Source organism: Mya arenaria, chromosome 13 (genome assembly GCF_026914265.1).
Source record: "Mya arenaria isolate MELC-2E11 chromosome 13, ASM2691426v1".
In the NCBI taxonomy this organism is placed as follows: Eukaryota; Metazoa; Mollusca; class Bivalvia; order Myida; family Myidae; genus Mya; species Mya arenaria.
In genome coordinates, this window is record NC_069134.1 from 11,769,708 (window position 1) to 11,913,886 (window position 144,179).

Here is a 144,179-nt window from a genome sequence, read left to right on the forward strand (position 1 = left end):
GAAAATAATCATTATGATATTCACGATTAATAGTTCTTATTTTTTTATCTCAAGTTTAAGTAAATAATTTGGCAGAATAAAGTAAGAAACATAACCTTGCTACGCTTAAGAACAATTTTGGCCTGACGTCGCTTGTAGACGTCAGTGAGACCTCGAATTTTGGCCTGACATCGCCTTTAAGACGTCAGTGAGATTTCGAATTTAGGCCTGACATCGCTTTTAGACGTCAATGAGACCTCGAATTTGGGCCAGCATCGCTTTTAGACGTCAGTGAGACCTCGAATTTGGGCCTGGCATCGCTTTTAGACGTCAGTGAGACCTCGAATTTGGGCTTGGCATCGCTTTTAGACGTCAGTGAGACCTCGAATTTGGGCCTGGCATCGCTTTTAGACGTCAGTGAGACCTCGAATTTGGGCCTGGCATCGCTTTTAGACGTCAGTGAGACCTCGAATTTGGGCCTGGCATCGCTTTTAGACGTCAGTGAGACCTCGAATTTGGGCCTGGCATCGCTTTAAGACGTCAGTAAGACCTCGAAATTTAGACAAGTATTACACTTATTGTGCATACAGATAAATGATTTCTCAGAACTCTAAAATTGATAGGTTCTTTCGAACGCCTGCTAGTGGATATAATTATGCGTGCAATTGGTCGAAATGAAAGATAGGTCAGTTATTTGGGTAATTTTCATTATTTTACGTCATGCAGGCAACATATCCGAACTAGGGATTCCACATTGAATTTAACAAAGAATCTACTTGCAAAGTAATGTCGAAGTTTTCAAACGAATATTGATGAAATGGCAAAAATCAATATAATTTGCATGCTAAAATTATAAAAGCGACAGAACTGATAAACAATATAAATATGTCGAGTGTTTAACTTAAACTTTACTGACCTTAAATGTTTACAATTAAACAAGAACGGCACTAGATATGTCCGGTGTTATATATATTCATGAATTTATTAAAGGTCTCATCCACATATATTCAATTCAGTTACAACATAATATGTACATAACAGGATATGCCGCCATTCTATTATAGAATTCATGAGACTATAATACAATGTACTTTAACATATCATTTCAGAGTGTGCAAACTGCTGCAAACATCACATTTAAATACATAATATATCATTGCATATTAAGACATAACAATATACTAAAAAGTAGGTTGAGTCGGTTAATCGTGACACTAGATGTCTAAGAGAAGTCTTAAAGAGAAAGGAAAATAAAATGTACAGCTGTATGTTTGGTGCCTTAAACAAATGGTATTTAGATTCGCACTACGTTAAACCGCGTAACACCATACGTTAAATTTTGTTACTCCGACGCACTAACTTTTTAATATGTCATGTCAAAGAGTAGATCATACGATACCTGATTTTGAATTATGACACAGGTACGTCTTCCATAATGTGATTGGGTCAAATTGCAACAGACGAAGCACACCCCAGTGTAACCGAAACACCGTCGGTGCTGGATGTGAATGCATATACAGTTCGTTCAAATAAATATCCACATTGATGCAAATCCCTTACATTGAAGGTGGATGGATAGGGGTGGGGAAGTATATCATTGCAAACTGACTGGCTTATGTTGTTTGACTGAATGTTTGCCACTTGTATTTTTTGCGGCTAGTTTGCGTATTCGAATATTTTTTGAGGCAAAGGTTATTGTATAATATGAATAGCATTCGCAACTCATCGGCAATTTTTATCGATAAAAATGGCCCGAATGATATAAATATTATATTGATAAATCAATAACCAATTTGGCTAACTTTGACCAAAGCAATTAACAAAGAAGTTATATACCATTGGCCGCAGGAAGCTTTAAACTGGTTCTTTCATTGTTATTTTTCAAAGATTTCCTACCGGATGGGACACCCTCCCGTCCCCCTAAATAGAACATACTGAGTCCAAACCATTGGAAGACGACTCATGGCAACGAGTGAACCGATCAAAATTGTTGAACAGGTGCGTGCCTTTGACCCCTTGATTTTCCCCCTTTTTCTAAAATGTTGCCTGATGTGTATTGTGATTAATTAAATCAGTTAAGTTAGGCATTTGATTTCCCAAATGTAAATATTTTTTTCGCGAGCGTTATATACCGTAAGGGAAGTCAGCGATGCAATCTGGGTTTTTTTACATGAATGCAACAAAGAAATAGTTACATGTAACCTTAAATGACTCAGGCAAAGGGAAGCAACTTTAAGATCATCCGATTCCGGATAAGGAAGTGACGTCCAGATTTACAATTGATCATCGCAGATTAAGAAGTCCTGTCATTTAACCTTATTTTTGTAGTCGTTTTAGGTTTATGTGTTTATATTATCATTATGGTATTGTTGAAGAAGACTTCCCATCAAAAGATTCAATGAAAATTACGAAATAAGTGTCGTTCAAGTGTGTCCGCCATTTTTTGCTGACATTTTTAAATAGAATGGCGAAAAAGACATATGATTTACTATTTAAGCTGCTTCTTATTGGCGATTCTGGAGTAGGCAAAACGTGTTTACTGTTCCGATTCTCTGATGATGCGTTTAACACCACATTTATTTCCACCATAGGTAAGTGTCACTTGCCCCACCCACTTCTGGAACATTGTATATTTTGACATTTTTTTATGGAAAAAAGACATTATCTAGGTTGGGTATAAAAGACTGGCCGGACCGGACCAAATCCGGACCAACTGAAATATCCGAATTGCTACGGAAATCGTTCAGAACTTTACCTAATTTGCGGACCAAATTAAAAAACGCATTGCTATGTTCCATAGATATTTTATTTATTAATTAATATATTTTATTATGTCAGATTACACTAATAATAATAATAATAAAAATTATAAAAACAAAAATTAACAGCTTATTACAAATTTTTAAATACATACATAAGTTAATTTAATCTTAGAAAATGATTCCGTGTGAACAAAATACTCACATACATACATACAAACGCACATACAGACACACAGACAGACATACATACAGACGCACAAACAGACAGATGTACATACATACAGACAGACATTCATACATACGTACCGACAGCCGCACAGACCGACATACATACGGACGCACATACAGACGCACAGACGGACATACATACAGATGCACGTACAGCCGCAGATACAGATGGACGTACAGGCCCACAAACAGGGGCACAGAAAAACATAATAAAATATAATTTTAATAACTAAAATATCTATAAAACATAGCAATGCGTATTTTAATTTTGTCCGGTCCGGCCAGTCTTTTATACCAACACAAAATTAGGAAAATTCCTAACGAATTCCGCAACAGTTCGAAGATTTCTGTTGGTCCGGTCCGGCCAGTCTTTTATACCCAACCATCTAAGGAGTCATTTCTATTTGATTATATTATCAAATCTTAATCTAGTTTTCTTTTACTTTCCTTACATTTTCTTGGTTTATTTGGTTGTAAGCTTGCTTTTTTTTACTTTTTTTGTCTAATGACTGGACAGGGTAGCTCCACATTTTGAAAGGTTTTCCCTGATTGATTCAGTAGACACCGATAAGAGTTTTAAGTAGAACAACAAAAATTTCTACTGATATTGAGATTTAAGGCAATAATCATAATGAATTCAAGTAATCTTTTTTGTCCTTTTTAGTCTTACAATACCTGTTGATAAACAACATGTGTATTGTACGTAATATTGTTAAATGTATCCCTGCATTCAATAATGTATAACAATGGCCCCCAGTGTGGAAAATCTATCATTGGTATCAGCTTCATACCCAATGATAACATCAGTTTTAAAAAACTCAAGTTGGCAAACATCAGTAATAAAATTAGCACAAGCCTGCAAGACTGCGGTGGAAAATTGCTCTTCAGACTCTCGAATTGTATAATTATGAAGCATTGTTGTGAAAAAAATCCAGGATATATGCATATTTTTATTTTATATAGGGCAACCTTTCATAATATTGAAAGACTGAGAGTGGAACTACTATGTGTTAGTAAATCTTCTCTTGTAGTCAAATGACACTGAATAGAGTTGATGTTTGTGAAATGCTCATAAGGAGAGCAACTAGGCTATGTCAAAAGTAAAGGAAATAGCCTCAAATAGGTATATTAAATATATTAAATTCCCTCTCCAATGCAAAGGTTCTTTATGCAATATTACAGTTTTACATGTGTATGTTTGTATCCTTCACGTACAGTTTGTTTATGTGTCTTTGCAGGTATTGACTTTAAAATAAAGACTGTAGACCTTGGTGGAAAGAAAATAAAGCTGCAGATATGGTACATTTACATGTGACTTTTTTGATTATTGTAACTAGACTGCTATACTTAATGCAGGATCAGTCATTAAAGTAATTTGATAGGTTATCATGCTTTGGAAAATTTGATTATATTATAATATAATTATGTGAACATTGTCAGAGTGTTGGTACTGTATCTTAAATGCTAAAACGAAATACACTCGCTTTGTTACTGTTGTTTTGTACAGATCTATCCGTTTTAATTTGTCTGCTTTATCGGCTTTATCCTTGGATTAGGTTTACTAAATATTGTTAAAGCATGTTATTCTCAAAATTCTTACTACACATGTGGCCAACAACAATAGGCACACATGTAGTGAGACAATAGTTAAAATTCAAACAAACACTGGCATGCGAAGCACTGGTTTTTGTGTTGACAAGTTTGGTGTACATTACAGGGATACTGCTGGCCAGGAGCGTTTCCACACAATCACAACCTCCTACTACCGGGGCGCCATGGGCATCATGCTCGTGTACGACATCACCAATGCACGTACCTTCGAGAATATCTCCAAGTGGTTACGCAACATTGATGAGGTGAAGCACTGTTATATCTCGTTAAGAGTTGTTCTGATACACGCACATTTTAATTAAAATTTTCATTTACAAGCCTAAATACTACATGTTATGGTAAGATTATAATCTTCAAGTCAGACATGACAGAAATAACCAAAACTCAGATTTTAAACTACAATCCTAGGCTATCTGCAAATTTTGGTCTTTATACTTACCTCTTGTGACATGTGGAGATAAAAAATTCTTTATATATTTTATACTACCGTATTACAAACATGAATTTGCAGCCGTCTGTGGCTTCTAAACTTTATAACAACATGTACTGGTCCAGTAAGACCACATGTGAATGTATATTTTTCATGAAACGGATCAGCAGTTGTCTGCCAATATATTGTCAAGCTAAAAACCACTAAAGCAGATATTCAGCCTGGAACTGAGTTACATAACATAAAAAAGCTTGTAATACAATTACATATTAGGAATACTTGCTAATATTAATAAAAAACTTAATGTTTTAAAATTCTAGTTATTTTAGCCATTAAAAGTTAGAATAACTAAGTAGGGAATTTTACCTGCAACACTAGTGTGTAAACCCTTTTTAAATAACATTTGATAAAGCGCAATATTAGTATTACTAATTAAGATTTCTATTCTGATGATAATTAAATCAGTTTGTGTTCCTTTTATTTCTAAAAGGCTTATGAATAATATACATGCCAATTAGCGTACAAGCACTGGTGAACATGTATGGATTTGATTTGTTGCAGCATGCGAATGAGGATGTGGAGAAGATGATTCTAGGGAACAAATGTGATATGGAAGATAAACGCCAAATCTCAAAGGAACGTGGGGAGGGGGTGCGTATTTGTCTAACTTTTTGTTTATAGTTACGGTATATTACCAACCTTATACAGGTAGAGAAACAGGTTTAGGGATCACTAAGTATTTTCATTATTGAATCATTATACTGGTATGAAGCAGTATTATGATCTAAGTTGTACATGATCATGAATATCATTTCTTTTTGGAAGACTTTCATCTGACCATCCGGGAGGGATAACTTCTAACTTTTAAAAACCTGTGGACCGATCCTTATTTATATATATTGTTATGATGTGACTTTTGTTTTCGAAATGTGTAAACTGTTTTCTTTTTATATGCATCATAACAAGTATCCTGATTGCGCATTTATTGCGACATTATAAAACAAAATAGTGCATCATTAAAATGAAGTCCATTATGAAATAATGTGTATTTTAAGTGAGTTAAACCAGTAGTTTATGTATTATAAGAGTTTCATAGTACTGTGTTTTGATACAAACTGTCATAATGGACTCTTGTGGATTTTTGCAGATTTTGATTTCACTTGGGTTGCACCTCATAAAATATGAATATATGAAAATCCTCTCGAGTCAAACACAACCCCCAGGATCAAAACACAATACAAATAAGTTATAACCATTTTATATCAATCAGATCATAAAGGTCAAAGCATTTGATTTAAACATAAATAAGTTTTAGAGCTCAGTTGTTAAGCTGTTTTTTACTGTCTTTGTTTTTATTCTTATCTTATGTATACTGTCTTCTGAAAGACTCTTTACAGACTCCAATTTTTCCTTTGGATCTGTGTGAAGCTCTCTACTTGCATTTTGTAGAACTGAAGTTATTCACATTTTCTGAGGCCTTACATGTAGAAAAATCATTGACAGATAAAACATGTACTTGGGTGTGGAGAAACTTGTGGAGTTGATTGTATCAACATAATTTTGCTTGCTATTTCAGATTGCAAGGGAGCATGGAATTCCATTCTTAGAAACCAGTGCAAAAGCTAATATTAATGTAGAAAAAGCTTTCATGGACTTAGCACAAGCCATATTGAATAAGGTATGCATTTGATTTATATTTAGACCTAGTATTGATTAAATAATAAGGTGCCTGGTTTTTCTGTCACTCTTTCACATGGAGAAGTCATGAATTGTTTACCTACATGTATTCATCATTATCAGCTGTTTGGACAGTAATAAACATGATCACATCATGCATTAAGATCATGTTTAAAAATAGACTTGGTTGATATGTTGTAGATGTATGATTTCATGACACATATTCATTTAAATCATCATATTAAACACAATCAAGCATGGCATTCTGACAATTTGGCTGTGTGGCTGTATACTGAGTATCTGTTCAATGAAGTTTGTCAAATGTGTCCTACCTTGGTTTGACACTTACTCCAATTTCCCAGGGATCCTTACAAATTTTCATTAATTTTTGCACATGTTATGCTAATTTCATGCTTATAAAGTACTTGACTTTTTCCTCACAGACACCAGGAAGAGATTCACAGCAGGGCGGAGGTGGTGTAGACGTCCATAGGGGTCAAGACAGTGGCCAGAAGAAGTGCTGTTAACTCTCACTGTGTCCTAGCTGTTTTTACTTCACCCCCTTTCCACATATACTGGTCACTGGTGCTTGAATATATGGTGTAGTACGGTCAGGCAGTCTGTAGTATGGCAGCCAAACATATGGGAACAAAAAAACACACTTAGTTCTGCACAGAAAAAAAGAGATTTGACATTGATATACATGTTGGGGCTATCTTATCAATGATTTAATCAATGTTTCACTAAACACACAAGATCAAGAATATCAAATGATGAAATTGTACAGTGAAAACTCACTAAATCGGACATGGTCCGGACTGGGCAAAATTTTCCGGTTTAGTGAGGATTCCGGTTTAGTGAGGATCTGAAGTTGACTCAAAATATTAACTGAGTTAACCTTTAGAGGGAAGTTGAAAACTGGAATAAAATGAAAAGGGACAGTTCAATTCGTCGACGTCAAGACGGAGGTTGAGACATGATTAAAGCACATGCAAAAGTGATAAACATAATTAAACATTTCTACGTCTTTATAATCATCTTTTTTTAAAGTCTTAAAATAAAACAACTCGCGTAATTTAATGCTTGTTAAGTATGTTTGATAGTTTAATTAACGTACCGCTCTGATTTGATTCAATCATAGAAGTCTTTAGATAAAACAACCCTCCAAAATGATCACTTAATAACCGTTTCTAGTTCTTTATTTTCTGCAACAAACAAATTAATGTTTTAATCAATTTTCTTTTCACTAGTTTGATTATCACGCGGCAGTCAATCCTAAGCGCAATCATCATTATCGATTATCGAGTTGACACAACATCACAGGTGCAATATTTAACGACGAAACAAAGTGACACGGGATTTGCTAATTCTTAATACACAATATCATTTTGACATGTTTGAACAAATATACGTCCGGTTTTGGGAGATAAAATTACGTTAAAATTTTCTCGATTTTTTGTCCGGTGTCCGGAATTCTGGGGTTCCGGTTTTGTAGGGATTTTTTTACATTGAAAATAGAAGGGGAAAACCGAGACCCTGAAAAAAAACCCGGTATCCCGAGGATTCCGGTTTTGTGGAGATCCGGTTTAGTGAGTTTCCACTGTATTAGCACACATTTAATTGAAAGTTTTATTGGCAAAATAAAATGATCAATTTTTTAGCCTTTATTCTTAGATTCTGTTTTGAAAAATATATTGTTACAGCTCAAAGATGCTGATTGGAAGAAGTGGTTGAACAATATGCTTGTTTATAAGAGTGTCCCAACGTGTGATGTTATATGTGAATATAAATGTTGTAAATCAGGATAGAAGTGAAATTTGCTTTTGTTAAGAGTTTTATTTAAAAATTAGTTTACAGCAAAGCTATTGTGAAATTAAAATGACAAATGATTTTAGTTGGTCATCTTCCCAATACAATACAATGGTGGTTTGTGGAAAATTATGCGTATTCATTTTTTTTATTTCACATGAAAAAGTTTAGCGGATTAGAAAAACAGTTAATTTGAGCTTTTAACTTTTGCTTTCTATATGGTTATTTGAACCTTAAAAGGTTGTGGAAAAGTAGATATTTGTCCGCTTCAAGTAACAGCTTAACTAGAACATTTGTTCAGTTTTACTTTATATATAGTATGGTATTGTCTCTTAAATGATAATGACACACATTTTGGTGTACTTTCAGCTTTGAATTATTTATTGAAAAGAGATTTTATGTAAACTACTCAAAGCTAATTGAATTGAGTACTGTAACCTGCGTTGTTTGGTACTGGCACTATAGTTCAACTATAGTTTACCACTTATATAAGCCATTTTATGCTAATTCTATTTCTTAGCTGATGTTTATAAGTCCGCATGTTTAATGGCAAACTGTGCAGTTGAATAATTAATTTAGAAAATGATGTCATAGAACTTGTCAAATTCATGATTTGTTTTTGATACATGTATTAAATTTTATAAAATGTATCGCACTGAGGCTAACAACATATTTGACATTGGCTTGCTGACTGAAGTGGCTTTTTTATCATAAATGTGTAGCTTTATTACTTACTTAACATGTCTTGAAAGCTTTATTGGAAATACTAAATATCCAAGGCAACAATATTTAGGCTTGGTAATATGCTCATTTGGAAAGTTAAATTTTGATACGCCCGACATAAGACGGGATGAATTTTGAAATCACCTGCTGGCGACGTTCTATAACCATTTGGCTCTTGAATTGCTTAAATTTCTCAAACTTTTATTTTGTCCATGCTGCAAATCGAGAATCTTTTGTCTGATTATCACCAGACTTGGACAATATGTGTATAGACAAAATATCTCTTCTAGCTTTGTAAATCAGCAATGTTGCCCTAGTCATTAAGAGTTATGGCCCTTGAATATCTTTCCAAGGTTTGGTCATTAGCCATGTTGCCCCAGTCATTAAGAGTTATGGTCCTTGAATTGCTCTAAGTACACAAACTAGAAAAAGAAATCATAATTTGAATGGGTGTTTGCTACTCTTGGTTTAGATTTTTTTTATAAAGACCTGGTACCATGTACTAAAGTGAGTGACTGTTCAGGTTGCAATTAGCACTAGTGATCAGATGTGATGTGTTCAAAACCAATGGTTTACCTTGAATTGTCATAACTAGAATAATAATAGTCACTGAAATAACAATTTTTCTGATATGTAATCATTCACAGATTTTTTATTGATATATTGCTATTTACTGTAATTGAATTTTATTCTTAAGTTTTTGAGCTAATAATGAATCAATAAAATACTCAAGTCTTAAGTTTACACAGATGTCTTGTATACCATTGTCCAATGTCCTATCTCATTCATGCTGTAAATATTCATATTCCAAATATGGTTGCTGTCTGCAGAGTTCCTATGATGCCAGTATAGAGACAATTTCTGCTGTGGTCCGTATGGATTTTGTTTGGTGACTGTATCTTTTATTGTTGCTTAATGTCACTTTCTAAGAAAGCAGGCTTTTATTTGTTTTCTCATGTCACGTTAACTTGATCTGTCTTGTAATGGATTCATCCAATTGATAATATGGCGTAACAAAAAAATGTTTTGTTTCCGTTTTCCCGACCGACCATAGTTTTTTTGCCAGCTGACAAAATAATTCTGACGTCTACTTTTTTCTCCTTTTGGAATACGTTTTTGGTAGACGCGTAAATGTATCCAGACCAAATCACAATGGCTTTAAGTGTAAAAATGATATAAGAAACAACTCACTAAAGAAAACCAATATCCTAACCTAACCTTTATTTGTTGGCCGTGAAATCGGAAAGAATGATTATTTTTTTTACGCGGAAAGAATGATATTTTTTTACGCGGTATTAACTTAAAAGATTTCCAATGATACATTCTTCATTTCAATTTCAGACATTTAATTTTTCTTTTCTTGTTAAGCCTAGGTAATAGTTCTATTCACAATACTAGGATTTTCCACACACAGATATGTCAGGATATTTTCAAACTATCTTTTAAACTTTAATTTTCCTCAATCAAGTGTTGTGTTTTTCGACTGACCCATTCTCAATCCAAAAAACAATACTTTATTATGTGTTTTTTAAATTCTTAACAAGTACAGTCTTATTCTCTTTAAACCCAGGATCTTAAGAAGGGTTAACTTTGTTTAAAATATACTGTGGTCAACTCAAAATGTTTGGTGTTCTGTCGCTTTTTCACAATTTTAAGTGCCCAGGCTCCATTTACAAAAACATGGAAAACCCCATTTATCATGACAAACCACTGTGAACCGAATGATTTCTAGGTCATACCTGTAAATTTGAATTGAACTCATTCATTATTTAAACTACTTGCTACATCTAATGTAAGTGATTTAACCACTAAATTGTGCATTGAATAAAAGAAATATTATTCTCACGTTTTAAAAGATGGTTTTAAATACCAAAACACGTTATTCAACTGAAAGTAATATATGTATTCTTGATGTCCATACTCTGTATTATAATGCATTATGTATAATTTAGTATTTATGTCATATATTTTTATTTTCTTTAATGGTACTTAATACCCCTATTCTTTGCTGACATGATTTTGTGCAATGACCAGTACAAATAGTTGAATATGGAACATTCGCCTTCAAGTTCTATATGCAGTCAGTGAAGTTTGCATAGCCCTTGTTAGGTTCAAATAACTAATACCTGTATTAAAAGAAAGTTTCAGTAACCAATACCTGTATAAAAAGCAAGTTTCAGTAACCAATACCCATATTAAAAGTAAGTTTCAATAACCAATACCTGTATTAAAAGTAAGTTTCAATAACCAATACCTGTATAAAAAGTAAGTTTCAATAACCAATACCTGTATAAAAAGTAAGTTTCAATAACCAATACCTGTATAAAAAGTAAGTTTCAATAACCAATACCCATATTAAAAGTAAGTTTTAATAACCAATACCTGTATAAAAAGTAAGTTTCAGTAACTAATACCTGTATTAAAAGTAAGTTTCAGTAACCAATACCTTTATTAAAAGTAAGTTTCAGTAACCAATACCTGTATAAAAAGTAAGTTTCAATAACCAATACCTGTATAAAAAGTAAGTTTCAATAACCAATACCCATATTAAAAGTAAGTTTTAATAACCAATACCTGTATAAAAAGTAAGTTTCAGTAACTAATACCTGTATTAAAAGTAAGTTTCAGTAACCAATACCTGTATTAAAAGTAAGTTTCAGTAACCAATACCTGTATTAAAAGTAAGTTTCAATAACCAATACCCATATTAAAAGTAAGTTTCAATAACCAATACCTGTATAAAAAGTAAGTTTCAATAACTAATACCTGTATTAAAAGTAAGTTTCAGTAACCAATACCCATATTAAAAGTAAGTTTCAATAACCAATACCTGTATAAAAAGTAAGTTTCAATAACCAATACCCATATTAAAAGTAAGTTTCAGTAACCAATACCTGTATAAAAAGTAAGTTTCAATAACCAATACCCATATTAAAAGTAAGTTTCAGTAACCAATACCTGTATAAAAAGTAAGTTTCAGTAACCAATACCTGTATAAAAAGTAAGTTTCAGTAACCAATACCTGTATAAAAAGTAAGTTTCAATAACTAATACCTGTATTAAAAGTAAGTTTCAGTAACCAATACCTGTATTAAAAGGAAGTTTCAATAACCAATACCTGTATTAAAGAATAAAACTTAATGTAGTCCTGTATGCATACATTATATAAGTTTCTTTGCTACCATGTGTTAATAATTATTTTAGTTGACATTTTCATTTCTATTATATTTGATTTTATCTCCGGTCTTGGGTAAAGGCCAAAGCAAGTGAATTTAACACAACATTCATTGCTATAGTTACTCTATAATTACTGTTTTACTGGGCTGGATTTGATACCAAGGCAACATTTCATACTGAGTATTTCCTAACTAAATTTTTTTTTGTGTGTGCAAAAATGAGTTTGGAAACATGCAGTGCTCATAAGACCAAAAAGATGTCGACGCGTTTTTACTTATGTTCACAATACAATAGAACACTTTTTTCGGAACCAATTTCGCCTTGTTATTGTTCATTGTGTGTTAATATGATACGTTGCATGTTTATCTAATAATTGTAAGATGTAAATCATCAATTTAGTCAAATAAAATATACAGACAAATAAGATGCGTTCTCTTCATATTCTACAGCTCTGGGCTGGTATTCATTCAGCATTTCAAATTTCTCAACTTCTGTCGATTTCCTTAAATTTTCATAGTCAAATTTAAAAATGGATACACTTTTTCTTACAATAAAAGGTATTTCGTTAAATTAATGAAAAAGCTACTATTTTAGAAATTATTTATATCTTATGACCAGTGTAAGTTCTGATGTTATTAAAATGACTTAAAATACGAACTGACTTACGATGTTTCATGAATATCGCTCCTGGCAACGAAGAGCTAATCAAGATAAACTTTGGTAGAAATGTCCTTGACATTAACCCAAAGGTGTGCCTTGAGATGTGTAAAACGTCAAAGTTAATATAAATAATAACACGGCTTGGAAACTCTTAACATACATGAATGGGTTGGAATAGTGTACGAATTCCCGACCGCTTAAAAAAGAAAAAAGCACGCGTAGCAAGTGGAGTGTACGACTAGGGTCCATTGTCTTGGAAATCCCAGACAAATTGCATTGGGAATATACGCCAAGACCACAACATTGGAATGTCAACAAACTTCAATCTCAATACTACCAACACAAAGGCACATCATACAGCCCTTCTTGCTAAATTATCATCTGATATACCATGACGCGAAATATTAAGCCATCGACCCCAAGCATACATTCATTATATAATTGTTTACCCCTCGGGTTCTGTATAGGAGATGCGTATGTCCCTGCGCATCCTGTCGCACCACTGAAAAATCTGTCGATTGTTGCTCCAAATGTTTTGTACATACAAACACATGAACCTTCATAGGTTTGCCAGCATTGTAAATTGTGCGTAAGGGCATTGACTTCGTAAAATTTGGTCTGAACAAAATTATTATTGTCTCTCATGTAGGTCCAAAAGTATTGCACCTACGCACATACAACTTAAAAGAAAAGCTGGTCAGCGTGAGATTTTTGTGACATCTCCCTCGGTCTTCAATTTTTAATCTTGGCTAAGTTAGCCGTCTGATTTATTTTTCCTCTCCTTTCTGAAAAATGTCGCATGTTACTCCAAAAGAATTGCAAGAAATGTCAATGAGCATAGGAAATTGTACCTCTGTGATTACTTTGACATTTCATTTGGTCTCACAATACATACGAAACTTTGGTCTGAACAAGCTTCAGGCTGATAGACCGATGGCAGATGTATAACACACACGCTCATAACATAAAGTATATAACATATAACATGCCCTATGCAAAGGCGACGTCTTGGGTTATTCATCACTTACATGTAAGCTCTGGTAGGATTTGATTCCAAACAAACCTCTATTTTCTGTGTATTTTAGGCCAAATCAGACATATATTTTGACTCAAATGACTTCAAGATGGAGATGAAAAAGGCTGTACTGTCGTTGACAAGGTTTACAAGTATAAAGTATTAAGTGAAATCAAAACAAGAATAAAACCGTTTTTATTGAAATCATTAAATACGTCAGATTGAACGTTTTGACAACTTTGAAACGAGCCAATTTTTGCGAAAATCCCTGACATTCAGTTCTACAAGACTGCTGACAAAATAGATCGCTGATTTTAATATTTAAGTTAATAAATTATTAAGGTGTTCTCCTCTCACCCAAGAGGTTGGGGGTTCGATTCCTAAAAGTGGTACCTTATCACGGCTTCTCTTAAAGGACACGGTACTGGTTTCTGCACAGAAAAGGGCATTGAGAGTGATTCATATCAGCTTTCAGCTACCTTCACAATCCAGCTTTAATAAAGAAATAAGTACAAAAACAAACCCAGGACGTTTGCGTGATATGTCATTCCCAAAACATGTTGATGTTTGAGTCACGGTCAGTCTGTATGTATAGGTCATACAAACTGGAAACAACAATTTTGTTTGTATATGGCTTATCATCATTTGGAAGGATATTCATTGAATACTTGTAGTCGAATTTCCGAACTTTCGTGTCTATTGCCAGTTTATGTGATGTTTTCATTCGATAGTGTTTAGTCTCAAGTAATCTTCCATTTTTTACTTTTCAGTGAAGCTGTACAATATACCTTTCTCTTCAACAAAATCATCAATGCTCATCCAATCTTCAAGAAACTCAGTCAGAATATTTCTCCGTATGTTATTCAGTACCGTTGTGAATATGGGTCATCTCGGGTCACTAGGTCAAGGCAAGCAACACATTGCGTTCATAAACTGAACAGTGCATATCCAATTTTCATGAAACTCGGTCAAACAGGATATTCGTCAACATGATATTTCAGACCAGTGTGAAAATAGGGTAAAAACTAAGTCGGACCCGTGTTTGACTAGGAAATCAGGTGAAATATTAAGCCTTTTTGTTGTTGAAATTTTGTTTATTCCTGTCATAAATTCAACAGTGTTGATCAACTCAGTCGAAATGTTGCTTTAGTATAATCATTAGGACCGTGAATATGGGTGATCTCACGTCAAAAACTAGGTAGGACCAGTGTCAGTCTTGGTCTGCAGCATAATGACCTTTTACTGTATTATGTATTAAACATACATCTGAAAAAAAAACGCATGTGGTACGTTAAGAATACGTAGTATTTAAACTAATACATTTTTAACAAGGTTTTCACATAGTGAAGTTATTAGAATGATGCCGGCGGCGTTTTGGGCCCATAGGGACAAGGTCAATGTTATAGTTACTAAAATCACCGGGGATGAGCAAAAAAAGTCACGTGGCCACAAATGTAAACGCCAGTAGTATTTTGGCTCGATTGATCGTCAATCAAGGTAAGTTTCTTATCGATATTTTTGTTATACGCGAGAGTTCGTTCAAATGACATAGCGCAAAAAAGAATGCATTGTTTTGTCTTTCGATCTGTGTATTGGTCACCTTTCATGTCTGCATAGTTTCCGAGAACACTTCGATACAAATTGTGTCCATAAATGCAAACGCACGTAGGTAGTGTTAAAATGTCACATATTTTGATAAATTGCCACATTTAATTCAAATGTTTGTTTTTCTGTTGTTCAATAATTGTTTTTAATTGCTTTATGAATACTTTGTGCGATGCAATATGTACAAAAATGCATTTTCTGAAGTATTTCAAATTTGGCAAACGTACGTAGTCTACCTAAAATGGCAAACGCACGTAGGCATCTTATAATAAGGAGCAAACGAATATTTCGTTAGCCTTTAATTGAAGATATTTATCCGCTTTAATATTAAATATCCATCATAATGAAAGTTATATAAATTTTTGATACGTAACAAACATTGACACGATATTATGCGGGAGTGTTGCGGGAAATATGAGTTCTCGAACAAACTCTCATCCGGCCATACTGGTGGTATACAGACTTATCTTACTTAACAATGCTTGTTAAATGTTTATTTCGAACATTTAGAACAGCTGTTGTAATGTCACATTTCAGGAACCACACGTTTGATACAAAGAGTCGGAGTACAGTACAGTACGGGACTGTTTTGATAAACAGAAATGCATTACAGAAGCGTGTGTGCAGGGAGCGGGCCAGACGTAACGATTCTAAGATGCTTGTAACAGATCGCATGGGGATAAACATTTAATTTGAACATAATTTAAACATCTTTAATGAACCTTTTATTTAACCATTCTTCATGTTGTGATGATAATACTGTCATGATAATTGTTAATGACAGATATTGTGATAATGATAACCATAAAATGAATTGCGATGATACAATGACAATGTATGCTCTACCCGGAACAATGTTTATATCACTGGAAATACTCTTTAAACTGTATGTATAAGTGCTGTTTTACAGAAATAAAGACATTATGATGGAAATATTCTTCATTTATTCTATAACTGTATATCTTATATTAGTTTTATACATTGAATAAATTGATTGACAATAAAAGCGATCACAGATAATCAGATAAAATCAAAGATAAGTAATCAAATAACATAACGATTAATTAATAAACAATACTTTTGTTATGATCTGCCTGAGATTCTACTTTCTTCCACATCAGATAAGTTGACCTAAAAATTTGGCAAGGGCCAAGATAAAACAAGTACCCGTATGGAATTTATTTTTTTAATCGTCATCACACAATTACCTCCCTTGTAGACGACTGTCGTCTGTAGCATCATGGAAACATTGTCTCGTGGCAATTTTAAAAATCAAAATTGATTATTTCTCGCTTCAAATGGAGCAATAGAAAAGTTTTCGCGCTCCATTCAAGAAATAACGCTGTCCTCTTTTAAGAACTATAAATATTTAATCATAACATAAACATAATCCGAATCACTGCACGCATATCCATAACAACCACGAATTATTACAAATCTATACGCGCATTATATTCTCTACGCACAAAAGATTTCCAGGTTTTTCCAGGATCATCGCCGCTCGTGTAAGATAGGTTCATCCCACCCCTCTCGCAGGGTGTTTTGCGGAAACACGGTAAACCCCGCTTCCGCAATACACTCTATGTTCGGGTTGAGATGAACCTTGCACTCTCGGCCATGAAAGATACTTATTATCTACAATTTGATGTTTTATTTGGTGTGTTTAATAACTTTTGCTTGCACAATCTACTTCTATGCCGATAACATTTCCCACATTCAGCGCACTGGTATGATTTCTCGCCATTATGGCCGTCCATATGAGCCTTCAGATCTATTTTTCCTCCATTGAAATCCCACACATGTCGCACGTATAACATGTCGTGCCATCTTCTCCTCGCCAATGCCTGTTCAGGTACGTATGTGTGGTGACCTCCTGCATGCATTTCGGGCACAGGAACTGCTTATTGGATTCATGGTGGTGCACCTGTATAAATACATGTATGCCTTTAAAGGTATGCAATTAAAATACTTTAATTGCAATATTTTGGTAACCTTTAATAAAAACGCCTGGGCTTGTGACTGGTAGATAATTGCTTAATTATAGAATAATATAGAATAAAACAAGAATAATATAAGCATTTTTAATACTAGAATACACTTACATATGGCCCGTCAAGCTCTCCGTTGTGTATAACTGTTTCTAACAGCGTGTAAATGCTTTTACACCGTCATTGCGGCGCTCATGCAATTTCAGCCCCCATGTCGTTTTCAACGCATTCCCACAAACGTGGCAAACAAATGACATCACTGAAACAGACACTGTCATTCATTAATTAAGCGCCACTTGATTTACTTCGCAAAATATATTACACAAATTGTAGTTTGTTAAAAGAATATCATCTGTAAAAGCATTTTCATGAAAATACGTCTCGCGCAAACAAACGCTTATTAAAATTTTAAAAGATGGCTTATCTAGCTAACTAAAACGACATAAAGCGTTTCACTTTCCCTTATGCATATGACCGTAAGCATTATGATCATAATAATAATTAAATATAAATTCAAAAATCTTACTGCAATAGTTATGGATATAAAAAGAATAAAAAGTTTTAAAAGCTTTCGACATATACGATAGCTCATTTTTATTATTATATAAGATGCCTACGTGCGTTTATCATTTTTGGTAGACTACGTGCGTTTGCCTTATGAAAATGCCAACGTGCGTTTGCCAAATTTAAATTCTTCAGAAAATGCATTTGTTTGTGCAAATTGCATCGCACAGAATATTCATAAAACAAATAAAAACCATTATTGAACAACTGAAAGTCAAAACAATTGATAAAATGTGGCAATTTATCTTAATATTCGACATTTTAACACTACCTACGTGCGTTTGCATTCATGGACACAATTTGTATCGAAGTGTTCTCGAAAACTATGCAGACATGAATGGTGACCAATACACCGATCGAAAGACAAAACAATGCATTCTTTTTTGCGCTATGTCATTTGAACGAACTCTCGCGTATAACAAAAATATCGATAAGAAACTTACCTTGGTTGACGATCAATCGAGCCAAAATACTACTGGCGTTTGCATTTGTGGTCACGTGACTTTTTTTGCTCATCCCCGGTGAAAATGAAAGGACGATTTAAATTGAATACCTTTAGAGTTGACATATCTTGACCTTACTTGATGTTTAGGAAGAGTTTATTAAGACCTTTCATGGGATTGTATTGAGGGCTTCTCTGTCAAGGTCAAGGTCACTGAAACTAGAAATAGAAAAACGGTTGAAACTGATTAACTTAGTTAGGATTGACATATCTTGACCAAACTGCATTTATAGGAAGAGTTTACGAATATCTTGCATGGGATCGTGTTTGGGGGCCCTAGGGTCAAGGTCACTGTCAATAAAAATAGAAAAGACCCTAGTAACCCTAACCCTAACCCTAACAATTTTCCGTATTGTAACCAAGTTTGGCCTATAGGAAGAATGTTCTTCTGTAAATCATTCAAAACCTGGTCTTGTCGCATTTCGGCGTTTCTTGTTGTTGTTTTTTACTTGAATGTAAATGTAATTTGAGCGATGGAATTAACATGCAATATGGTTAAATTATTCATTACCCTTGATATACCCACAAATTAGTGCCCAATAATGCTTGTCGTGCCTAGAATCTTGTTTACTTCAAGGGTAGGTGCAGCGAGAAAAGCCATGGTAATTTCATAGTTAATTAGATAGCACTGTTCTCCTACGTATATAACACATTCCTGTGAATGTTCTCATACACTTGTTTCCATAGCCTTTGTGGCTTCGTAATCGTTTTGCTAATTAGTAAACGTTTTGGGAAAGGGCCGTAACTGATGTTGTAAAAACGCGTGACCTAATTTCTTTGAAACGAACTTTATAAACGATGTTTCATTGCATTGTTTCTGTTTGTTGTTATTATTCATCATATATTGTGTAAATGTATCTTGATGTCAATTTAAATCTAAAAATATATTTCGCTCTTCATATAGAGAGCTGTGGTGCATAAAACGATAACACACGAACAGTACATATACGTTGAACAGTGTACTTTGACATCACGCAGAGAGTGTTGCTAGGCACCGCTTCTTTCAATGTGTGGAATACCATAGCCACGGACTGCAATATGCACGCGCATAGTTCAATAATGGTGAAGGTTGTCAGGGTAAATAATAATTCCACCAATGCTATTTACGAGGGACATTCAGAAAGTAATGCGGCAGGAGGGCTAGTTTGCTGTAGACTGCTTAGAAAAAATGTTCATTATGTCGTTTAAGATACACTTAACTCACATTAACTCTTAACTCACAATGATGTTCAGGAATCAGCAAGGAATAAAGAAAAGCCAGAGATACACATACTCGTATATGTACCTATGCATTTGAAATACGTAATTGTACTTGGTAAATGTCTTCATGTATACATTCTTCCATCAGACTTGATATGTAACATAATTAAAAAATAAATTCTCTTAATTTCTTGTATCGTAGACCAAAGAAGTTTTATATTAACGTGAACAATAAAAAGCGCTTCATTTTTTTAAAGTTGGCAACAGACGAAGATAGGTTGATATGTCGTTAGATAACCACCTCCCTGAAGAAGCGGGAGGTACATTGCTGTGTACATGTCGTACATGTTGACCTAACCGTGTTCGATTGGTAACTTCGGACTAACGTCCTCAAAATGGATAGGGAGGTTGGTCATAACCAGCAAATGACCCGTGGTAATTTTGAGGTCAGTAGGACGAAGGTCATGGTCGCGGTGACGTTAAACACAAATAACTTGTCTGATTGATAACTGGAGTGTGCCTTGGCCTAAGGTCCTTAAACTTTGTAGGGGGGTTGGTCTGACGAACTGATGCCAAATTGACTTTGAGGTTAGTATGTCAAAGGGCACATTCAACACAAAAAGCTTGTCTAATTAAGAACTACAGAATACTTAGGCCTAAGGTCCTCATGAGGTCATGGCCTGTAAATGCTCCTTATTAATTTTGAGGTCAACAAGTCAAAGGTCAGTCACAAAACAAAAACCTTGTTTGGTCAATATAAAGAGAACATTTTGACATGTCGGTCGCTGGGTTTTTCGCTCGGTAGACCAAACCTGCCTGGATCTGTAACTAATGAACTATTGGTACTCTCGATTGCAAACTTGATAGCAAATTGCCCATATTCTTTTTTTCTGATCGGAAATATGCACAAAAACACTTTCAAACCATTTAAATAATTATAAGTATTCGTACATTACTGTGAAACAGTGTGGTTATACCTGACCTCTATTTGAATACTAACGATATTGATAGAAGTCCCACTGATCTTATTTTACAATTGCATTATCGTAAAAAGATAACCAGTAATCGTAGCCATATCGTAGTTTCATGAATTACTCCTGTCTTATCTGCATTATACTTCGTCTATCGCCAACATCCAGTTGAGAGCGGTTTCAGTTTATAACACATCTTGGATAATTATTCAACTGTTGAAAATATTTCCACTAATTACACATTTTGTTTGTATCATTTTACAATGAAATATGAAAACTGTAACTTGAAAACAAGGGACCAGGCCAACTCTTGAATCCTTACTCATAGTTGATATCTTTTTCTTGCCATTTCCGTAGTTTTTGAAATTTCTGTGATAAAAGTATATCATGGAAGTCTACACAAAAGTGTGCGTTTCCCATTTATTTTTAATATATGTGTACTGAACGTTCACTGGGCAGTGCGTTATTTTAGTGAACCTTTCCCGCCAATAAATAAAGATGATACGTGGCATAAATATGTGTCGATTAAATATCAAATTATAATAAACAAGCAATTAAAACATAATTGATAAAGAAAGCGAATCTGTCTTAATGGTAAAGTGTTTCTAATGAAAACAACCATATATTACCTATCGAGAAAGAAAGCTTAGACATACTAAAGACATTTTTTTTCTCGATTTTTGGATATAATACCTGACATAATTTTTTAACAGAACAGAACAGAACAGAACAGATATTTTATTAGACTTATACAATTGTACATCGTCTTAATACATATAGTTATACATAAGTTCATGTCATTTCTCTAAACAAACTAAGAGGATTTTTTAACAAATTTAAGGCATGTTGTCAAGCAAAAGTCAAGAATTGATTTCTAAGTAACTAACCTTATAGTATGTATAACTTGATAACATTGGCAGTGAGGACAATTATCTTTAGTAGTGTACTTATGTCATGTTATTAATTATTGAGTTGCGTATAACAAATGCTTGTTTCATATATTTACAGACATTCATAATTTCAGTCTTGTCATACGAAGTCAGTAATTTATGAAACTTAAAAACAGATGGATTTACATAATACAGTGGTTTTATAAAAAGTTTACGTATTTGCGAATAGCACCTACAAACACAAATGAAATGAAATTCATCTTCAATATCTAAGTCATTACAACATAGGCAATAACGTTCATTGCGAGATATATTGTTGCGTGCATATCTTCCGGTTTGTATTCTCAACGGATGTACAGAAACTCTAAGCTTGACAAAGTATAAACGTAAATTTTTAGGCGCTAAATCTAGATATTTTTCATACTCGAAAGAGGTTTTAAATAGTCTATACATGTCTAAAACAGTACTCTTACTAATATTTCCGTACCACTCTTGTTTAAAAGTATCTATCACTCTACACTTAAATTCGCATATGAATGTGTTAACACATATAGCACTTGGGTTATCAAATACATATGCAAATCCATAATCGTTTAACAATTTTTTAACATTAGAGACCCAGTTTACACACCCTTTATTACAATCATTAATAGCCTGGGTGTAAACATATTGGATACTAATATTAGTACTACGATTAAGTTTGAAAAAGTATTTTATAATTCTGACATACCTATTGATATATAAGGGATATCTCCCGAGTTCTCCATATACTGTAGCATTACATGTGTTTATTTTAACTTGCATCAATCGCTTACAGAATTTTAAATGTATACGTTCTATTTCTTTTGACTTAGTATAACCCCATATTTCACATGCATAATTCAATATCGAACCAACAAAAGCATCAAATAATTGACAAAACAGTTTAGGACTTAGGTCATATTCTTTGCATTTATATAATAATATATTCATAGCTTTAAGGGCTTTCCCAACCAAATGCTCTTGGTTAAATGTATAACTTCCAGTATAATTTATTACAGTTCCTAAATAGTTAAAGTTATCAACTACTTCGATAGTATGACCATTATATAACCAATTCTCATCTTGACGTAGTCCACCGCGTTTACGAAAAACCATTATCTTAGTCTTAGATGTATTTACTTTTAGACCCCATGCATTGCAATACAAATAGAGGTTATCTAAATGGGATTGGACTTCCTGTGGAGACTTGCCTAAAATGGCCATATCATTTTAAGATAAGTGAACTTCTTTTGAAAAAAATATAATCAACTGCTTCGACTCTACTCTGCATATGCTACATATTTATACGAAGAGTAAATTTCTCGCTCAAAATATTTATTTATTTAGAATGAACAGTAACAATTGAATAATCTGACCGAATGTTCATAGATAATTATGCATGTGGTTATGCAATTCGTTTTTATATAAGTTAGGTTTTTCAAAAAATAAAAAGTACGATTATTGATTGTATATTTTCATTGAATCCATTTAACTTCTAGTAAATATAGAATAAGAACAAAAGTATGAGCTGTGAATTTGATGCAAGCCTGACCATGTTTCAATAGTCTATACATTAGTAATGCTTAACTAGATTTCATTATTATTTATGTGCGGACCTATAAAGATATTGTTTTTTCCACAGTTCGATTCACAATACTGAATACTACAGCAAACAACATATATTTCCGTTGGCGTCGTTATTGCCATTTGGGCGTTGCCCTTGTTAGCCAGCAAGCCACCGTTTTAATAAAGCAAATACGGCTTAAGATTGTAAATTTCCTGGCTAATCCCGCTTTCGGCGTAAACTGTTTTTCAATACAAATTGTCCCTAGGTCCCGTTTTAATAAGATAAGGTCACCCCGTAAAGGTACGGGTGAAGTCTATACGATAAATGTGTTTATGGGCTTTATTGAACGGGGGCCTGGCATTTTAGCGTTACTTCATCAATGTGTTCAAATTGACTATATAATTCAAAATGCATAAAGTTAAAACACTGAATTCACGTTTTAACGCCATTCATATGATATACTAGGCTGTTATATCGTAGCCATCATTCATGAACCAAATTCAGTGCGCCGCTGATATGTAGCTCAGATCACACAGTCTTTATCAGCGGGGATGTGTCGATCTGTCCGTCCGTCCGCTGATAACGGCCCATATCTCGCATGTACACCTTCGTGCCAGAGTCCAACTTGGCTTCATGGGCAAATAGATCAGCCATAGTTTTACTGTTTTGGAAAATATATGAAAGGGGTAAGGATATTTGATTGTTTCTGTTGTTGAATAACGCGTTTAACTTGTACTTTTTATTAAACGGTCATTTTCATTTAATTTTCAAAAAGAGTGACATTGCTATTTTAACTTACTCTCCTGATAACGTAACTTTATATAACTGACTTATTCTAGAATCTGCATGAATATTTTGTAAGGATATTTTCCGTAACTGATATGCCCAAACACCCTGCTTTCGAGGCTATGTTTATTGTATTTTATACACAAAAAATGCTTCAAAGTGTCCTATAGCAAACTCGTTTGAAAATAAACATATGATTTACCATAACCTTTATCCGTGGACCTGTATGTTCTCCAAGGCTCAAGCGGACTTTGATGGAATTTACTTTGTACGTTCATATACTATAAGTACACCTTACGTCTTTCTCTAAACCTGCTGTTGCGTTCGTCATATTCTGTGATACCAATATGTAAATATTTAGTCGTAATAACTGTTATAGAGGTAAACTTCATATGTTACGTTTTCTCTCCCCAGATGATGTTGCGGTCATTGCTGATGTGTGTAGGATGCCTGCTGGGGTCGACCCTCGGGCAACCATCCACAACACCCCCGCCTTACCAATACCAGACGTGTGCTCCACCCAACACAACTCAACTTTCAAAAACCTGTAAACATGGCTCTTAATAAAGTTAAATAACTTACGATTTTTAAAACTGAATAATATGTGGCCATATTGTAAATCATAACGAGTTGACTGATAAGTTGTAATTAGGTCAAATAAAACTTATATGTGTGGTTCCTGTGACATGTCTTAAAGCATAAGGGTAGGTATGCCGGTTTTGTCCTTTTTTATGTAACATGTCCTTTTTCTCATTTATATGCATGTAACTTATGGCTGTATATGTTGTGTTCTAAACACTACTTGTATGTACCTCTTAACTTTACTCTGTCGCAGGCCGCGTTTTCAACCTGCTTTGTAACATAGATGTACGGTGAGTGTTTTTTGCACTATTCACCACATACTACATTAATGAGGCTCTCTAAGTGCGCAGGACACAAGGGTTCGGGTAAGATGGCTTGTCACATCAAATCTTAAGCAGGTTCACGTGGAAATCTTAAGAAGCTGACCAATGATGGCTGATGCTAAAATATGAACTGGTATATCCAGGAATATGTGTCTGCCATTTACTTCAGGTGACGAACTTTTGTCCAGAAAACAGACATGTTACTTTAATATTGAACATAATGTCTGAGCTGCAAATAATTCAATAGTATTAGCGTATGCAAAATGCTATTCATTACTAACACATAAGTTCAATATTATCTCTCGAAAGGATTATCCTCATTTACGGACGTTGACACAATTTTCTGGCAGTTGAGATGATGTTTGTAGGTTTATTAAAGTTGTGAAACAACTCTACAAATGTCACAACTTTCATCAACCTTCTAGCATCACCAACATGAAGGCTGTCATTTTTTCTGTTCAACAAAGAAATCCGAAAGTCTCCGGTATATTCGTACTCACCGCTTTCGTATCAATTCGTAACCGTGATTCGTATCTTTTCGGAACAAAATTTCTTAAAGAAATACGAAAAAAAAGTGTAGGGTCGTCGGTTAAATTTAGGGTCGGTCAGGCCCCGGAACCATACATATTATTTTGTTTATCCTTATGGAATTAATTTATCAGTCCATTCATATTTTTATCACAAGTTAAATATTTCATATGTTACCCAGATTCATTGTACTTACCTCTAATGATGTGCACCATTATATGTCTGTTGGATATAATGATACCAACCGACTTTATAATTCCTCTTTATATTGCATTGACAATTTCTGATTAGCTGCAATTATATAAGACACGCTCTTGCTATATACTGGTTAACTAGAAACCAAATATAGCGTGCTGTTACAGTAGTATATTCAATCTATGTCGTACTTTCAGTGCCGGCAGGAACGGTTATGCCGCCTGTACCAACGATACCATCCACGTTCCAGGTGCGAGTGGAAGCTAACATTCTGGACAAGAAAACCACAATCGTGGCCGAGGAGTACTATGACATGCTGAACAACCGGGCCGCATTACGGACCATCACGAACAATACCGAAGATTACATGATTTTCGACTATACCAATGATCAAATCATCTACGACGTCAGTAAGTTCTTGGAAGCTGTCGACCGTTGTTATTATAACAAGTGATATTAAGCTCTTATGTCTGGATATATCATATTTTTGTTTAAAGGAGTGATAGCCTTTTGCGTTTACCAAACATTTACAATGAACATATTATACCAATTCAAATGAATAGACTATGCAAGAAAAGTCATTCACCCTTAAATCAGCTATAATTTGAGTTATTGGAATTATAGTTCTGCGTTTCATGTATCTCATTTTTGTAGACGGCATTTGTTATGCCGACGACATGAAGTACGATGATAACCAGCTATTGTTTGGTATGAAACTACAGCAGGGTTCGGGAGTTCCCCACATATACACGACGGCTGATACCCTCCACTTCGCCAAAAACAACGGTTTGGTAAGTCGAGCTCTAGACTCCGGTATGTAATTGTTTCTGTATAAACTTGCCATTGTTGTAATGAGAATAAGAATCAAGAGTGTGCATCGCGATAAACCCTCTGCCAATCATAGGTGGGATGGGTGTGTGTGTGTGTGTGGGGGGGGGGGGTTACATTATACATATGCGAATGAAAAAAATAACCATACTAAACGAACTTATTATCAATATAAAGTAATGGGAATTTATTTTCTGACTTTCATTCAGTCTTTTGGTCTGATGGAAACGATACTATACGGTGCCATTTACGGGCACTACGCAGTGTCATGTACGGGCACTACGCGGTACCGTGTACGGGCACTACGCAGTGTCATGTACGGGCACTATGCAGTACCATGTACGGGTTATACGCATTACCATGTACGGGCACTACGTAGCGTCATAGACGGGAACTACGCAGTACCATGAAGGGTAATACGCATTACCACGTACGTGCACAACGCAGTGCAATGTACGGGCACTACGCAGTACCATATACGAGTTATACGCATTACCATGTACGGGCACTACGCAGTGTCATGTACGGGCACTACGCAGTACCACGTTCGGGTTATACGCATAACCAGGTACGGGCACTACGCAGTGTCATGTACGGGCACTACGCAGTACCATGTAGGGGTTATACGCATTACCATGTACGGGCACTTCGCAGTGTCATGTACGGGCACTACTCAGTACCATGTACGGGCACTACGCAGTACCATGTACGGGTTATACGCATTACAAGGTACGGGCACTACGCAGTGTCATGTACGGGCACTACGCAGTACCATGTAGGGGTAATACGCATTACCATGTACGGGCACTTCGCAGTGTCATGTACGGGCACTACGCGGTACCATGTACGGTTTATTCGCATTTTCATGTACGGGCACTACGCAGTGTCATGTACGGGCACTACGCAGTACCATGAAGGGGCACTATGCGGTACCATGTACGGGCACTATGTTGTACCATGGACAGGCACTACGCGTTGTCATGTACGGGCAATACGCGGTGCCATGTACGGGCAATACGCGATGCCATGTACGGGCAATACGCGTTGCCATGTACGGGCAATACGCGTTGCCATGTACGGGCAATACGCGGTGCCATGTACGGGCAATACGCGGTACCATGTACGGGCAATACGCGGTGCCATTAAAACTGGCTCTTACAGCAACACACGTACATGTAAAATCTCTATACTGGTTTGTTTTATTGCAGTTGTACATGGGTCGAAAGGCAGTCCGAGGCATCCAGTGTGACTGGTGGCGCTCCTGTATGTACTGGGGCATGCTTCAGTCCAACTTCACACTCGACTATTACTTCACAGGTACTACGGACATGCTGTTACACTTCCTTTGATACGTTAGTCTGTGTTGACGAATTGTTTGATATATCACGTTTTAAGAAAATTAAGTGAACGTGTTGTTGCGGTGTGTGTATTGTTGGGAAGCAGACCCTTTTCATTCAGCCTTTAGTTAAAACACTCACTATTTGGAGCTGCTGGGCTTATTCTTGTTAGTGCTTTTATTTCATTGTTGATAGAAATAATACTTTAACCATGCTTAAACATTTGTGACTAGATTAATGTTAAGTAGACGTAAAAACGATTCGTTTGACAAGAATAAAAATAGTTGAAATTATTATATTTCAATATTTCCTGCAGCGATGTACACCAACTATACATGGCTTGAGCCGGACAATAGTCACGTGGTTCCGATTCGTGCCGAGATTACTGGAAATCAGTACGTCGCGCAAATCAACGGTGCAATGTACAAGACATTGCACCGCGTATACGAATACTTCGATTTCCGCCATTCCATTTGGGCACCAGAGGCGAAATTCCTGGTATGAACATACTCTGACCAATTTCTTCTTTGTTTAATCAAAATTTATATCAATAATCTGAACTCGCTTTTCCAAAATTGCGGTCCCTTGGTAACATATAGCCGACATTGCAATATTCACGACTTTTACGTCAAGAAAGATAATGCTGTCATTTTCAAAAAATGTTTATCCGAATCATCGTTAATCCGATTTTTTTACCACGGTCCCGACGCATTCGGATTAACGATGTTTAAATGTATGAACAAAAGTAACAGATTAAATACCGTTTAAAGTATTGTTTTTTTCTGTAATTCTGCACAAATGACAAATGTTTTACATGAATCGCGGTGACATGTTCAACGGTACAATTGTGCTTCAATGCAATGTGCAATTCATTGTTTTCCAGCCTCCTCGGGGCTTAAAGTGTGCAGGCCGGACGAGCACGAAGCCAGTCCCCAACCTCACGGCCCAGTATTCCTACCGTGAGGAGATCGTGGACTCTCTAGACAGCGCCATCTCTCAGGCTGATGTATGTTAAATGTTGACCTATTGGATTATTCTTTAAGCTGTACGGGAATGATAATCCTGTACTGTGAAATCTGGGTGATGCGTCATTTCTTTCTACATGAATGCGATCTGATAAATCATTTGAGATTTTTGTTACGGATAATCTTCACCAGAGCTCCCGGCAGTTCTTTTCTATGTATATCAAAGGATATCTTTATACGGGCAATGTCTTACATATAGCATGACGTAAGTAAACGCTTACGGCTCCCACTACCAAAATTATTGAAAATTATTCCTAAATTTGCGAAGCGTGAGTTATGTATAATTTCAAGTACGTGCAATATATGAAGTAATTGTATCATCAGTGTATCGTATTGTGAAGGTGAGCAATTAATCAACAACTGAACATATGTTTATGGCCCTGCCTACTGTTTACCATTAAAGTTACTTAAACTTATTGTATTACGCAAAATTTTGAAATATATGTTACATTTGTACAAAAAATTAGCTGAGTTTAACACCATTAGCATCTTGCGCAGTACTGCAGTGTGTCTTTTATTCTGCAAAAGCTGTTTCTCCCCAAAACAAATTTCGTTCAATTTTCATTCTGCCACTTTGATCATTACTTGGACCATTACCCCCAGAGGTAAATGTCGGGCATATATACGCAGCATATGAAATAGATTCAAACTCGTTAAGAAGTTTAAATACCTTGAAAGAGCATTTATTTTTCAAAATATGTATTAAAGTTGACTTCTATGAGATAATACTCATATAAAACTGAACCTAAATGTAGAATTGATATGCATGTATAATGTACACTCGAAACATTGTGTACGAACTCATATACAGGTAAAAAGAAAAGATTAAATGCTCTGTACACCTTTTCATCGGCTAGTTGTGGTTGATTTTGACTTCCAGATAAAACTATTCACTGACGATGTGAAAGGTCGTGGAAAGGAGACGATACGGGTTTGCCGTACCGAGTCGAGCACGTGTTTATAGATAATGCGTCGATAGTGCTGCGATAATCAGCTTTCCAAACTATTTGATATGTCTTTATTTCTCTGATGACGATAAGTGCCCATTTATTGACTTGATTTGATTGAACAATTCATATTGGCATTGAGATTTTATGAGAGCATTATTTAACAAAAACAGGGCAGGTGGTCGGTGTTTTGTGTTGTCCCTGCGTTATTTAGACACATATTTTGTGAAAATAGATTTTACACTGTCTTGATGATCGTATGTTTGAAGTCACTAATCGTAACTGTTCATGATAGATTCAACTGTACGTACGTACATGGTGTCTCATCGGATTTGCTCATGAAGGCACACATACGAGTCAATTTATTAACGAAACCAAATGTGTTTGTAATTTAGTTCAGTTTATCTGATTTTTTTGTTTGTCTATTCAACATATTCCATATGTTATCATTCACATATTTATCACAGAAGACATACTGACCTGCTACATATCACAGCTCACATGACTGTGTCGAATGTTATGACCCGTATTGAATACATTGCATGTAATAATAACCATGTTGCAAGGCATTACATACATGTGAACGCGTTTACATTCTCTACACCCAGGTGTACTACGACTATTCCTACAAGCTGGTTCGGTTCGACTACCGGCCCGGAAATGTCTACCCTTACTACACCAGCAACCCCGTCACAGAGATCCATGACTACAGCACAGGTATCTCTCTTTCCCAGGCTTGTACCGTAATGACGACCCATAGTCAAGTGGGTGGTACCACGTATCATTTCCTTACGTAATATGACACACCGACCCAAAGTCAAAAGGGTGGTAGCCCATATTACTTCCTTACGTAGCTTAAGGTTCTTTTACGGCAAGCATGACACACCGACCCAAAGTCAAATGGGTGGTACCCCATATTACTTCCTTACGTAGCTTAAGGTTCTTTTACGGCAAGCATGACACACCGACCCAAAGTCAAATGGGTGGTACCCCATATTACTTCTTTTCGTAGCTTAAGGTTCTTTTACGGCAAGAATGACACACCGACCCAAAGTCAAATGGGTGGTACCCCATATTACTTCCTTACGTAGCTTAAGGTTCTTTAGGCAAAAAGGACACACCGACCTATAGCCAAATGGGTGGTACCCCATATTACTTCCTTACGTAGCTTAAGGTTATTTTACGGCAAGAATGACACACCGACCCATAGTCAAGTGGGTTGTACCCCAAATTACTTCCTTTCGTAGCATAAGGTTCTTTAGGCAAGAATGACACACCGACCCAAAGTCAAATGGGTGGTACCCCATATTACTTCCTTACGTAGCCTAAGGTTCTTTAGGGAAGAATGACACACCGACCCAAAGTCAAATGGGTGGTACCCCATATTACTTCCTTTCGTAGCTAAAGGTTCTTTTACGGCAAGAATGACACACCGACCCAAAGTCAAATCGGTGGTACCCCATATTACTTCCTTTCGTAGCTAAAGGTTCTTTTACGGCAAGAATGAAACATCGACCCAAAGTCACATGGGTGGTACCCCATATTACTTCTTTTCGTAGCTTAAAAGTTCTTTTAAGGCAAGAATGACACACCGACCCAAAGTCAAATTGGTGGTACCCCATATTACTTCTTTTCGTAGCTTAAGGTTCTTTTACGGCAAGAATGACACACCGACCCAAAGTCAAATGGGTGGTACCCCATATTACTTCCTTTCGTAGCTAAAGGTTCTTTTACGGCAAGAATGACACACCGACCCAAAGTCAAATGGGTGGTACCCCATATTACTTCTTTTCGTAGCTCAAAGTTCTTTTATGGCAAGAATGACACACCGACCCATAGTCAAATGGGTGGTACCCCATATTACCTCCTTTCGTAGCTAAAGGTTATTTTACGGCAAGAATGACACACCGACCCAAAGTCAAATGGGTGGTACCCCATATTACATCCTTACGTAGCTTAAGGTTCTTTAGGCAAGCATGACACACCGACCAAAGTCAAATGGGTGGTACCCCATATTACTTCCTTACGTAGCTTAAGGTTCTTTATGGCAAGCATGACACACCGACCCAAACTCAAATGGGTGGTACCCCATATTACTTCCTTACGTAGCTAAAGGTTCTTTTACGGCAAGAATGACACACCGATCCAAAGTCAAATGGGTGGTACCCCATATTACTTCCTTACGTCGCTAAAGGTTCTTTTACGGCAAGAATGACACACCGACCCAAAGTCAAATGGGTGGTACCCCATATTACTTCCTTACGTAGATTAAGGTTCTTTTTCGGCAAGAATGACACACCGACCCAAAGTCAAAAGGGTGGTAGCCCATATTACTTCCTTACGTAGCTTAAGGTTATTTTACGGCAAGCATGACACACCGACCCAAAGTCAAATGGGTGGTACCCCATATTACTTCTTTTCGTAGCTTAAGGTTCTTTTACGGCAAGAATGACACACCGACCCAAAGTCAAATGGGTGGTACCCCATATTACTTCCTTACGTAGCTTAAGGTTCTTTAGGCAAAAAGGACACACCGACCTATAGCCAAATGGGTGGTACCCCATATTACTTCCTTACGTAGCTTAAGGTTATTTTACGGCAAGAATGACACACCGACCCATAGTCAAGTGGGTTGTACCCAAAATTACTTCCTTTCGTAGCATAAGGTTCTTTAGGCAAGAATGACACACCGATCCAAAGTCAAATGGGTGGTACCCCATATTACTTCCTAACGTAGCATAAGGTTCTTTAGGCAAGAATGACACACCGACCCAAAGTCAAATGGGTGGTACCCCATATTACTTCCTTACGTAGCCTAAGGTTCTTTAGGGAAGAATGACACACCGACCCAAAGTCAAATGGGTGGTACCCCATATTACTTCCTTTCGTAGCTAAAGGTTCTTTTACGGCAAGAATGACACACCGACCCAAAGTCAAATGGGTGGTACCCCATATTACTTCCTTTCGTAGCTAAAGGTTCTTTTACGGCAAGAATGACACACCGACCCAAAGTCACATGGGTGGTACCCCATATTACTTCTTTTCGTAGCTTAAAAGTTCTTTTACGGCAAGAATGACACACCGACCCAAAGTCAAATTGGTGGTACCCCATATTACTTCTTTTCGTAGCTTAAGGTTCTTTTACGGCAAGAATGACACACCGACCCAAAGTCAAATGGGTGGTACCCCATATTACTTCCTTTCGTAGCTAAAGGTTCTTTTACGGCAAGAATGACACACCGACCCAAAGTCAAATGGGTGGTACCCCATATTACTTCTTTTCGTAGCTTAAAGTTCTTTTATGGCAAGAATGACACACCGACCCATAGTCAAATGGGTGGTACCCCATATTACCTCCTTTCGTAGCTAAAGGTTCTTTTACGGCAAGAATGACACACCGACCCAAAGTCAAATGGGTGGTACCCCATATTACATCCTTACGTAGCTTAAGGTTCTTTAGGCAAGCATGACACACCGACCAAAGTCAAATGGGTGGTACCCCATATTACTTCCTTACGTAGCTTAAGGTTCTTTATGGCAAGCATGACACACCGACCCAAACTCAAATGGGTGGTACCCCATATTACTTCCTTACGTAGCTAAAGGTTCTTTTACGGCAAGAATGACACACCGATCCAAAGTCAAATGGGTGGTACCCCATATTACTTCCTTACGTAGCTTAAGGTTGTTTTACGGCAAGAATGACACACCGACCCAAAGTCAAATGGGTGGTACCCCATATTACTTCCTTACGTAGCTTAAGGTTCTTTAGGCAAGAATGACACACCGACCCAAAGTCAAAAGGATGGTAGCCCATATTACTTCCTTACGTAGCTTAAGGTTATTTTACGGCAAGCATGAGACACCGACCCAAAGTCATATGGGTGGTACCCCATATTACTTCTTTTCGTAGCTTAAGGTTCTTTTACGGCAAGAATGACACACCGACCCAAAGTCAAATGGGTGGTACCCCATATTACTTCCTTACGTAGCTTAAGGTTCTTTAGGCAAGAATGACACACCGACCCAAAGTCAAAAGGGTGGTACCCCATATTACTTCCTTACGTAACCTAAGGTTCTTTTACGGCAAGCATGACACACCGACCCAAAGTCAAATCGTTGGTACCCCATATTACTTCTTTTCGTAGCTTAAGGTTCCTTTACGGCAAGAATGACACACCGACCCAAAGTCAAATGGGTGGTACCCCATATTACTTCCTTACGTAGCTTAAGGTTCTTAAGGCAAGAATGACACACCGACCCAAAGTCAAAAGGGTGGTAGCCCATATTACTTCCTTACGTAGCTTAAGGTTCTTTTACGGCAAGCATGACACACCGACCCAAAGTCAAATGGGTGGTACCCCATATTACTTCCTTACGTAGCTTAAGGTTCTTTAGGCAAGAATGACACAACGACCCAAAGTCAAAAGGGTGGTACCCCATATTACTTCCTTACGTAACCTAAGGTTCTTTTACGGCAAGCATGACACACCGACCCAAAGTCAAATGGGTGGTACCCCATATTACTTCTTTTCGTAGCTTGAGGTTCCTTTACGGCAAGAATGACACACCGACCCAAAGTCAAATGGGTGGTACCCCATATTACTTTCTTACGTAGCTTAAGGTTCTTTAGGCAAGAATGACACACCGACCCAAAGTCAAATGGGTGGTAGCCCATATTACTTCCTTACGTAATTTAAGGTTCTTTTACGGCAAGCATGACACACCGACCCAAAGTCAAATGGGTGGTACCCCATATTACTTCCTTACGTAGCTTAAGGTTCTTTAGGCAAGAATGACACACCGACCCAAAGTCAAAAGGGTGGTAGCCCATATTACTTCCTTACGTAGCTTAAGGTTATTTTACGGCAAGCATGACACACCGACCCAAAGTCATATGGGTGGTACCCCATATTACTTCTTTTCGTAGCTTAAGGTTCTTTTACGGCAAGAATGACACACCGACCCAAAGTCAAATGGGTGGTACCCCATATTACTTCCTTACGTAGCTTAAGGTTCTTTAGGCAAGAATGACACACCGACCCAAAGTCAAAAGGGTGGTACCCCATATTACTTCCTTACGTAACCTAAGGTTCTTTTACGGCAAGCATGACACACCGACCCAAAGTCAAATCGTTGGTACCCCATATTACTTCTTTTCGTAGCTTAAGGTTCCTTTACGGCAAGAATGACACACCGACCCAAAGTCAAATGGGTGGTACCCCATATTACTTCCTTACGTAGCTTAAGGTTCTTTAGGCAAGAATGACACACCGACCCAAAGTCAAAAGGGTGGTAGCCCATATTACTTCCTTACGTAGCTTAAGGTTCTTTTACGGCAAGAATGACACACCGATCCAAAGTCAAATGGGTGGTACCCCATATTACTTCCTTACGTAGCATAAGGTTCTTTAGGCAAGAATGACACACCGACCCAAAGTCAAATGGGTGGTACCCCATATTACTTCCTTACGTAGCCTAAGGTTCTTTAGGGAAGAATGACACACCGACCCAAAGTCAAATGGGTGGTACCCCATATTACTTCCTTTCGTAGCTAAAGGTTCTTTTACGGCAAGAATGACACACCGACCCAAAGTCAAATCGGTGGTACCCCATATTACTTCCTTTCGTAGCTAAAGGTTTTTTTACGGCAAGAATGACTCACCGACCCAAAGTCACATGGGTGGTACCCCATATTACTTCTTTTCATAGCTTAAAAGTTCTTTTACGGCAAGAATGACACACCGACCCAAAGTCAAATTGGTGGTACCCCATATTACTTCTTTTCGTAGCTTAAGGTTCTTTTACGGCAAGAATGACACACCGACCCAAAGTCAAATGGGTGGTACCCCATATTACTTCCTTTCGTAGCTAAAGGTTCTTTTACGGCAAGAATGACACACCGACCCAAAGTCAAATGGGTGGTACCCCATATTACTTCTTTTCGTAGCTTAAAGTTCTTTTATGGCAAGAATGACACACCGACCCATAGTCAAATGGGTGGTACCCCATATTACCTCCTTTCGTAGCTAAAGGTTCTTTTACGGCAAGAATGACACACCGACCCAAAGTCAAATGGGTGGTACCCCATATTACATCCTTACGTAGCTTAAGGTTCTTTAGGCAAGCATGACACACCGACCAAAGTCAAATGGGTGGTACCCCATATTACTTCCTTACGTAGCTTAAGGTTCTTTATGGCAAGCATGACACACCGACCCAAACTCAAATGGGTGGTACCCCATATTACTTCCTTACGTAGCTAAAGGTTCTTTTACGGCAAGAATGACACACCGATCCAAAGTCAAATGGGTGGTACCCCATATTACTTCCTTACGTAGCTTAAGGTTGTTTTACGGCAAGAATGACACACCGACCCAAAGTCAAATGGGTGGTACCCCATATTACTTCCTTACGTAGCTTAAGGTTCTTTAGGCAAGAATGACACACCGACCCAAAGTCAAAAGGGTGGTAGCCCATATTACTTCCTTACGTAGCTTAAGGTTATTTTACGGCAAGCATGACACACCGACCCAAAGTCATATGGGTGGTACCCCATATTACTTCTTTTCGTAGCTTAAGGTTCTTTTACGGCAAGAATGACACACCGACCCAAAGTCAAATGGGTGGTACCCCATATTACTTCCTTACGTAGCTTAAGGTTCTTTAGGCAAGAATGACACACCGACCCAAAGTCAAAAGGGTGGTACCCCATATTACTTCCTTACGTAACCTAAGGTTCTTTTACGGCAAGCATGACCCACCGACCCAAAGTCAAATCGTTGGTACCCCATATTACTTCTTTTCGTAGCTTAAGGTTCCTTTACGGCAAGAATGACACACCGACCCAAAGTCAAATGGGTGGTACCCCATATTACTTCCTTACGTAGCTTAAGGTTCTTAAGGCAAGAATGACACACCGACCCAAAGTCAAAAGGGTGGTAGCCCATATTACTTCCTTACGTAGCTTAAGGTTCTTTTACGGCAAGCATGACACACCGACCCAAAGTCAAATGGGTGGTACCCCATATTACTTCTTTTCGTAGCTTGAGGTTCCTTTACGGCAAGAATGACACACCGACCCAAAGTCAAATGGGTGGTACCCCATATTACTTCCTTACGTAGCTTAAGGTTCTTTAGGCAAGAATGACACACCGACCCAAAGTCAAATATGTGGTAGCCCATATTACTTCCTTACGTAATTTAAGGTTCTTTTACGGCAAGCATGACACACCGACCCAAAGTCAAATGGGTGGTACCCCATATTACTTCCTTACGTAGCTTAAGGTTCTTTAGGCAAGAATGACACACCGACCCAAAGTCAAAAGGGTGGTAGCCCATATTACTTCCTTACGTAGCTTAAGGTTATTTTACGGCAAGCATGACACACCGACCCAAAGTCATATGGGTGGTACCCCATATTACTTCTTTTCGTAGCTTAAGGTTCTTTTACGGCAAGAATGACACACCGACCCAAAGTCAAATGGGTGGTACCCCATATTACTTCCTTACGTAGCTTAAGGTTCTTTAGGCAAGAATGACACACCGACCCAAAGTCAAAAGGGTGGTACCCCATATTACTTCCTTACGTAACCTAAGGTTCTTTTACGGCAAGCATGACACACCGACCCAAAGTCAAATCGTTGGTACCCCATATTACTTCTTTTCGTAGCTTAAGGTTCCTTTACGGCAAGAATGACACACCGACCCAAAGTCAAATGGGTGGTACTCCATATTACTTCCTTACGTAGCTTAAGGTTCTTTAGGCAAGAATGACACACCGACCCAAAGTCAAAAGGGTGGTAGCCCATATTACTTCCTTACGTAGCTTAAGGTTCTTTTACGGCAAGCATGACACACCGACCCAAAGTCAAATGGGTGGTACCCCATATTACTTCCTTACGTAGCTTAAGGTTCTTTAGGCAAGAATGACACAACGACCCAAAGTCAAAAGGGTGGTACCCCATATTACTTCCTTACGTAACCTAAGGTTCTTTTACGGCAAGCATGACACACCGACCCAAAGTCAAATGGGTGGTACCCCATATTACTTCTTTTCGTAGCTTGAGGTTCCTTTACGGCAAGAATGACACACCGACCCAAAGTCAAATGGGTGGTACCCCATATTACTTCCTTACGTAGCTTAAGGTTCTTTTACGGCAAGAATGACACACCGACCCAAAGTCAAATGGGTGGTAGCCCATATTACTTCCTTACGTAATTTAAGGTTCTTTTACGGCAAGCATGACACACCGACCCAAAGTCAAATTGGTGGTACCCCATATTACTTCCTTACGTAGCATAAGGTTCTTTTACGGCAAGAATGACACACCGACCCAAAGTCAAATGGGTGGTACCCCAAATTACTTCCTTACGTAACCTAAGGTTCTTTTACGGCAAGAATGACACACCGACCCAAAGTCAAATGGGTGGTACCCCATATTACTTCCTTACGTAGCATAAGGTTCTTTTACGGCAAGCATGACACACCGACCCAAAGTCAAATGGGTGGTACTCCATATTACTTCCTTACGTAACTTAAGGTTCTTTTACGGCAAGCATGACACACCGACCCAAAGTCAAATGGGTGGTACCCCATATTACTTCCTTACGTAGCTTAAGGTTCTTTAGGCAAAAAGGACACTCCGACCCAAAGTCAAATGGGTGGTACCCCAAATTACTTCTTTTCGTAGCTAAAGGTTCTTTATGGCAAGAATGACACACCGACCCAAAGTCAAGTGGGTGGTACCCCATATTACTTCTATTCGTAGCTAAAGGTTCTTTTACGGCAAGAATGACACACCGACCCAAAGTCAAATGGGTGGTACCCCATATTACTTCCTTACGTAGCTAAAGGTTCTTTTACGGCAAGAATGACACACCGATCCAAAGTCAAATGGGTGGTACCCCATATTACTTCCTTACGTAGCTTAAGGTTGTTTTACGGCAAGAATGACACACCGACCCAAAGTCAAATGGGTGGTACCCCATATTACTTCCTTACGTAGCTTAAGGTTCTTTAGGCAAGAATGACACACCGACCCAAAGTCAAAAGGGTGGTAGCCCATATTACTTCCTTACGTAGCTTAAGGTTATTTTACGGCAAGCATGACACACCGACCCAAAGTCATATGGGTGGTACCCCATATTACTTCTTTTCGTAGCTTAAGGTTCTTTTACGGCAAGAATGACACACCGACCCAAAGTCAAATGGGTGGTACCCCATATTACTTCCTTACGTAGCTTAAGGTTCTTTAGGCAAGAATGACACACCGACCCAAAGTCAAAAGGGTGGTACCCCATATTACTTCCTTACGTAACCTAAGGTTCTTTTACGGCAAGCATGACCCACCGACCCAAAGTCAAATCGTTGGTACCCCATATTACTTCTTTTCGTAGCTTAAGGTTCCTTTACGGCAAGAATGACACACCGACCCAAAGTCAAATGGGTGGTACCCCATATTACTTCCTTACGTAGCTTAAGGTTCTTAAGGCAAGAATGACACACCGACCCAAAGTCAAAAGGGTGGTAGCCCATATTACTTCCTTACGTAGCTTAAGGTTCTTTTACGGCAAGCATGACACACCGACCCAAAGTCAAATGGGTGGTACCCCATATTACTTCTTTTCGTAGCTTGAGGTTCCTTTACGGCAAGAATGACACACCGACCCAAAGTCAAATGGGTGGTACCCCATATTACTTCCTTACGTAGCTTAAGGTTCTTTAGGCAAGAATGACACACCGACCCAAAGTCAAATATGTGGTAGCCCATATTACTTCCTTACGTAATTTAAGGTTCTTTTACGGCAAGCATGACACACCGACCCAAAGTCAAATGGGTGGTACCCCATATTACTTCCTTACGTAGCTTAAGGTTCTTTAGGCAAGAATGACACACCGACCCAAAGTCAAAAGGGTGGTAGCCCATATTACTTCCTTACGTAGCTTAAGGTTATTTTACGGCAAGCATGACACACCGACCCAAAGTCATATGGGTGGTACCCCATATTACTTCTTTTCGTAGCTTAAGGTTCTTTTACGGCAAGAATGACACACCGACCCAAAGTCAAATGGGTGGTACCCCATATTACTTCCTTACGTAGCTTAAGGTTCTTTAGGCAAGAATGACACACCGACCCAAAGTCAAAAGGGTGGTACCCCATATTACTTCCTTACGTAACCTAAGGTTCTTTTACGGCAAGCATGACACACCGACCCAAAGTCAAATCGTTGGTACCCCATATTACTTCTTTTCGTAGCTTAAGGTTCCTTTACGGCAAGAATGACACACCGACCCAAAGTCAAATGGGTGGTACTCCATATTACTTCCTTACGTAGCTTAAGGTTCTTTAGGCAAGAATGACACACCGACCCAAAGTCAAAAGGGTGGTAGCCCATATTACTTCCTTACGTAGCTTAAGGTTCTTTTACGGCAAGCATGACACACCGACCCAAAGTCAAATGGGTGGTACCCCATATTACTTCCTTACGTAGCTTAAGGTTCTTTAGGCAAGAATGACACAACGACCCAAAGTCAAAAGGGTGGTACCCCATATTACTTCCTTACGTAACCTAAGGTTCTTTTACGGCAAGCATGACACACCGACCCAAAGTCAAATGGGTGGTACCCCATATTACTTCTTTTCGTAGCTTGAGGTTCCTTTACGGCAAGAATGACACACCGACCCAAAGTCAAATGGGTGGTACCCCATATTACTTCCTTACGTAGCTTAAGGTTCTTTTACGGCAAGAATGACACACCGACCCAAAGTCAAATGGGTGGTAGCCCATATTACTTCCTTACGTAATTTAAGGTTCTTTTACGGCAAGCATGACACACCGACCCAAAGTCAAATTGGTGGTACCCCATATTACTTCCTTACGTAGCATAAGGTTCTTTTACGGCAAGAATGACACACCGACCCAAAGTCAAATGGGTGGTACCCCAAATTACTTCCTTACGTAACCTAAGGTTCTTTTACGGCAAGAATGACACACCGACCCAAAGTCAAATGGGTGGTACCCCATATTACTTCCTTACGTAGCATAAGGTTCTTTTACGGCAAGCATGACACACCGACCCAAAGTCAAATGGGTGGTACTCCATATTACTTCCTTACGTAACTTAAGGTTCTTTTACGGCAAGCATGACACACCGACCCAAAGTCAAATGGGTGGTACCCCATATTACTTCCTTACGTAGCTTAAGGTTCTTTAGGCAAAAAGGACACTCCGACCCAAAGTCAAATGGGTGGTACCCCAAATTACTTCTTTTCGTAGCTAAAGGTTCTTTATGGCAAGAATGACACACCGACCCAAAGTCAAGTGGGTGGTACCCCATATTACTTCTATTCGTAGCTAAAGGTTCTTTTACGGCAAGAATGACACACCGACCCAAAGTCAAATGGGTGGTACCCCATATTACTTCCTTACGTAACCTAAGGTTCTTTTACGGCAAGAATGCCACACCGACGTATCGTACTGTTGAAATTGTGGCTCCGATTTTCGTTCCCTTATATAGTTACCTTTCACGGCATAAGAATTATACATCGACGTTGGTACTGTTGAAATTGTGTACCCGATTTATGTTCTCTTTTAAACTTCAAACTATCTTTTACAGTACCACAACCTTACATCGACGTTTTTACTTTTGAAATATCTTCCACTTGGATATATATTGGCGTTTTAATATGTGTTGAGTTATATAACTTTAAATTAATAAATCTCGTGTATGCACGTCAAAATGTTATACTAGTACTATAGTTGTACCATCTCATGGACGCTCATGCACTCTTGCAGGTATCGCCTACGCCATTGACAAGACACTGGGCAACTGCTCCATTATTCCTATCCAGAACGCCAGTTTTGACGCCTCCATCAACATTACCGTTAACCAGAACGCCAACAAGCAGTTTTACATCCGTATGAAGTCACCGTCACAGCTCTTCTACCTCGATAACAAGACCTACTCATACGAGGGACAGGTTAGTCTTGTATCAGGTTTTCAAAGTATTTTATGTACACGTATATCATTTTAACTTAAAATAATGGTTTCACTTTCACATAGGTTTTGCAAGCCTTGTACTCACACGTAAATTTGTTTTGTATTCATGCTATTACACTTCTCAAGGAAGGGACAAAGCAGATTAAATACCCTTCATATTTGCTCTGTCTCTCTCGTACAGCGGACAGTACGTGGCGTTCTGTGTGACGTTTTCATCTCTAAGCGGACGGATTTCACCTTGCCTTATATATCAGTACCGTTCACGTCGACCTTCGAATTTTTCTTCCTTGCGGTATGTTATGCGATATATATAAAAAAATGCGTTTTGTAGTTACCATATTCAGTACGCCATACTGGGGTTAGTAAGAAGTACAGTTGAACCGCGTTGGCTCGAACTCGCTTAGGTCGAACTTCTCCTTGGCTCGAACTGGATCTATAGGACCAATTTCTTTATACTGAAGGTAATCATTCCCGCTTGTCTCGAGTTTTCCGAGGCTCGAGGTATTTTTGCCGGTCCCTTGGAGTTCCAGCCAACTGGGTTCGACTGTAGTTATCGTGAAATAATAAGTACTCACTACTGTTACGCACAATACACACGTAGTTTAAAATAATTATAATTTTATCGACAATTCGAAATCGTTATAAATATCGTTTAGTTGATGCACTTCACCATGTTGGGAACATACTTTCAGGATTCCTGGACGGAGCAAAACAATCTAGGACAGAAATCTATAACAAAAGATGTACCTATCCAGTTAGCAATAACAACGCCGGATAGTGTAAGTTTTTAGTTTCAGTCTAAGATCTACCTTGTGTATAGTTAAACAATGAAATATTCACATGATAAAATCAACGATTTATTCACATTTACAACTTTTTTAGTTCAGTCTTGTATTAAGGTTTAGTTGTATTATGATTTTGGTTGTACTTCATTGCATCATTGCAGTCATCAGGGAAGAATATTTTTTAACTATAGAAACAAGTCCAGTAGTCGAAAGTTTAAACATAAACCCCGTTCAATGGCACAGGGTCAACGCCAATGACATAAAACACAACAATCACAAACCAGAAACATGGAACTACAACACAAAACTCTACATACAACACAACACATTTATTATATAATATAACATAGCCGCCTTAGAACGGTCAGTAAAATGTAAATTGAATACCTAATTAAAACCAAATTAAAAAATTAACATACGTTTTTGTGATAATGGCAGGTCGGGTACTCGGTCACGTACAACCTCTACGATTGGACGACGGAAGACCCTTCCTTTAACAGATTCGACGTCACCAGCTGCTACACCGTGGATCAGAAGAAATCCTTTATTATTGAGTGGCCAGGTAATCGATATACGATCACCAGCATCAACTATTACTATTTTATAAGATGAAAAATGGAGCAAAAAATAACATTCCAATACAACTGTCAACAAAGGACCTATCAGTTTGTAGTTTCGATGTGATAAGGGTTTTTTAAGTCCTGCATTTTACATTTGTTATTAACACATTTTTTAATGAAATGAAATGTACGTTAATGCGTTATTTCTTCGCTTCGGATTTCATACAACATATGGAGTTTAACGTATTTGGTTGAGTCTTTTAGCGAGATTGCCAAATGGTCTGCGTATGTGAAACGTGTAAAACTGTGTTTGCATCATTGTTTTGTATTTATTTTTTCAGGAACATGGGATCAGAGTATAGCTCAGTATCAAAACCAGTTTGTTCGCCAAGTGACCCAAACAATTACCAGGATGTCACATGTCAACGCAATAAGAATACAAAAGCCAACTTTTAATTTTGACACATCTAATATCTACTTTGTGGCCACACTTCTGGATGTTCCACAACCTCTTGGTAGGTTATGGTATAATTTACAACACTTTTGGACGTCCATCAACCATTTAGTAGGTTGTTGAAGGATGAAACCACACTTTTGGACGTTCTTCAACCTTATCGGTAATACATTCAGGGTCTGCATGTCGGTAATAAAAACATCAGGGTCTGCATGTCGGTTATACATTCAGGGTCTGCATGTCGGTAATAAAAACATCAGGGTCTGCATGTCGGTTATACATTCAGGGTCTGCATGTTGGTAATACATTCAGGGTATGCATGTCGGTTATACATTTAGGGTGTGCATGTAGGTAATACATTCAGGGTATGCATGTCAGTTATACATTCAGGGTCTGCATGTCGGTTATACATTCAGGGTCTGCATGTTGGTTATACATTCAGGGTGTGCATGTCGGTAATACATTCAGGGTCTGCATGTTGGTAATACATTTAGGGTGTGCATGTTGGTTATACATTCAGGGTCTGTATGTTGGTTATACATTTAGGGTGTGCATGTCGGTAATACATTCAGGGTGTGCATGTTGGTAATATATTCAGGGTCTGCATGTTGGTAATACATTCAGGGTGTGCATGTCGGTTATACATTCAGGGTCTGTATGTCGGTAATACATTCAGGGTGTGCATGTTGGTAATACATTCAGGGTGTGCATGTTGATAATACATACAGGGTGTGCACGTCGGTTATACATTTAGGGTGTGCATGTCGGTAATACATTCAGGGTGTGCATGTTGGTAATACATACATGGTGTGCACGTCGGTTATACATTCAGGGTCTGCATGTTGGTAATACATTCAGGGTGTGCACGTCGGTAATACATTTAGGGTCTGCATGTTGGTAATACATACAGGGTGTGCACGTCGGTTATACATTTAGGGTCTGCATGTTGGTAATACATACAGGGTGTGCACGTCGGTAATACATTTAGGGTGTGCATGTCGGTAATACATTCAGAGTATGCATGTCGGTAATACATTCAGGGTCTGTATGTCGGTTATACATTTAGGGTGTGCATGTCGGTAATACATTCAGGGTCTGTATGTCGGTTATACATTTAGGATGTGCATTTCGGTAATACATTCAGGGTATGCATGTCACTAATACATTCAGGGTCTGTATGTCGGTTATACATTTAGGGTCTGCATGTCGGTTATACATTCAGGGTCTGCATGTCGGTAATACATACAGGGTCTGTATGTCGGTTATACATTTAGGGTCTGCATGTCGGTTATACATTCATGGTGTGTATGTCGGTTATACATTCAGGGTGTGCATGTCGGTGGGTGTGCATGTCTGTTGTACATTTAGGGTATGCATGTCGGTTATACATTCAGGGTGTGCATGTCGGTTATGCATTCAGGGTGTGCATGTCGTTGGGTGTGCATGTCGGTTATACATTCAGGGTGTGCATGTCGGTGGGTGTGCATGTCGGTTATACATTCAGGGTGTGCATGTCGGTTATACATTCAGGGTGGGCATGTCGCTTATACATTCAGCGTCTTAGTAACCAGTTTGTACCTGCATGCCCGTTACACCTTATACCTTCCACGACTAAGTAATCGGTTTGTATCAGTATTCAATAAAAAATATCCGTTTAATTATTTCTTAAAATAATTCCAATCGCCAAAAGGCTTAGGAAAAATATCTGAAGATTATATCTTTAAAATCAACTAAGAAAAAGGGGAACATGTAACTCGAAAATTTCACTCAAGTTGCTTGAGGAATACCACCCCATGTATTTATAAACAAAGATTTAGTATCACCATTTCGGTACAATTCCTATATCTATCAAACGTTTATGTACTTTTACTTATACCATGATGTCATTACAATTAGTTTAGCTATGCAGCAATTATGTTTACTGGTTACATCTTTGTTTCAGCTTATTTCTCGAAGATGCCAAATCGGTACCGCCAAATGTCCAACGATAAACAGGTGACAGTCACGAGCGCCATGGACTGTGCCCGCTCGTGTAACGACGGGTCCACGCTGACGGGGTGCATGAGCTTCGACTACTGCCCCAGCAACAATCTGTGCGGACTAAGCAAGTCGCACACACAGGACGGGTCCGTGGTGGCTGGATCAACCACCTGTGATCACTATGACCGTAAATATGGGTTTCGGCTACAAATAAACAAATGACGTGTGAAATATGTCCTGAGCTCAGATAAGGCTTACAATCGTTGACGTTAGCTAATTGTTTTTGTTTTATATCGCTCTTGCTCCAAAGTGCATAAAATGCATACGGGAAATAAGTCACACACCCTAAGTAAGCCTCAGGACTGGTCGTATAAATAAAGAGTAAGTCGAGGTGTTTTCGTTTTCAGAAGCTCGAAATACATAATGTTTGTAGTAAGGAAACGATAATTAAGCTTTGTTTGTTGTCCTTCAACATGGTTTTTATAATGGAAGCAAACGAAATTAAGATAAAAAAAAAATCATAATTAACCATTTAATATCGTAGCAACCTGATGTGTGTTTGTTTAATTTAAGGTACTGTGGACAACACTGCCCTCATGATATCAATGGACGCCGCCTGGACCGCCCTCAAGAATTCCGTCCTCATCGGAGACTTTCAGTTCACTGTAAACGTTAATGGAAATGTGAGTTTGTGTGTTTTTTGTTAGTTCAGAATTTGCTTTAGGCTATTAGTTTCCGTGAAACGCTATCGGTGAAGATAATTAGAATAATTATTAGAATATAATTCGACTAATATCTGATATTTTCAGCCGGTGAAGTTTACGGCGGGGTCAATTGACGAGAATGTTAAGCAAAATGCACAGCGCCAACTGTCATCACGTAAGTTACTTCGGATAAGGCTGCTCAAATAATTTCAGATGTAATTATTCGTGATGTCATCATTTGTAATAAACAATCCAGGGGCAGATCTTGTCTGTGTGTCTAAACACCAATTAAACAACATATAATAAAATGATGCACGACGCTCGCTTTTTTCAGCAGCTTTACTTGTTTTAAACAAGAATTATCTTATTTCCTGAACATGTTAGTTTGGAAGATCAATGTTTGTTTTGGCATCCAGTTTCCATCACAACAATTCGTACTGTCCAGTTTTAGTAAGGGCTTTGCAACACTAACTGTTCTGTATCGTTAATTGCAAATATTGCAACCACCAACCATTCAAGGTTCCAACAGTATACGCATTTATATTCTGTCTGTCTCAGAGGTCCTGATGAACAAGTTCAACATGCAGATCAACAAGAACATCCCGGGCTATGACGACCTGGTCCTGACTGGTGTGGCCATCGATGACTGTGCATCCTCCTGTATCTCGGAGCAGAGCTGGGTGTGCAACTCCTTCTCGTACTGTTTCGACACCGGCTACTGCGTCTTATCTAAGCTCCACCCCGACACCAGGCCAAGCGTTGTCGTCAACAAACCACTGTGCGATCTGTACTCAAGTATGCACCCACATTCATAATTATTGCATCGATTTAAGCACTATTGTAACACTAATATATATATATACGTGCGTTTATTTATTTGCCGTGCTTCTTTAACGGAATATTTCAAAGAGATGACCGAGTTCTTCATGGTCTTAATGTGGCAGCTAATATTTGAAACTACTGATACATTCATTCCAATAAATTTTAACACTAGATACAAATTACAGCTGTTCCACACCTAAAAAATGTTTAAACACAAAATATATGAATCGAGGTCCGATTTAATCCGGCGACGCCTTTCATAAGGACATGACTGAAATCGGAAATGTATCAACACTGATACATTTCCATAACGTGTGTTGCGTCTTTGTTTGTTACAGAAAAGTACTCAGCTGACTACCAGATGATCGCCGGAACAACGGTACTATCAAGCTCCGACACCATCTACCAGAACATATATACTGCCGACCAGTGCGCTCAGTTATGTAGCAACTACAACGGATTCAACTGCAAATCCTTCGATTTCTGCGATGGCATTTCGACCTGTTATCTTGGCAAGACCCACTTCTACGATGTTCCTCAGTCCGACAGACAGGATTCCCCCATGTGCAATCACTTTTCAAGTAAGACGAACATCCAACCTGCATCTAAAATACAGGTTTTAAGCATGTACCGCCATTTTTGAATTGTTTTAATGTTGGATTTTGAAACTCTCAGTGGTCAATAGTAGGTTATGCATATCCGCATTACCACTGTTGACATGACTGACAGTGATTTTCTTTTAGGAAAGATAACTGGAAATATCTTACCCTAACCCAGAAATGGCAGAACTAATTCACATGACAATTATTCTCCACATGAAAAACCACACACACACGCACGCACGCACTCACCCACCCACCCTCGCATGCACGCACACACGGACGGACACACGCACACACGCACACACACACACACACACACACACACATATATAGTTACGGTGCATTGTCTTTCTTGTACATATGCATCTGTGATATGGAATGCTTTGATTGTACAGAAGAAGAAAACAGATATATACAACAAGTAAAGTCAGTTCAGCGTGACCCAGATGTTTGCTTTTTGTTACTGGTTAGATAACAACAGTTAATTCCTAAAGACAGAAGAAACACTGCGCCATACTGAAACAACTTCCTTATTATATATTTCTCACTACAGGAAAATACCTTGCCGATTTCCAAAAGAACTCTCGTATGCAGCTTTTGAACAAAGCCGACCGCATTATACAGAACATTCCCGTTGACCAGTGCGCCAAGATCTGTGTGGAGCAGGAGGCCGCAAGCTGCGCCAGCTTTGGTTACTGTGGCAACAGCTCCGAATGTCGCCTCTCTACGGCGTCCATGCGCAATGTGGGACAGGTGTCCTCTCAACCAAATCTCTGGTGTGACATCTACAGCCGTAAGTGTATCAGTGACATTACCAGTTGTAAAATGTGTTACGACATATTAAACAAACAATAGGCCAACAAACTGGCTTGATTAGGGTTTCATCCTTTTAAAACACCGGTAGGGTAGGTAGGCTTTTTATTTTTATAAGGCTTTATGTAATTATGTAAGAACGTTATTGTCATTATTTGTGAATGTCGTTAAAGCAATCTTCTGTGTAAAGCATTAAACTTTTTAAACTACGATATGTATTTTTTACCAACGGACTATACAAACGGTAGGGTCGGCCCGTATTTCGTAGGTGGGGTCGGTTAACCCGAAACAGAAGTGTTTTTAGGCCTTAGTAGTATTTTTCATGTTTTTTTTAAATTAAAAATGATTTGCAACGCCATGATACATGACGAGCGACTTAGATCACCAATTGGTGTTACAGATATGTGCTTAATATCGGCAAGAACTGACTGGCTTAGTTAGTTGTTCCAACAGGATGCAGTTTGTAACCTTGTCCGCTACTGACCTCGGTTGTATTTTTCAGGAACGGCATTCCCTGATGGTACTCCGTACATCAACAATCCACAGAAGTATTATGCTCCACCAAAATCATCAGGATATTCAGGAGGTATGATTTGTTTATATATGATCAAACGTATGATTCTCAAATGTCTGTCCTTCTCGCATAAAGGAAACACGAGGAAACTGAAGTTATAAATATACTAGAGAAAACTTTCCATATATACATGCTTCATACCAGTCTTAAAACCACTATCTTCGTTATCAAAATCAAACTATACTCGAGTTCTACACCGATTGATTTAATTCAATATACTTCATGGTAACAACACACTATCCTATTAAAGATGTTATTTTTCTTTATAAAAATGAAAAAAACAACAACACACAACCATTTTCTTACCTTAAGTATTTTTTGGCGGGACCTGAAATGTTCGGAAAAATCTGAATAAGGGCCATAGTTAAAAAACTTCATTATTAACGGAAATATCAACTGCCGATGTTCAAATAACATTTAAACGTATTTGCAGTATTATGTTTATCATACATAACAAGCTCAATGTGTTCGTACTGCTTTGAGCATGATCTAACGGGAAATGTTTTGAACATGGATGGACCAACATGTCTCCAACTTGCCGTCATACACATGCTATGGTGTGATTGTGTATATTCAAGGTCGTTGTACTTTGCATCTCTTACTTCCAATTTAGAACGGTCAAATTGCCTAAACACGTTATTTTTTAACACGTTTACGTAAAATTCGCACTTAACAATTAGCGGCTTTGGTTGCGTGAATCCGTGAGCAATATATCTACACATGAATCTATTGAAAAAAAACCCCCACACATTCATATCCAACGGAGAGGATACTTGGCAATTCGTGGGTGCCGATGATTTATAGCCCGTAACGTAAGCGCATTGCACAAAGATGGTCTTGTTCTAAAGATTTTCATCTAAATAAAAATCCAATTACATTTAGGATGCCCCTGTTTGAGAAAGATTCTATTGAAAACTCGGCCAAAACTTCTTTTGTCCTTCAGTAAAGTATGCCATCACCTGCTAGCGTTAGCATGGTGTTGCTCAAGTGACGCAGAAAGTAGTACTTTACCTTGCTAATATTTGCCTCCACATTGCAGGCTCGATGGCTGGCCTAGCGTTTGGCATGATCGTTCTCGGGCTTATCATTGCCGTCGGCGTATTCTTCGGATACCAGAAATTTAGAGGAAGTCCGATGGACAATATGGCGGTCTCCTTCGTGAAGGATGAGCATGATGCATAGGTTATCACCTTTCATTGAAACATGTTAAAGTGGGAAATGTGTGTGTGTGTGTGTGTGTGTGCGTGTGCGTGTGCGCGTGTGTGTGTGTGTGTGGACAAAAAGTAGCTCTGTGGTTCTCATATCAACCAGCACAGGCTCAACGTTTCGGGGATATTTGCCTTATGTGGCCAGTCAAAAGACAAAAATTAATGTTCCAGTTAAAAAACCTAAGGAACTTTAAGATAGAAGATCCTATCATACGATGCGTCCGTTGACACTATGGGGCCTCTCGCCGCAAAACAAATGTGCTGGATTGACCATGACGAGTCCAAACCACAAAGAGATGGGCAGACATATAATTTGTGCAATTATTGTTTTATTCTGTGATATTGTTGTTTTTAATATATATATATACAATGAAACTAATAAAGGTCTGGAACACATTTGTTTGATATTTCCTGTACACTTACAACTGATTTAAGTAGCGTATTTTGATAAGCAAACATTGCTGTTGATATACACTGTTCTCATGTTGTAAATCCCACTGACGAATGTGTACAGGGGTCAATACAGATGTTTTATTTATCTTGCAATCCCATCATTGCCTATGTTCATCTGTTATATGTTGCAACATTTGACTTCAAAATAAATATGTTGAAACCAACAGTTACTGTATTTAGTGTTTGCCCTATATTTTTAGCCAATCAGAGGTGCTAGATTTTTTTCAAATGTTTTTCACTGCCAACGCTGATAATGTCACAATATCGGGGGAGGGAGGGGGGGGGGGGGGGGAGGAGGTCCAAATAATGAATGGATTTCATATCAAAATTCTTACCTGACTTTTAAAAAAGATACAAACATACGTTACGATTTAAAGATTCTATTTATTTAATGTATTGGAAATCACACACATATTATAAATGATATTAATCAGAAACTACACAACGTCGTTTGCATCCCTTGCCAAATAATGGTATCTATCGCGGGATCTAGTATACAAGGTCCGTATATATATTTTTTTTTTTTTGCATTCTGTCACATAGTCCTAAAATTGCGGCTGTTGTCTAAGTTGTACATTATTCTGTTATTATTGAAATAATGTTACTCTGCGAAAAGTGTGACCCCGACGTGATTTGAACACGCAACCTTCTGATCTGGAGTCAGACGCGCTACCGTTGCGCCACGGAGTCGCCATGTTCATGCTATATGACAATGCATGTAATGTATCAACAATACCTAGCTACACGTACACCGAATCATTACCATGATGGATGGACCAACATGTCTCCAACTTGCCGTCATACACATGCTATGGTGTGATTGTGTATATTCAAGGTCGTTGTACTTTGCAGCTCTTACTTCCATTTAGAACGGTCAAATTGCCTAAACACGTTATTTTTTTAACACGTTTACGTAAAATTATAAATGATATTAATCAGAAACTACACAACGTCGTTTGCATCCCTTGCAAAATAATGGTATCTATCGCGGGATCTAGTATACAAGGTCCGTATATATATATTTTTTTGCATTCTGTCACATAGTCCTAAAATTGCGGCTGTTGTCTAAGTTGTGCATTATTCTGTTATTATTGAAATAATGTTACTCTGCGAAAAGTATGACCCAGACGTGATTTGAACACGCAACCTTCTGATCTGGAGTCAGACGCGCTACCGTTGCGCCACGGAGTCGCCATGTTCATGCTATATGACAATGCATGTAATGTATCAACAATACCTAGCTACACGTACACCGAATCATTACCATCCATAAACCGTGTCATTGTACCATTATGACATATTATAAATGATTTGATGTTATAACCCTTTTTTGTAAGAACTCAAAGTTTAAATCAAAATCAATTTGATAAATAAAAAGAAGGTGACAAATGTGTTATTTTTTTATCTCGTTAAAATGACTTACGTATCTCGTTAAACGACTTAATATATTCCTTTAAATGACTTACGTATCTCGTTAAAATGACTTAATGTAATTAAACGACTTGCTTATCTCGTTAAAATGATTTAAAATATTCCTTTAAACGACTTGCGTATCTCGTTAAAATGACTAAATGTAATTAAACGACTTGCTTATCTCGTTAAAATGATTTAAAATATTCCTTTAAACGACTTGCGTTTCTCGTTAAAACGACTTAATGTATTCCTTTAAACGACTTGCTCATCTCGTTAAAATAAATTAAAGTACTCCTTAAAACGACTAAGTATTTCGTTAAAACGACTTAGTAACTTGTTAAAAAATTATTAAAACGCCATTCTGGTTTCTTTTAGATACAGAGATACAGAAGTCGTTTAAGAGGGATACAGAAGTCGTTTTTTGAGAGATACAGAAGTCGATACAGAAGTCGTTTTAGAGAGATACAGACGTACTTTAAGCGAGATACAGAAGTCGTTTTAGCGAGATACAGAAGTATTTTTAGCGAGATACAGAAGTCGTTTTAGCGAGATACAGAAGTCGTTTTAAGAAGTCGTTCTCGCGAGATACAGAAGTCGTTTTAAGAAGTCGTTCTAGCGAGATGCAGAAGTCGTTTTAGCGAGATACAGAAGTCTTTTAAAAGAGATACAGAAGTCGTTTTAGCGAGATACAGAAGTCGTTTTAGAGAGATATAAAAGTCGTTTTAGCGAGATACAGAAGTCGTTTTAGAGAGAAACAGAAGTCGTTTTAGCGAGATACATAGGTCGTTAAAGCGAGATGCAAAAGTCGTTTTAGCGAGATACAGAAGTCGTCTTAGCGAGATACAGAAGTCGTTTTAGAGAGATACAGAAGTCGTTTAAGCGAGATACAAAAGTCGTTTTCGTGAGATACAGCAGTCGTTTTAGCGAGATACAAAAGTCGTTTTAGAGATACATACAGAAGTCGTTTTAGCGAGATACAGAAGTCGTTTTAGAGAGATACAGAAGTCGTTTTAGCGAAATACAGAAGTCGTTTTAAGAGAGAAACAGAAGTCGTTTTAGCGAGATACAGAAGTCGCTTTAGCGAGTTTTAGCGAGATACAGCAGTCGTTTCAGCGAGATACAGAAGTCGTTTAAGCGAGATACAGAAGTCGTTTTAGAGAGATACAGAAGTCGTTTTAGCGAGATAATGGATTCGTTTTAGCGAGAAAAAAACATATTCCATCTATGCCGCCGTATAAACAGTAAGAAAAAACAACACACATCAGAAAAATTAATTTTACGCTGACAGCACGCTTCGACCGCACGTCCTTTTTGTAGTCCATGTTTGTTATACTGAGCCAAGGGAGCCGTTTCATCAAGAAGTAGTACTGTTAATATCCGTGACTACTCGGTATAACATCGGTGCTAGGTATATAACTGTTTCATTAAAGATCTTAGTCTTTACTGCGACACTATCAGGTTTGTTGGGATGGCACAGACGGCAACACTATTATCTGTTTCATTCCTTCCAGCTAAGCCGTGGAAACAAATAACTAAATGAGCTGGAGCAGATAATGCTCTTTTGAATCCTAAACATACATACATTGTTGTCGACATTTTTCAAGTAAAGTTAATAGTCCTCCGTTTACACCCAAAACACAAGATTATACTCTCGCGCAAAAGTGTGCCAATTGAGTGACTTAGCATAAGTTAATATAACTTTCATCACAATCGTTGTTAATTGATAATGTTTTAACTAAACGATACCCTTCTGTAGAATCTCATTTTCATGTACTTTAAATAAATTTGCTTTTAGCCGATCTCTGTAATATTTGCTGTAATTTCATTTAGATAAACACTATCGTTATGCGTTGAAGCTAATCAAACTATTTACTTTTTAAGAATTGTGCAAACATAATAATAATTATAATATTACCACTCGTATATTTGCATTTCGTAATGCAACTGTGTGCACAATAAACATGACGCATGCCATACGATTTCTCTCTTTAATGGAAGCATAATTTAACCAACAAAGCGAACGTTATATAAACAACAATTCATGAACAAGGCATAATCACACTTAACATAATTGCCCTTATTCAATTTCGTGAACACAAGCTAATTGTATCTGTATTACAAAACTTAATATATATGTACGTGTATTATTATAACAATCAGTATCACACACGGCACCTGCCCTTGCTGTACACCAAACAACCTATAGCATAAATCATAATTCAACTTTATACGCTATATACCTTGCTCCTTTAAATATTCCCCTAGTTTAGTCACCACATTATAACAGCCGCCTGGGTGTGCACCTTCCTCGTGCGTAGCTATCACTAGACACTTATTACACCGGAAAACGACACATCCCGCGCCCTCCGTGCTTTCTCGGCCCACGATCAGACCGCTCTCCGCACGTGTGCATGTGAACGCCCGTCCTCCGACCCGAACACCGTCCTTCCATAGTTTTGATGGATCGATGAATCCAAACACAAGAGTTTTTATTTCGTCACTGGTAACGCCATATCCGGGAGTTGAGGCCCACTTCCGCCCCTCCGTGCCGTAGATGGCGCTATTCGTCACGAAGCCACTGTCCGTCAGTACGAGCGATATATACTCGTTCCATGACGACGGCATCTTTAAAGAAGCAATACGAGACTGCATTTTAATTCAGATGTGAAATGTTTACAAACACAATGTGTTTACTACAAAACAGCCCATATTTTGAGTATTGTAGGTTGGCACCGCTCAAAGGTGAAAATGGGTTCCTGTCTTATTTTAATAATCCATTTTCTAATTATCGCCTTATTTGAAATACTTTGAAATGTAAGTCCAGTTCTTTACTGACAAACTACAATACGTTTACGGAGTATTATGCCAGTGCAATATTAGTTTTGCAATTATCCTCTTCGATTGTTGTATTGTCGCGTTCTTTTCTCTGTGTCACTGAACCTTTCGTTCAGTTATCTAACACTTATGCCATACAAAGCAAAGGGCACTTTTGTTTTAAAATATAACATGTTATTATCGATGATGCCATGTCATGATCAATACACACGTGAACAAATAATAGGTAGAGATCAAATCCATTAAAATTTGAAGATCGTCTTATGTTCTGATAAGATAACATTCATCCAATATCATGTCAAGTATTCGATCGCGTTTTAATAGAAAACGAGCAATAAAATATTCAAATATTTGGATCGGGGAGCTGTCGAATAAATCAGTTTCGATTTTCTATGTTGAATAAATCATATTGCATTAAAAGGTCGCTTGAATGTTTGATAAACCTTATTAAAAGGAATCTCGTTTAAGGGAAGAAAAACAGTATTAAGGAAGTTAAGAATACATCGTTTTTTTGAACATCAGAATAGTTTGATATCAATACTGCATTAATAAAATCTTCACTGGTGAGAGGGCTTTTACTATATGGCTGAATTAATGAACGTTCAATATGATTGCATCCGCATGAAAGCGCCAAATATTATATCGATTACATTTCAATTTTTGCTAAGTATATTTTTGTTTAACTTAATCTTCCTAATTGAATGTATATATCTGATAATTGACAAATCGACACCTCCACCCGGTATTTGAGCCATTCAATCCTTTGCAGAAGGAGAAAACACACATTTAAAACTATCGTAAGTTAACTTATTAAATATAATTATAAATGAAATGAAATTATAAATGAAATGAAATGACACTCATTATGAGTGCATTCTCGTACACCAGAGCAATGATGCTATGTGCACAACAATGTTATATTTGCCATTACCTAACCTCTAATGTATGAAAATGTATGTGTCAAGATGTGGCAGTTAACGTTGTTTTCCAAACGTGATTCTTTTCGTAAAAAAATGATGTTTGTTTGTTGAAGTGGGTCAAGCAAGCTGTCGGATAGGATGGTTGGACATGCTGATCCAAGAATTAGATAGTTTAACGACATCGAAAATTTAATAAGCGAAACAGTCGATATTTTGCTTATCTTGAACAACGCAATTCTGAACAGAAAACAATAACAATGCTTAAATCAATTCATACTGTAACGGACTTAAATGATATTTTAAGAGAACAAAAAAGTTTTTACAAAATTCTATACAAAAAACAATAACAAGAAAATAGTGATATATATTTCTTTGAAAGTCCCTCGAGAAAATTAAGCAACGAAAAAAAAATGTGAAGGTTTTTTTTTAAGTGAACATAATAAATGTAAATAAAAGCCCTAGTTCTGATGGATTAAAAGTCAAATTTTATAAAGCATTCTGTGATATTTTTAATTTCATTTTGTGGAATCTATATATTAATATTCATTTGAAACTCAATTACTTACTGAACTGCAAAAACAAGGTTTAATTTCCCTTATACTAAAGCCAGGTAAAGATCACGAACAACTTTCAAATTGGCGCCCGATTAGTTTTCTAAATATATAATACAAAATCGCAACAAAGACCATAGCAAATAGAATAAAAAATACTAGATAAAACACGGTGCATATCCATATCGGTACCCTCTTTGCGAAATCTACTGAAACGGTACCCTCTTTGCACATGCACCGGTCATTCTCTGCTGAAAACAAATCGGCGATGAACAACAAGCCAGTAAATGTTCATTCAACTGATGAAAGGAGGTATGTCATGTGCAAAAGAAATTTACCACGGAACACTAGAATGTTATAGCTATGTCTTTTTTTATAATGTGCCCATTTTTCAATTACTGCAACTCCACAATAAGCTACACAATATCGATATGTCTTGCCTCGCCCACCACCTCTGCATGTTCTGCGGGCTTAAACGAACCACTGGTTTGATTATGTACACCCCGTACATATTAAATGTATTCATTTATATATCATATTCATACAAATGGCAATTATTAGTCTAAAATATGTGGTAAATTCATAAAACACCCTACTTTCGGTTTTGCAGCGGCGCGGGATACCTCTTTGCTATTGATTTTTGATATCACAGGTACCCTCTCTCTCATTTTTTAAAGCACAGGGACCCTCGTAGCGCTGTATCGAGTTAAGTAATATGTTTTTACTTTGTTATCGTATTTCTCTATCTCTAACATATCTTCGACTTTAGATATTCTATAAGAAATTCTATTCATTTAATAACATGCAACTTCTATATGAAATCCCCAATGGTGACGATTTAAAGTACCTACAACTTATCAATAATACCACAATACATGAAAACTGAGATAAAAATATTACAGTTCCGGCTGAACAAAATTCGATGTTAAAAAAATACACACCCCAGCCCAAAAAATATAAATAAATAAAAAAATAAATACACAGTTTCTGTATAACAAACATATTCAAATAAATATTTTTTAAATAGAACTATTTCAACGAAACACTTAATTGGAAGGAAGTATATACACTGCCTTATATATAAACAATCGACAACGAGCCCTTCAATCTAATTTATTCAACAGAACTTTACCAACAAACAAATATCTATTTAAATCCAAATTATCCAATTCTAGTTTATGCAACTTGTGTTCCAGTTTTGAGGAAACGATAAACTATATGTTCTGGGAGTGCTATTGCATACAAGACCTGTGGAATAACTTGAAGCGTTTTCTCCAATCGAAAAGTATTCGAATTGAACTGAATTTAAAAATAAATAAATATTATGAATAAACGTTGAATGAAATTATAGCTGCATTAACTTTATAGTAATACTCCTAAAATACTACATTTTTGTTAAAGAACAACAACAGAGAAATATTCTTCACTTCCGCAAGTTTGAAAAAGCTATCTATATATTCGAATCAATATTGAAAGTGAAATAGCTATTATGACAAATAAACTTAACGTTCATTTGCAAAAATGGGCCTTTCTTTCATAACTATAAGATATATAATGCATTTTAAGACAGCCAGTTTGTCCCTAAAAATATTTTCTTTTTTTTCTACAAGAATTTCCCCCCATTTCCTTGTTTGCTATATAAAAAAAGCAAATAAAATGTTCTCCATGTTTAGCTGTATGAATTGTTTTTGCATACGTTTGAGTAAAAGCAATAAAATACATTTTGTTGAAACGATTGAGCCATGCATTCTCTATTTTATTTAGCGCACGTTTGGAAGCATAATTCAAATATCCGCGGGTAAAGGAAGTACATAACCCGCCGGTACCCAGCGCATGCTAAATAAGATAGCGAATACGTGGGTCCATCGGGTGACGCAATTTGGATAGGTCATAACGACACGTGGAAGTCGTTTTGAAACAGTGCTGTTTTGTTAATATTTATTTGAAAATATATTATATGAGAGGATTATAACAATTGTTGTGCCAACGTGAAGATAAATGCTTTCTAGATTAGTAGATATCAGTATGTTGTTTGCATATGAGTTTTTCTGTGCCAAATTCAGTGTTCTAACAATATGTTACCTACTGGTTTTAGATTATCTTATGTTTCTTATCTTCCCTCATTTATAGCTACCAGTATCAGGTACGTATTTTTCTTTTGCATGATTAATGAATATTTTGTGGATGGACTTATAAACAATGATTTTAAGAAAGGTCACAACAGGTTTATTGTCAATGATACTAGTAACATTAAATTTCCGAAAAATAAGCTACTGAAGCGGAAATCAGTACTGTGCAATTCTTTAGAGAAGCCATGAGAAAGTACTCCTGGTGGGGATCGAAACCACAACCTCATGGGTGAGAGGCAGCCGCCTATACCACTAGACCACTCTCACCCTGGTGGGGATCGAAACCACAACCTCTTGGGTGAGAGGCAGACAACTATACCACTAGATCACTCTCACGCTGGTGGGGATCGAAACCACAACCTCTTAGGTCAGAGGCAGACAACTATACCACTAGATCACTCTCACGCTGGTGGGGATCGAAACCACAACCTCATGGGTGAGAGGCAGCCGCCTATACCACTAGACCACTCTCACCCTGGTGGGGATCGAAACCACAACTTCTTGGGTGAGAGGCAGCCGCCTATACCACTAGATCACTCTCACCCTGGTGGGGACTGAACCCACAACCTCATGGGTGAGATGCCGCCGTCTATACCACTAGACCACTCTCACGCTGGTGGGGATCGAAACCACAACCTCTTGGGTGAGAGGCAGCCGCCTATACCACTAGATCACTCTCACCCTGGTGGGGACTGAACCCACAACCTCATGGGTGAGAGGCAGCCGCCTATACCACTAGACCACTTTCACCCTGGTGGGGACTGAACCCACAAACTCTTGGGTGAGAGGCAGACAACTATACCACTAGATCACTCTCACCCTGGTGGGGATCGAAACCACAACCTCATGGGTGAGAGGCAGACAACTATACCACTAGATCACTCTCACGCTGGTGGGGACTGAACCCACAACCTCATGGGTGAGAGGCAGCCGCCTATACCACTAGACCACTCTCACCCTGGTGGGATTGAAACCACAACCTCTTGGGTGAGAGGCAGACAACTATACCACTAGACCACTCTCACGCTGGTGGGGATCGAACCCACAACCTCATGGGTGAGAGGCAGACAACTATACCACTAGATCACTCTCACGCTGGTGGGGATCGAAACCACAACCTCTTGGGTGAGAGGCAGACAACTATACCACTAGATCACTCTCACGCTGGTGGGGATCGAAACCACAACCTCATGGGTGAGAGGCAGACAACTATACCACTAGATCACTCTCACGCTGGTGGGGATCGAAACCACAACCTCTTGGGTGAGAGGCAGCCGCCTATACCACTAGACCACTCTCACCCTGGTGGGGATCGAAACCACAACCTCTTGGGTGAGAGGCAGCCGCCTATACCACTAGACCACTCTCAGCCTGGTGGGGATCGAAACCACAACCTCATGGGTGAGAGGCAGCCGCCTATACCACTAGATCACTCTCACGCTGGTGGGGATCGAAACCACAACCTCATGGGTGAGAGGCAGACAACTATACCACTAGACCACTCTCACCCTGGTGGGGACTGAACCCACAACCTCATGGGTGAGAGGCAGCCGCCTATACCACTAGACCACTCTCACCCTGGTGGGGACTGAACCCACAACCTCATGGGTGAGAGGCAGCCGCCTATACCACTAGACCACTCTCACCCTGGTGGGGATCGAAACCACAACCTCATGGGTGAGAGGCAGCCGCCTATACCACTAGACCACTCTCACCCTGGTGGGGATCGAAACCACAACCTCATGGGTGAGAGGCAGCCGCCTATACCACTAGACCACTCTCACCCTGGTGGGGATCGAAACCACAACCTCATGGGTGAGAGGCAGCCGCCTATACCACTAGACCACTCTCACCCTGGTGGGGACTGAACCCACAACCTCATGGGTGAGAGGCAGCCGCCTATACCACTAGACCACTCTCACCCTGGTGGGGACTGAACCCAAAACCTCATGGGTGAGAGGCAGACAACTATACCACTAGATCACTCTCACGCTGGTGGGGACTGAACCCACAACCTCATGGGTGAGAGGCAGACAACTATACCAATAGATCACTCTCACCCTGGTGGTGATCAAAACCACAACCTCTTGGGTGAGAGGCAGACAACTATACCACTAGATTACTCTCACGCTGGTGGGGATCGAAACCACAACCTCATGGGTGAGAGGCAGACAACTATACCACTAGATCACTCTCACCCTGGTGGGGATCGAAACCACAATCTCTTGGGTGAGAGGCAGACAACTATACCACTAGATCACTCTCACGCTGGTGGGGATCGAAACCACAACCTCATGGGTGAGAGGCAGACAACTATACCACTAGATCACTCTCACGCTGGTGGGGATCGAAACCACAACCTCATTGGTGAGAGGCAGACAACTATACCACTAGATCACTCTCACGCTGGTGGGGATCGAAACCACAACCTCATGGGTGAGAGGCAGACAACTATACCACTAGATCACTCTCACGCTGGTGGGGATCGAAACCACAACCTCATGGGTGAGAGGCAGACAACTATACCACTAGATCACTCTCACGCTGGAGAAGCAACTTGAAGTTGCTACAATAAACAATGCAAGAGTGGATTAGAAAAACCAACTCTCAAAAAGCCAAGTTTTACCTTTTTAGACTTTAATCTATACAAAAAATATACATGGTACTATTCAATGCGTGTTAAGTTGCTTTAAGGAGCAAAATGTACGAATAGGGATTTTAGTAGAATTTTGTTCGAAAAGCACTTGCAATTAAAGGCAAAAAGAGCTATTACTGCACGATTAAGAATAATTTCAAGAGTCAAAATTTCGACTTTGTCAAAACAATGATTTATTGGTGCTAGTTGCTTCTTTTTTAAAAACAAAACAAAACAAGACTTAAATTATTTTTTTGTAAGCAGGAAATTAATTTAAATTCTATTAATCAATAGAATATATTATCAAGAAGCCACAATAAATTGATTTGATTGGTCGAAACATTTTTGCACAACAACAAATAAACCTTCATAAAATTTGCTCGACCCCTTTACACACCATAATATGTAAAACAAATAGTCAATAATTATTTATATTCACTTTCATCGTCTGGCTTTTATATTGACCATCTTCTGGCAATTTTGGATCAATAATATCAACGGTTGCCACGTCCCACGTTATCTTTCAATGTAGATACATTTATATAAAATTAGAATACCTCGACTCCGTGGCGCAACGGTAGCGCGTCTGACTCCAGATCAGAAGGTTGCGTGTTCGTATCACGTCGGGGTCACACTTTTATTGTAATGTTTACATGCAAGTAACACGTTTTCTTAATCTTAATGGTGATATTTTTTTTGGGTTTATTTTGAACAATCTCGATAGTATTGCAGAAATAAAATCTAGAAATATTGTCACCTTCATTAATAGCATAAACAGATACCTTAGTGCTCATTGCTTTATTGTCAGTTCGTTGGAGCCATAACATTTTGTTATGTGTTGAACATGCTCCAATATGTCTTCCGCTTTAGTGCCAAATAGGGGAAATGGACGTAAACAATAAGTATGATTTCTTTATTTTCCTTTTAAATAGGTCTATAGAAGTAAAATTTAAAAATCGTGGAATATAGTTCAAAATAAGATGGAGTATTAATTGTGTTTTTTTTTGCGTATCAATAGAAATATCGTTATTCAATTTAACGTACATATTGTTCACGTAGTTTTACGGATGTCCTCGAGCACTCATAAGCAGCGTAAGGTTTACGTCTATCTTATATAAATATCTTATTGAAAAATGGCCCAGACCAGAAGGTTGCAACACACACGTGTTTGAATCAGGTCTGACTTACGACTTTTGTTGGTTATGCATTATTTCCAGATAACATTTCTGTTCCTAGTTCTTGCTTAAACCATCTCATATATTTTATCGGTGTAATCTAAAGTACGTACATGTTTATAACACAAACTAATGTGGTCTTATTACTGGTGTTTACCCTTATGGAAAGTCAGACTGGAAAACCACTTCAAAAAAAGAGAGAAAAGTACTAGTTTTTAAGATCTCTTTTCACTTTAAACTGTCCTTCCGCGTTAAATATAATTGTACCACGTTAGAGTGTGCTTTCGTTTAAACATTAACTTTCATATCGGAACGGTAACAAGTAGGCGGCGCTTAACCATTCAATATCTTTCGTGCGGATACATTACAATGTTATCCATTTATGTTAACGCTAATTCATGAATAATCCCTTCTCCCCATAACTATATTGTACAACATATATACGCAAAAAAATCTAGCATTAAATAACATTTAGAAACAAATTTACTTGAAACATATAAATTACGTAAGATAATACCTGTTCAATGGTACCCATTTATAACATCCTACTGCACTGGCTACTTAGTATCACGTGATTTATATATCCACTCAAAATACGGTTTCATATCTCCGGAAATTAAATAATGTTTTTCTACACATTATGCAAAGTGAACAGTTTTGAAATATAAAATGCACACCTAAATATCTTCAGGCGCCTTTTAACATCTAAAAGAGGACTTTGTAATTTTGCACTGACGCCAAAGGCTAGAAGAACATGATTAAAGTTCCATTTATCTACAGGAGCTCAAGAGAGTTATCTGTGTTTACTTCTAACACTTAAATGATCAAACACTAGTAGTCTACCTTTCAGGCGATAAGATAGGCCGAGATGAATACTTATCGCTTCTAAAATCATTTATTAACAGTCTATTAATGAACACTGCCAATTATGATGATTGAACAGTTTATCTGCAAACAAACACCTGATAAAATCTCTTTATCTTGCAACTGCATTTGTAAAGAGTGGATAATTGTATAAAAACTATATTTTTAAGGAAATTTCAATACTTACAATTATTTCCTCTTCATGTTTTTTAACTTCCAAAATAGGCTCAATCTTCCTCATTTTCATCATCATCATCATCATCATCATCTTCAATTATAAATCAATCACAATAAACACCGTTAATTACGTTTTTAAATATCTTAATTGCATTAAAACATTGTTAAAAAAAGTTACGTAGACAAAGGTAATAATCCGGTGTTGAAGGAAAGTTCCAAAGTTTCTCTGTCCAAAGTATTAGTATGCATACCTTTCCTTGTAAGTCAGACCTTTCACAAGCGGTATGTGTTTGCTTTTAATTATATCATCCAATTATTTCTAAACTCATTAAGTCATTTGAATAATGTATGCGGCAAATGTTTCATTAAATTACAAATTTGTTCTTTTCCTATCAAATGTATTGAGCGAGTTATCCATTTCATTATTTTTCACTTTATTCTTTTACCACTTGATGCATTCACATACCGAACTGAACTTAATTAAAACTTGCCGAATCTTTTAACAATATGTTTCATTCAAATGTTTAGACCATTTCTTTGAGATTTATCGCAAACTCTTATTAGCCTTTATATCCAAGACTTCAGCATACTCTTTCATGTTTGTTTTTTGTAGATTTTAAGATTTAAAGAATTTTTGTATTCGTTAATATAATTATCAGAAAGGATCTGATTCCTTTAGAACTACAAAGAACGCGTATGAAATATGTAAACAATTTTATAGTGATGTAAACGAAATACAACAAAGAAGTAAGGCCGATTTAATAAAAGGTAAATATGCCCTAGGAAACATTAAAGATTTCCTTTCATTATACAATACCCACAGCGGACTGACATTATTAATCGCTTCCTATACAAGTTCAATATGTATTTGCTAAAGGCCACCGGCCAAAGACACATACACATGCGAGTATACAAAACCTGTTTCAAATATTGCAAGGTAATGTTTTATTGTTCAATCGAATATTATTTATTTGCACATATCTTTATTCAAATAGCTCTTCCTTTAACAAACTCCCCCTCCCCGCCCCAAACAGAAGGTTTCTTTATATTATTTTTATTATGAAACATCAAAACCCCATTTCACTCTTACACGATCAGCCATGGAACACCAGGGTGCAAATGGGATGAAGTAAACGCGATTTTAAAATTTGAAATCAGGGTAACTTTATAGACATTTCATTTATTGTACTGATTTACTATTGATTACGACCACAACGCATTGTAAAAACAGTTACAAATATGTCCAGCTGGTGAAGTTAACAGCGGGATCAATTGACGAGAATTTTAGGCAAAATGCACAGCGCCAATTATTATCACGTAAGTTATTTTCGATAAAGTGCTCAAACAATTTCAGATGAAATTATTGAAATGTGATCATTTGTTATACTACAGCCGTGCACATATATTGATTGGGTCTTACCTTCAATTAAATGACATATAATAAACAATGCACGAAGCTCGCTTTTAACAGTAATTTTAATGATTATAAATATTTAGCTTATTTTCTGAACATGTTAGTTTTGTAGATCAGTGTTTGTTTTGGCATCCTGTTTCCAGTTACAACAATTAGTATTGTCCAGATTAAGTAAGAGCTTTGCAACTCTAACTGTTCTGAATCGTTATTGACAAATACTGCAACCAGCAGCCATTTAAGTCTTCTACATTTTACGCATATTCATGTTCTGTCTGTTTCAGAGGTCTCGATGAAGAAGTTAACATCCTATCTCTCTGAGCAAAGCTGGGTTTGCAACTCCTCGCACTGTATCGACACCATGAGTTTCATCCCAACACGAATCCAAGCGCTGTCGTCAACAAATCATTGTGCGATCTGTACTCAAGTAGGAATCTAAATTGATTTTTTTTAATCATGTTTAGAACTTTTATAACATTTTTATTTGAGCTTTCAATTCTTTTCCGTACTTTTTTCCCGGAACATTTAGAAGAAATTGCCGCCTTCTTCATGATAGTAATTTGGCTTGAACCTACTCATTCTTTCATTCCAATCAAAACTGTATACAGGTTACATGTTTTCCACACCTTCATTTTTTGTTTTTATAAACATGTTCCCAATTTTTTTATGGAGGTCCAACTGATTCTTTTTTCATCCGAGGATACCTTTTACAGGGACATGATACAAATTGGTAAAGAAACATCGACACTTCTTCATTTCCATAACGTTTGGTGCTCCTATGCTTGTTTCAGTGAAATACTCAGCCGACAACCAGATGGTTTTACCGGAACCAGGATACTCTCAAGGTCCGACACCATATACCACACATCTACAGTGCCGACCAGTGCGTTCAGCTATGTATCAATTACTATGGATTCAACTGCAAATCCCTCGATTACCGTGACGGCATTTCGACCTATTACCCTGGCAAGGTCAACTTCTACGATGTTCCTCAGTCAGATAGACAGGATTATATTCCAATTATCCCTCTAATCATACACCATACATATGGTAAACATATATTGCCGTTATCAATTGATGAACGGATTTAAAGACTCTCAGGGGGTGAATAGTTCTTTTTGAATATCCGTATTACCAATGTTGACATGCCAAACAGTGTTTTAATGAGTATTTCTTTTATCTTTCATCAACTCATTAGTGGCAGAGTCTATAATCATGACAATCATTCGTCATAGCTCCTTAAGATGAAACCACGCTTTGATATATAAATACGATCCATTGCCTTTCTTGTACTAAATACAGTTGAAGCAACAGATATATACAATAAAGAAAGCCATTTGAGCATGACCCAGTTATTTTTCGTTATTGGCTAGATTGCAACAGCTAAGGGTCATTGAAACATTAATGTCAGAAAAAACACAGTGCCAAATTGAAACAACTTTCTTATTGTCTATTTTTTCCTAGAAAAAACACACACAAATACTTTGCCGATATCCAAAAGCATTCTCGTGTGCAGCTTTTGAACAAAGCCGAATGCCGTATGCAGAACATTCCCATGGACCAGTGTGCCAATATTTGTTTCCAGCAGGAGGCAAAGCATACCTATCTAACATAGTTTGCTTTATTTAGCTGAGAGGAAGTTCACGTTATTAAAATCATTTCTTGAATACTCGATTTTCAATGGTGGAAATAAAAGACAATTTACAAATAATTCGTTTTATGAAACTAATGAACAAAACTAACTTTTGAACGAATGTCTGACTTCTTAAATTTTACTCATCATATGTACTAAGAAATGCATGCAAAACAAAGAAGCACGGCGTACACAGCGTTGCATCGTTCTACAAAATCCGTTAAGTTGACATTTTGGCCAAGGATTGATTTGTAAAAATACACGCAAATCTAATATATTTCACAAGGGTAGGAGCAGAAAATAGGAAAGTTTAAATAGGTTAAGAACTATTTTCATATCTTGACTTTTAAAATAATCTATTTAGAATATAACATCATTTAGTTGTATGTTTACATCAGTTTTTACCCGTGGTGACCCATGTGAGAACCCCGTTGAAGTCATGTTATTCCTCACCTTGTATTTTGTTGTCTATACTTCCAATTGTCTTTAAGGGAATATCGGAGTCGAATCGAGCATGGACTTTAAATGATAATTATAACCTGACTGAATATAAAAGTAAAATATTTTACAATTTATATTGATTCGTAAAAATGCAAGCATAGTCATTTAAAGGCTAATAAATATTTTTATATCTTAGTTGTAAAAAAGAGTATATACAAAAATAACACAAACATTACAAATAAATCAAAAGAATTGGAACTACAGACCGTAGCTGGCATTTCTCTGTACAAAATGGTCTCTTTCGAGGGAACTATTACTGCAAGAAGCAAAATACATCTAGCTTCAGATAAAAAAACAACAACTCTAAAAGTGTGTTGTTTTTTTGTACCATTTTCTTTTTACAGCAACCAAATGTAACGTTACAAACAACGTAGGTTCGTTATTTATATCACGTACTGTATCTAATACATATACAAGTTGTACGTCAGTTATTTTCATAAAGGTGCTTCCGATCATTGCAAAAGAGTTTGACCCCGACGTGATTCGAACACGCAACCTTCTGATCTGGAGTCAGACGCGCTACCGTTGCGCCACGGAGTCTGTATGAGCAGTGTCTGCGAGAAAGAATACTATGTATTAAGCTTACTTTCAAATTACCTAATTACATGCGTAACGAATCAGCCATCCATCATTCATTAACTGATTTATTGTATCATTATGACATATTAATGATGATCTATTTTTTCACATAACTAGTAGATTTATAAACTACACGTTGAATAGTCTTTTTACCTTTTTTTCTGAAAAAAAAATCGTATCATTTTAAAACTACGAATTAATGGTTGAAATAAAATTAAATACATGCATATAAAGATAAACAAAAAGAAATCAAACCACATTAATTTCCGTTGACAGCTAACTTCGATCTAACGAGCGGGCTCTCATTATGTAGACCATGTTTGTAGAGCCGATTCATCCAGAAATAGTGGTGTTCAATATCTCTTCTCGGTATAAAGCGAAATATAAAACTTGTCTGGTCTGGCACACAACAAGTCGAACTCTTTCATTTCCGCCATTTTATCCGTAGATATAAACAACTAAATTATCTTGAGCACATAATGCTCCTTCTTAACGATAACTTACTTGAAATGTTTATGACCATATGTTGAGTCCAGTTAATGGGTATTTTAGGATACTATGCGTCCTCTATGTTAAATCATATACAATACTCGTAATTATATTAAAGAAGCACGCCGACAGTTTGTCTAAATATTAAACAGTAAGGGTTATGTGTTACAGCCAGCTCTTCTGTACACGTACTGTTCAACTTTGATAAGTTCCCCCAACAACACAACACCACGCTCTCGTGCCATATTGTGCCAACGCGAGTGACTTACCGTAAGTAAATTTATATATATAGATTTAAACGTTAATGTAGAAGCTCATTTTCATTTATAGGAAATGAAATTGCTTTTAGCCAATCTGTGCAATATTTGTTGTACTTCGATTTAGAAAAAAAACTTTATCGTTATGCGTTGAAGCTAATCAAACTATTTACTTTTTAAGTATTGTGCAAACATAATAATATTATTATATTTGCATTTCGTAATCTTGACTGTGTGCACAATAACATTGACGCATGCCATACGATTTCTCTCTTTAATATATTTTGTTCACCAACAATACGAGTATTAAATAAGTAACAATGCATTAAAAAGGCAATATCATACTTAAAACAATTAATCTTATTCAAATACTTGAACACAAGCTAAACGTTACATGTATTTGTATAACAAAACATAATATATATACGTGACTTTTATAACACAACATATCACACATGGCACATGCCCTTGCTGTTCACGAAACAATACACTTTATATATATAACATTACATATAATTGAATTATATACGCTATATACCTTGCTCTTTTAAATATTCCCCTAGTTTAGTCACCACATTATAACACCCACCTGGGTGTGCACCTTCCTCGTGAGTAGCTATCACTAGACACTTATTACACCGGAACACGACACATCCCGTCCCCTCGGTGCTTTCTCGGCCCACGATCAGACCGCTCTCCGCACGTGTGCATGTGAATGTCCGTCCTCCGACCCGAACACCGTCCTTCCATAGTTTTGATGGATCGATGAATCCAAACACAAGAGTTTTTATTTCATCACAGGTAACGCCATATCCGGGAGTCGAGGCCCACTTCCGCCCCTCCGTGCCGTAGATGGCGCTATTCGTCACGAAGCCACTGTCCGTAAGTACCAGCGATATATACTCGTTCCATGACGACGGCATCTTTAAAGAAGCAATACGAGACTGCATTTTAAGTCAGCTGTACATTACTTCCCCACATATATTATATAAAACAGCTCGAATTTTGCGAAGATTGGCATCGCTCGACAGAAAATGAGTTCCTGTGTTATTTAAACAATCCATTTTCTAATTATCGCACTATATGAAACACAATGCAATTTGATTCCACTGCTCTACTGTCATACTACAATACGTTTACGGAGTACTTTGCCAATGCAATATTAGGTTTGCAATTATCCTCTTCGATTGTTGTATTGTCAACTTTTCTGTCATTGAACCTTTCGCTCAATCATCTAGCAAACATGCCACACAAAACATAGGCCACTTTTTTGTTTTACATACATAACATGTTACTTTCAATGATGCAAGGTCGTGATCAATACGCACGTGAACAAATAATTGGTAAAGATCAAATCCATTAAAATTTGAAGTCTAATGTTTTGATAAGATAACTTTCATCTAATATCATGTCAACTATTCGCGTTTTAAGTGGAAACGAGCAATAATATTCAAATATTTCGATCAAAGAGCTATCGAATAAATTAGTTTCGATTTTCTGTGTTGATTTTATCATATTGCATTAAAAGGTCGCTTGAATGCTTGATAAACCTCATTAAAAGGATTCTCGTTTGAGGAAAGAAACGCAGTATTAAAGAAGTTAAGAATACATAGGTTTTGTGAACATCAGACTATTTTGAAATCTATATTGTATTTATCAAATCTTCACTGAGGAGAGGGCTTTTGCTAAATGGCTAAATTATGTACATGCACAATACGATGACATATGCATGGAAGCACCAAATATCATATCGATTACATCTCAACGTTTGTAAAGTATATTTTTGTTAGACTGATTTTGTAAGCGCTACTTTGTACGAAGGAAGATCTTCCCAATTGAATGCATCCAATCAGATAATTGTCAAATCGACACCTCCATTCGGTATATGAGCTATTCAATCCTTTGTAGAAGATATAACTATAAATAAAATGATAACTCTTCACGACTTATAGCAGTAAACCTTGTTTTGGCGAGCGATATCCTTTTTTATTAAAATATTATTGAGTAGGGTGAACTGGGCGAAGTGACTCGTCGGAGAGGATGGTTGGGGTATGCTCCACGGGAAAATACACATTGCCTTTCTCCATCAGTTTCATACCGTAGATTATACGAGTATCTTAAATATAACATCCCTCACCATAACCCCCACCTCGAAATTCACAGAGTTCTGAAAACATTCTGCCCGCTTATCCCTTCAACTTAACTGTAAGACAAATGGCACCCACTAGAAAAACTTCCATTGAATACCAATTGTTTTAGGTCGGTTGAAAAAAAAAAACCTTCAAAAAGACCATCAAGACTCGAATATGAACATTGTATAAAACTGGCCAAAATTGCTGTGGCTTTTTACTAGTTGACATGACCTGAGTCTCATTCCTTCTTATTGCTGTTTTGCCAAAAATTAGAAAGTAGGTCAAAAGGTCACCGCCAAGGACGATATTGTAATTAGTTTGCAAACCAAACAGTCAATATTCAACGTTTTATCATCAAAAATGAAAATGTCAAAAGGTCACTGCCAATGTTATCGAAGGAAAATAATGATATACGTACACTGTATTCAGTATACAAATTTCTTTTTTCTATATAGCCTTAATACAAATAAGAAAGTAAGCCGAAATGTCACATTCAATGTTATCAAAGTGGTGCTTCAAAATTGTACCGTCAATTTTAATGCTGTATCTTAGCAACTAAGAAAATAGTTCAAGGTTATGGTAAAGGTCATCAAAGGTCAATATCAAAAATTGTTGTTAAACATAGACACATGATCCAAATTTCAATGCCGTGGCTATTAAAAAATAGGCAAGTATTTTTTAAGATGATAGATAGTCTGATCCATGTAAAGGCAGTGCAAAAAATAAGGTAATAGTAAACGAAAAATAAATATTACACTATGACGTACTCTTCATTTATGTCACAGCTACCACGAAACACTGTAAAACTAGTTTGAGTCCCAAAGTGATCGCCCAATGTATAAATATGATAATCCAAAAGACCTTAACTTAAAGTTGTTATGGTCATTTGAAAATATATATTACATTGCTATTCAGCGTAAGTGTCACTGTAGCCAATTATGAAAATATTCCATGAACAACTATAAAATAGTTTTAGTCTGGATGTTTATCCAGAAGTATATATGCCAGGTATAAAACGGCAAATCAAAAGCAATTTCCCTTTTTCCAAGATACTTATAGTGGTAAAATAAAAAGTAATTTCATTAAACATCAATAGAAGTAAATCAATTCACCAGGTTTGGGTTATGTACATATGGACAGGTAGACGTCACACATATGCTTTGGCACGAATTATTAAATAAAAAAAATATTGATCAAATCGTTAGTTAAAAAAACTCATCGTCATGATAACACACATATAATGGCAGATTTCTGCAAGCTGAACCTCAAAAGTAATGCACGTCTTTCCATACCTGGACTTCCTGGCCATAAACTGTTCCATACCGCGTTGCAATCGCCATAATCCGCTATAAACGTGTCACGAGATTCAGTCCAGTATTTAAATATTTGTGTGTACACTTTTTCCCAAAACATAATATGGTCATCAAGTTTTTATCAAATTCCCGATTTTATATCATATGCATCGCACTGAAGTTTGATACTTTTCAAAATGATGAGATATGCTGAATTGCTGCAATACTGGTGTATACCTGTTTAAAATTAGATTGACCTACCACTTACTTTATACGCCTCCCGTATTTCATTAGAAGATCAATCGTTAATAACAGTGACAATTGAACTATTTCATCTAGGACAAGGTTGAAATACATTTGATCGATGAACTATTATTTTTATCTCGTGATGATCTTTTTGCAGATTAGCTGCATTGAATTATAAGCAATATAATGTGAACAGGTCAACTTAGTACGGTTAATGAAAATATAGGTGACAAAAAAGGAAAAATAAAAATGTGAAAATTGAGCCATTCAATCATTTGAAGAAAATATAACTACAGAACAAATGAAAACTCTTCCTGATTTATAGCAGGTTACGTTGTTTTGGCGTGCGATATTTGTTTTCATTAAAATATTATTACGTACAACTTGGTGAAAGAACTTGTCGGATAGGATTGTTGGGTTATGTTCCACGAAAACAGTTTTTCACCTTTCTCAATAATTTGTCCCGAGTATACGGCTATCTATAACATACATTTCCCTCACCATCTCCCACCCTCTTCCCAACGAAGAGTTATCATAATTCTAATCGCGTTTTACCCCTTAATCATCCGACTTAACTGTAAGGTAAGACAAATGGTGCACACAAAGAAAAAATGTTTCCACGAAAGTAATTGGTAATTTCTGTAATTACTATATATAATATATAAAGAATATGTTTAGTATTTTACAAAGAGTTTTTAGACTAAACTTATGGCAGAAGTCAGGAATCACACAGCAGGGCTTTTTAACATGTTAACTCATGTATATTCGAATAGATATTTTAGTTGCAATGACCTTTACCTTGACCATATGAGCCCCAAACGCAATACCATGAATAATGTCCATTAACTTTTCCTATAACCAAGTTTGGTAAAATTGTGCCAACCCTTACTAAATATATTTAGTTTCATATGTGTAATATATTCAGTTTAAATTGTTTGTTTTTCTATTTTGGGTAACAGTTAAGTTGATCCTAGGGGTCCGAACGGTAACAGGTAGGCGAAGCTTAACCGTTCAATATCTTTCGTGCGGATACATTACAACGTCATTTATATTAACGCTAATTATTGATTTTCCCCTTAACCGCATGCCCGGTTCGATATACATGTATATACATTATCCACTTCACTCCTGCTGAAGCTCTCCGATACTATTTAAATATCTCGGGCTGTGGTTGTAGTAACTATTAGTTATGCACGTATAAATCGTATATCAGATATGTATAGAACATAATTGTTTTTTATCCATGACCATGCAATAAGGAATGTGCAATATCTTATTTCAGGAGATATGGGCTGGTAAGAAACGTTGTGCTTGATTTACGGCTCGTTTAAAGGAGACCTTATGTTATGAAAGCGTAAATCTGCAATCGAACACAACTTATACAGTTTTATGTGTAAGTTAAAGAGAATAAACTCACAAGCGTTGAAAAAAATAAGATATTTAGAAACAAATTTAATTGAAACATATAAATTACGTTAGATAATACCTGTTCAATGGTACCCATTCATAACCTCTAACTGCACTGGCTATTTAGTATCACGTGATTTATACATCCACTCCAAATGCTACCAAGCAACAATTTCACATACCCAGACATTTAATCACGTTTCTCTGCAAATAATGCATAGTGAACATTTTCGACGTCGGTATAAAATTCACACCTCAATTTGTTCACGCACTGTATACCTTTCCACCTAAATGAGGACTTTATAATTTTGCACTGACGCCAAGGGCTAGAAGAACATGATTAAAGTTCCATTTTATATCTACATGAGCTCAAGAGAGTTATCTGTATTTACTTCTAACATTGAAATGATCAAACACTAGTAGCTTACCTTTATAGTGATAAGATAGACCGAGACTTACCGCTTCTAAAATCATTTATCAAAAGTCTATTAATGAACACTGTCAATTATGATGATTGAACAGTTTATCTGCAAACAATCACCAGATAAAATTTGTTTATCATGCATTGTACTGACTAGATAATTGTATTTAAAATATATTTTTACGGAAATTGAATACTTACAATTATTTCCTCTTCAGGTTTTTTAACTTCCAAAATGGGCTCAATCTTCCTCATTTTCATCATCATCATCATCATCATCTTCAATTATTAATCAATCACCACAATAAACACTCTTTATTATGTATTGGAACAACTTCATTGTTTTGAAACACTGTTAAATAAAGTTACGTGGACAAAGGTAATAATCCGATGATAAAGGAAAGTTCAAAAGTTTCCCCGTCCAAAGTATTAGTATGCACGCCTTTCCTTGTAAGGCAGACCTTTCACTGGCGGTATGTGTTTGTATTTAATCGTCTAATCCAATTATTTCTAAACTCATTAAGTCATTTGAATAATGTATGCGGCAAATGTGTCCTAAATTACGAATTTGTTCTTTTCCTGTCAAATATATTGAACGAATATTTGATATTTAAAATGCATGAGAAAGTCCTAAGATATATATAAATATTTAATTCTGAATAGATAAATAATTACGAGAGCATTTATCCGTCTCATTATTTTTCACTTTATTCTTTATACACTTGATGCACTTACATACCGAACTGATTTTAATTAAAACCTTCCGAATCTTTTAACAATATATTCTTATGTTTAGAACTTTAGACCATTTCTTTGAAATTTATCAACAAACTCTTTCATGTTTGTTTTTTGTAGATTTTAAGATTTAAAGAATTTGTGTTTGCCTTCTTGTTAATAAAATTATAAAAAAGGATCTGATTCCTTTAAAACTACAAAGAATGCGTATGAATTATGTAAACAATTTGTATAGTGATGTAAACGAAATACAACAATGGAATAAGACCGATTTAATAAAAAGGTAAATATGCCTAAGGAAACATTACAGATTTTCCTTTCATTATACCATGCCCACAGCGGATTGAAATGAATGATCGCGTCCTTTACGTATGCGAGTAAACAAAATCTGTTTATACTATTGCAAGGTAATGTTTTATTGTTCAATCGAATACTATTGTTTGCAGATATTTTTATTCAAGGAGCCCTTCTTTAAACAAAACCCCCTTCCCCGCCCAAAATAGAAGGTTTCGTTCAATTATTTTGGTTAGAAAACATTTAAACATTTCACTCCCACACCAAGATCAGGCATGTAAAACCAGGGTGCAAAAGTAGACCAAACGCGTATTTAAAATAAGAAATAAGGGTAGCTTTATAAAAAAATCATTTAATGTACTGTTTTACCGTTTAGTAGAAGGACCACAAGGCATTATGAGCAGAGTTACAAACAGCATCCGAATCATGAGCTTAAGACAGAATACAGCTTATACAAAATATGTTACCGCCCCCGGTGTGAACGACATGTTACCTGTCCCCAGTGTAAACATGTTATTTGCCCCCAGTGCCTCATGTTACTTGCCTCCAGTGTCAACGACATGTTACTTGCCCCCAGTGTTAACGCCATGTTACTTTCCCCCGGTGTTACCTTTATGTTACTTGCTCCAAGTGTTACCCACATGTTACTTGCCTCCGGTGTGAACGACATGTAACTTGCTCCCGGTGCTAATAACATGTTACTTGCTCCGGTGTTAACGACATGCAACTTGCTCCCAGTGCTAATTACATGTTACTTGCCTCCGGTGTTAACGACATGTTACTTGCTCCCAGTGCTTATTACATGTTACTTGTCTCCGGTATTAACAACATGTTACTTTCCCGCAGTCATAACATCGTAATGTAGCAACTAAAACTGATTTAAATGCAAATCCGTCGATTGCTGCGACGGCATCTCGACCTGTAACCTTGGCAAGAAACAACACTTACGATGTTCCTCAGACAGATAGACATGATCCACCCATGTGCGACGTTTTAAGTACGTCCAACGTCCCTGCCATCATACATAATACATATGGTAAACGTATATTGCCGTTCATAGATTTGATGAATGGAACTTAAAACTCTCAGGGGTTATCAGTTTTTTTGAATATCCATATAACCAATGTTTACATATCAGACAGTTATTGAACGTTTAATGTTGATATCTTCAATTTACTTATTAGTGGCAGAGCCAATACTCATGACAATTATTCTTCACAGGTATCGTAATAGTTTTGCAATCCAAACATTGTCAATATGTATCTGTAATATGTTATAACAACTGACTTTAAAATAACTGTATATGTTTAGTTATAATTAACATTATTACGTCGTCGGCAAACACAGTACTTTTTCCGTTTCACTTCATACATACCGTGGGACAATTGACTGACAAAATCATGTTTTAATGAATATGCATGAGGCGAAACAAGCCATGGTTATACCATGCAATTCTATGGTTATTTCAATCTCGATAACTTGTCGAATATGCTTGATCTTTTGACCCGCCATTGGGGGTGTTATCCTTCTTGTCATGAAAGTTCAATATGATAAGATGGCATGCCACGCACATACCCAGGTCGTTGCCTCAAAGGTCATGATCACGCTTAGAGGTCTAATTTTGAAATGGTCCTTGTCCGCGCTGTATATTGATTATGCGATACAGGGTTTAAAAAAAAATGCGATAAAGGATCACTATGGTGAGGTGGCGTGTCGCGCACAAGACTCAGGCCTGTACCTTAAAGGTTAATGTCACGCGAGGAGGAAATGGGTTGAAATATTATTAAAATTGGAACTGCACAACGTCGCTGGTACGGCTCTGTAAAATAATGGTCTCTATCGCGGGAACAGGTATACTAGGTCCGTATACTGATTTTTGCTTTATGTCACATACTCTTGAAATTGCGGCTCTTGTCCTTGAAACTTAAGTCAGTCTTATGGGCATACAATAATTTGGATAAACCACGTGATTTTTGACGCCAAATTTGGTTATTTTCGTATAGAAAATCGCTGTAAGTTTGTTATATTAGTGCCAATTTTACAATAACCAAATGTAACGTAACAAACCACGTGATGTGTCCTCAATGTGCATCACCGACTGCATTCACTGAATAGGTTCAGACTATATAACGCAATCCGATTTTGTTTTGCATTGTTTTTAGATCTAATATTAAATATCAGCCATAGTTGTACATTCATTATTTTCAAAATAATTGTGCTTTCCGATCATTGCAAAAAAGGATGACCCCGACGTGATTCGAACACGCAACCTTCTGATCTGGAGTCAGACGCGCTACCGTTGCGCCACGGAGTCGGTATTGGCAAGCTGAGCGACAAGGAATACTATGTTTTATGCTTACTAAATTAAAAATTATCTAATTACATGCAAAACGAATCATTCGTCCATCATTCATTACTGTGTCATTGTATTATTGTGACATATCAACGATGCTCTATTTTTCACTTGATTTAACATTTGGAGGTATTAACTCTGCTGTACACATCAAACGACTTTGATGCAACATTTTGAGGTGTTCAGTCGCATCAGTTACTGACTATTTTTCTTCAACTTTGATAATTTCCCCTTGCAACACAAGACCACGCTCTCGCGCCATAATGTGCCAACGAGAATGAGTTACCATAAGTAAATACACCTTAAAACGTTAATGTAGAAGCTCATTTTCATGTACTGTAAATGAAATTGTTTTTAGCCGATCTTTGCAATATTTGTTGTACTCTGTTTTTAGAAAAAATCTCTATCGTTATGCGTTGTTCACGAAACAATATACTTTATATATATAACATTACATATAATTGAATTATACACGCTATATACCTTGCTCCTTTAAATATTCTCCTAATTTAGTCACCACATTATAACACCCGCCTGGGTGTGCACCTTCCTCGTGCGTAGCTATCACTATACATTTATTACACCGGAAAACGACGCATCCCGTCCCCTCGGTGCTTTCTCGGCCCACGATCAAACCACTCTCCGCACGTGTACACGTGAATGTCCGTCCTCCGACCCGAACACCGTCCTTCCATAGTTTTGATGGATCGATAAAACCAAACACAAGAGTTTTTATTTCGTCACTGGTAAGGCCATACCCGGGAGTCGAGGCCCACTTCCGCCCGTCTGTGCCGAAGATTGCGCTGTTTGTAACGAAGCCACTGTCCGTCAGTACCAGCGATATATACTCGTTCCATGACGACGGCATCTTTAAAGAAGCAATACGAGACTGCATTTTAATTTAGATGTACAATGTTTACAAATACAATGTGTTTACTATAAAACAGCCCATATTTTGAGTATTGTAGGTTGGCACCGCTCAACGGTGAAAATGAGTTCCTGTGTTATTTAAACAATCCATGTTCTAATTATCGCACTATATGAAACACAATGCAATGTAAGTCCACTTCTCTACTGTCATACTACAATGCGTTTACGGAGTACTTTGCCAGTGCAATATTAGGTTTGCAATTATCCTCTTCGATTGTTGTATTGTCAACTTTTCTGTCATTGAACCTTTCGCTCAATCATCTAGCAAACATGCCACACAAAACATAGGCCACTTTTTTGTTTTTCATATTTTACATGTTTCTATCAATGATGCCAGGTCGTGATCAATATACACGTATACAAATAATTGGTAAATATCAAATCCATTAAGAGTTGAAGATCGTCTAATGTTTTGATATGATAGCAGTCATCCAATATCATGTCAACTATTCGATCGCGTTTTAAGAGAAAACGAGCAATATTATATTCAAATATTTTGATCGGAGAGCTATCGAATTAATTAGACTAAGTTTCGATTTTCTATGTTGAATTTATCATATTGCATTAAAAGTTCGCTTGAATGTTTGATAAACCTTATTAAAAGGAATCTCGTATTAAGAAAAAAAACAGTATTAAGGAAGTTAAGAATGCATTGGTTTTGTGAACATCAGACTATTGTTAAATCTATACTGTATTTATCAAATCGTCACTGGGGAAGAGGCTTTTGCTAAATGGCTAAATTATGTACATGAGCAATACGATGACATACGGATGGAAGCGCCAAATATTATATCGATTACATCTCAATGTTTGTAAAGTATATCTTTGTTAAACTAAATTTGTAAGCGCTACTTAGTACGAAGGAAGATCTTCCCAATTGAATGCATCTAATCAGATAATTGACAAATCGACACCTCCATTCGGTATATGAGCTGTTCAATCGTTTACAGAAGATATAACTATAAACTAAATGATAAATCTTCATGACTTACAGCCGGTTACGTTGTTTTGACAAGCAATATCCCTTTTCATTAACATATTATTACGTAGGTTGAACTGGGCGAAGTGTCGGAAAGGATGGTTGGGGTATGCACAACGGGAAAATATACATTACCTTTCTCCATTAGTTCCATACCGTAGATTATACGAGTATCTTAAACATTAAACTCCCTCACCATAACCCCCCATACCCTCAAAGTTATCAGATTTCTGAAAACTATGCCCCTTTATCCCTTCGACTTAACTGTAAGACAAATGGCAACCACTAGAGAAAACTTCCATCGAATACTAATTGTTTTAGGTCGGTGGAAAAAAACCAACACATTTATTTGGTTACTTTTGTTATTAATGACGCTTCTATACCAGACCTAATATACACATACTATGTTTAGTATTTTGTAAAGATTTATCAGACTAGACTTATCACAGTAGTAATAAATGAATAACCACGCAACTCTGTTTTATTAATATTGTTATATATTTACTAAAATTAAGTCGAAGATAAACAAAATGGTATGTATGATCCTGTTTAGCTGAAATTAGGTATTGCTTTAGGGATGCAAACGAATGGCAAAATTGATATTCGAATATTCGGTAATTCTTTCGATCGAATATTCGAATATTCGTTTACCGAAATCAATATTTTGGAAGATGTAGTAAACTACTATTATTATTCGCTTATGTAATAGCCGGGGCAATTTGACCGTATTTGTCGTAGCGGCGGACCCCGATTTTCTCCAAATATGCCTTTGAAATTCGCAATTTTCAGGAAGAAAAAAGAATACCTTATAAACAGACAAACAACACAATCAAATAATTTCAATTCCGCTGCCTTTATATGTGTAAACAATGTGAAATTAGCTGGAGTCCTAGTCAAATAGCGTTTTGCGCCAACAGAGGGTCTTTCCATAGGACAAGCAGCCTCGTTCTGTGATTGATCTTTAATTAAATTGACTAAATGTAACTATGGAAAACCCAAACCAACTCGGGAACTAGTAAAAAAATAAAACGAAAACGTATCTGGATTTGACTCATCCAGTGTTCAACAATGGAGGAAATATATCATAAAACGCTATACTATACATTTACATTTTAAAGCGCGAACGTTGTATCGAAACATGGAATACAATTTAAAGCACATATATGTAACAACATTACTGTAGCACATGGCATTCATATCGTCACGGCGATTTGAGCTATGTTGCCCAGCTTAATTTGCAGCCAGGACAAAACATTGGTGTTTAAACGTTAATGCCAATTCCTAGACAGTTATTGTAAAAGTAAGGGGACTTTTTACAGTACCCGACGATATGTCCCTTAATGACATATGACACGTGTTTAGTGTATTGTCATCACATTCACACCTCTGGCATTAGGGGCCAGTCGTTGTAAAAACAAAACAAACAAACTTTCTTTATTGAGAATTAGTATCATTACTCTTTTTCCGAATATTCGAATACCGATTTTGACATTCGAATACCAAACGTTTGATCGAATATTCGAATATTCGAATATTCGTTTGCATCCCTACTTTATAACTATAACACACTATTTCACAAGACCGTCAAGACTGGACTATACACATTGTATAAAACTGGCCATAATTGCTATGGCTATGGTAATGGCTTTTTACTAGTAGAAACGGTCTGAAAATAATTGCTTCTCATTTCCGTTGCGTCAAAAGAAGAAAGTAGGTCAAACGGTCACCGCAAAATTCAAACGCATTATCATAAAAAATGAAAGTCAAAAGGTCACTGCCAATGTTATCGAAGGAAAACGATGATATAAGTTCACTGTATTCTGTGAACAATTTATTTCTACATAGCATTAATACAAATAAGAAAGAAAGCCGAAATGTCACATTGTCATTATAGGGGAGTTGCATAACTGTACTGTCAATTTCAATGTTGTACCCTAAGAACTAAGAAAATAGGTCAAACGGTAATGGTAAATGTCATCAGAGGTCAATAGCAAAATTATTGGCAAACATATACACAGTATCAAAATTTCATTGCCGCAGATTAAAAAATAGAAACTATTTTAGAATATTACACCATGACGTACTCTTCATTTACGTCACTGCTACCATGAAACACTGTTAAACTAGTTTGAGTCTAAATTGATCACCCAATGTGTAAATATGATAATTCAGAAGACAGACTACCTTCACTGGAAGTAATTACGGTCATTTGTAAATGTATATTGTACTTCTATTCAGCGTACTTGTCACTCATACTAATTTATTAGATACTTCATGAACTATAAACTAGTTTTTGTCATCCTATATATATATATATATATATATATATATATACCGGGTATTAAACGGCAACTCCAAAGGCAATAACTCTGTTTCCAAGGACAACGGAATATCTATCACATGCACTACTACTTATCGTGTTGTATCTTCTATCAATTAAAAAGTCATTCCAATTAACATCTATAGAAGTAAATCAATGCAAAAGGTTTAGGTAATGTTCATTTGCACGGGTAGAAGTCAGACATATATTGCGTGATATACTATTAATTAAAAAAATATTGATGAAGTCGTTAGTAAAAAATCTATAAACAGTTCATCGAAACAGCTAAACGAATTTAAATTTAAAAAAGAACATTGTTTAAAACATATCTTGTGGCAATTATACTTAGCAATTATTGTTGGGAAGTTGGACATTTCGGGAAATAACAGATCCACCATTGTCCTGTTAACACACATATAATGGCAGATGTTTTCAAGTAAACTCTCAGGAATTAGCAAACATACTAACACAATAAAAGAAAGATTAAAACATTTTCTTTGATTTATACTATCAAATTTATTCAATTTAAAAATACAGGAAATTTACGGATAATTCACTTTCATGAAGAAATTTGAGTAATGCATGAGAACGCCATACCTGGACTTCCTGGGCATAAATTGTTCCATACCGCGTTGGAATTGCCATTATCCGCTATGAACGTGTCACGAGATTAAGTCTAGTATTTAAATATTTTTGTGCACACTTTATTTCCAAAACATAATATGGTCATCAAGTTTTTATCATATTCCCGATTTTATATATCACACTGAAGTTTGATACTTTTCAAAATTATAAGTTATTGCTGAATTGCTGGAAGAATGATTATACCTGTTTAAAAATACATCGACCTACCACATTACTATATACGCCTAACGTATTTCATTAGCAGATCAATCGTTAATAACAGTGACGATTAAACTATTTCATCTAGGACAAGGCTTAAATACATGATCGATGAACTATTATTTTTATCTCGTGATGATCTTTTTGCCGATTAGTTGCATTGAATTATAAGCAGTATAACGTGAACAAGTCAACTTAGTACGGTAAATGAAAAATAGGTGACAAAAAAAAGTAAAAATAAAAATGTGAAAATTAAGCCATTCAATCATTTGAAGAAAATATAACTACAGAAAAAATGAAAACTCCTAATGACTTATAGCAAGTTACATTGTTTTGGCGAGCAATATTATTTTTTCATTTCAATAGTAATACGTAATTTCAACTGGGTGAAGAACATGTTTGATAGGATGGTTGGGGTATGATCTACGAGAATTTTTATTTTACCTTTCTCAATCATTTGTCCCATACCATAGAGTATATGAGCAGCAATAACATATAACTCCCTCACCATCATACCCCCAAATGAAAGTTCTCAGAATTCTTATTGCGTTCTGTCCTTTTATCCCTTCGACTCAACTGTAAGACAAATGGTGCACACAAAGAAAAAAAACTTCCATCAATCACAATGGATTTCAGTTCGGTTAAACACCGCCCCTCCCCCTCCCAAATTAATTGGTTATTTCTGAAATAAATAACGCTTCTGTACCAGACCCGAATATATACAGAATATGTTTAGTATTTTATAAATAGTTATTAGACTAGACTTATGGTAGAAGTAAGAAATAACCCAGCAGGGCTGCTTTACATGTTAACTCATGTATATTCGAATATATATGTTTAGAAGCAACGAACTTTACCGCGACCAAACGCAATCCCATTAAAAATATCCAATGACTTTTCCTATAACCAAGCTTGGTAAAATTGTGTCAACTATTACTAAATAAATTTAGTTTCATATGTGAAATATATTCAGTTTAAACTTTTTTTCTATTTTTCTATTAACAAGATCAAAGTGGTGCTACTGCAATTTTAAAGCGTACGTTAGGGTTATTTTGTGATTTATGTTGGTGCTGCTGCAGCTGCTGCAGTTGCTGCAGTTGCTGCTTATTCTTATGATGATCGCTATTCTGTATTCTTATTTAAACAAAACACCTAGTGAATATTGTTTGTTTTCTGTTAATTATTTCATGACAAAATCACAAAGTGGAAATAAACATTTATTAAATTTGCTCAACTCCGTTACACATACGTAGCAAGTACTCAATAATTCTGTATATTCATATTATTCGGGAAGATTTAGTGGTCTGGCTTTTATATTGACCATCTTCTGGCAATTTTGGCCATATAGTGTCTACGATTGCCTTGTCTAAAGCTATCTATATGCACATTATATACATTTATATTATATCTGAACACATCGACTCCGTGGCGCAACGGTAGCGCGTCTGACTCCAGATCAGAAGGTTGCGTGTTCGAATCACGTCGGGGTCACACTTTTATTGTAATGTTTACATGCAAGCAGATACATACAAGCAATGCGTTGTCTTAATCTTAATAGGGATATTTGTTTATTTTGAACAATCCCGGTAGTCCTTTATTAATAGATTGAACAGACCTTACTAACCATAGATTTATTGTCCAATGACTCATTGGTGCCATAACATTTTGTTATGTGTTGAACATGCTCCAATGCGTCTTCCGATGTAGTGCCAATGAGTGGAAATGGACATAAACAATGAGTATGTTTCCTTTATTTTTCTTCTATAGAAGTCTATAAGAGTAAATGTTAAAAACAAATAATTGAATATAATTCCACAAAGGATTGGGTATGGGTTTTGTTAAAGGTAAAAGTTATAATCAAAAACAAGTAAAAAATATCGATCGTCTAGAACTTGTATAACATAATAGAGTTTAATGCTGACAACGTTAATATATGGATTTTCATGAAAGTATTAACGTACCTTAGGTTTTAGCAATTCTTTAATATTTTAGAATTATATTATCACTGTTGTAAGGATAACTCACGGTCAAGTGTAACATTAACAGTTACAATGACAAACAGGCTTAACCCAATATTAAAAAAAATATATTTAAAAGTTGTAACCAATGGCTTGTTTTCCCCCTAAACCGTCTAAATTATCAAGCTAAGGTTTAAATGTCATACAATTAAAATATAAACTGCTTGAAAACAAATGAAAAAAAGAGTATCTTTTGACTTTAAGACTCTTTTTTAAAATAAATAATTATGTACAATTTGTTCTTGTATTGTGCTTATGCATCAGCAAGTATGCCTTTCTCTTGTATTGGAATAACACCTCAACAAGCGTTTCACTATCTGGTCCATAGCTTCTGTGACAATTTATAATTTGCGAAATGTAATAAACACCCCAACTAGAATAACGCGCTCAACGCGGACCTTGTTAGACCCGATTGCCGTTTCACAGCACATAAACGTATTACATTCTTTTTGCTACTGAGCAGGTTTCTGTAGCTTTTTGCATATATATTGTACTGACTAGATAATTGTATTAAAACTGTATTTTTAAGGAAATTCAATACTTACAATTCTTTCCTCCTCATGTTTTTGAACTTCCAAAATGGGCTCAATCTTCCTCATATCCATCATCATCATCATCATCATCGTCTTCAGTTATTAATCAGTTACAATAATCCTTCTCATTAGTTTTCACTTCATTCTTTAAACACGTGATGCATTCACATACCGAACTGAACTTAACTAAAACCTGTTTTTTTAACAATACGTTTCTTTCGTAGATTTATCGCAAACTCTTATTAGCCCTTATATCCAATGATTCAACATACTCTTTCGTATTTGATTTTGTAGATTTAAAGACTTAAAGATGTTTTCTAATCGTTCTAGTTTAAATAATTATCAGAAAGAATCTGATTCCTTAAGAACTACAAAGAACGCATATGAAACATATAAACAATTTTTATAGTGATGTAAACGAAAGACATCAATGAAGTAAGGCCGATTTAATAATAGGTAAATATGCCTTAGGAAACATTAAAGATTTTCCTTTCATTATACAATACCGACAGCGGACTGAAATAATTAATCGCTTTCTTCACGTATGCGAGCATTAAAATCTGTTTCAAATATCGTAAGGTTATATTTTATTGTTCAATCGGATACTGTTTGTTTGCAGGTATTCTATTCAAATACCTATTCCCTTTTTATAAAAGATCTTTCACTCCGCTCCCAAACATAACTTTATTTTAATAGTGTTTATTAGAAAACATTAAAACATTTCACTCAAACAACAATAACAGGCATGAAAACATCAGGGTGCAAATGAAAAAGGCAAACGTGTATTTAGAATACGAAATCAGGGTTACTTTCAAATCATTTCATGTACTGTTTTATTGCTGATTATTACCACACCGCATCATGAGCAAAATTACAAACAGCAATAGAAGCGTTAGCTTGCGACATGACAAAGCTATTACTAAACATGTTACTTGCTCCCGGTGTTAACGAAGACCTTACCTACATCAACTTATGATTGTTACCATGTGTTTAAATATCTGACAAGAGATGACATGCCATTAATGTCGCTATTAATGTTCTCTTTTACATGTACCAACAATGGTGCAATAATAGCTAGATACGAGAAATATCAAGGTATCCTATGTACGATATTGTCGTTTTATCATTGGCCGGGAAAATAAATGTGGATGCCAGGGCTACATTTCAATAGGATATCTTAGTTGTAAAACTTGCGCTGCTTACGGGCAGAATATATGCTTTAAATGCCCCGACGATATTTTTATTGTAACGCATTTACCACAAAAACGGAATAAAGCATACCTGGTATAAAGTTACCATCTTAAAATTGATAGTTTTGATGAGTAATATCTAACCCGAATGATTGGACACACAATCTAGATTTAGTTATTGCAGTTGGCTTTTTTATTTCAACTGAAAGGGGACATGAAATTACCAATTTTGCAAGATTTTAAGGCCGAAAATCTTGTTTGAAATATTTGTTTCGGTATGACTTTTACATAATCTTCCAAATGATTCCAAGATAAAGAAGCGTCCCAGGGCAATTAAAAACCGTAAACTGGTTCATCGGATACCTTGAACAATGTAATCGTAAATCCAGCGCAATTTCAAGGGAATTTACATTTTCCAGTCTTTTTTACTGGATCATTTTTATCGATATAATCTGGGAATGTTAACACTTGATTGGTCTGTCAACTTCTTACACATAATGCATATGTATTGTTTTTTAATATCGTTAACACTCGGATTTCTTTCCGGAGAGAATTTCTTCAAGTGAAGTAAAGCCAAATCTTTGCGGGGCTCTTGTTTCCTTTACATGCTCACCAGTCACTTTGCCATCAACAAGGTAATTCTTTTTTAATTTTTCCTGTCCCCAACCGATCAGCATGTCGCATGAAGGAGTCTCTACTCCGAGAATTTCAGCAATACCTTTAACTACCAACATGCCACACGGAATGTCCTCTGACAGGTATCTGCATGTTAAATCCGGCTTGAACTTCGATCTGTCCTTCTGCATGATGTGTTTAACACCTTTGTATACGCTGTTCGTCGTAATCGCTTTCAGAAGACTTGAACCGTCTTCTATTTCTCCCTCGTAGAATTTTAGTATCCAGTTAATGATATCTGGAAGTTCAGTTAGGTCTATCTCTGGTTTTTGACCAGTTATAGCATGGGCAACACTTTGATATTCCTTGCTGCAACTCTCAATAAGATCAGCCGTAGACTCGTTCACTCCCTCATAAAACAAAGGCTCTGTATCCATGTACTTCCCATCCCAGTCCTTCCATCTACCGTACATAATCGCTGGATGCATAAAAGAGTAGGACGTAAAAAGTACCTCTAGGAAGTGGCGAACTTGTTTCAACATTGGAACGTTACCGACGACCATTTGAAGACTCATCAGCGCGGGTTTCCTTGGGATGGCCTTGCCCCTTAAAATAGATCCATCCAGAGACTTTGACGTTCTCGTCACCTCAACTTTCTTTCCGTATTCGGTGACCTCACAAACCCAAGGCGACATCTCAAAAGACATAACAGTAACTTGCTCCCGTAACTCACCACTTAGGTAACTTTTACAAAGATACTCAAAGCCGGCTTGTCCCGGGAATCCTATAAGTACGGTTTTCTTGTCAATGAGTCCAGCAATCGCTTTCATGTATTCTTCATGCGCGAAAGCAGCGACGGTAAATAGTACCATATCACTACCCGGAACCACGTCTTTAGCTTCCTTTGATATCTGAGCTGGCTTAGCCTTGACGTCTCTTGAGACCCCGTTCGAACCATGAATGGTGAGGACCATGTCATCTTTCTCGATGGCCTTTGTCCACATCTCCGCCTCGTCTTTGTACATGGTAAGTACCGAAACCTCCATATCTGGATTGGAGGCGGCCAGTGCAGTTATGACATGTGCGCTCTTCCCACCGCCGCAGACACAAACCTTGAGGGGCTTCGCCATCTGTAACGAGAATGACTTCTTGAAAGTATATAAAATTGCAGTTTTGGATATGAGTGAAGTGTTAATAAGGACTTTGTGAGAGACTTGTCTTCCTACTATTAATCTAAACTCATATACTAAATGCAAACTTTCAACATCAAACTGTATAACCTACTTAACAGATAAAGTAAGTAAGTTCTTGAATATTCTCATCAAAATGTGCATTTTAGAAAATAATGAAAATGTGATAGAAAAGGTCGACTTATAAAGCTTAAGCAAACAAGAAAAAAGATCTGTTTTAAAGGGACTGTGTCACAGATTGGCACCAAAAAAGTTTTTTTCTGTAACGAATCTCGGGACAATTATCTAATAGAATGTGTTACGCTTTGATATCATAACTGTAAAAAAAATGTACCAAAATGTAAAAAAAAATTTGTGTCGGAGACCGGGTTCGAACACGCTTCGCCAAAAATGTAACTCAGCGTCTTACTCACTGCGCTACAAAGGCTTATTCTAATCGGGTGACATAATTAAGCTATACACCTACCTCGGTAATATCACGTGATAACACCGACTAGACAATCACGCATAAGGAATGTATTCTACCTGGTAGACATACCCAGTAATCTTTTTTAATGGAAAAAAAAGAAATAACTGCTAAACTTGAATAAATTGTAAACTATGTGGTACTTCAGTTAGTAAGTTTCAATGCATTGTACATATAGATGCCAAGTTTAAGTCAGTTTTCGACAATTTTTTCCCCGCTATTTTATCATACGTGAAGCAGCCCCTTTAAGTGGTATGAAACATGCCTTTCGTTGAAGCTTTTGGTCAGCTTTTTACCAATGTTACTTTATTTAATCAAATATTAAAAACAAATACGGCTCTGGAAACAATATCTATATATAGTCTGAATATCAACTTCACATGTAAGTAAGAATTTTCTAAGTTTTCAGGCTGTATGCCGCTATACCTGTAGACCTTTATAACCGTAAATCGGAATCTACCATCGGAAGATCGACATAACATTTTAACATTTGACGAATTAATGCGAGCACGTGCAAATCAACCCAAGCGCTGTTAGAACTGCGGTGGTCAACGACCTAATGACCATTACCAATCTGCTCTTATTAGCTAGCTACGGAGCTGCGTTCTGCATATTAAGTACCTTGCTAAAGGCAGCGCTGTTATGAGTATTCATAATACGTTGATATATATCAACGAGTTACAAAACGCATAATAAAAATTAACACAGAATACGCAGAGTTTCAAAATGAACGCGTACTGAATCAAAATAAATACATAAATATATATGTGCCTTCATTTTGACCGCGGCCGGAAAACTAGACACTATGGGTTAAAAATGGAATCTTGATCGTATTGAAGGCGTAATTAAATGCTCATTTGACGTAAGATATCAAACCAATGTTTTCAATTAAAAAATAATATTTAATTTATCCTATAATCAGTTCTATGGTGATTGTTATTCATAAATTTTAAATTAAGACAATTTTAACATAACTGCATTAAACCATTTAATTGCGTACTAACATACTAATCTTTTTACCATTACTTATTGCATTCTATACGCTTTACCAATTAAAATCAAAGCGCCTAAAGCGGAAGACAGGCTTTCGGTCTGCTACAACTTGTGAGTAAAGTCATGTAATGCCAAATGGAACGGAAGTTTGTGAAGATTTATCAGTTTGTCTCAGTAATTTCAGCCCATAGTCTTGATCATGTTGCATATGCAGATCTATAAACCACTGATATCAATATGTTCATATTGTAAACGACTGACATAGGTTTGTAAATTAAAAACGATTCAGTAATGTTTGAAATGTAGAGTATATATTACTAATGCCTAAATGCTTTATCCAGGGTAGTACATTGTTTATGAAACCAAAGCTCCACATAAGGTTTCATGTGCAATTTAGTATTACTCCATACTTTAGTACTGTTTTAGGTATTACACATATTAAACAATAATTTCAAGTGCCTGATACTCCATGGTTTTGATTTTATTGAGTATAAGCATAAACATATTTGCGAAGGACCTCATGAGCATGCATATACTATCTTTAAATGTTTATATTATCTTGTTTTACAATTACAAGACTATACACACCAAACGTAAACAGCTGAAAACCTTCCAACGCTTTAAGCGCATTGATTGTATAATGTTGTTTTAAAGGCATATAATTGATATGTTATAACTAGAAGTCAGCAGACGTAGGTCTTAGAATTAAAGTGTCACTTCAAATAAATTATACTGGTACTTGCAACAAAGAAACCTGGCATTTTATGAATGAGTGTCTGCGTCTAACTACCAATGCAGCAGTTTCCATTTTCCAAAATGAATACACTCTGTATGTCAGGAACAAAGCCAGGTAAAAAGAATATGTGTGCTATATAGTGTCGTAGCTACATATAGGCCTTGTAGGCCTGGGTCTACAACTTTTTTGAAAAATGATAAAATGTTAATAACCCCCAAAAAGTTTGGTGTTTATTTAAATTATGTGCTGGGTGTATTGCTTGATTTTATTGTAATCATTGCATATATATTTAAGTTTGTGTAATGTGCATATAAAATGGTTGTCACCTACATGTAGAACCACCGGGCCTACAAGTGTCTTTAGGCCTAGCTACGTCCCTGCTATAATTGATTGGTAACAGAATACACTACGAGTATGAAACATGCTATAGTAGGAGTATTTTGTATTACACCATAACATGAGATAACATGACGTAATAAACAAAGGCGATAATACAGGAAATGTACGGCTTGGTCCCGTTTCAGTAAGATATCTGAGTCGTAAACCTAACGCTGCTTAAGAGTGTTAAGGTATACCCGTAAAGCATGGGTGAATCAACCAAACACGCAGATAAAATATGGGCTCTGCATATTATCAATCGGACAATACATAACGAATCGATGTATATCCATACATATATATAATGTATTATGAATAAATTGTTTGTACTTTATTAAACAGCACTTCTCCAACACTTCAAAATAAAACAGAAATAACAATATGTAACAATAGAGCTGAACTCATACAGAATGACAGTTTTTTGTGTCTGAATAAGCTGATCTGGACATCAATGTCTTCAATTCAGTACTACTACATAACGCACACTATAACATATCTGAATTCATAGGAAAACTGCGGAAAAAATGATTTTTCTAAAAGCGCTAGTAAAGCTTTTAGCCATAAAACATCAATAATTGAAGTCAAGTATGAAAAACCGCATTTTTATCGTTTTTCAGAAGTCTTATATCACAGACATTTACGCAAACTTTGGCTCATTCCAAGACAAAAATGAAGTTGTCAAAACGGTCGATCTGTGATAGTGCAGCTTTAAAATATAATCCTTAAGTTATTGGTTGAAAACAAATACATACATCGCAGTACAACAGGAAATCAATGGGTAAAAAGGTAATTGCGCACGAAAGAGTGTACGGGCATTTTTTTGTCTGCCATGTTTTCCCTTATTTTTAAGTCATAATTCTTTACAAGTTCTTACAAATTGCTCATAAGGTATTTACATTCAATATTCATGTTTCTAAAACACACGAGTCATTACAAAGACTTACCTTTATGTAACGTTGCTAATATATCCTTTTCACTTTTGAAATATACACATGTCCGTAAATAAGTTCTAGAAGTTAACAATGTCAATGTCAAGTCATATCCATCCGCTTGTATAACGCTGGAAGTAGTTCCCCTGAAAAAGGAAAGGCAGCGCGTGCTTGCTGTGTGGTGTCACGTTACATCAGTGTAGGCGTGCGAGCGGCTTGTACCTGGAAGTTTTGGTGAATCTCATTCTGGCTCATAGTATTAGGCATTTCTCGCCTGGAATGTAGGCTGTGGTTTTCATCCCTTTGAAATTTGACAAAAAATAGAAGCAAATCTTTGATAGAATAATAATGCATTTGTCTCCTTTTGGGATTAATTTCCAATTGTCCTCTGGTTTTGATTTAATGTATTATTTCACCTTCTTTTCTGATAAATTCCCACTCGTTAGATACACTTAACATAAAGCGGTGATATTATTAATTGAGAGTTAATGTAGAGATAAGAATTTACAAGCAGCACGACATATATGTGATATTTCATAGTCAATGGGTATCCAAATATCAAGTTTTATAATTAAGAATTTTTAACTTAATTTAAGTTAATATTACAATACAATACATCAAATTAAGGGTGAGGAAAGTATAACTACAGTGTACAAAACTAAAGTATACATTTATATATATTGAAGGTATGAAAACATGTGGTATGTTACTTTACTATTCACCAAGGCGATGTTTGGAAACAATGTTTGTTTACTTTCAGTAGTTGGCCTAATGAGCGTTACTACACACTACCTGTATTCATCACGAACCCAGGAACAATACCGATTCCACTTGCACACCAGGTGAATTAACTGTCTAATTAACGTTCGTTTGCTGATTCCCCATCACTGACTGATGGAAGGGAGATAGATATATGAGATGGGTGAGATGGAGATGAGGGCATATGTTTTATAAAGCAGGCTTGTCAGTATCAAGTATATATAATTATAAAACGAATAAGACTGAAACTGTTACTTATACCCAAGATCCACCGGACAGTCCGAGATTTATTGTACATCTGAACGAAATATATCCGCCTCATCATACGTTGCAAGATATAAATCAAAGCACTCATAGGACTGAACGGCTTGAGCGATGATTCGTTCTATCTGATATACAAAATAATTTATATGAATGAAAGCATGGCACACACCACCACCCACCACAACCACCACCTTCCATTCAAATATCTCAAAAGGTTTTAATTTTAATGATGTTATCAAAACTAATTGATTCTGTGCATTCTAGAGTTGGAAAGGTCAAATAGTATAGTTAAACGGACAGCATAGGAAAATGTGGCATTCAGATTCTACCACACACCTGTTCTTGTGTGTTTTTATATTATGCCTACCAACTTCAATTTCAAGACAATTTGAGAACAGTTGTAGTGTTGATAATAGTGGTTCTATTCTGATTGTAGCTTAAACAAATTATTTACATATTTGACCAATTATTCGTAGCAATGTTGAATGTAAATAGAAATAATTAAAATGTTAATTAAACATAACCCTTACATACACAAGGGGGAATATTTATTGAACTTGCACAAAAATAAATAGCAATGCAGAGTAAAATGACCCAGCTTACGAAGAAGTTGAAATATTGACGTCAATATATGTTTGCAAAATCTGAGGTCTATATTAATGGGTTATGATATACAGGATGAATTAATGTAGTTTTTCCATCTAACATACAATGCCACTGGGTATATTCGTCTTTTTAGCTGATTTCACTGCTAGAACAGTCATTAGGGAGAAAATTAATTAAATTAATTATGTATTGTATATCTCAGTTTCCTCCACGGTAGTATCCTAATTATATAATTACCATGCAAACTAGTTCCAATGAGGTTAAACCTAGAACTGCCCTGAGTTTTCCAGTTGATAGGAGTTATCGCTCTCATTTCATTGTTTTATAAGTGTGTTTACTGTTAAAGGGGCTGTACTCCGTATGATGAAATAGCGGAAAAAAGAGAAAATTGTCGAAAACTGACATATACTTGGTATCGATGTGTACAATGCATTGAAATTTACTAACTGAAGTACCACATAGTTTACAATTAATTTATTTTTCGCAGTTTTTTTCGACTTTTTTCATTATTTTTTTTATACTAGGTATGTCTACCTAGTAGAATTCATTCCTTATGCGTGATTGGCTAGTCGATGTTATTACGTGATATTACCAAGTTAGGCATATAGCTTAAATATTCCATCCATTTAGAATAAGCCTTCGTAGCACAGTGAATACAACACTGGACTGCAATTTTGGCGACCCCGGTTCGAACCCGGCATCCGACTCGATTTTTTTTTACATTTTGGTATTTTTTTTACCGTTATGATATCAAAGAGTAAAACATTTTATTTAAGGAATGAATTGCGGGCTTGTTGTCATTATCGGGGTATGAACGCAATTGGGCTGGTCAAAGTGTGTGGAGTCCGCCACTCGTGAAAATATTTTTTCTGTGACCACTCGTGAAATAAAATACGATCTAACACTGAATTCAACAAATATCCTCTATATCATTCACTTTGTAATAAAAACTGTATGTGAATCTGAATACCACTTGTTTCCTTGCTGTTGTACAATAACATACGTTAAAAATGTAGCATAAAATATATCAATTAACATAAATTATCCGTTTTAGTCGAAACCAGTATATTATTCTGAGAGTTTGATAAGTTCAAAAAATATAATCTATTTAGTTCAATGAAATACAGAAATAAAGAAACGTCGTACATAAATCATATCAAATGAGTGGGTTGGCGCACGGTTTAATAACATCAAATTAATATAGATCTACACTTTTAAAATTACATACGCGTGATCATTTAAATGATATCCATTCAGTTATATACTCGTTATAAATTTAATGGCTTAGAACCTCTATGAAGACTATCATTGAATTACTGCTGTAGAATACGCATAGAGAGAGAGAGGTAAGTCTTTGTGTTGTGTTTATCGTACGAGTTACCCACCTCAGTATAGTTGACTTGATATACTACTTCTTCTGCTTCTAGCTTTTTTCAATATCTGAAGAATGCTTTGGCTCAGGGACCTCAATCTTGGTAGTAAAATTGGTCATGACCTGCAGATGAACCAAATTAATTTTGAGGTCAGTGGATCAAAGGTCAAGTTGGTGGGACCTTAAGCTGAAAATCGGTTTTCGATCAAATTTTGAAGAACGCTTTGGCCAAGGGACATCAAACGTGGTAGTAACATTCGTCATGACCAGCAAATGAACTATAATGAATCGAAGAAACGATTACTTTGTATATTGAAAGACAAGTGTTTTAATTTGTTATGCATGTTCCTTTCCTTAAAACCCAAAGAAAGATTATACTTATCGGAGTGGAAAACTTTCGTTCCAAAAGACTCTAATGGCATTTTTTGTTGGTAATAAACTGGTTTTGGTTTTATATTGGTTTCACGAACAGTGTTTTTGTTGTGACAGTTTCAAATGAAATGAAAAACAGTTTTATCCATTATTTTACGAAAACCGAAACTTGTTTTTGAAACTTTTTTTGTTTTACACGCTTTAAACCATTGCAAATAAATATCATGATTGTATCAAAGTTGAACCATCCTTCATTCAAGTTTACGTTAGAATCCGAAGTCAACGCAACGATTTGTTGTTGTGCGGACTTCATCGTTTATGGCTATTTCACATTATCCTTTAGATATTATTCATGACGCTTGTTTGCACAATAAAGTGTTCATTAACGCAGACTGCTTTTTTAAAGGATCCGTTATTGTTAGAGTTTTCAGTTATACCCTCACACACTACCCGTCGTTGATAAGAATGACCTACAGATAACAATGCTACGACTATTTCAATACTAAATATGTATATATATGCCTTAGTACGTCTGCAATTATTCATAACGACTCCGTGGCGCAACGGTAGCGCGTCTGACTCCAGATTAGAAGGTTGTGTGTTCGAATCACGTCGGTTCAGATTATTTTGTTTAGTTATAAAAGAAGGGTATTAATTAGTGCTGTACAACGTACGCAAAATATTACGGGAAATAAAACATGTATCTATATAGATATACATATATACATATATAGGAAACTATGTATGTATATATCTATAAATATATAGGAACTTCATAGGAATATCAGTATGAAGATTAAGCTGAGGAATCTACAAAGGCATGTTTTAAAGCCTTTATTATTTATATTATTCTAAGACTTGAAAAAATAATTTTCTTTTCAGTTCAAGGATATACATAAATAAAATGGGAAATATATCAAATGTAACTTAATTGGGTAAACGAACCGCACTTAAAATTATTATACTAGATCATTTCCATGAAACAATTGTTTTCAAATAAACTTAACAAGTCGTGTTTGTCAAAGCATGTTGCCTTAATGACGCATGCCATGTTATACAGGCTAAACAAGAACGACTATACTCGATTATTCAAACGTCTCTGAGGTTGCGCGCGCGTCTGCTTGTTCTTGTATTGACTGTCGATCATATTGGCGGCACACAAAATTATCTCAGATGCATGTTCTAAATCAGTCCGGCAATTCAATGGTTTTGTTAACTAATACGAATATACACCCATTACTGACGGTCGTTTGTTTGTTCATACAGCAAACACTCGTGGAAAAGGTTGGACTTCTGCTTCTATGCAAAACTACAAAGCCGTCCGTATAGATATAGGTTGTACCTTTTTCTCTTTATGAGTTCGGTTGATTTATCGATTTTGCTGCCTTTGGTCAATGGTAAAAGAATAAAATTAGTTTTACATAACTTGCCGTCATTTCAAGGTAATATATAAAATATATCTTGTTGCTTGGAGTCCCTTCACAATATTGAGTAGAAGAGTTTGGAATCAGCCATTGTAAAACACGCAGGGAGAGAGAAAAATCTTTGTGTCGTTTAAAGCAAAACGAGTCACCCATCTCAGTAAATTACTTGTTATGTTGTTGATGTGTTTTTTCCAAAACAATTTTATGGTTTACGGTGATTGTTAGGTGATTGTACGGTGACTGTACATTTACTTTCATCATAAACGTAGTTGCATTATTCGAAACAATTCACTAGTGATTGTAAGCGTACTGTTTATTTTCTGATATTTAGGGATGTTCGAAACGCCGTGCGTGAATATATATTTGTAATTATCAACATTTTATAAGCAGCGATACAAAGTCTATTTAAGAAATACTCATACGATCCGTTTGAGCCATTCAGTCAACGTCTGCATGGCGGGCTTGGTCTGCATTTATAAAGTAAACTTTTCCTTGGAAAGACCCCCCCCCCCCCCCCCATATTATTTGGATATTTATAATAAAATATATTAGCTTTAATAACTATTACAAAAACATAGACGTGTAAAACATAAATCGTCGGAATCGATCTAATCACATAAAAGGATTACCATGACTCCATGACAGAATTCTTCTTTCGACTTGTGCTATAATCATTACACTATATTTCCAATTACAAGCCATCATATGTTTAAGAAATATAACACAGCACGTAATGCTATATGACATTAACGCCTCGGTTCATTCAGCTTCGGGGGCTGACTGGCCGGTCCTTTTTAATGCCATATGGCCCGAAGTCGTGTGTTATATTCCTTATATTATACCGAACATTTTATACTTCCATTCAAATGTTTGATAGCGCATTTGATGTATTTTTTTGAACAAAGCAATTAATGTTTACTTGCGACTATTGTTCGCCGTTGTGAAAATCGCAAGTCGAACTCACCATTTTAATGAATTCAGATGTCCATATTATTTTTGGCGAGGTCCGGACCGGCCAAAAATATGATATGGACCGCTGACGTCATAAAACTGGATTTTTGATTGAAAAACACTGATATACGGACCGATCGACTTTATATCTACATATAAGGGACACATTGATGTAAGGTATACTATTGTTAAATATCTAATAATGAACTTTGCCTACAATACTCTTATAAATGCTGCTTCCTCTAAATAGTGGACTAAGCTAATCTTTGATCGTTGAGACCTCATTCTTGGACTTTAGGTGCATTCTAATGTAAAGAACTTAAGGTAAATTAACAATTAATTCATTATTATGCGTTACGTTTTATTACCTGTATAAAAACATCAATCAATCAATCAATCAAAATATAGACTTAAGAGAAAAAATATATCACATCGACTCCGTGGCGCAACGGTAGCGCGTCTGACTCCAGATCAGAAGGTTGTGTTTTCGAATCACGTCGGGGTCACACTTTTCGTTAAGATTTGTTTAATGAAACAGTGTAACATATTATATGTATTTATTATTATTGCGGTATAGGATTATTAAAGTACTATTAGGTATTATAGGTCTGGTTACTCGTGCGTAAATCAGGAGTTTTCCTCGTGCATTTACTGAACTGAATTGGTTATTCGACGCTCAGACGGGATAGATAAAACATTGCAAAATTGTCAAATCTCGAGGGTTTTTTTCTTAATCTTTGGTATTCACTTCGGGAAGATGTCATTTGACTCTGCGGGAATAAATGACCAAGATCAGCTTGAGTTTAGCCATAGACAGCTTTCGTCTATTTCTTTGGGCCAGTCTATCCAGACCGTAGCAGGAGACCGGAAGTACAACGTGGCAAGGAGCCGGTTTGCACATCTCGTGGCAGGGACTCGGAGACCTTGAATGATAGAGACCCTGGAGCAAGTTACAGCGGAGATAAAGGTAGGCCTGGGCCCTCGGGGGATAGAGAAGGAGATTTGTTTGGAGCTTTTGATTTATTCAGATCTTATTTTGACACGAAACTTTCAACATTAAAACAAGAGCTAACGAGTACAAGTTGCAAACAAAAGGAAAAAGATAACATTCCTTATTTCAAGAATACCTCCTGCAAAATTCAGTTTCAGTTCAATACTGACATTTCAAACTTGTTACACTTTATCGTGGATTCTGACAGCCTTGATTCAAATAAAGAAAAAGCTAAAGAAGCGCTAAGGAACATTAAATAGAGAAACAAACTTATTCGTTTGGCGGACAATTCCCCTGGGGGCTGGGCCACAGTCAAAGAATATGAAACCCCAGAATTGGGCTCTGATAGCGATGACGAGCGTAAAATCAAAAGGGCTGAAGCCAAGGCTGTCAGAAAACTTAAAAAGGGTAATCCTACAAATGCTGATTCTCTTTCTTTTTTTCCCTGATCGTATGGAGCGGAGGCCAGCACCAGCGGCAACCTTTGGATGCCCGGGACGTTCTTCCGGTGCGGGGCCCATCTTCCCCTCACGGCCCATGGCTACGGGCATGCGGGATCTTTTTCGGACCTACAGTCCCTATCAGGACCAGTATCAACCCCAGCAACCTTATTCTAGAACGCCAGATAAAGTCATCTGCTTCGCATCTGGAAAGCGGGGTCACTTCCGGTGCGAGTGCGAGTGGCTATCCAGATTTAACCAGTCAGCCAACCGTGATGTCAAGCCCACAGGAGCAAACTCAGCCACTAAATGATGAGTATTTATTCAATATTTGTAATCAAGATCATTGTTTTGAGTTTGAATCTGATATAATAGATCTTATTGAAAACGGCTATAAAATTCCTTTTATTTCAATGCCGGAAACATCGTTTTCAAAAAATAATCAGTCAGCTCTTTCAAATATTGAATTTGTTAAAGAATCTATTGATGACATGTTGAAAAACGGTTTTATAGAACAAACAGATTTTCCACCTCATGTAGTCAGTCCTTTAAGTGTTTCTGTAAACAAATCGGGTAAGAAACGACTTAATTTAGATCTCAGAATAGTAAATAAATATATTTGGAAGGAAAAGATGACATTTGAAGATTGGAAAGTAGGAGTCGAATATTTTGAAAAAGACTCGTATTGTTACAAATTTGATTTGTCTAAAGGTTATTATCATATCGATATATTCCCAGAACATAAAACATTTCTGGGTTTCAGTTTAGAAGGAAAATACTACTGCTACTCTGTGGTTGCTTTCGGTTTGTCGAGCGCTCCTTTTATTTTCAGTAAGGCATTGCGTGAAATGGTTAAGTTCTGGAGATTCAACGGTATCAAAATTGTTATGTTTCTTGATGATGGGTGGGGGACCAACAAGAGTTGTGATTTAGCTACACGCGATGCAATATTTGTGAACGATAGCCTCAATCAGGCAGGGCTTATTATAAATGATGAAAAGTCAGTCTGGTTACCGGTTCAAAATCTAGGCTTGTTGTGGAATAGCATTGCCTACTCTATTAGCATTCCAGCACGTAGAATTGAAGATTTTAAAATGTTGCTTTTTTGAATTTTTAAATTCTCTTCCTATTGTTTCTGCTAGGAGTTTAGCGAAGTGCACCGGGAAAGTAATCTCTATGATGCCGGTTATTGGCAATATTGGACGGCTTATGACTAGATTTATGTACATTCAAATTTGTTCAAGGACTAGTTGGGATTTCCCATTCAGTTTAGAAATAGACTGTCCGTGTATTTCTGAGATTAGATTCTGGCTCGAACATGTAGACAATTTAAATTACAGAAAATTGGGTAAATGCACTGCTGTAGATACGCTAGAAGTGTGTTCTGATGCTTGTAGTTTCGCATGTGGAGCGCATATTGTCAATATGCCAGGTTTTGTATTTCACGACATGTGGTCAGAAGATGCAAAGGATAAAAGTTCAACTTTCCGAGAAATGAAGGCTGTATTTTTGGCACTGAGAGCGTATGGACATTATTTAGCAAATCATAAGATGAAATGGTTCTCAGATTCTCCAGTTTGTGTTCATGTTATCAAGGTTGGCAGCCCCATTTTAGAGTTACAGGAATTAGCTCTGAATGTGTTTAGACTTTGTTTACAAAACAAGATTGATCTCGATATTCAATGGGTCCCTAGGGATTTGAACCAGATTGCTGATGATATCAGTAAATATAGGAATACTGATGAATGGGAGGTTACACCTCAGTTTTTCGGGTATATGAATAGGATATGGGGCCCGTTTACAGTGGACAGATTTGCTAATTATAGTAATAGGAAAATACATAGATTCAATTCTAAGTTTCATGATTTAGAAACTGAGGCAGTCGATGCATTCACACAGAATTGGGCCAGTGAAAATAATTGGTTAGTCCCGCCTATTTATCTAGTAAATAGAGCTGTATTTCATTAAATTGCTTGTTCTGCACATGGAACTTTAGTTGTTTCTAAATGGCCTAGCGCAGCATTTTGGCCAACTTTGTTTGAAGCAAACTGTCAGAAGAGAGATTTTGTATTGGAGGTTTTGGAGTTTGATAAATGGCAATCAATATTTGATAGCAGGAGTGATAGCGTATTTAGTTCTAGACGTTTCTCTAGCAAAGTTCTAGCTATTCGTCTTTAATGGCCAGTATTTTAATGTATACTAGACTGCAGAAGTAAGAAGTAAATTGTGCTTAGTTGTGTTTTGTTTAGCTTGTGTGATGCACACGATTATGAATTATGGAGAGGAAATGTATAACTTTTCGAAAAAAGTATATCAAAGATAGTAATGACTATACATGACTCAGCATTGAGCTGGAATTGTTTACACTGGTTATGCTTAATATTGTAAGCGTTTAATGCTCATGAAGGAAGCGAAAAATATTTTAAATTTGTATTTGCTAATTGTAAAACAGCGTTTTCTGTATATATACCTTGATGTATAAGAAAGATAATTGTGAAAATACATGATATGAGTGTGTGTGGGTTGTTTCCCCTACGTTATCGGCATGAATTTCGTTTACTCGGCCTGTCGAGCCGGAGTGCCCATTTGTACCTGGTACAAATGAAGTCGTGTACTGTACACGAAGATTATAAGAAATATGTTTTGAATGGTATATGTGTATGTGAAAGGAAAAGTTAATAATTATACACAAAAATGTGTTATTATGTTATTATATTATACATTTGACAGATGCATTCAAGGTTGGACATTGGAGGAATTTTCACAAAGAATGTCTGCCCGATGATCTCAAAAAACATCATGATAATTTACAAACGCTGGTGAAACTGTCAAAATCAGATAACACTTACAAACAATACAATTGTTATTTTAAATCGTTTTGCCAGTGGTGCAAAAAATATGAATTTAAACCGCTTCCAGCTTCCGATTATCACGTTGCACTTTTTCTTTCATCCATGAAAGATTCTTCACCGTCAGCGTCAAAAGTGAACGCCATTACTTATAGTATTTCGTGGGCTCAAAGTTTCAGGGTTTTCTGACCCTTGTAATACAAATCTAGTAAGTTTTACCAAAAATGGTCTTTTGCGAGATTCTGCCAGGCCGATTCAGCAAAAATCTGAAATTTCTAAAGAAGATTTTCTTAAACTTATTGCTCATTTCGGAAATACAACCAATATCTTGGATTTAAGATTCATTTGCATGTGTTTAGTAAGTTTTGCAGGTTTTTTGAGATTTAGTGAGCTTTCACATATTAAAAGGTCTGATCTTAAGATTTTTTCTGATTGTGCAGAATTTTTTTATTTCTTCTAGTAAAACAGATCAGTGCAAAGCTGGCGAAAAGGTGATCATTTCTAGAACAGGAAAATGTTCTCGTCCAGTTTCTTTCCTTGAGAAATTTCTGTTTGAAGCTGAAATTAATGATAAATCATGTGATTACATTTTTTGTAATATCAGATATTCTCGTAAATTGAATAAGCATATTCTTTGCCCGGAAAAACCTATTTCTTACAATAGAGCCAGGGAAATTTTGATAACAAATCTAAAAGCTGTCGGTATTGATAGTAAACAATATGGTTTACATTCGTTTCGTTCGGGTGGGGCCACAGCAGCGGTTGCAAATGGTGTATCAGAGAGATTGCTTAAAAAGCATGGACGTTGGAAGTCCGACAGTGCTAAGGACAGATATGTTAGAGATTCGGTACAAGTCAAAATGAGTGTATCGAAAAATCTAGGAATTTAGATTATTCATTTTTTCTTTGTATTTGACAAGTATTGAAATTATTTCATTTATTTTGAAATCATGTTTAGGATGGTTTGTTTACAAATATGACGAGAATGGTATTTAGTGTATTGTAAAACGAATAATGTTCTACGAATTATTCGTATGTTTATGTAAAAAGAATTCTTTTTCTTAGTCACTTGCGATGATCTGTAGATCTTTAGTTTAACTGGAGCAAATGTATAATTTGTTTTGTTTTGTTTTAAAAAACATATAGTAAAAGATTCCCCGTTCCTTTTCTTTCGATTAAAGTATCCCGTCTGTAGCACACCTACACATGTGTTCATTTTATTTTATTATCCTTAAGGTAAATAATAAATCATTTATGTTTAGCATGGAATATAATGAAATAGAAAACATAATGTACAGTAAGAAAACAATTGAGCTGAGAAAGTTTATCAAGGCTCCATTTTGCCACTGACCGACACTCATTCAAGTCAAAACCAAATTTAATCAAACAGACGCTTACTTTTAACTCCATCAACTATTATATAATAAATCAACTTAAAAAGTTACGTTATGGATTGTTAAAACACCCTGCCCCAAACGCACCTAATGCCATTGCACCTAATCTCTCACGGCAGGCTGGTAAAACAATAAGACGCACGTGATAAACGCTAAGAAGGAAGTTCCCGACCGCAGTGGACCAACAAACGATTATAAATCTGCAAAAGTAACAACAGTTTAAAACACACACACACATTTTAACGTTACTTTTGCTGCATATAGAGGCACGTGATAAAAGCAAATATGATACTCGTCGTCAAGTAATACACAATTTTTGAACTCGTCCTGGACAGATTCTAAATGATGTCTTGTTGTTTTCTCCAGATATCGATACTGGAACTCTTCTTAAATCTTAATATAGAATCGGAAATGGAGCTTTCGTATACCAATTTGACAACAGCTTAAGAATCAGTTCCCATGAGGCTTCATACTCCCCGTATTTATTACACACAGGCTCCGGTACAGTTATAATTGTTTACATTTTTATTCTGCTCATACTTATTTCTTGATGTATGTTATTTTAGAATTTGTGTAGGGTAACAAAAACAAGCAAATTTGACATTTGTAACCATGTTAACCTAAACTAAAAAGTTTAATGATATTCATAGCCACATGACAAGATTTGACACAATTGTTCAGCTGTATTTGTTTCATCTAAATATATGCAAATATCATCAATTATTTCACTTTTAAAAGTTAACAACCATGTCGTTAATCAAGTTGTTAACTTAAACTAAGTTCTGAACAATCGACTCGATAAGTCTTCCGCATTTTGGCGCTAGTAGACAAATTAAGTAAAATAACGGTCATATTTTACTTGCTTTACATGTAATTATTATATGCAAGTATAATAACTATAGAAAAGTTTGATTTTTGCAGCTTTTCTTCAAATATACAACCAAACCATAGATACCACGTGAATATGGGTGTATAGGTACTTATCTATTGATATAAAAACGGAAATGATTTCCAGGACTCCTAAACACATTTGCGGGTAGCGGTTTAATTAAAACAGTTGACAACTAGATTGATTTTTTCGGTGTTTTTGTTTATACTCATCTCGGATAGTACATACCACAAGGAAACGCCCAAAAACTGTAGGCGAAATCGCAGCTCTATACAATTATTGCGGGGTTAACCTGGTTACCAGCACTGAACCTCGAGCTTTAAAGCGACTGATATCATATCATATATTACTTTAAGTCAAATTGATAAATAAGCGCTTACACGTGAGATGATTTTAATCAAAACGCCTTTGGAGTATTTCAAGTAAAACAAATGTAACAGAAAATCAAAGAAAAGAGATCAACAACAAACATGCGAAACTTTAAATAATAACCAAGGAATGAACGTTTAACAAATACTAGTCATATAAATTATCAAACTTGTAACTAACATCAAATAACTAATGCTGTGAAACACTGCTAACAAATGGTAGCTTCAAAAACACTCTGAAACGGATAAAGTAAAGGCGCATGTCGGCATAGGGTGTAAAATAAACAAAGTTCAATATGGACGTGGTTCACACTGCGTGTATTGGCAAAAGCATCATGAACATGCATATGCAAACACATAATACTTATTAAATAGAAAATATTGAGAAACAGCATCGACAGAATATTCGGTGTTCTTCGCGCGTCAGATGATATGTATTGTTCCCACTTGTATGACACCCATATGCAGTACATATTTTAAAAGTCACCCGTGTTGCTGAGGTAGGTCATATGTTTTGACTGACGAATAATCCATGTTTAAAGCACGCTGCAAAGGTCATTTATAGTTGTGAACCCAAACGCCTGCGGAGCTCGTGTTTCACCAACGTCTTTTCCTTTAAGGCGAGAGCCAACAACGTACTCCTTGCCGAGCTTCTCCTGTGCCCACACTATCACTTCGTCGAGGGTTGGTGTTTTCATTCCTACGCATTCAGCGATACCCTTCATCACAACCAACCCAAAAGGGACATCTTCAGCGGTGTATCTGAAGTTGAAGTCCGGAACATAACCGCCTTCTACTTTCTTCATTGGGTGCAAAAGGCCGTTGTACGCCGAGTTTGTTACCATGCAAGAGCGCAGGGAACTATCGTCGCTAATTTGCTCGCTGTAGTATAATCTGTACCAGTTGAGAACATGAATAACTGCCGACATATCCAGCTCATTATTTTGTCTTTCAATCTCCTTTGCGGTTGCCACGACCTCATTGCTAACTTTGGTGAGCATATCAGCTTGAATATCGTCAACACCTTGGTAGAACAGCGGGGGTTCGGGTAATGGATTCCCGTCCCAGTTCCTCCACTTTCCGTACAAAACAGGCGGATGGACAATCGATTTTGCCATTAAATTAACCGCTATGTAGTTCTGTGTTGCTTTCAACACAGGTTTTGCACCCATGATCCTTTGAGCAAACTCTAGAGGCGATACTTTATACTTACCCTTCCCTGGAATAACTGATGCGCCGAGAACGTCTTTGAAACCTAAAACCTGCACCCGCCTGCCAAACTCTAATATTCTGCATGCCCATGGCAGTGACTCAAGACTAATGACACCACACAGCTTAGCAGCATCTTTTAAGTGTTTCAATGCTTGAAATTCAAAACCAGCCTGACCAGGCATCCCGATAACTATCGTATTCGGCTTGATGTATTTGGTTATAGCTTCGAAATACTGCTGATGCGCGAATGCAGGTACAACAAAGAAAATGGCATCTACACCCTCCATGGATTTGGCAGGATCTTTCGTAATCATTCTTGGCTTCCCTTCAAGTTTACCTGTAGATCCATCATTGTAGAATACTTCAACGACGATACTGTCCCTCCCGAGGATGTTTCTCCATCGTTGTGCTTCATCGGAATACAGCGTCATAACGTTGACCTCCACATTGGTCATGGCAGCTGCGGTTGCCGCCAACGTGTGAGCGCCATTTCCTCCCCCGCACACAAGTATTCGCGTCGGCGTATCCATCAGCTAAGACTGAAAATTAATTGATATTATTTATATAAAAGTAATCTTTAATCAATTAGTGAAGAATTTTTGTATTATTTTTTTTCGAATTATAAGAAGAATATAATGATTTATATTATTTTCATTTATCTAAAGAAACGCCTGAACGAATAGTTTATACAAAATTAAGTTATGAAAGATGTATAAGGCAATACGTTATCTCCAGAATCGTGCCATTCCATTACTGAATAATGAGATTTTACTCATATACTTCACAAATAGTATTTTTTGGTAAGATTTATTGGTTTCTGAAACAATAATTGTACCGAGCAACTGCTATAATAAGACAAGTGTTATAATAAGACAAGCAGACGACACATAGGCACATGACATTTTAAGGTATCCCGTGAACAAGTATGTGAAATTTACATGCTTTGTGACCCCATATCATTTCGGTACCATTTGCCAGGGTATAATGTTAAGAGGAAAACTATTTTAGTATAATACCGCTAGAAATAATGCAAACACGTTGTTTTGATCTTGACAGATTGCAAAATCGAACATTTCACTTCCGAATGGTGTTGACATAAAAAAATACAAACTGCCATCACTTTATCTGTAATACTTTTTTAGTCATTTATTTTAAATTTTAGTAATCTATACTTAGTAAACTTTAAAATGATACCATTACGGCTAAAGACTTGTAAACAACGAAACTTTTATTTAAACATCGGGTCACAATATCTCGAACAATCGAAAGTCTATTATATCAGAATCAAGCACATTGTTTTGTTTTGGTAAACTCTGTGTGATATTCTTATTTCTGAAACAGGGGAGTCCAACGTGTTTTGTGTTTTCCGAATTGTAAGTGAGGGAAATGTGTGAAGCGGAATAAAACGGCGGTGTTCGAAAATATTTTGGTGCTTTGGTGCACTTTGACTTAAAACACAGTTTCAAGTCACGCAGTTTTCTATTTTCACTTTTTAAACAAGCAATCGTTTAGCTTATACAATCAATAACTTTTTTTGTAAATGCCTCTAGACACATAGGTTAACAAACTGATAGAAGCTTACACGTGTAACCTCCGGGTAGGCGTATTTATTTTGCGAGAAAAGAAATAAATCTTACTTATCAGGTGAAAATATCCTTCCAAAACACCAAAATCTCTTCGAACATTGTGTCGATAAAATTATTCCGCAACACACATTTCCCTCACTTACAATTCGGAAAACACAAAACACGTTGGACCCCCCTGTGAATGAGAACACATAAACATTATGTTTATTGAGTAAAATTAAGTAAAAGTAAGTAGTTTGGCAAAATGAAATATGATACTTATAGAGGTTATTATAAGGTTATTCGAGAAATTGGTGACAGATACCTAATGCTGATCTATGGTATGTGTCTGTGTATTGCCTGGTTGAATTTGTGACGATTTATTCGTAAGATAGTTATAGTCCAGACGTGTCTGTGATAAACATCCAAAACAGAAAACAACTACTTCCACACCCAACCCACAACTGAAAACCAGGCTTCATCAGGTGAAGGCAACACAAAAGGAAGTACACAACATCATTAACATTTAGTTACATTCTCGTTACTTTAAGTGACTGTGTTAAGTTCTAACTATTTCATTACTAAGACTTACCTCACACAATTTGCACAGTGTATCAGATGTTACGTATAATACATTGTATGTGTTTTCATAGAAATATTAACATATTCCGTTTCATTATCTTTTTTTTAAATTTGAGATTCAAAAATTGCAGGCGTATATTTTATTATATGTAGAAATTAGAACGTTTTAAGTACGGATATTTTTATTCTTTGTAACTTAATAAATCATGACATGTTATATTTTATAACATCCCTATACTATTAATATGTCTAGATGCTGCCATTTTTTTTACAGTGTCATATATGTTATGGTTTTATCAATGTGTTAAAAATGGTAGAGTGCTTCAGAAAATTGACACGGGGCTAATGCAGAAAAGGGAACATTGTATTCGGCTGTGATTAACAAAAAGAAAAACTATGTTTTTTACGGATGGTGTTATGATTTGTGACTAATTTAAGTAACTTTAACAAAGAAATATTTTACTACATAAGCCTTTAAATCTTTGAAGAAGGGTTCCCAAGCTGTTCTCCATGAGGGCAGAAGGGTTCTCAAGCTGTTCTCCATGAGGGCAGAAGGGTTCCCAAGCTGTTCTCCATGAGGGCAGAAGGGTTCCTACGCTGTTCTCCATGAGGGCAGAAGGGTTCCTACGCTGTTCTCCATGAGGGCAGAAGGGGTACCAAGCTGTTCTCCATAATTTTAGAAGGGTTCCCAAGCTGTTCTCCATGAGGGCTGAAGGGTTCCCAAGCTGTTCTCCATGAGGGCAGAAGGGTTCCCAAGCTGTTCTCCATGAGGGCAGAAGGGTTCCCAAGCTGTTCTCCGAGAGGGCAGAAGTGTTTCCAAGCTGTTCTCCATGAGGGCAGAAGGGTTCCCAAGCTGTTCTCCATGAGGGCAGAAGAGTTCCTACGCTGTTCTCCATGAGGGCAGAAGGGTTCCTACGCTGTTCTCCATGAGGACAGAAGGGTTCCTACGCTGTTCTCCATGAGGACAGAAGGGTTCCTACGCTGTTCTCCATAAGGGCAGAAGGGTGCCCACGCTGTTCTCCATAAGGGCAGAAGGGTGCCCACGATGTTATCAGTGAAGGAAGAAATGTGCACACGCTGTTCTCCATGAGGGAAGAAGAGTTCCCACTCTGTTCTCCATGAGGGCAGAAGGGTGCCCAAGCTGTTCTACATGCAGGCAGAAGGGTGCCCACTCTGTTCTCCATGAGGGCAGGAGGGTGCCCACGCTGTTCTCCATGAGGGCAGAAGGGTTCCCACGCTGTTTTCCATGATGGCAAAAGAGTTCCAACTCTGTTATCCGTGAGGGCAAAATGGTGACCACGCTGTTCTCCATGAGGGCAAAAGGGTGCCCACGCTCTTTTCCATGAGGGTAGAAGGGTACCCATGCTATTCTCCATGAGGACAGACGGGTGCCCATGCTATTCACTATGAGAGCAAAAGGGTACCCACGCTGTTCTCCATAAGGGCAGAAGGGTGCCCACGCTATTCTCCATAATGGCAGAAGGGTGCCCACGCTATTCTCCATGAGGGTAGAAGGGTGCCCATGCTATTCTCCATGAGGGCAGAAGGCTGCCCATGCTGTTCACCATGAGGGCAGAAAGGTGCCCATGCTTGTCTCCATGAGAGCAGAAGGGTGCCCATGCTATTCACCATGAGGGCAGAAGGGTGCCCATGCTGGTCTCCGTGAGGGCAGAAGGGTGCCCATGCTATTCTTCATGAGGGCAGAATGGTGCCCAAGCTTTTCTCCTTGAGGGCAGAAGGGTGCCCATGCTGGTCTCCATGAGGGAAGAAGGGGCCCACGCTGTTCTCCATGAGGGTAGATGGGTACCCTGCTTTTCTCCGTGTGGGCACAGGGTTGCCCACGCTGTTATCCATGAGGTCAAAAGGGTGCCCATGCTATTCTCCATGAGGGCAAAGGGTTGCTCACGCTGTTCTCTGTGTGGACAGAAGGGTGCCCACGCTGTAATCCATGAAGGCCGAAAGGTGCCTATGCTACTCTCCATGAGGGTCGAATGGTGACCACGCTATTCTCGATGAGGACAGAAGGGTGCCCACGCTGTTCTCCATGCGGGAAGGAGGGTGCCCACGCTGTTCCCCATGAGGGTCGAATGGTGCCTATGCTATTCTTCATGAGGGCAGAAAGGTGCCTATGCTTTTCTCCATGAGGGCAGAAAGGTGCCTATGCTTTTCTCCATGAGGGCAGAAAGGTGCCTATGCCTTTCTCCACGAGGGCAGAAAGGTGCCTATGCTATTTTCCATGAGGGCAGTAAGGTACCCTCGCTGTTCTCCGTGTGGGCAGAATGGTGCCCACGCTTTTCTAGATGATGACAGAAGGGTGCCTATGCCGTTCTCCATGGGTCAGAGAGGTGCCAATGCAATTCTCCATGAGGGCAGAAGGGTACCTATGCTGGTCTCGTTGGCAGAAAGGTGCCCAATCGAAGGGGAAGAAGGATACCTTTGCTGTTCTCTATGAGGGCAGAAGGGTGCTTATGACTGTCTATATAAGGGCAGAAGGGTGCCCATGCTGGACTTCATGAGGGCAGAAGGTTGCCCAAGCTGGTCGCCATGAGGGCAGATAGTTGCCATGCTGTCCCCCATGAAGGCAGAAGGGTACACATGCTAGACTCAAGAAAGACAGGAGGGTGCCCACGCTGGTTTCGTTCGCAGAAAGGTACCAATGCTAGACTCTTACATAGCAGACAGGGCTTAGTACCCTTCCGAAACTCTTTAGCTAAAATAATATATAGTTATATACGTTTACTGTTAAAAGTATATGTTATGTTCTATAGCCGGTTAAAAGCCTCTACAGAGTTGACGTTTGTATATTTCATGGTCTGCCGGGTCAAAAATAAAACCCTATCTATGGAATTCTCAGAAATAATATGGCTAGTTTGAAGAGCTGTACGTTTAATATATTGTTGTCAAACTATTAGGAAAGCCAGAAAATAAATATTCAAAGCACATTGAAATGCCAACGTCTATTTACAATAAGTCAAGACAAAAGACGGCTTAAAATCCACTGTGTCACAAATCTCATTTTACATTTATATTATGGTATTATTATTTAATACAATTTGCTTGTACTAGTTTAAACATTGATTTAAAATCAATCATTAGGTAGTATTGTATCGGCACGATACGGTAACACTTGACCAATTTTCACTGCTCTGACCATTTTTACGTCATCATAATTTGTACATGTTTTGGGTGTGTAATTCTCTAGTTAGTTGGGAACAGGTTTTTGACCAAGACAGACGTGTAACATTCTCTGGGTGGACGGACGGAACTGCCACGTCTGCAGTTATGCAGCCGAAAAGCTGTTGGGGAATTAATGTGCATTAATACTAAGTATTATTAACACCTGATACCAGGGTTATACGTAAACAGCAGAACATCGTTTGCTATGGTTGCCACGTTACGGTTACATTGACGTTTTGTGGCTCGTGACGTCAGAGGACGTTTTCAACGTAGTTGGGCTTCCGGACGCTAACAGGGCAGGATGTCAGTGGACCTCGTGTTTGTACCGGTAACGCAGGCTGGTGCTGATGACGGATACGCCTAGGTGGGCGTTGATATATCCTATCGTGGACGTCGAGAGGCGGGACGTGTATTGGGATTGGCATCTGAGTGACGTCAGTGTTGACGTCTAAGTGACGCCTGTATTTCCTGTGGTCGGCGTCTGTGTGACGTCGATGCGTCGATGTGGTGTCTGTGTGACGCCGTTGTCGACGTCTGTGTGACGTCGATGCGTATATGTGGTGTCTGTGTGACGCCGTTGTCGACATCCGGGTGACGTCTGTATGACGTTTACGTTAGCGGGAGATTGAGATAGTGGAGTGGTAGACTGGTAACAGCGTAACAGTGTGGCAGTAGTGACATTCAACCATATTACATAAGAAGATCTCTCTCTATTTATTGTAATTTATGTAAATAATATATTTGTTAAAACTTGTATTGTCATTTGTCAATTTCTTCATAACAATTAGGACTGCCCCTCTCTATGCCATTCCTGACCTTTGACACACTGAGAATAAAGTGAAGGATGTTGGGAAGTTCATGACGATTGAAGAATGTAATACACGCAGCGTATCAGCTAAAACAGCACTTATTTCTTTTCGGACTTCGATGTTTGCATGTGTCTTTTGCGATTTTAAGCTATAAACTATTGGCATTGCACTTTAATAAACTTTAACAGTAAAATCTTATAATTAATATGTACAAGTTATCATAAGCCACATGCTAATACCATTCAATAAATTGGCTTTTGTCAGCATAATATCATAGGTATTTTTTCTTGTTTTCCCCAAGACTGACGGACAGATGGCAAGCGTTGGCGAAACTTGTCAACACTTATTATCCTATCGGAATACATCAGCTTGCCGGTATGAGCTGTATGTAAACGAACAACCAAATTCTACTTTCCTATTTGACCGTATTTATTAACGTACAGGTAGCATTACATGCGTTCCTGTATTTGACAAATTCTTTACCAATACTCATTTTGCATGGATATTTTAGTATGAAAAAATCTTTTCAAATAATTACAAATATAACTTTAATACATACATAACGCTTTTATAATTCAGGAGGTATTTTACCGTGGGTTTAAATTTAATTTATGATATAATGGGAGCTACAGGGACAAGTCCTGTAGCAAGAGCTTAAACAATCACAGTGTTTTGATGTACAAGGGAATTGCATTAAACGGGAAATACACCACGCACCGTCGCGCAATATTAATACGCTCCAAAATATGCATTCATGTTTATATTAATTCACTAACCAAAATATATTGTACAATAGTTTAGCGTAATCTAATCACATTATGGTTTGCTTAAAACATTGATATCAATGGTTAAAATTACTCGTTTTTATCAGTTTTTCATAACAATCCAAAGGATTATTTCTCTATTTTGAAATGTTATGTTTATTTTTGCAATATGATTTAGAAACACATTATCACGAATGGTGTCGTTGCAATTTCCTCTGTTACAGTAGTTTATTCAAACACGGACGGCGCAGAAACTTTGCTAGAAAATGATTGAGAGGCAAAAATGAGAGAGAGAGAGAGAGAGAGAGAGAGAGAGAGAGTGTGTTAAATCGATTATAACACTTTTTTATTATATGCATGATAGTTTGACAGGAAAAAGAAAATAATACTCAGAAATGCCACACTTTTTACAACACGTTATTTGATAAGCATTGTGTTCGTCCTGTAACCGATATCATTGCAAAATTAAAATGTGAAAACATGTTCTTTTTTGAAAATTGATTAAAAATGTTCCTTATAATTATGTAGTTAATCGTGTGTTTTAATGCAATTCAAGCAGGGATATTATAATTGTATCTTAGTGATTTAGTTCATATAAAGAACTGTTTATAAATACCGTCCTTTTTATAATCAAGAAACGATATTTTTGTTTAAAGAAAGTGTAAAATCTTGCAAACCACTTAAAACAAAACAAATAATACAAAAATAAGCCAACTTTAATTTCAACTTAACATTTTGCACATAATTCAACTAACCTCCGTCTCTAATCCAAAATGTTCGGCATATAGAAGTACTCCGAATTTCCGGACGGCAATGGCTAGTTCCACCAGATAATTGTAATATAATTATCCGTTTGGTTCCCAAGGTTTGGAGGGCAGCTAAGGGTGACTGAACGTCTTACTTTCCTGGAAATTGCCGTGAATGTTCGGGGGAGCAATGAGATGTTCTACATCTCTCATATCTCGTCTTAGGATTATTCATTGATCACGATCGCAACTGTCAGTGGTTGCTGTCTTTTTACTTGTCATACTGCGGAGAGTTTTCATTCTAGAGCAAAGCAGATTGTTGGCTTCTCACACGTTGTCTGTTAAAAAACTTTCTTGACGAATTATGTTAGTGGAAAGGTTGACGGATGACTGATGGAATTGTGTGAAATGATTATTAAATGTTCATGTATTGACTTTTTGTACACATTAACTGAGGAGAGGATTTGCATATAGCTACAGTGTTTGCTCTTTGTAGAAACACTGCTTAGCACACTGAAAATGGGATTATAAAAGAAAGGTTTTTAAACAGCTTGAACACAATGTTTTTTCTTCGTTGTTTAGATTTTTTGGCAACGAAGACAATTTGATGATGTATTTTGCATAAAATATTGTCAACTTACTCCAATATAAACTGGTTCGTCATTCACAAGTAAGTTTTCAATCAGGTCAGATCAAGGTCAATATTAAGGTATACTTTGAAATTGGAATTACAAGTACGGCATATGTTCGGCGTAAGTACTAGTGTACCTCTAGGTAACCGTGGTGGTGGCCTTACTCAACCATGTTGCGTTTGAAACATTTTCAATTCACACCCACATGAATACACATTAACCTGGTTTATATCCTTAAACAATGTAATAATTGGTGGTATATCCTTACCAATGTACTATTTGAAGCTATATCCCCTTAACAATAAAGTTATTTGTTGTAAGCACTGCAAAACTGTATCCCCCAACCAAATGCAATAATTCGTGAGGAAATCTTGACAAATGTATTCCCTTTGTTGTAATTAGTTGGCAACAACGGACAACTATATCCCCATACAAATATTGTAAATGGTTGGAAACAACGAACAACTATATCCCCATACAAATATTGTAAATGGTTGGAAACAACGGATAACTATATCCCCATACAAATATTGTAAATGGTTAGAAGCAACGGACAACTATATCCCCATACAAATATTGTAAATGGTTGGAAACAACGGACAACTATATCCCCATACAAATATTGTAAATGGTTAGAAACAACGGACAACCATATCCCCATACAAATATTGTAAATGGTTGGAAACAACGGACAGCTATATCCCCATACAAATATTGTAAATGGTTAGAAACAACGGACAACTATATCCCCATACAAATATTGTAAATGGTTGGAAACAACGGACAGCTATATCCCCATACAAATATTGTAAATGGTTGGAAACAACAGACAGCTATATCCCCATACAAATATTGTAAATGGTTAGAAACAACGGACAACTATATCCCCATACAAATATTGTAAATGGTTGGAAACAACGGACAACTATATCCCCATACAAATATTGTAAATGGTTGGAAACAACGGACAACTATATCCCCATACAAATATTGTAAATGGTTAGAAACAACGGACAACTATATCCCCATACAAATATTGTAAATGGTTAGAAACAACGGACAGCTATATCCCCATACAAATATTGTAAATGGTTAGAAACAACGGACAGCTATATCCCCATACAAATATTGTAAATGGTTAGAAACAACGGACAGCTATATCCCCATACAAATATTGTAAATGGTTAGAAACAAAGGACAACTATATTCCCATACAAATATTGTAAATGGTTAGAAACAACGGACAGCTCTATCCCCATACAAATATTGTAAATGGTTAGAATATTGTAAATGGTTAGAAACAACGGACAGCTATATCCCCATACAAATATTGTAAATGGTTGGAAACAACGGACAGCTATTTCCCCATACAAATATTGTAAATGGTTAGAAACAACGGACAACTATATCCCCATAAAAAATATTGTAAATGGTTAGAAACAACGGACAACTATATCCCCATACAAATATTGTAAATGGTTGGAAACAACGGACAGCTATATCCCCATACAAATATTGTAAATGGTTGGAAACAACGGACAACTATATCCCCGTGCAAATATTGTAAATGGTTGGAAACAACGGACAACTATATCCCCATACAAATATTGTAAATGGTTGGAAACAACGGACAGCTATATCCCCATACAAATATTGTAAATGGTTAGAAACAACGGACAACTATATCCCCATACAAATATTGTAAATGGTTAGAAACAACGGACAACTAGTGTGAAATATTAGACAGCTTTACCCTATATCCTTACCAATTTTGTAATTAGTAAAGAACGTTGACAGCTATATCCCCTTGCAATGTTGTAATTGGTGGAGAACGCCAGACAGCTATATCCCCTAACCCATGTTGTAATATCTAGTAAACACTGACAGCTGTATCCCCTTACAAATATTGTTATATTTAGTGAACACCGGAAAGTTATATCCCTTAATCAATGTTGTAATATTTAGTGAACACCGGACAGTTATATCCCTTTACCTATGTTGTAACATTTAGTGAACACTGGATAGTTATATCCCCTTACCAATATTGTAATATTAAGTGAACACTGGACAGCTATATCCCTTTACCAATATTGTAATATTAAGTGAACACTGACAGCTTTATCCCATTACAAATATTAAGTGAACAATGGACAGCTATATCCCCTTACCAAAATTGTAATATTAAGTGAACACTGGACAGCTATATTCCCTTACCAATATTGTAATATATATCTCCTTACCAATATTAAGTGAACACTGGACAGCTAAATCCCCTTACCAATAATGTTATATTAAGAGAGCACTGGACAGCTATATCCCCTTACCAATACTGTAATATTCAGTGAACACTGGACAGTTATATCCCCTTATCAATGTTGTTATATTTAGTGAACAGTGGACACTTATATCCCCTTTCCAATATTGTAATATTCAGTGAACAATGGACAGCACATTCCCTAGCTTAAGTGACAAATACTTAAAAAAATGCTGTATCCCATTACCGATGTTGAAACTGATGAGGAGCACTAGATATCTGTATCAATTTATATATTCGTTTGAATCCCTATGTCAGTGATATGGAGCACTAGACATAATACCAAACGTTCGATCGAATATTCGAATATTCGTTTGCATCCCTATGTCAGTGATGTGGAGAACAAGACATATGTATCCCCATGCTTACGAAATGATTGGTGGTGAACACTGACCAGTTATATTCCCTTACCAATGTTTTAAACGGTCGTGACCACTGTCCAGTTATATCCCCTTACTAATGTTTTAAAACGGTCGTGAACACTGGCCAGTTATATCCCCTTACCAAAGTTTTAAACGGTCGTGAACACTGGCCAATTATATCCCCTTACCAAAGTTTTAAACGGTCGTGAACACTGGCCAGTTTTATCCCCTTACCAACGTTTTAAATGGTCGTGAACACTGGACAGTTTTATCCCCTTACCAACGTTTTAAATGGTCGTGAACTCTGTCCAGTTATATCCCCTTACCAATGTTTTAAACGGGCGTGAACACTGGCCATTTTTATCCCCTTACCAATGTTTTAAATGGTCGTGAACACTGGCCAGTTATATATATCCCCTTACCAATGTTTTAGACGGTCGTGAACACTGGCCAGTTATATACCCTTACCAATGTTTTAAATGGTCGTGAAAACTGGCCAGTTATATCCTCTTACCAATGTTTTAAATGGTCGTGCACACTGGCCAGTTATATCCCATTACCAATGTTTTAAACGGTCGTGAACAATGTCCAGTTATATCCCCTTACCACTGTTTTAAACGGTCGTGAATACTGGCCAGTTATATCCCCTTACCAGTGTTTTAAACGGTTGTGAACACTGGACAATTTTATCCCCTTACCAATGTTTTAAACGGTCGTGAACACTGGACAGTTTTATCCCCTTACCAACATTTTAAATGGTCGTGAACGCTGTCCAGTTATATCACCTTACCAATGTTTTAAACGGGCGTGAACGCTGTCCAGTTATATCCCCTTACCTAAGCTTTAAACGGTCGTGAACGCTGTCCAGTTTTATCCCCTTACCAATGTTTTAAACGGTCGTGAACACTGGCCAGTTATATACCCTTACCAATGTTTTAAACGGTCGTGAACTCTGGCCAGTTATATCCCCTTACCAATGTTTCAAACGGTCGTGAACACTGGCAAGTTATATCCCCTTACCAATGTTTTAAACAGTCGTGAACGCTGTCCAGTTGTATCCCCTTACCAATGTTTTAAACGGTCGTGTACACTGGCCAGTTTTATCCCCTTACTAATGTTTTAAATGGTCGTTAACACTGGCCAGTTATATCCCCTTACCAATGTTTTAAACGGTCGTGAACACTGGCCAGTTATATCCCCTTACCAATGTTTTAAATGGTCGTGAACACTGGCTAGTTATATCCTTACCAATGTTTTAAACGGTCGTGAAGACTGGCCAGTTTTATCCCCTTACCAATGTTTAAAACGGTCGTGAACACAAGCCAGTTATATCCCCTTACCAATGTTTTAAATGGTCGTGAACACTGGCTAGTTATATCCTTACCAATGTTTTAAACGGTCGTGAAGACTGGCCAGTTTTATCCCCTTACCAATGTTTAAAACGGTCGTGAACACAAGCCAGTTATATCCCCTTACCAATGTTTAAAACGGTCGTGAACACTGTCCAGTTTTATCCCCTTACCACAGTTTTAAAACGGTCGTGAACACTGGCCAGTTATATCCCCTTACCAATGTTTTAAAACGGTCGTGAACACTGGCCAGTTATATCCCCTTACCAATGTTTAAAACGGTCGTGAACACAAGCCAGTTATATCCCCTTACCAATGTTTAAAACGGTCGTGAACTCTGTCCAGTTTTATCCCCTTACCACAGTTTTAAAACGGTCGTGAACACTGGCCAGTTATATCCCCTTACCAATGTTTTAAAACGGTCGTGAACACTGGCTAGTTATATCCTTACCAATGTTTAAAACGGTCGTGAACACTGGCAAGTTATATCCCCTTACCAATGTTTTAAAACGGTCGTGAACACTGGCCAGTTATATCCCCTTATCAATGTTTAAAACGGTCGTGAACACAAGCCAGTTATATCCCCTTACCAATGTTTAAAAAGGTCGTGAACACTGGCCAGTTATATCCCCTTACCAATGTTTAAAACGGTCGTAAACACTGGCCAGTTTTATCCCCTTACCAATGTTTTAAACGGTCGTGAAGACTGGCCAGTTATATCCCCTTACCAATGTTTAAAAAGGTCGTGAACACAAGCCAGTTATATCCCCTTACCAGTGTTTTAAACGGTCGTGAACACTGGCCAGTTTTATCCCCTTATCAATGTTTAAAACGGTCGTGAACACAAGCCAGTTATATCCCCTTACCAATGTTTAAAAAGGTCGTGAACACTGGCCAGTTATATCCCCTTACCAATGTTTAAACGGTCGTGAACACTGGTCAATTTATCCCCTTAACGATGTTTTAAACGGTCGTGAACACTGGCCAGTTATATCCCCTTATCAATGTTTAAAACGGTCGTGAACACAAGCCAGTTATATCCCCTTACCAATGTTTAAAAAGGTCGTGAACACTGGCCAGTTATATCCCCTTACCAATGTTTAAACGGTCGTGAACACTGGTAAATTTATCCCCTTAACGATGTTTTAAACGGTCGTGAACACTGGCCAGTTATATCCCTTTACCAATGTTTTAAACGGTCGTGAACACTGGCCAGTTATATCCTCTTACCAATGTTTTAAATGGTCGTGAAGACTGGCCAGTTATATCCCCTTACCAATGTTTTAAACGGTCGTGAAGACTGGCCAGTTTTATCCCCTTACCAATGTTTAAAACGGTCGTGAACACTAGCCAGTTATATCCCCTTACCAATGTTTAAAACGGTCGTGAACACTGGCCAGTTATATCCCCTTTATAATGTTAAAAACGGTCGTGAACATTGGCCAGTTTTATCCCCTTACCAATGTTTAAAACGGTCGTGAATACTGGCCAGTTATATCCCCTTACCAATGTTTTAATCGGTCGTAAACACTGGTCAGTTATATCCCCTTACCAATGTTTTAAACGGTCGTAAACACTGGCCAGTTATATCCCCTAACCAATGTTTCAAACGGTCGTGAACACTGGCCAGTTATATCCCCTTACCAATGTTTTAAACAGTCGTGAACGCTGTCTTGTTGTATCCCCTCACCAATGTTTTAAATGGTCGTGTACACTGGCCAATTAACCCCTTACCAATGTTTTAAATGGTCGTTAACACTGGCCAGTTATATCCCCTAACCAATGTTTTAAACGGTCGTGAACACTGGCCAGTTTTATCCCCTTACCAATGTTTAAAACGGTCGTGAAGACTAGCCAGTTATATCCCCTTACCAATGTTTAAAACGGTCGTGAACACTGGCCAGTTATATCCCCTTACCAATGTTTAAAACGGTCGTGAACACTGGCCAGTTATATACCCTTACCACAGTTTTAAACGGTCGTGAAAACTGGCCAGTTATATCCCCTTACCAATGTTTTAAAAAGTCGTGAACGCTGTCCAGTTGTATCCCCTTACCAATGTTTAAAACGGTCGTGAACACTGGCCAGCTATATCCCCTTACCAATGTTTTAAATGGTCGTGAACACTGGCTAGTTATATCCCCTTACCAATGTTTTAAACGGTCGTGAAGACTGGCCAGTTTTATCCCCTTACCAATGTTTAAAACGGTCGTGAACACTAGCCAGTTATATCCCCTTACCAATGTTTAAAACGGTCGTGAACACTGGCCAGTTATATCCCCTTACCAATGTTTAAAACGGTCGTGAATACTGGCCAGTTATATCCCCTTACCAATATTTTAATCGGTCGTAAACACTGGTCAGTTATATCCCCTTACCAATGTTTTAAACGGTCGTGAACACTGGCCAGTTATATCCCCTAACCAATGTTTCAAACGGTCGTGAACACTGGCCAGTTATATCCCCTTACCAATGTTTTAAACAGTCGTGAACGCTGTCTTGTTGTATCCCCTCACCAATGTTTTAAACGGTCGTGTACACTGGCCAATTTATTCCCTTACCAATGTTTTAAATGGTCGTTAACACTGGCCAGTTATATCCCCTAACCAATGTTTTAAACGGTCGTGAACACTGGCCAGTTTTATCCCCTTAACAATGTTTAAAACGGTCGTGAACCCTAGCCAGTTATATCCCCTTACCAATGTTTAAAACGGTCGTGAACACTGGCCAGTTATATCCCCTTACCAATGTTTAAAACGGTCGTGAACACTGGCCAGTTTTATACCCTTACCACAGTTTTAAACGGTCGTGAACACTGGCCAGTTATACCCCCTTACCAATGTTTTAAACAGTCGTGAACGCTGTCCAGTTGTATCCCCTTACCAATGTTTTAAACGGTCGTGAAGACTGGCCAGTTTTATCCCCTTACCAATGTTTAAAACGGTCGTGAACACTAGCCAGTTATATCCCCTTACCAATGTTTTAAACGGTTGTGAACACTAGCCAGTTATATCCCCTTACCAATGTTTAAAACGGTCGTGAATACTGGCCAGTTATATCCCCTTACCAATGTTTTAATCGGTCGTGAACACTGGCTAGTTATATCCCCTTACCAATGTTTTAAACGTTCGTGACCACTGGCCAGTTATATCCCCTTACCAATGTTTTAAACAGTCGTGAACGCTGTCCTGTTGTATCCCCTTACCAATGTTGAAAACGGTCGTGAATACTGGCCAGTTATATCCCCTTAATAGTGTTTAAAACGGTCGTGAACACTGACCAGTTCTATCCCCTTACCAATGTTTAAAACGGTCGTGAATTCTGGCTAGTTATATCCCCTTACCAATGTTTTAATCAGTCGTGAACACTGGCCAGTTATATCCCCTTACCAATGTTTTAAACGGTCGTGAACACTGGCCAGTTATATCCCCTAACCAGTGTTTCAAACGGTCTTGAACACTGGCCAGTTATATTCCCTTACCAATTATTAAAACGGGCGTGAACACTGGACATTATATTCCTTTGGCAATGTTTTAAATGGTCGTGAACACTGGCCAGTTATTTCCCCTTACCAGTGTTTTAAATGGTCGTGAACACTGGCCTGTTATATCCCCTTACCAATGTTTTAAATGGTCGTGAACACTGGCCAGTTATATCCCCTTACCAATGTTTTAAACGGGCGTGAACGCTGTCCAGTTTTATCCCCTTACCAGTGTTTTAAACGGTCGTGAACACTGTCCAGTTTTATCCCCTTACCAATGTTTTAAACGGTCGTGAAGACTGGCCAGTTATATCCCCTTACAAATGTTTTAAACGGTCGTGAACACTGGCCAGTTATATCCCCTTACCAATGTTTTAAACAGTCGTTAACGCTGTCCAGTTGTATTCCCTTACCAATGTTTTAAACGGTCGTGAACACTGGCCAATATATCCCCTTTCCAATGTTTAAAACGGTCGTCAACACAAGCCAGTTATATCCCCTTACCAATGTTTAAAACGGTCGTGAATACTGGCCAGTTATATCCCGTTAATAATGTTTAAAACGGTCGTGAACACTGGCCAGTTTTATCCCCTTACCAATGTTTAAAACGGTCGTGAATACTGGCCAGTTATATCCCCTTACCAATGTTTTAATCGGTCGTGAACACTGGCCAGTTATATTCCCTTACCAATGTTTTAAACGGTCGTGAACACTGGCCAGTTATATCCCTTAACCAGTGTTTCAAACGGTCTTGAACACTGGCCAGTTATATCCCCTTACCAATGATTAAAACGGGCGTGAACACTGGACATTATATTGCTTTGGCAATGTTTTAAATGGTCGTGAACACTGGCCAGTTATTTCCCCTTACCAGTGTTTTAAATGGTCGTGAACACTGGCCAGTTATATCCCCTTACCAATGTTTTAAATGGTCGTGAACACTGGCCAGTTATATCCCCTTACCAATGTTTTAAACGGGCGTGAACGCTGTCCAGTTTTATCCCTTTACCAGTGTTTTAAACGGTCGAGAACACTGTCCAGTTTTATCCCCTTACCAATGTTTTAAACGGTCGTGAAGACTGGCCAGTTATATCCCCTTACCAATGTTTTAAACGGTCGTGAACACTGGCCAGTTATATCCCCTTTCCAATGTTTTAAACAGTCGTTAACGCTGTCCAGTTGTATCCCCTTACCAATGTTTTAAACGGTCGTGAACACTGTCCAGTTTTATCCCCTTACCAATGTTTTAAATGGTCGTGAACACTGGCCAGTTATATCCCCTTACCAATGTTTTAATCAGTCGTTAACGCTGTCCAGTTGTATCCCCTTACCAATGTTTTAAACGGTCGTTAACGCTGTCCAGTTTTATCCCCTTACCAATGTTTAAAACGGTCGTTAACGCTGGCCAGTTATATCCCCTTACCAATGTTTTAAACGGTCGTGAACACTGTCCAGTTTTATCCCTTTACCAATGTTTTAAATGGTCGTGAACACTGGCCAGTTATATCCCCTTACCAATGTTTAAAACGGTCGTTAACGCTGTCCAGTTTTATCCCCTTACCAATGTTTTAAATGGTCGTGAACACTGGCCAGTTATATCCCCTTACCAATGTTTAAAACGGTCGTTAACGCTGGCCAGTTATATCCCCTTACCAATGTTTTAAACGGTCGTTAACACTGGCCAGTTATATCCCCTTACCATTGTTTTAAATGGTCGTGAACACTAGCCAGTTATATCCCCTTACCAATGTTTTAAACGGTCGTGAAGACTGGCCAGTTTTATCCCCTTACCAATGTTTAAAACGGTCGTGAACACTAGCCAGTTATATCCCCTTACCAATGTTTAAAACGGTTGTGAACACTGTCCAGATATATCCCCTTACCAATGTTTAAAACGGTCGTGAACATTGACCAGTTATATCCCCTTACCAATGTTTTAAACGGTCGTTAACACTGGCCAGTTATATCCCCTTACCAATGTTTAAAACGGTCGTGAACACTGGCCAGTTATATCCCCTAACCAATGTTTCAAACGGTCTTGAACACTGGCCAGTTATATCCCCTTACCAATGTTTAAAACGGGCGTGAACACTGAACATTATATTCCCTTGGCAATGTTTTAAATGGTCGTGAACACTGGCCAGTTATTTCCCCTTACCAGTGTTTTAAATGGTCTTGAACACTGGCCAGTTATATCCCCTTACCAATGTTTTAAATGGTCGTGAACACTGGCCAGTTATATCCCCTTATCAATGTTTTAAACGGGCGTGAACACTGTCCAGTTTTATCCCCTTACCAATGTTTTAAACGGTCGTGAACACTGTCCAGTTTTATCCCCTTACCAATGTTTTAAACGGTCGTGACCACTGTCCAGTTATATTCCCTTACCAATGTTTTAAACGGTCGTGAACACTGTCCAGTTTTATCCCCTTACCAATGTTTTAAACGGTCGTGAACACTGGCCAGTTATATCCCCTTACCAATGTTTTAAACGGTCGTGAACACTGGCCAGTTATATTCCCTTACCAATGTTTTAAACAGTCGTTAACGCTGTCCAGTTGTATCCCCTTACCAATGTTTTAAACGGTCGTGAACACTGGCCAGTTATATTCCTTTACCAATGTTTTAAACAGTCGTTAACGCTGTCCAGTTATATCCCCTTACCAATGTTTTAAATGGTCGTGAACACTGGCCAGTTATATCCCATTACCAATGTTTTAAACGGTCGTAAAACACTGGCAAGTTATATCCCCCTACCAATGTTTTAAATGGTCTTGAACACTAGCCAGTTATATCCCCCTACCAATGTTTTAAATGGTCGTGAAGACTGGCCAGTTTTATCCCCTTACCAATGTTTAAAACGGTCGTGAACACTGACCAGTTATATCTCCTTACCAATGTTTTAAACGGTCGTGAAGACTGGCCAGTTTTATCCCCTTACCAATGTTTAAAACGGTCGTGAACACTGGCCAGTTATATCCCCTTACCAATGTTTTAAATGGTCGTGAACACTAGCCAGTTATATCCCCTTACCAATGTTTAAAACGGTCGTGAAGACTGGCCAGTTATATCCCCTTACCAATGTTTTAAACGGTCGTGAACACTGGCCAGTTTTATCCCCTCACCAGTGTTTTAAACGGTCGTGAACACTAGCCAGTTATATCCCCTTACCAATGTTTTAAACGGTCGTGAAGACTGGCCAGTTTTATCCCCTTACCAATGTTTAAAACGGTCGTGAACACTGGCCAGTTATATCCCCTTACCAATGTTTAAAACGGTCGTGAACACTAGCCAGTTATATCCCCTTACCAATGTTTAAAACGGTCGTGAACACTCTCCAGTTATATCCCCTTACCAATGTTTAAAACGGTCGTGAACATTGACCAGTTATATCCCCTTACCAATGTTTTAAACGGTCGTGAACACTGGCCATTTATATCCCCTTACCAGTGTTTAAAACGGTCGTGAACACTGGCCAGTTATATCCCCTAACCAATGTTTCAGACGGTCTTGAACACTGGCCAGTTATATCCCCTTACCAATGTTTAAAAGGGGCGTGAACACTGGACATTATATTCCCTTGGCAATGTTTTAAATGGTCGTGAACACTGGCCAGTTATATCCCCTTACCAATGTTTTAAATGGTCGTGAACACTGGCCAGTTTTATCCCCTTACCAATGTTTTAAATGGTCGTGAAGACTGGCCAGTTATATCCCCTTACCAATGTTTAAAACGGTCGTGAACACTAGCCAGTTATATCCCCTTACCACTGTTTTAAACGGTCGTGAACACTGTCCTGTTGTATCCCCTTACCAATGTTTTAAATGGTCGTGAACACTGGCCAGTTATATTCCCTTACCAATGTTTTAAACAGTCGTGAACGCTTTCCAGTTATATCCCCTTACCAATGTTTTAAATGGTCGTGAACACTGTCCAGTTATATCCCCTTATCAATGTTTTAAATGGTCGTGAACTCTGGGCAGCTGTATCCCGTAACCGATATTCACGTTGGTGTGGTTCACTGGACAGCTACTTCCCGTACCAATGTATACGTTGGTGTGGTACACTGGACAGCTATTTCCCATAGCCGATATATACGTTGGTGTGGTACACTGGACAGCTATTTCCCGTACCAATGTATACGTTAGTGTGGTACACTGGACAGCTATTTCCCGTAGCCAATGTATACGTTGGTGTGGTACACTGGACAGCTATTTCCCATACCAATATTATAATTGTCGCGTGTATACCCGAACGCATAATGTAACTGGTGGGGATTACACGTTATAAGGGAATGCTCATAAACAAAACGTATTTACCAAAATCTTTTTGAGCCCATAAGGCCCCCCCGCCCAACTGTTAACACTTAATGTCAAATACATATTGATTTTGAGGGAGGTGCGCTTACACCCCTTAGTTACGCCCCCTCTATGGTTGATACCTGGAGTCTCACCTATATGTGATGCATGTCCTATACCCTCATTTTGTGAAGGAATGAAATGTATACACGATCAAACACTGAAGCTGTAGAATGCATACTTACACATGTGTTCAAGCTATTCTATCAACAGGTTCTCTATTATATGAATGATCTGTTAAATAAACGCAAAACATAGGGCGATAATAATTTGTACTGTCATTTTTCAACATCGAGCTTCCGCAAGTTGTGCAAACGCTAGATGATCATATCTTGATTGTTGGTCAAAACTTCCAGATCTAACCCGACTCGAACTTCTTCCCGAGTTGAGGTATATATTGGCGTATAGATCTTTAGAAAGTGAAATTCATAGACCCTACTCACGGTGTATCCCAATTTGCTCGTGCTAAGCACCTAAACGACAGGTACGTTTTAGCATTTACAAGGTCAAACTCAAGGTTGTGGCACCAATCTTTACCCGTTACCTTTCTGTGTCTATCGCGTACGTATCTGCTTAGGAATATAGCCTTTAGTATGTAATCATGGATGTGCAGATTTTCATTATTTTTGTATCTAGAATTAAATCAATTGTACATTTAGGAATGTGCGGAAATTAGCTTTGTCTGTAAAACACATGAATCGGTTTCTCAACGTAAAAAACGTTTTAATTAAATTAATGAGATTGTCTTCTGCTGCATATTTAATTGTCTAAAAGAGCATGTTAAACTTTTTCTATTTCTGAAACCTAAACCAGCGTGTAAATAGCATTGCGCCTTGAGATACCGAATCAACTCTTGGGGTTTAGGAATCAAATTTTCTCTCAGAATCCACTGACAAACAAATGGTTCAATTAAAATGTATTCTAGAAGAGTTGCAATGTGTGCGTCACCACGTGTAACACCGACACTGGTACCTCACATTCAGGGAGTAGCTTCATGTAATTAGTGTTGGGGGATGAACAGCATACTTCTACGGGTGATTGTTTTTTTTTAATCATGAAACGCCTGCAAAAAAAGTAAAATTAAACAAAAACTGTATTGTTGTTCTCTGTGCTGAAATAAAGAGAAATATGTTGCGATACGATTAACAGAATTATATATTATTATAAGATATTTTAATAACCAAAAGATCTGGCGAAGTTAATAATGCAAACGTACTTTAATAACTGACGTTGTGCTTAATTCCCGTTATCTTTGGAAGCAACATGCCTGTCTTTGAAACAGACAACTGAGTTTATTCTAAGAACATTTCATTTGAGATGTGACACTCGTGTTGACATGTTCCAACGCCATGAAAGGAAGATCCGCGTCGACAACGGAATGAGTCAGGTCGTCTGTCAGTCATAACTAGTCATTACTAAACAAAAGATTAGTATATTCAAATAAAACTTGTTTCAGATGTTGCCAGAGATAATAACACATATAATTGTCAATTTATGGCCCCTGCTCGACTGTCGTGCATAAGCGTCCGCTCTTTGAGGCTCTTGTTCCAATTAAAATTCCGGCTATACAGCCCTAATGGGCAAAGTTTCTTTGCATTGTTATTTTAAATAAAAAGTATCCTTGAGATTCAAATAAAAAAGGAAAACAACAACAACAACAACAACAACAACAACAACAACAACAACAACAACAACAACAACTTTTAAAGAGATATTAAAACGGCATTAAATAAGACAAATAACTCCGTTGCGCATGCGCTTAATCATCGTGACAATAATTACCCAAACTTCATTGCGAGCTCATTGAAACTGAAGCTGTGGGGTAATGAAAAAGCAAAATATTAATTAAAACATGCGAGAAAAAAACGGATACGGGGGTCAAGTTGCGCTTCCCTGAAGTGTAAGCAATTTTTCAATATTATAGTAAATATTTAAAATATTTTACCCTATGATAGGTTTTAACTTCGGACTCTTTAAAACATTTTGGCGAAACTTCATCCACATTTATTCTAAAAAAGCAGTTATTGCAAAAGGAAAATGTAAAGCAACACCAGAATAAAACAAGTAAGAGTTAAAATAACAGTTTGTGGTCCCAGCGAACGTTTGAATCCACGACTGGAGAACTGTTTTAATTTAGAAATCCAGCCCCTTAACCAACGCGACAGTAAAGCATTTTTGAACGAAATTCAGTGAGGTTTCCTTTCTCAAAGACATATTATGATTGTTATGTTTGTATTTTTATCTTTGGAAGTATAAATATCACTGTATGATTAAGATATACCCTAATATAATAATTTATACATCGCTTGAATCGAGAAAATTCAAGATATTTTCTAGCAACCTCCACCGAAGTATACGGTATCAAATTAACTTAAAGCTATCACGAGGTGAGATCATCATTTACTCGGCAGCAAGAAAAATAAGGGATAAAATGACAATATGATCGTTGGTCCGTCTGTCCGTCCGTATGCAACCACAATGTTGCTCGATAATTGGTCGAAGTGACAAACACGGCACGAAGAAAAGCAAGACAAACCTGGTGTAGTTTTAGTTGACTGACTGACCTTGATTACAACATAGTTATTGCCCGCGGATCTGTTAAGGATATTTACTATGTATGTACTTTTGATGGCTACTTTGTGGATCCTCGTGCCATTAATAAGTGGTGAGATGGACCAGGGGGAGGGTGCGTTTTAATTAAGGATTTAAGTCGCAACTAAAATTATATTTAATCTGTTTATGCGACACGTATGGTTATACATTGAATATTTTTATTTTCTCAACTTCGTGTTCATTTGCATTTGCGTTCATTTTTATTCAGGTCTGGAATATTTGTGTAAAAATATGTTTTGCCTTGAACTTCGCAACTTTGAATGTTCACATATTACATACAATTTATGTACTTTAGGTGACATATTGTTGACAAATCCTTCATGTACAGTTTTTCATGGAATGACTTAATACATAAGTAACAGCAGGACTCATGAGCGGCAACTTGCAGCACCGTTGTTGGTTAGCTATATAATCACTATTCGAGAAAATGCAGTTCGCATAGAATAAGTTCATTGGATAGGTCGTGAAAATATTTATTTTGTACTGCCTCTTTGAAGCAGATAGACTTGTGTAAAAGATAACGAAAAATATATCAAATACGAATTCATGGTTCTATTCTAAACTATTAGTGACGGAATATTTCTGATATCTTGCAAGGTCGGTAAGTAGAGATATCTCTACGCTGGATATTCGGTTTGGTTGTCTGTCCATTTTTAGCGCTCCTTATCTCCTTATCACAAGGCAGTAAATATTCTCTTCATTGTTAAAGTGTTTAATTTACTGGTCTTGTAATTCATTCTGCTGCTTGATTTACTTCTATCTTAATGAAATATCCCGTTTTATACAGCTCATTTTGGAGTTTTATTGTTCGCAGCACGGTAACTTTACTGTATGATTGTGTTTGATATCTAATTTAGTAGTTAACTATTTATTTACTTTTCTGAGATTCCTAATCTGAAATATAATTATTGTTATTTCTTTAGATTACTTTTTTAAACTATTACTTTATTTATATATATAGTCACTTGGTTGGTTTCATTTGATTCCTGACATACTTGTGCCCCGTCGTGTTTTAGCTATGCACATCAGCTAAGGTTGCGGTTACACCGTCTTTAAACGTCAAAGCGTCGAAGATTGAGGATGTAGCGACGGTTTCCAGTTCCACAGGCGAATAGCATCTGGGGAATGTCAGTAGTGTAGATGAGGGTGGGGCATGTATCGCGTGGTGTTATGCTGATTGGATGAATCTGTATCTAGAAAGTGGCCGTAGGTAATCCTGTAAATCACCCCGAGGTTTTTTATCGAGGGTCTCAAACAGGGCTGGATACCTTCAGGCTACTGCTGATGGTAGTAGTCTTAATCTCCCGTGGCAAGCCGTGCGATTCTATACTAGATTGCGCCCCGTTTAACATAACCACTGGATTGAATTTGAAGATGAAGTATTTATATATATATAGCGATAGTTAGGCAAACTGTATACGATGACTTGTATATGTCAGGGCGGGTCTAGGATTTTACGTGAGAGGGGGCGTAAGTTAAGGGTGTAACCTTTTGACTTGAGCTTCTTCCTCAGAACCGAAATTTATTTGTTTTAAAATGTTGGAAGGGGAGGGGGTGGAGTATTTCTCCGAAATGGTGCATTTAAATCGTATTTATTATTCCTTTTTGTTCTATATTGAAACAAAAAGTTAACTTGGACGATTTTAGTGGCCGGGTGCATCCCCCCTGGATCCGCTAGTGTATGTTGTTCTGTGATCCCTGGTATAGTGAATGTTGTTCTGTGATCTCTGGAATGTTGTTCTGTGATCCCTGGTATAGTGTATGTTGTTCTGTGATTCCTGGTATAGTGTATGTTGTTCTGTGATCTCTGGTATAGTGAATGTTGTTCTGTGATCTCTGGTATAGTGTATGTTGTTCTGTGATCTCTGGTATAGTGTATGTTGTTCTGTGATCTCTGGTATAGTGTATGTTGTTCTGTGATCTCTGGTATAGTGTATGTTGTTCTGTGATCTCTGGTATAGTGTATGTTGTTCTGTGATCCCTGGTATAGTGTATGTTGTTCTGTGATCCCTGGTATAGTGTATGTTGTTCTGTGATCCCTGGTATAGTGTATGTTGTTCTGTGATCTCTGGTATAGTGAATGTTGTTCTGTGATCCCTGGTATAGTGTATGTTGTTCTGTGATCTCTGGTATAGTGTATGTTGTTCTGTGATCCCTGGTATAGTGTATGTTGTTCTGTGATCCCTGGTATAGTGTATGTTGTTCTGTGATCCCTGGTATAGTGTATGTTGTTCTGTGATCCCTGGTATAGTGTATGTTGTTCTGTGATCCCTGGTATAGTGTATGTTGTTCTGTGATCCCTGGTATAGTGTATGTTGTTCTGTGATCCCTGGTATAGTGTATGTTGTTCTGTGATCCCTGGTATAGTGTATGTTGTTCTGTGATCTCTGGTATAGTGAATGTTGTTCTGTGATCTCTGGTATAGTGTATGTTGTTCTGTGATCCCTGGTATAGTGTATGTTGTTCTGTGATCCCTGGTATAGTGTATGTTGTTCTGTGATCCCTGGTATAGTGTATGTTGTTCTGTGATCCCTGGTATAGTGTATGTTGTTCTGTGATCCCTGGTATAGTGTATGTTGTTCTGTGATCCCTGGTATAGTGTATGTTGTTCTGTGAGTCCTGGTATAGTGTATGTTGTTCTGTGATCTCTGGTATAGTGAATGTTGTTCTGTGATCCCTGGTATAGTGTATGTTGTTCTGTGATCCCTGGTATAGTGTATGTTGTTCTGTGATTCCTGGTATAGTGTATGTTGTTCTGTGATCCCTGGTATAGTGTATGTTGTTCTGTGATCCCTGGTATAGTGTATGTTGTTCTGTGATCCCTGGTATAGTGTATGTTGTTCTGTGATCCCTGGTATAGTGTATGTTGTTCTGTGATTCCTGGTATAGTGTATGTTGTTCTGTGATTCCTGGTATAGTGTATGTTGTTCTGTGAATCCTGGTATAGTGTATGTTGTTCTGTGATCCCTGGTATAGTGTATGTTGTTCTGTGATCCCTGGTATAGTGTATGTTGTTCTGTGATCCCTGGTATAGTGTATGTTGTTCTGTGATCCCTGGTATAGTGTTTGTTGTTCTGTGATCCCTGGTATAGTGTATGTTGTTCTGTGATTCCTGGTATAGTGTATGTTGTTCTGTGATCCCTGGTATAGTGTATGTTGTTCTGTGATCCCTGGTATAGTGTATGTTGTTCTGTGATCCCTGGTATAGTGTATGTTGTTCTGTGATCCCTGGTATAGTGTATGTTGTTCTGTGATCCCTGGTATAGTGTATGTTGTTCTGTGATCCCTGGTATAGTGTATGTTGTTCTGTGATCTCTGGTATAGTGTATGTTGTTCTGTGATCCCTGGTATAGTGTATGTTGTTCTGTGATCCCTGGTATAGTGTATGTTGTTCTGTGATCCCTGGTATAGTGTATGTTGTTCTGTGATCCCTGGTATAGTGTATGTTGTTCTGTGATCCCTGGTATAGTGTATGTTGTTCTGTGATCCCTGGTATAGTGTATGTTGTTCTGTGATCCCTGGTATAGTGTATGTTGTTCTGTGATCCCTGGTATAGTGTATGTTGTTCTGTGATCCCTGGTATAGTGTATGTTGTTCTGTGATCCCTGGTATAGTGTATGTTGTTCTGTGATCCCTGGTATAGTGTATGTTGTTCTGTGATCCCTGGTATAGTGTATGTTGTTCTGTGATCCCTGGTATAGTGTATGTTGTTCTGCGATCCCTGGTATAGTGTATGTTGTTCTGCGATCCCTGGTATAGTGTATGTTGTTCTGCGATCCCTGGTATAGTGTATGTTGTTCTGTGATCCCTGGTATAGTGTATGTTGTTCTGTGATCCCTGGTATAGTGTATGTTGTTCTGTGATTCCTGGTATAGTGTATGTTGTTCTGTGATCCCTGGTATAGTGTATGTTGTTCTGTGATCCCTGGTATAGTGTATGTTGTTCTGTGATCCCTGGTATAGTGTATGTTGTTCTGTGATCCCTGGTATAGTGTATGTTGTTCTGTGATCCCTGGTATAGTGTATGTTGTTCTGTGATCCCTGGTATAGTGTATGTTGTTCTGTGATCCCTGGTATAGTGTATGTTGTTCTGTGATTCCTGGTATAGTGTATGTTGTTCTGTGATCCCTGGTATAGTGTATGTTGTTCTGTGATCCCTGGTATAGTGTATGTTGTTCTGTGATCCCTGGTATAGTGAATGTTGTTCTGTGATCCCTGGTATAGTGTATGTTGTTCTGTGATCCCTGGTATAGTGTATGTTGTTCTGTGATTCCTGGTATAGTGTATGTTGTTCTGTGATTCCTGGTATAGTGTATGTTGTTCTGTGATCCCTGGTATAGTGTATGTTGTTCTGTGATCCCTGGTATAGTGTATGTTGTTCTGTGATCCCTGGTATAGTGTATGTTGTTCTGTGATCCCTGGTATAGTGTATGTTGTTCTGTGATCCCTGGTATAGTGTATGTTGTTCTGTGATCCCTGGTATAGTGTATGTTGTTCTGTGATCCTGGTATAGTGTATGTTGTTCATTGATCCCTGGTATAGTGTATGTTGTTCTGTGATCCCTGGTATAGTGTATGTTGTTCTGCGATCCCTGGTATAGTGTATGTTGTTCTGTGATCCCTGGTATAGTGTATGTTGTTCTGCGATCCCTGGTATAGTGTATGTTGTTCTGTGATCCCTGGTATAGTGTATGTTGTTCTGTGATTCCTGGTATAGTGTATGTTGTTCTGTGATTCCTGGTATAGTGTAGGTTGTTCTGTGATCCCTGGTATAGTGTAGGTTGTTCTGTGATCCCTGGTATAGTGAATGTTGTTCTGTGATCCCTGGTATAGTGAATGTTGTTCTGTGATCTCTGGTATAGTGTATGTTGTTCTGTGATCCCTGGTATAGTGTATGTTGTTCTGTGATCCCTGGTATAGTGTATGTTGTTCTGTGATTCCTGGTATAGTGTATGTTGTTCTGTGATCCCTGGTATAGTGTATGTTGTTCTGTGATCCCTGGTATAGTGTATGTTGTTCTGTGATCCCTGGTATAGTGTATGTTGTTCTGTGATCCCTGGTATAGTGTATGTTGTTCTGTGATCCCTGGTATAGTGTATGTTGTTCTGTGATCCCTGGTATAGTGTATGTTGTTCTGTGATTCCTGGTATAGTGTATGTTGTTCTGTGATCCCTGGTATAGTGTATGTTGTTCTGTGATCCCTGGTATAGTGTATGTTGTTCTGTGATCCCTGGTATAGTGAATGTTGTTCTGTGATCCCTGGTATAGTGTATGTTGTTCTGTGATCCCTGGTATAGTGTATGTTGTTCTGTGATTCCTGGTATAGTGTATGTTGTTCTGTGATTCCTGGTATAGTGTATGTTGTTCTGTGATCCCTGGTATAGTGTATGTTGTTCTGTGATCCCTGGTATAGTGTATGTTGTTCTGTGATCCCTGGTATAGTGTATGTTGTTCTGTGATCCCTGGTATAGTGTATGTTGTTCTGTGATCCCTGGTATAGTGTATGTTGTTCTGTGATCCCTGGTATAGTGTATGTTGTTCTGTGATCCTGGTATAGTGTATGTTGTTCATTGATCCCTGGTATAGTGTATGTTGTTCTGTGATCCCTGGTATAGTGTATGTTGTTCTGTGATCCCTGGTATAGTGTATGTTGTTCTGCGATCCCTGGTATAGTGTATGTTGTTCTGCGATCCCTGGTATAGTGTATGTTGTTCTGTGATCCCTGGTATAGTGTATGTTGTTCTGTGATTCCTGGTATAGTGTATGTTGTTCTGTGATTCCTGGTATAGTGTAGGTTGTTCTGTGATCCCTGGTATAGTGTAGGTTGTTCTGTGATCCCTGGTATAGTGAATGTTGTTCTGTGATCCCTGGTATAGTGAATGTTGTTCTGTGATCTCTGGTATAGTGTATGTTGTTCTGTGATCCCTGGTATAGTGTATGTTGTTCTGTGATCCCTGGTATAGTGTATGTTGTTCTGTGATTCCTGGTATAGTGTATGTTGTTCTGTGATCCCTGGTATAGTGTATGTTGTTCTGTGATCCCTGGTATAGTGGGTGAAAGAAATCTCCTTATTCCTTGGACAATCAGGGAATACAACGTTAGCAGAACGCATATTAATTCATTTTTTCACATTGACCACAGCAGGAAGAAGATTTATCGCTCTGCTTACTGCTTAATTAAATTTACAATATTTACAAGAATTCATATAGGAACTTCCTGCCACTATTTAGTCTTTAGACGTTAATAAATTAATGATCGTATTTTGTCAATTGGGTTCATCAAATTGCTTATTAATATAACAATTACTCCAAGCCTCAAATTAGCATTTCATTAAAAAGTGACAATAAGACACCGAAAACGGCGACACTTTGCTGGTAATCTCGAAAATCAATTTGTATATAACAGGATTAAACTCGTTAGAATACAAGTGTCATCATGGCAAAACTTTAATTTAATGTAGATGGATCGAACCATGATATACTGAAGCTGTGCATTGCACTTTTTGCTCCAATAAAGAGTTGTACAGAAAAGATTCAAAAGAAGAATTGAAAATTCATTTTAAAACATTGAGTTGTTTTGCGTTCGATTTTTTCGCCCTGATCGATTAAACGTTTTGACCCATTAGGCTACCATTTATACGTGAGACGCGTGGTTGCTGAGTACGTCATATATAACGTTGTACAAACATACTGTGTGTATGAGCATGTGAAGACATTGACGTTATCGTCTTTGATTGACATTCGAAAGCGAGGCGGAAGTTACATTACAAATCATGATTTCGTAGCGATATAACGTTACTAAATATCATATGTTTATTTCAGATGTTGTAACGACCATTGTCATTTCAACAATAGTACACACACACCCATTACATATTTAATGGTGATATTTGAGAGGGCTTACTTGTATTTATGATATCGATGAATTGTATTCCATTTATCCCGTAGTACGATCAAATGGTTTGTTAAAATCGCAATGAATTATGGACTTTAGTTCAGGCTTGAAATGTTTCAGACTTTTCATTTTGAATTTCCACCGACGACTTCACTCACAATACAAAAGCATACGTTAGATCGCTTTAATATTTAATATATTAGGTACTGAAGATTTAATTAAGTATATACCATCGTGGTAGAATTCATAATACATCCTGATCGTACCACGGTACTTTATAATATTCATGACTGTAAGTAGACGTAAGCAAGATTATAAAGCAATATCAATCAGATGTCGTCATGTTTTCATTTTAAACAATGACATAAACCTTCATGTCACGCTCTTTGAGAAATTTTCCAAATGACATTGCTCAAATGTATTTAAAAAAGTTACAAAAACTTAAACTCAAAAGCACATCTGCGATCTTATGATTACCCGTGTGATAAAATAGCTTGATTAAAATCACATTTGAAGTAGTACCATTTTATATGCCTCATAACAGATTCATCCCAAAATGTTTTCATTTAAATGTAAGATTAAAAGCTTATTCTGACAGATTAATTGAATGGTACGACTTCCATTAATGTTATTTAAAGAGTCTTTGCCGCTTTATGCATATAGCTTCGCAATATAATACGGCTCAATCACTTTCAAAAGTGAGAGAATATTATTTTCATTCATATTCAAAAGAAGAAAGATATTTGCTTATTTCTTTTTCAGCCAATTCATTCAAGTATCTTAATGAAATATAAATAGAATTGCCATTTTCGATATCAATTTTTATGCGATTTAAATGCCCGTCATGATAGGCTAATAGCTTGATTATATTTGTCATCAATTCCATATCTTTATATATACGTCTGTATATACAAAAAGTTGTTATAAAAGCAGCTATCCATTCTTTAATTGTATTCATATTCACATTAAACTAATGGGCCACCGGATAAGCGACCGTTTGACTTGCTCCAAAAGACCATCCACATTTGAACTCTCTAAATATTAGTATTGTATAAACAAGGAATGCTCTGAAACTATTACCAGGTCAGAGTTTGAATTAATTCATTGTTGATCGTCACATTTAGCCGTGTGCATATGAAGCTTCAAAGAATATTTTCTAACCGTAGTTAACTATATATCATATAACATCGAAACCCTTGCTAAATGTTTAACAAATATAATAGCAGTATCAACCCTGACATTTTAAATAAGAAAACACTTAAAGTTCATGAACTTCAAACAAATAAGGTTCATGTCAAGTAAACATTAGTTTGTGACACTGATTATCAATATAAAAAGTTAAAACACTATAACCAGTGGCGGCTCCAGGATTCGACGTTAGAGTAGGCGTAACTAAGGGGCGTTCCCTTATGACTCTCGCCTCTCCATCAGAAACGTAATTTATTTGATTTAAAATGTTTGCAGGCGGGTCTTCCCCCAAGATTTGCAGATCCCTGCAGATGGACGTTATTGAAATATGAGAGTGCAGTGCAGTTGTCTAAGAGTACAATGATAAAACCCTCGTTAGCTTTTTAGTTACACAGGAATAAATCTTCATGGTTAATCCTATCGATTTTATGAGCCATTGGTGATTGGAATCAAGTCTTATGTCATTAGCTCTTGTTTTTAAGATTAATATACGTTAAGCAATGTTAATCGCATAAGCACTGTTGACCTCTTTAAGTGATCCAAATGTTTTTAATAATGCAAGGTATTTTTTCTAATTTCACTAAGTCATTTTGGCGTCCTACGATATACCTTACGAAGGTCGTAAATAGGGTAGCTGGTTTAATGTGACGATCATACACGGTAGGTGGTTCAATGTGACGATCGTACATGGTAGGTGGTTCAATGTGACGATCGTACACGGTAGGTGGTTCAATGTGACGATCGTACATGGTAGGTGGTTCAATGTAAAGATCGTACATGGTAGGTGGTTCAATGTGACGATCGTATATGGTAGGTGGTTCAATGTGAAGATCGTACATAGTAGGTGGTTCAATGTGACGATCGTACATAGTAGGTGGCTCAATGTGACGATCGTACATAGTAGGTGGTTCAATGTGACGATCGTACATGGTAGGTGGTTCAATGTGACGATCGTACGTAGTAGGTGGTTCAATGTGACCATCATACACGGTAGGTGGTTCAATGTGACGATCATACACGGTAGGTGGTTCAATGTGACGATCATACACGGTAGGTGGTTCAATGTGACGATCATACATAGTATGTGGTTCAATGTGACGATCGTACATGGTAGGTGGTTCAATGTGACGATCGTACATGGTCGCTGGTTCAATGTGACGATCATACACGGTAGGTGGTTCAATGTAAAGATCGTACATGGTAGGTGGTTCAATGTGACGATCGTACATGGTAGGTGGTTTAATGTGACGATCGTACATAGTAGGTGGTTCAATGTGACCATCATACACGGTAGGTGGTTCAATGTGACGATCATACACGGTAGGTGGTTCAATGTGACGATCATGCACGGTAGGTGGTTCAATGTGACGATCATACACGGTAGGTGGTTCAATGTGACGATTGTACATGGTAGCTGGTTCAATGTGACGATCGTACATGGTAGGTGGTTTAATGTGACGATCGTACATAGTAGGTGGTTCAATGTGACGATCATACACGGTAGGTGGTTCAATGTGACGATCGTACATGGTAGCTGGTTCAATGTGACGATCATACATGGTAGGTGGTTCAATGTAAAGATCGTAAATGGTAGGTGGTTCAATGTGACGATCGTACATGGTAGGTGGTTTAATGTGACGATCGTACATAGTAGGTGGTTCAATGTGACCATCATACACGGTAGGTGGTTCAATGTGAAGATCATACACGGTAGGTGGTTCAATGTGACGATCGTACATGGTAGGTGGTTCAATGTGACGATCATACACGGTAGGTGGTTCAATGTGACGATCATACAAGGTAGGTGGTTCAATGTGACGATCGTACATAGTAGGTGGTTCAATGTGACGATCGTACATGGTAGGTGGTTCAATGTGACGATCATACACGGTAGGTGGTTCAATGTGACGATCGTACATGGTAGGTGGTTCAATGTGAAGATCGTACATGGTAGGTGGTTCAATGTGACGATCGTACATAGTAGGTGGTTCAATGTGACGATCGTCCATGGAAAGTGGTTCAATGTGACGATCATACATAGTAGGTGGTTCAATGTGACCATCATACACGGTAGGTGGTTCAATGTGACGATCATACACGGTACGTGGTTCAATGTGACGATCATACATAGTAGGTGGTTCAATGTGACGATCATACACGGTAGGTGGTTCAATGTAAAGATCGTACATGGTAGGTGGTTCAATGTGACGATCGTACATGGTAGGTGGTTTAATGTGACGATCGTACATAGTAGGTGGTTCAATGTGACCATCATACACGGTAGGTGGTTCAATGTGACGATCATACACGGTAGGTGGTTCAATGTGACGATCATGCACGGTAGGTGGTTCAATGTGACGATCATACACGGTAGGTGGTTCAATGTGAAGATCGTACATGGTAGCTGGTTCAATGTGACAACCGTACATAGTAGGTGGTTCAATGTGACGATCGTACATGGTAGGTGGTTTAATGTGACGATCATACACGGTAGGTGGTTCAATGTGACGATCATACATAGAAGGTGGTTCAATGTGACGATCGTACATGGTAGGTGGTTCAATGTGACGATCGTACATGGTAGGTGGTTCAATGTGACGATCGTACATAGTAGGTGGTTCAATGTGACGATCGTACATAGTAGGTGGTTCAATGTGACGACCGTACATAGTAGGTGGTTCAATGTGATGACCGTACATAGTAGGTGGTTCAATGTGACGATCGTACATAGTATGTGGTTCAATGTGACGATCGTACATAGTAGGTGGTTCAATGTGACGACCGTACATAGTAAGTGGTTAATGTGACGATCATACATAGTATGTGGTCCAATGTGACGATCGTACATGGTAGGTGGTTCAATGTGACGATCGTACATAGTAGGTGGTTCAATATCAATTTACTAAAAAAATAAAATATGAAGGAACGTTGACTTTTTCAACGTAACATTTTAACGTTTTTTTGAGCAAGCAACAAAAGTTAACATTTGCTTTGTGAAATAAATTGCGATCTTACACAAAGCAAACTTTGTTTTCTTAATGCCTCAAAAAGTTTTAAAATAACATGCAATTGTAGTTGTTTTTTTCTGAAAAGCGTTCCAAATTTTACGCGGACGTCATTGTCATTTTTAATGTCACTGGTAATCTCTATAAACCACCGGTAAGCATATATTCAATAAAGAATATGCAGTATTTGCTATTCATAGTACCATTCCAAAGAGGTGATAGACTCGGATTTCTTTAAAACCAAAAATATAAAGTACATTTCGATTAAATGAATATCATCGCGAACGAAAAGTCAAAATGTTTAACACCATTGAGATAAAAAGTCTGTGAAGAATATGAAAAATATGCAATTACGAATAATGTTACTCATATAGTGAGTTACCGAAGAAATGATAGATTCGGAAATTGTTAAAATTGAATAAATAAATAAAATTATGAATCAATTTTAGATTAAATGAATATCATTCGAGATTAGAAAACGCATTCCACAATGGCTGTCGTATTGTTCTGTATATCTCATTGAATATTTCTATTAGGTTTGAAGCGAGGAAATTCGAAATTTGAACTCGCCGTCCCTATCGTTTACAAAATAACCCCTGTTGCATGTTTTACTACGTTGATTGAATATTCAACAAAAGTCTATTTCAAGTTCATTTATACCCACTGAACATTGACAAATAGCAGACGTAAATCAGTCTATTTATTAAGTTACAAAACTACTTGACTCAGAGACAAAAGTAGCGGATTTTTGGTTGTTTATTTGAATAAAAAAGACATTGCACAAAGTAATATATATATATATTGAAATGCCATACATTTTACAAGAGCATGAATACGAATGAAACAATACAATTGTTTTATTCATTCATTTTGAAATGAATGGCTGGTTGCAATATCACAATATTACATATTGTTTGAATACCAAATTGATCATGTGAGTGATTAATACAGAAAGTACATTTCGTCGTAGTTAATATAACATTATGATACTTTCTATGTTTATTCTAACCTGACGTATGCCATAAATATTAGGAATTGTTTGTTTTAAGCGATCAATAAATTTTAATGTCTCATTTGAAACATAAATTTTATATATACATATGCAATGAATAAAAGCGACTGTTATATTTATGAAAATATGATTTAAGCAGTAAAATATTTTATAAATATCCGAGTATAAATCTAAGATTTCGGTGTTTGAAGAATAAAATGTATGAACTGAAATATCCGCCGATGAGGAAAGTTAGAGATAATGTCGTGGTAACAGTGAAATAAACCGGACAATGACTGTTGCTTTGTGGAACTGTTGTCTTTAAAGGTATAATCCATAATAACTTTTACCGATTAACATTATTTAACAGCGGTTACTGGTCGATGGCGTCTTTGAACGATTTCAGGAGTTTTACCACTTTTCGAATTGCCTCGAGGTTTCTTCTGGCTTGTGGTGCTATAACTACTCAATTGTGACCTTGAACGAAGTCGGGCAGCATTAGGCTGGTAGCTCGAGGGCCGCATGTACTCTCGTCCGTCTACCGTCCGTCCGTACATCTGTGAGCGTGCACGCTCACTTAACATCCGGTTTTCACAGACAAAAGTTCCATCATCCAACTTCGTCGGCACTATACCGTAACGCTCATATAAGTCTTGACGCGTTTTCTCTGTGTTAGTCATTTGTTTCACAGTGTGCTGCAACATTACCCAGTTCAATTTCGTGGACTGCGTATGGTGCTCCATTGCATTCTCATTTACCTGACGCTTCAACATTTTCCATCCTCGCTTAGCAAACACCTTTGTGACACTTTCTGGTTCCCCATGTGACGACATATCCGGTTCATCCTCACCTGTATCTCCATAAGCAATCCGGGCCTCCTCCTCCTCCCGCTCCTCCTGTCCCCTATTTATAGCACTAAACATCATCCTTGAAGCTAGACCTGTTGCTCTAGCCATATTGTTTAGTTTTGTTTTAACACTGTATATCCTTTCGTGTTTCCATATTCGCTGTTACCATACATATCCACCATGACCTGTTGGAAAGTTCCGCTAGATATAAAGTTCGGTTTTGGCTTCTTTGTAAAGTGCTCCGGATTACCGTTGTCTATGTTCTTAACACAGTTTTCAAAAGCCGACCAGGCTTGTTGCGGTGTATACATTTGAGACCTTTGGGTGTCATTATCGTCCTCTGAATCCAACCCCGTGTTGTCAACATCATCCTTTCCCGTTGCGATACTGTTCAGAGATACCCTGGAGCCCTTATTTCGCGACCCTTTCCGCAGCTGCCTTGGGCTAGTAGAACTACTTTGCTGACGAACCCTGGCAGACGGAGATTTGTTAGTTGCCATGACTATCTCAATTTCAAGCGCATCGTCAGTATCTGGCGTACTGGAGGATTCTGGAGAAATATCGATAATCGTTTCAGTTAAAGCCTTTGATATATCCAAATTAAGTTTCGGCACGTTTTGTTTACGACACTTTTCGTTTCTGATCTCAGCGTTATTTACCACGCCGTTAATAGGAGATGGGCCGCGCTTAATTCTGTCATCAATCGTCTCCGCTGCTTCATTCCCATCTGAATTCTGATATGCGGACGCTTTTAAGCGTGCCAATATACTCTGCATTTTTATATCTCAACCGAACTGTAACAAGCGATGAATAAATCCATTAAACCTATCTGAATAGACGAATACGCCGTGGACATCTTAATTTACACTAGAGCAGCTAATGAGACTTGTAACCCATTAATGAATTTATTCATTCCCTTCCGTATAACAATTGATAGTTATTCTATACACCATACAGACGGTATACAAATTCCAGCCCCAGGTCCAATGTGATCAATATGAAACAAATTTCAGTCAGAAGGTATCATTCATTGTTACCACAGTCGATGAAGACTTAATGACGTAGAAGTTGAAATTATGTTTTGAATTCCTTTAAGCAGCAAAAAGGTTACATCACACTCACTGGAACAGTGATACGGCTAACTAAGCTGTATTCCTGTTATGTGCGCTGGCCTAACACTAACGTTTAAGCTAATTGTTTGTTTAAGAACAGCAAATATTATTATTTGCGATTACCTCTTAAACCATATGTATGGATATAAAGTTTAAGAAAACAGAAAAATTATCACCGGCACTTGAAAATACTTTCGACAAACAGTTACACAATATTTTAATTTATGCTATCATACGTTGCACTCAATAAAACGTTTATAAGACTGATCGTTTTAAGTCTGTTTAACCAACTGGGTAGGGCTCCCATGAGATAGATAACCAATAAATCACCCTGTTAAACATGGACTACTTGTTTAAAACACCTTTTCCCCATTGTTAAACAGCACGTATTGACTAACAGAAGCTTCCGAATCAGAGTATTGCTAAAACAGACTGTGTTTAAAATGTGCTTCTAAGACGGATAACAGGGAGCAAAATATTTGAAGTCATCGATAATATCAAATTTGCTCTTTCGCTCTTATGATACTATAGAAAGGAAACTCAAGATAGTATCAACACCTCGATTGAAGCGATTGAATGTTAGTCTACTAAAGTAAACACTCGTCTAAAGCGCCTCTTCACGATCGAGTAGTGGAATAAGTTCGTTGTATGCGAGTGCCACAATTGCTTGATAGTGTATCTGCTTGGCCACTTGCTCTTGTTTATATAATTATAACTTAACGTCAAGCTCTACAATTAGTAAGTAATAAGTAACAGTAGTCCGATGTTGTACTATTATTAGAAGTTGTAGAAGTAGAAGGAAAAGTAGTTATTAGCAGCGCTAGAAGTAGTAGTAGTAGCGGTGATGGTGTCGGTGGTGGTGGAAGAAGCATTGAAGACGGTCATATTTCGATATTACACAAGTAGAATATGATGGTAATGATGTGATAATGATGATGATGATGATGATGATGATGATGATGATGATGATGACGATGATGTGATGATGATGATGATGATGATGATGATGATGATGATGATGATATGATGATGATGATGATGATGATGATGATGGTGGTGGTGGCGGTGGTGTAGGTTGTGATAATGATTACCACGCCATAAAGTATTAGCAACATATTCGGGGACATACCATACGCCGTATGTACAAAGAGGAACAAATGTTTAAATCTGCATATAAATTACAATCGACAAGTCGCTGTTTAAACTCTGAGCGTTATTCCATTATATGATTTATGACCATTTGTGGATATGTTTCATATGAACACAATGATTTTGTGTATGTTTTCCTACTATTCGTAAATCATTTCCCAACTTTATTTCTTCACCTACGTCTTCATTTTAACTTCCACGTGAAGCTATTGAATTGAATGGAATCAACATAATTACAAATTTAAAAAGATTTTTTTTTACAAATCCGCGGTTAGCTTACTCAGACGAAGGTGGGGGTGTACATCCAATAAATCAATAGTCTGTTTCTGGTTAGATAGTTTGTTATGACACTACGTGAACATTATGTTAATGTGTTTATGTAATAGCAAAATCGGATAAGCGTCCGTTTAACTCGTTTCAAAAGGCCAGCCACAGCTGAACTATCTAAATATTAGCACTGTTTCAACAACGAATGCTTTAAAAGTATTACCGGTCAGTGTTTGAATTAATTCATTGTTGATCGCACTATTTTAGCATGGTATATGCGTAGCTTCAAAGAATACTTTCAGCAGTAAGATATATATTATTTAACATCGAAAACCTTAACTATAATAGCAGAGTCAATCCTTACATTTTAAATGCAAAACAAGTTCATAAACTACAAACAAGGTTCATGTCAAGAACGCATTAGTTGGTGACAGGATTATTGTGTTTTGAATAGTAATATCAATATAAAAGTTAAAACACATTAAGCATATTCATAGACAATTTGTGTTAGATGCTATAAAATAATTTGCATGTTTCCATGTGGTATCGATAAAGGACGGATTTAACAAAATGATAAACCCACATGGATTGTTTACGCCTATGTTAGAGTTTATTTACTAATTT

At 37.2% G+C, this 144,179-nt stretch overlaps 8 protein-coding genes, 7 non-coding genes and 1 pseudogene across 16 annotated transcripts; 5 read left to right on the top strand and 11 right to left on the bottom strand.

Moving 5' to 3' along the window:
* Positions 1 to 2,211: 2,211 nt before the first annotated feature.
* On the top strand, positions 2,212 to 12,820 carry LOC128213682 (ras-related protein Rab-10-like). The gene is made up of 6 exons (XM_052919673.1): positions 2,212 to 2,570; positions 4,208 to 4,268; positions 4,687 to 4,825; positions 5,572 to 5,661; positions 6,587 to 6,688; positions 7,131 to 12,820. Exons 1-6 carry the CDS (start codon positions 2,444 to 2,446, stop codon positions 7,212 to 7,214), a joined length of 603 nt encoding a protein of 200 aa, XP_052775633.1. The 5' UTR covers positions 2,212 to 2,443; the 3' UTR covers positions 7,215 to 12,820.
* A 13,176-nt stretch (positions 12,821 to 25,996) lies between these two features.
* On the top strand, positions 25,997 to 51,054 carry LOC128213258 (uncharacterized). The gene is made up of 19 exons (XM_052918843.1): positions 25,997 to 26,203; positions 26,448 to 26,584; positions 27,830 to 27,938; positions 28,275 to 28,456; positions 28,842 to 28,964; positions 30,539 to 30,647; positions 41,731 to 41,915; positions 42,117 to 42,227; positions 42,628 to 42,714; positions 43,159 to 43,282; positions 43,622 to 43,795; positions 45,677 to 45,901; positions 46,288 to 46,397; positions 46,524 to 46,593; positions 46,977 to 47,213; positions 47,579 to 47,821; positions 48,396 to 48,635; positions 49,158 to 49,241; positions 50,269 to 51,054. The coding sequence occupies exons 1-19, from the start codon at positions 26,008 to 26,010 to the stop codon at positions 50,409 to 50,411; spliced, it is 2,889 nt and encodes a 962-aa protein (XP_052774803.1). The 5' UTR covers positions 25,997 to 26,007; the 3' UTR covers positions 50,412 to 51,054.
* A 454-nt stretch (positions 51,055 to 51,508) lies between these two features.
* Trnaw-cca (transfer RNA tryptophan (anticodon CCA)) lies at positions 51,509 to 51,580 on the bottom strand. The gene has a single exon. It is a non-coding gene; the product is annotated as a tRNA-Trp (tRNA).
* Positions 51,581 to 52,009: 429 nt separating this feature from the next.
* Trnaw-cca (transfer RNA tryptophan (anticodon CCA)) lies at positions 52,010 to 52,081 on the bottom strand. Its single transcript has one exon. It is a non-coding gene; the product is annotated as a tRNA-Trp (tRNA).
* A 2,204-nt stretch (positions 52,082 to 54,285) lies between these two features.
* LOC128215022 (profilin-1A-like) lies at positions 54,286 to 63,094 on the bottom strand. The gene is made up of 2 exons (XM_052921754.1): positions 63,066 to 63,094; positions 54,286 to 54,928 (listed from the first exon to the last, which is right to left on the bottom strand). The coding sequence occupies exons 1-2, from the start codon at positions 63,081 to 63,083 to the stop codon at positions 54,536 to 54,538; spliced, it is 411 nt and encodes a 136-aa protein (XP_052777714.1). The 5' UTR covers positions 63,084 to 63,094; the 3' UTR covers positions 54,286 to 54,535.
* Trnaw-cca (transfer RNA tryptophan (anticodon CCA)) lies at positions 61,934 to 62,005 on the top strand. The gene has a single exon. It is a non-coding gene; the product is annotated as a tRNA-Trp (tRNA).
* A 4,508-nt stretch (positions 63,095 to 67,602) lies between the features above and the next one.
* Trnaw-cca (transfer RNA tryptophan (anticodon CCA)) lies at positions 67,603 to 67,674 on the bottom strand. Its single transcript has one exon. It is a non-coding gene; the product is annotated as a tRNA-Trp (tRNA).
* A 1,063-nt stretch (positions 67,675 to 68,737) lies between these two features.
* On the bottom strand, positions 68,738 to 74,299 carry LOC128212945 (profilin-1A-like). The gene is made up of 2 exons (XM_052918354.1): positions 74,159 to 74,299; positions 68,738 to 69,382 (listed from the first exon to the last, which is right to left on the bottom strand). Exons 1-2 carry the CDS (start codon positions 74,234 to 74,236, stop codon positions 68,990 to 68,992), a joined length of 471 nt encoding a protein of 156 aa, XP_052774314.1. The 5' UTR covers positions 74,237 to 74,299; the 3' UTR covers positions 68,738 to 68,989.
* Positions 74,300 to 77,228: 2,929 nt separating this feature from the next.
* Positions 77,229 to 77,300, bottom strand: Trnaw-cca (transfer RNA tryptophan (anticodon CCA)). The gene has a single exon. It is a non-coding gene; the product is annotated as a tRNA-Trp (tRNA).
* Positions 77,301 to 77,503: 203 nt separating this feature from the next.
* On the bottom strand, positions 77,504 to 85,121 carry LOC128214961 (profilin-1A-like). 2 transcript variants are annotated; one of them, XM_052921683.1, is made up of 2 exons: positions 84,975 to 85,121; positions 77,504 to 78,207 (listed from the first exon to the last, which is right to left on the bottom strand). In XM_052921683.1, exons 1-2 carry the CDS (start codon positions 85,050 to 85,052, stop codon positions 77,815 to 77,817), a joined length of 471 nt encoding a protein of 156 aa, XP_052777643.1. In that variant the 5' UTR covers positions 85,053 to 85,121; the 3' UTR covers positions 77,504 to 77,814. The 2 variants fall into 2 exon arrangements, with proteins under 2 accessions (XP_052777643.1, XP_052777644.1); XM_052921684.1 differs by lacking the exon at positions 84,975 to 85,121 and adding an exon at positions 82,166 to 82,274.
* Positions 83,831 to 83,902, top strand: Trnaw-cca (transfer RNA tryptophan (anticodon CCA)). The gene has a single exon. It is a non-coding gene; the product is annotated as a tRNA-Trp (tRNA).
* Positions 85,122 to 85,638: 517 nt separating the features above from the next.
* Positions 85,639 to 91,611, bottom strand: LOC128213168 (octopine dehydrogenase-like). The gene is made up of 2 exons (XM_052918719.1): positions 91,475 to 91,611; positions 85,639 to 87,897 (listed from the first exon to the last, which is right to left on the bottom strand). The coding sequence occupies exon 2, from the start codon at positions 87,895 to 87,897 to the stop codon at positions 86,677 to 86,679; it is 1,221 nt and encodes a 406-aa protein (XP_052774679.1). The 5' UTR covers positions 91,475 to 91,611; the 3' UTR covers positions 85,639 to 86,676.
* A 6,030-nt stretch (positions 91,612 to 97,641) lies between these two features.
* Positions 97,642 to 97,713, top strand: Trnaw-cca (transfer RNA tryptophan (anticodon CCA)). Its single transcript has one exon. It is a non-coding gene; the product is annotated as a tRNA-Trp (tRNA).
* A 6,961-nt stretch (positions 97,714 to 104,674) lies between these two features.
* Positions 104,675 to 113,130, bottom strand: LOC128215533 (opine dehydrogenase-like). Its single transcript, XM_052922217.1, has 2 exons — positions 113,003 to 113,130; positions 104,675 to 105,889 (listed from the first exon to the last, which is right to left on the bottom strand). Exon 2 carries the CDS (start codon positions 105,878 to 105,880, stop codon positions 104,675 to 104,677), a length of 1,206 nt encoding a protein of 401 aa, XP_052778177.1. The 5' UTR covers positions 105,881 to 105,889; positions 113,003 to 113,130.
* Positions 113,131 to 129,155: 16,025 nt separating this feature from the next.
* LOC128215027 (uncharacterized) lies at positions 129,156 to 138,972 on the bottom strand. The gene is made up of 2 exons (XM_052921760.1): positions 136,798 to 138,972; positions 129,156 to 129,296 (listed from the first exon to the last, which is right to left on the bottom strand). The coding sequence occupies exons 1-2, from the start codon at positions 138,970 to 138,972 to the stop codon at positions 129,156 to 129,158; spliced, it is 2,316 nt and encodes a 771-aa protein (XP_052777720.1).
* A 958-nt stretch (positions 138,973 to 139,930) lies between these two features.
* Positions 139,931 to 142,332, bottom strand: LOC128214512 (uncharacterized; annotated as a pseudogene).
* Between the last annotated feature and the right edge of the window lie 1,847 nt (positions 142,333 to 144,179).

Bases quoted from the DNA above. Each gene is read 5' to 3' on its own strand.
- LOC128213682 (XM_052919673.1), top strand. From the start codon at position 2,444: ATGGCGAAAAAGACATATGATTTACTATTTAAGCTGCTTCTTATTGGC. The intron at 2,571-4,207 runs GTAAGTGTCACT...GTGTCTTTGCAG, and splicing joins CACATTTATTTCCACCATAG to GTATTGACTTTAAAATAAAG. The intron at 5,662-6,586 runs GTGCGTATTTGT...TTGCTATTTCAG, and splicing joins CAAAGGAACGTGGGGAGGGG to ATTGCAAGGGAGCATGGAAT.
- LOC128213258 (XM_052918843.1), top strand. From the start codon at position 26,008: ATGCCGCCTGTACCAACGATACCATCCACGTTCCAGGTGCGAGTGGAA. The intron at 27,939-28,274 runs GTACTACGGACA...TATTTCCTGCAG, and splicing joins ACTCGACTATTACTTCACAG to CGATGTACACCAACTATACA. The intron at 47,214-47,578 runs GTATGCACCCAC...TGTTTGTTACAG, and splicing joins ACTGTGCGATCTGTACTCAA to AAAAGTACTCAGCTGACTAC.
- LOC128212945 (XM_052918354.1), bottom strand. From the start codon at position 74,236: ATGATGATGATGATGATGATGAAAATGAGGAAGATTGAGCCCATTTTG. The intron at 69,383-74,158 runs GTAAGTATTCAA...GCTTCTTTAAAG, and splicing joins AACCTGAAGAGGAAATAATT to ATGCCGTCGTCATGGAACGA.
- LOC128214961 (XM_052921683.1), bottom strand. From the start codon at position 85,052: ATGATGATGATGATGATGATGGATATGAGGAAGATTGAGCCCATTTTG. The intron at 78,208-84,974 runs GTAAGTATTGAA...GCTTCTTTAAAG, and splicing joins AACATGAGGAGGAAAGAATT to ATGCCGTCGTCATGGAACGA.
- LOC128213168 (XM_052918719.1), bottom strand. From the start codon at position 87,897: ATGGCGAAGCCCCTCAAGGTTTGTGTCTGCGGCGGTGGGAAGAGCGCA.
- LOC128215533 (XM_052922217.1), bottom strand. From the start codon at position 105,880: ATGGATACGCCGACGCGAATACTTGTGTGCGGGGGAGGAAATGGCGCT.
- LOC128215027 (XM_052921760.1), bottom strand. From the start codon at position 138,972: ATGTACGGTCGTCACATTGAACCACCTACTATGTACGATCGTCACATT. The intron at 129,297-136,797 runs GTAAGGTATATC...GCCACTTTCTAG, and splicing joins CTACCCTATTTACGACCTTC to ATACAGATTCATCCAATCAG.